Source organism: Agelaius phoeniceus, chromosome 9 (genome assembly GCF_051311805.1).
Source record: "Agelaius phoeniceus isolate bAgePho1 chromosome 9, bAgePho1.hap1, whole genome shotgun sequence".
Taxonomy (NCBI): Eukaryota; Metazoa; Chordata; class Aves; order Passeriformes; family Icteridae; genus Agelaius; species Agelaius phoeniceus.
Genome location: NC_135273.1, coordinates 15,067,871 through 15,190,305, shown reverse-complemented (window position 1 = coordinate 15,190,305; position 122,435 = coordinate 15,067,871). Strand labels below are relative to the sequence as shown.

The 122,435-nt window shown below is 35.8% G+C and overlaps 1 protein-coding gene and 1 long non-coding RNA gene across 5 annotated transcripts; both read left to right on the top strand.

Moving 5' to 3' along the window:
- Positions 1-37,272: 37,272 nt before the first annotated feature.
- On the top strand, positions 37,273-47,199 carry LOC143694805 (uncharacterized). Its single transcript, XR_013183527.1, has 3 exons — positions 37,273-37,316; positions 41,629-41,759; positions 47,100-47,199. It is a non-coding gene; the product is annotated as an uncharacterized LOC143694805 (long non-coding RNA).
- A 20,918-nt stretch (positions 47,200-68,117) lies between these two features.
- Positions 68,118-112,049, top strand: LOC129123259 (heparan sulfate glucosamine 3-O-sulfotransferase 1-like). Of its 4 annotated transcripts, none has more exons than XM_077183033.1 (3): positions 68,118-68,213; positions 108,339-110,702; positions 111,748-112,049. In XM_077183033.1, the coding sequence occupies exon 2, from the start codon at positions 108,458-108,460 to the stop codon at positions 109,385-109,387; it is 930 nt and encodes a 309-aa protein (XP_077039148.1). In that variant the 5' UTR covers positions 68,118-68,213; positions 108,339-108,457; the 3' UTR covers positions 109,388-110,702; positions 111,748-112,049. The 4 variants fall into 4 exon arrangements, with proteins under 4 accessions (XP_077039148.1, XP_077039147.1, XP_077039146.1 ...); XM_077183032.1 differs by lacking the exon at positions 68,118-68,213 and adding an exon at positions 68,923-69,332; XM_077183031.1 differs by lacking the exon at positions 68,118-68,213 and adding an exon at positions 69,427-69,950.
- Positions 112,050-122,435: the final 10,386 nt, after the last annotated feature.

Sequence of the window (122,435 nt, the reverse complement as noted above, 5' to 3'; positions counted from 1 at the left end):
TAATTCACCAAATGTCCCAATTAACCTGTTTCTAGATTTTATATTCCTGTGTTTTACTCTTTCATTCAATATTACTTTTAACAACATGCTTGGATAAAAGCAATTTAATGCTATTTTTAATTCTTTAAAATGTTGCATGACTCACTCATGCCAGCAATCTACATGGGTAGGGTAGGTTTCTTCAAATGTAGTGTCTTAATGTATTTATTTCTAAGATTTTCTTGTGCTTTGACTTTGAGAAATCATCTCAGTCATACTGTGCATTTGGTGAATGTTTTTTGGGTAGCTTTTAATAATTCATAATTTCAGCATCCTCAATGAGAAGTATGTTTTAATAGAGATGTGTTTGGTATGGCAGATTTATTTGAATTTTCTTTCTCTTCATATTTTGTTATATTCTGTGTGGTACTACATTTTAAACACACTTTAGTTCTGTAAATGTATGTATACCATTGTATGGTGTTTGGGGATTTTTAAATTATTTTGCATTGCACAGGTACTAAATAATTACTTCCCAATACCATAAAAAATTTATTTCGTACTTCATGTGAAATTGGGCAATGCGCAATCCAGTTGCAAAATAACTTTATTTTCTAGGTAACATGAACTGTCTCCAGGTACTGATTGCCCAGTCAGAGTAACTGAGGCAAATAAAATTTATTTATGTATGTAATAAATCTTGTAAAAGTACTCCTTTTTCTCGATTAAGTATTCTTTTATTGTAATTTATGTGAGTGGCTGTGGTCTGGTAGAATATCTGTTCAGAAAATAGGAGCAGTAGGGTTGAACGGGTTTTCGACACTGGGTGGGTGGCAACTTTGAGTTTTTATAATATATTTTGGCTGACTTACACACTGCTTTTTTGCTGCATTAATTTTTTTTTCTTTAACAGAGAGGCGACTAAGAACAAATAGCACATTCTGTGTGCGTATTTACAACCCTTGCTTCCAATGCACGCCACAAAAAGCAAATGCTGAAGTGTGTGTTCACTCTGTATAACTTCAGGCATGTCAATGTAATACCTGGGTTGAGAGCTGCTCTGAAAATTGTCACATTAGATGGTGAAGCAGAAGGGTGCCTAATTGTATTCTGGATGTTTTACTGGAACTATTAAAAAATTATACTAAGCACAGAAGAGAAGGAAGTGCAGATAGAGCTTGTACAATGAGCTTGAAGAAAAATATTCAGTGAACTACTAAAACATTCAGGTTGTTAGTGAATTTAACAACCTGGATTGAAACCCTTTCTCTGCAACGTATAAAGCACTCACTACATTTCAGACTCCTTATAAGCTTTTCTCACTTCCTTTGCATTAGAAATTAGTAGCCTCTTTACAAAATTTTAATGAATATCAACAATCCTTTAAAGCAAACAGAATAGAAAGAACTAACTAAATAGGCATCTACCTGAAACTAGGATGTAATGTAAGTTTAATTACTTTTATCCCAATCTATAATACTCAAATGGCACAGAATAACTGATTAAGTTTTGAACTGATTTTTGTTTTGTTTTTGTAAAACAAGCCCAGTAGCACACTGGCCTCTTTTCAATTGATTAATATTTTGTTATGGTCTCTGGCATATTTTGGACAGCCATCAGCTTTTCTTGCAAGATGCAGAGGTTCTTTCAGGAGGTCTCCTTTTTGTCTTGACTAGATCTAGTGCTGTTTAGATAAACTTCCAGCGAGGCCAGAGTTCTATATGCTTTACTTGTCACAAATTTCTCCTGCAAAGAAAAAGAAAGGTAGGGATTATGAAGGAGACAGTAAAATTAATGAAAAGATCAGAAATGAGTGACCTTTGCTGTATGAGCCAATAAGGGTTTGGTGGGGATAAATGTTAGTCAGGAGCAGAGACCTTCAGCTGTAAGAGTTTGTGTGGCCTTTATGTGGCCACATCCCTGCCTGGCCTTTCAGACAAAGACAGGAATGGGTTTGGAGCTTGACATGGGAGAGTGGCTTCATCTTACTGCCATCATTAAAAGTGGTTCTGGGAATCCCTGGGATGAACAAACTTTGTGTGTGCAGTGGGTGTGGTGTCTGTAGGAAGGGCTGCAGTATGCTTTTAGTGCTAGCAGAAAAATGCACGGGATCTGCAGTGGCAGGAAAATAGGGAATGATTGCCACGAAGAGAAAAGATGTTATCACTCCTGCTGTAATTTCTTTTGGTGGCTTGAAGGCACATACTTGAGGTTGCAAAGTGGTCCTGCAAGCTCTCCACTCCCTTTTAGAACAGACACAACTTTCAAGGGCTACACATCTCTGGTTATAGAGATACTAAGATAATACAGTGATCGTGAACTGAGATGAAAAAATTTGGACCTCGTTGAAATACACTGAGCTTTTCAATACCTACAAAAGTTCATCTGCATTATTTTAACAATAAAACCTACCTCTATTATAATTATTTCATAGGCATCCTTTGGAGAGAAGCACAAAGGTAATTTACTACACCTTTGTAAATAGCAGATTCTCTTTGCAGAGTCATCAATATAGTCATTTATCTACCTCTCTCCTTTTAAAACTATGAAAAATTGTTTGAAGCACTTCAGCAAAACCCCAGTATGGTTGAAGGAGCTCTGCATGCTTTTTTAAAATTATACTTCATCCCCTGGATCACATCTGTCAACAGTCACACTTAAAAACATTTCAAACATGACTCCAAATTTTTTAGATGCTAAAAAATTAATCTGCCCTATCTCATATGTTTGCCATATCTTAAATGCCATTTGAAACTTATATCAGTTTACTTTAAAAAATTGCTAGATGTGTTTCATTAGTATTTAATTTTTAATACATTCTTAATAAGATTTTTACTTTGGCAGATGATTGCTTTGTTAAATAGTACAGCAAAATTTTTGTGTAAATGGAGCTTCCTAACTGTATCTCAACAAACCAGTTTCATTTTGTTTTCTCTCAGTTACTTAAGCAGAAGGTATATTTACTTACTGATATTTATTGACAGCTGTCCTGTATCAATCCTCTTCTCAGCTGAAATACCATTTTTGCTGCTGTGTTTGGAGGCCCTACTTCTGGGCCAGAATGAAAGGAGTATTTCATGTAGCTGTGCTTTACAGAGGGAGATTAGAAAGAAAGGTTTTGTTGGGTATGGAGGGGCTGTGGGGAGAGGAGGGTTTGCAGCAGAGTTGTTGCAGGACTCCAGTGCCAAAGGTGGTTTTGCAGCAGAACCTCCCCGGGCTGTGCAGAGGTGGTGCAGGCAGATGTGCTGCAGGCAGATGTGCTGCAGGGCAGAGCAGGGATCCTCTGCTTGCACTCACCTCCGTGCCTGGGCTGCAGGGGAAGGGCAGGGGGCCTGGCTTGGGTGTCCCCAGGCTCCTTTGGGGCTGTCTGGCTGTGCCCAGCCAGCAGGAGCCTGCTGGGACGGGGAGCCAGGCTGGGGCAGGAGCCCTGGTGCAGGGCGCTCACCTCACTGGGCAGGGGGCCTTTGCTGTTCCTGATTTACAGCAAGGGGTTAATGGCTGTGTTAATGGCTGACGTTCTCTCAGTATTCACAAGGGCAGAAAAGTTGCTTAGTAAGAGTAAGTACTGTGCAAAGCCTGAATCTCAAATTGTCTTATGAATTTGTAAGCCAATACAGCAGAATGATGTTGAGGTAACACTAATGGGTCCCAGGCAATAGTCCTCACAGGTTTGGGGGTCACAGGCTGTGCAATATAGGCTTTTCAATGTTCATGGATCAAAGAGAGGGAAGAAGAGAAGTTTTTTGAGATTTGAGTCAGTGTGAATATGCTTTTGTACTGTGCTCCAACTCTGGGGATATGGCACCTTTGGTCTTGGGGCAGTACTAGCTTGGCATCCCAAGGGCATGGAAGGAGCCCAGAGGGAATGCACACATTTTCCATCTAGGTTAGATCCCTGCTGTATTTAAGTAGATCATTTTCCTTCTATTTAACCCTTCGTGTTTGCTACTATTTTAATAAGCAATAATTTGTAGACATGAAGGCTGTCCGGGGTAAGTCAGCCACATCCTGAGTTTATTCTGAGATTTATAAATAAACCTACAAGCTTTTCAAACTTTCTTTTTCAGCAATTTCTTAAGGGACAGCTAATTTATTTCAAAAGTGGATTAACTCTTTTAAAAGCACTTTTTCGCCCCCAGCTACCAATTAGAATTGTGAATTTCTTCATTCTTAGCAGCCATCTTTATATTTTAACAGTGATTACTATTATTACCTGGAAATCTGTGCATAACTTTTTCAAATAGACAGCATCTCACTTTCTAAACCATATACAGTCTTTCACTGGAAACTTCTGTCAAGGCAAATACCCTGTTATTTTCCACCTCCATAACACACGCACAATGCATATTACTCAAAAAGTAGGAGAGGGATCAAATGATTTTCCTTTCTCCAGTATAAACAACAAACTGCTTTATATATGTGTGGAGAGTTATGGCTTTGGCCACACTTAAGTGTCACATAATATTTTCTGTATTCGTCTTCCTGATTAAAATGTTTATCAGAGAGTACACTTGGTAACTCTTGAAACTGTTCAGATACTCACTTTTTAAAGAATTAATAAAGGAGAATTTCTTTGATTATAGTTTACTAGTTCTTCTTAAACTGTCCATAACGAGACAGTTACGGTTTTCTTTTAGATGCAGTAGATTGTGTTTAGCAATGACCTTTAAATGTTCTCATCATGGTACATTTTAGTCACTGCTTCTAATCCTGCAGGAAAAAAAAAAAAAACCTAAGCAAAAACTGTCTGGCTAAAAATACACCTAATAATATTATAAATAACATAAAAGATAACTTTGGCCTTTTTCAAAGCTCTTAACCTGTCAAGCCATAAGCTGCAAATGGTATTACTATGCAGGAACTCCAGGTTTTGCCAAAACCTTTGAGAAAAATGAAGGAAATAGCTGGTATTAATGGCCCTCAAAATTCAGGAGAACTTGCACAGAATAAGTTGCTTCTAAAAGGCATTAGCTCTTTATTTTTGTCAGAGAAGAGTAGTAAAGAATAAATTGTTCCCTTTTTCTTTCTATTTTTATAGTGTTTTCTGAAATACAATAATAGCCTAGAGAGGCATACTCTTAAATGTTTTTCCTGATCGTGGTAAAAAGAACAGTCCAACTCATTTTATTACTTTATTTAACCTTTAATATGAGTAACTAATATTCTCCATACTTTTCAGTTGACAGCCTTCTACTTTGGCTCCCATTCCATTTTAAAGTGCAGTTTCATCAATTCAAATGTCATCTTGACAACAGAGGGGGTCAGATTCAACTGGTTCAAAGCAACTTGACACAATATAACTTCTAACTCAGCTTATATATGAAAAGAAAAATATTTCAAGGTCCCTCTTTTGCATTCAGATCTGTATGAATGATTCTTTTAGGTTATTAGTCCAGTGCTATCTTGCAGACACTAATCCAGAAATAATAACTAAGAAAAAAAGCTCAGTAAATGTCACTGAAGAGCATGAGTGATGATCATCATTTAACAACTTAATTCAAGTCCTCTGTTTTCTATTTTGCAAAAATCCATGTTTGTGCAGTTTGATTTTGACAATATGGGAATAAAAGAAATAGGCTAAATGATCTGAGTTCTGGTGAAAGACAGCTGTAAATCAAGAATAACCCTCTGTTGGGTGTTGTATCTGGTGTGCAGCAACCTTGTTTTTGAAAAATCATTCAGGGCTGAAAGTCAGGAAATTGAGTAAGTAGAAGAGGGTTAAAAGAGGACCACATCTATCTTTTCATGTCTTACAAGCTGGACTGTGTGACCTAATTGGATGAAAAATTAAGTTATGTGTTAGTAAAACAGATTTACATGACTGATACTGCTCCTAGTGAAGTAAGTGATGAGGAGCCATTAATTTCAGTTTAATAAAGAAGATTTGGTCTCATATTTGATATTCAGAAAGATTTTATTTGCAAATTATGATTAAATTCTGTATTGATATGGCTTCTCTGAAGTTTGACAATGAAATTATTGCCTGTCTCGAGGAGGCTGGAAAAGAAAGAATCTTCAGTGAAGGTCCCAGCTGGGTGTTAAAATGTGGTTCTCTCGTGCACAGGGGCAAAGTGCCTTTTATTGCTCATTCCTAGGATTGTATAAAGTTGGTGTTTGTTTTTAATGTCAGTTTCCTCTTCCTTTTAGGTCCCTTCTTGAAAATTCTAAACATTTCCCTTCTTTCATCCTGTGCACGTTTTCTTTATTCTGTTATAGTAAACAGCATAAATAGGAGGTCCTATATACTTCTGTATGGTACAGTTTGAAGGCATGAGAGCACATTATTTAGAGAGGAACACTGTTTTCAATGGTTACAACACAATGGGAAATAGGTAACAGAACTCTGATGCTCCCAAAGAATGTTTGGAGTACATTTGCATCTTGTTATTCCTTCTCATCCTCTTCTCATTAGGGTATTAAAACATTCTGCCTGTTCTCAAAGTGGAAAACTGCAGCCATTCTCCAGGTGATCAAATGGCCACTTGTTTTAAATTAAAAGAAAAAAAAATTGTGGACTGAAAGCATAGAACATATGACCTAAAATTAAAGGTCTGAATGATGTAATATGATTTAAATTTCATATTTCAATCCACAGGAATGAATGGCACAACTGTCTTCAAAATGAATGGGATTTTTTTTCCATTTTTTGGAAGGCTGGAACTTAGCCCTCAGGTTCACATGATCTGCTGTTTCTTGATTGGAACTAGCTCTTGGTCTCTAGTTATCCACCAATTATGGCAAACTAATTTCCACTAATGACAACTCTCAAATCGTCCTTCACAAGTTTTAATCTAATTTCTTTTTTGGCCTTGGGCTTTCAGCACCATACACCAAACTGACTGTAAATTAGCTCTAGAGTAAAGAACAAAATATTACACAGAAATGTGACCCTGTAATAATTAACAAGGCACCCCAGAGGGTTTTGTGTGTTATGATACTCTTCTCTCTTCAGAAACATTAGTGGCCCTTGTGATTCCTTGTAGGTTCCAGAGTTGCTTTTATGCAGATGACTTTGCAATCTGCAGGAGTGGACCATCTGTCACACACCTTCCAGTTGAAGTAAAATGTATTTTGAACCTTGTGCAATTGATTGCCTAAAAATGGATTTTAACAAGTTGTTCCTATTTCATCTTGAGTTAGAATTCTGAAGTATTTTTTGCAAAATATGCTATTTACATGTTGGGGTTTTTTTTAAGGTTTAGGGATTTCTGCTCATTTTTTTAATAGACATAATTTTTTAGCTTTTAATGCATTTATTTAATTACTTTATCTTAATTTTGAATAAGACATTATTATTTCTCTACATTAGTAAGAGATAATGTTCATGTGAAAGACATTTAGGATTAGTTTCCTGGTTTTCATTGCTGCAGATTCATTTCAGTGATCATGTACACAGTGTAACTTTTGTCATTTTACTTAAGATTCAAACAATATGCCACATTTCTGTTTAAATTATTTTTTTTTCTCCTTTGTGATTTCCACAAGGACTCATGAATAGACTGAACTGATTATGCTGATATGAGGATTTTTCCTGTGTTACTGTACATTATCTCATAGACTCATTTATAGAAACATGCCTATTTGCATGCTTGCATGTGAGTAAGACTGCAAGTTTCTGAGATATGATCCTAATTATAATTTATTTAACAAGTAACTTACTGATATTCAGTGACCTGCATTTGACTTATCATTTTTATAAAGTCCTAGGTATACCACAATGGACATAAAACACGTACTCAACATATTTTTTAAACTACTTTCATTTGTTGTTGGTTTTGGGTGTGGGTTTTTTTCTCCTGCTTATTTTTAGTTCCTAACATTGGAGGTTGTCATTTGAATGAATGCACGAAGGTCTCCTCAGGGTTTTCATCTTGTTTAAATAAATTGAATTGAATTGATTTTAGTGTTCCTATTACAATTTGTTAAAACTACTCAGGCTTTTGAAGGATGTAATGTCACTAGCTTTTATTATGAATTACAAAAGAAAAGAAAAGGGAACTGGTCAGCAGGTTGTTTTAACATTAGCTCGACCATTGTATAATATGCACAAAATGCTCCCTTTGTGGCAAGATCTTTGATTATGTTTAATTGTTTTATATTCAGAAAACAAAACAGGTAAGCAAGATAATTTTTATTTTCCTTATGTAGTTCTTAGTTTTAAATCAAGAGTCTCCATTAAGTAATCATAATAAGCATCTTTATTATAGTAAAAAAAACCCCAACTATGATATTTTTTGATCCATCAAGAGAAGAAATAATGAAAGAATATGAAATAATAATGTTAAGCTATCTAGAAACTAGGAATGTTGGCTTTACCTATGACATGGGAGATGGCGTGCTGGACATCAGTGATTTTGAAAATTCTTTGGAGCCAGGGTAGAAAACTAGTTGACCATTGTACTGATGGCAATTAAAAGGGCCAATGTGATTTAAGGTCTAGAGCAGAATAAAAACAAAATGCAGTGGAAAGATGGATACTACCTCTGCATTAACAGGATAACAGAGTTCTTGGAGTACTAAGATCCCTTTAGGGATTCATACTTTGAGAAAAATGTTGTAATGTTAGAATATGACACGTTATGATATTAGAAAGGTTTGAAGAAGACCCACAAATGTGGTAGTAAGATTGGAAATGAAGGACTTTGAAGCTCTATCTGGAATTAATTTATGGAAACCCTCCTGTCTGTGTGACACAAAGGAACAAAAGATCTGATTGGAATAAATCCTGCTAAATTGAAATAAAATTACTGCTAAGTAATTTTAAGTGAGTATGAACTATTGATTTTTTTTATAAAAAAAGTTTTGTTCTGAAAAATTCCTATGGAATGAGACATTCTTTGAGATCTGTTTTTTAAAATCCCTTTTTGCTATGTTATTTTATATCAAAAAGGTTTTCATAGAGTAACTTTTTTAAAAGGCTCTAAATTAGACTAAATAGAATATATAATGCCTGTCTCCAGTATATTCTTGATGGCATCACTCTGATTTATTGCTCCAATCTCTCATCACAGTAACCACTCTTTGATAATGTGCAGAAGTGGAACAATAAATCTCCTGTGTAACATCTGAAAAGCTGATACATTCACGAGTTGAATTTAGCAGTGTGTGAAGGTTTGTGTGTGTTGTGCTCTTAGGAATTTAGAAATCTGTAGCCAGTGAAAACCCAGACCCTCTCAGAGGCTGGATCGGGTTCTGGATGGCCAGGTTACACAGGAACAGTCTCTCACAGCAGGCCTTGGGGTCCTGCCTGACAAGTCTCATAACTGGATTTGAATTGTAACCCTAAAAATCAGAACCTTCATCTCAGAAGTATTTAGGTAACAAAAATCTCACTAGCATGTTTTCTCTGGGATTCAACATCTAAATAATGTTAAGGATCTCAGCCTGAAGATACCTATGCAAGGTACAGGGGAGCAAAACTGTGAATCTGCAGGTTGATGTTCTTCCCACCAGGCAGTATTTGCTCACTCCCCAGTGTGCCCCACACCAATTTTTTTAACAACATGGGGAAGAATGTGAATTGCTTACTGGTTATGACTTATTCCTAAGAAAGTACTGAAACCAAAGGAATTTAGACGTTGTAGAACACAGCCAGAAATATAAGATCTGCAAAAGTAATGCTGTAGCAAGCAGAGTTCCTTGTTTCATTGTAGGCAAATAAGTGATGCTGTATTACACCATGTGATTGAGACCATTATATCTATGCCCTTTATGCTTTAAAACAGATATTGAAAATTGAAAAAACATTCCTGCAGGAGCCACAACAATGATTTAAGGTCAGAAAACCTGACAGGGAATGAAAGCCAAGAAACACTATCTAGTTATTTTACTTTTTAAATCCCTACAAAACCCTGAGAAGCAATTTAATATACTTATTGACATTTCCATGGAGAGAAAATTTCAGATGGCAAAGAGCTCTTTAATCTATCTGATAAATGTATAAGAGTCTAAATGTGGAAATATTCAGATTTTACCTGGGAACTTTGGGACAGCTAAACAGTGGGTGCATTTTCACTCCAAGTATTTAAATCTGGAGGGATGTTTTTATGTTTTGGTTTGAGTTTTGTTTGTTTTTTAAAAAAGGAAGTTTTAAAAGTTACCAGATTGATTATGGACATAGTTATGTTACAGGACACAGATGTCAGGTGATGACTGATGACAATAACCCTTTTTTCTTACCTTCCTCAAATATCATCTTAGTAATTTGCAACTGAATACACTATTAAGATGCAGAAATTGTGGAGTTTTCCTTTCTTTAGGAGTGCTGCTGTCTTATGGATTTATTAGCAAGAAAAAAGCAGTAAAATTCACCAAGGGTGAAATCCATTCCTGGCAGGAGGCCAGAAAAGAGAAAGTGCTCCAGTTATATCGTGGTTGAGACCTGTTATGACATGGCTTTATTGAAAAAATGGTGCAACTAGGATTCTTGAAGAATTATTCTCCAATGATTTCTTGTATGCTGTGCTGATACCACTGTTATATCAGAACACCTCAGAAATTCAATTAATTTACAATCTGTAGCACTCATGAGGAACTATTATTTTCCCAGACAGAGCTGAGTGAGATTAAAAAGTTTTCCCAAGGTCATTCTCAAAGTTACTACTGAGGTAGGCACTAACTAGAGCCAAAAGAAAATCAAATTTTTATTCTATTAATTTAAACTTTTCTTTGTGGAATACAGAACAAAAGCAATTGAGAATTCTTATTAAAATTTATTACAAATTTGTATGTGGGTAAAAGCATTATGGTTTGTTAAAGTATTTCTCCTTGAGCTAGAGTTTTTGAACTTCTTGTGTACATAAAAAAATCACAAACAAATTACAAGTCCCATTAAAAAAATGGTCAATTTTTTGCTGTTATAGAAGAAACGTTTGGTTTTGGTTTTGTTGTTTTACTTTTTTCACTAAACTGAGTTTGTGCAAAATCAGCAGATCTGCAGGTATTCCTGTTAAAAAGAAATAGTGCTTTTTTCCTTTTTTGAAAACTCTTCCAATTAAACAGTTATATATGCTGGTTTCACTGTCCAGTTCCTTAACTGAAAGTTTATTCTTATTTTTTTAGGGCACACTAAGAGATATATGGCTTTAAATAAATAAAAAGTGTATGATTTAAAAAGAGAGACTTGGCAAACTCTGATTCATGGTTTATTTTATAGCCAATGTAACTATTCCATTTTTCTTTTCACAATGTAAATTCTGAGTACATTGTAGCAGTAATGATAGAAAATGCTAGCACTTTGGTATAGAAGTAGTTTTGAAATTAATTTTAATTCAGATAATCAGAAGTACATTCTGCATTATGGAAGAATAGGATCTTGAAACGCTTAGGTAAAGTAGAGGTTTATTAGGTTGCCATTAGGTTTCTTTTAGGTTGCCATTTTCCTACCAGTGCCAGAGGTTTCCAATCAATTACATCCTCAGGGGCATTTTGCTTGTCTTTGGAGAGGTACATCTATGCCATGTAGCTATTTCAGTCCAGCCCTAGGGGTTTTATAACTTTTTTTGACAGAAAAATCTAACAATGTTTATGATAACAAGGGACTGTCAGACCCTTAAAGACTTCTGACAATATCAATCATAAAATTCATTTGACTTCTAAGATAATGAAATGCTAGAAGATGGAAGGAAAAGAATGGAATGGAATTCTTTGCATCTCCTTGTGCTCAAATTTCTGTTTTGGAATTGAAGTGTAACCCAATGACACATGAAGCACAGACTAATGAACAGACCTGGTAAAGTTTTGCCCTACTTTGACTCAGTTCTGAAAGACTGAAAAGAGGCAACTCTGATTTTGAGTACATCTTTCATAAGAATTACTCACAGATTAGTTCAAGATGTTTACAGACTTTGCAGGTTCTTCTTGTTCTCTTGAAATACTTTCTTTTTTTCCCCCCTGCCAGTTCACACTGTTACCAGTGCAAATCAAATTTGTTTGACAATCACATCTGGAATTTGGAATACAATTACATTATGTAGTTAAAAATAGTTATAATATATTCTAATTTCATATATGACCATGGATTGCTATGAAGCATCAATAAACCATGAAAGATCAAAATAATAGTACCATGAAAAGTGATTTAGAAATATCTGCTTTTTTTACATCTGTCTGTATACATAGTTTTTATAAAGAACTTAATTACATACTCACCTTGAAAGCTGATGTATTTTTAGACTTGTTTTGCAACTTTGCTGCTTTGATTTGCAATGGATTTAGATTTCTTTTTGTAGCTCTGCATCTGCACCTAGAGATTGAGTGTGAAGGTAGGCATGGATAGCAAAGTTTTTCATACATTTTGAATTGCTTTTCTGCAACAAAATGTTGTCTGGCAACATTCCAGAAAGTACAATAGTACTTGACAAGGAGACTGAGAATCTTCTCATTCTTTAATACATGCACACTTCTGTCTACCTCCATTTCATCATTATTCTCAAAGATAAAGCTGTAGCTCCTATTCCCTTTCTGTTGCAATCACAAGGAAGAAGGGGAGAGTAACAGAGAACCCAAGGGAAGCTTCAACCTAAATGAAACCTGTGAAATTTGGCCTGTGAAATAAGCATTTGAATTCTAAATCCATGGGTGACTGAAATAATTGCTAGAAATAGAGGTATTTCCATGGTTTATCACTCAGTGCCAGTATATGTATTATGGGCTTACCACTGCATACCTGTGTAGTAGAAATAGTCAAATCCACTTAACTGGGTGAAGGTTACTCTTTGTCTGACAAAAATATTTTGATGTTCAAGGAAGAAAAGGAATACAAAAATAGACACCTACAAATTCATAGGACCATGAAAGCAGAAATAAACCCACAAACACCCAAAAGGTGCTGAGCCAACTGTCCACCCTCGATCATTTCTAAGAATTGCAGACTGAAAGGACAAGAGGCAGCAATTGCAAACTACAAGGGAAATTCCAGCTGAATATAAAAAGAATAATAAAATCACAACGTTTAGATCTGGAGTGTTGCCAAGAGAGACTGTGAAAACACCATCCTTGGAGATATTTAAAATTTACCAGGCAAATGTTCAACCATATACATTATGTGGTTATTTATTCTCTGCTTTTAATCACCCTCCACTGCCCTTTGGTCAACTGCCAGATAATTCAATATAATAAGTACTAGCAGTAGTAACTACTGAAAAGTTTATTTTCTTGAAATAATTCCATGGAATTTACTGGTACAGATAGCTAATTTTCTAAATTACAGTAAAACCAAATGCTTGAAATAGAGAGCTTAGAAAATAAATTGTCAGGAAAGGTTTCCTTTCACATAAAAATGAATTAGAAGGATATAATACTTCATACTCAAATACAGCATATTGTAATTAGTTTACTCTATCTTTCTCAAGGGAAAGAAGGGAAAGCACCAAAGTAGCATTTCAGAATGGAATTAAATTCTTTATGATGAATACAGTTATTCAGTAGCTGACATCTAATGGCCAGTATTTTTGCACGAGCCTAACCTGCACACCTGATGTTATTAAACAATGCAGTGTTGCTTATTAACATTAATTTACTCATTCAGTGCACTGGAGTATTGATCTGTCTTTTTAGGAAATTGCAGTGGACTTTTACTATGAATCACGTAGCATAAAATCCTAACTCTGAGATTTAACTGCATGCATTTTTTAATCCAAATAGGCTTAGTAAGTGAAATAGTCTGATGGAATACTCACAGTAGACTTTCAGCTGGTTTTCAGTACACTGACCTGCACTTTTCTAGGACTTCTATATATACCAATGTCACAGGCTCCAGATGTCCAATAATAATATTGAATCTATAGGAATTTTACTCAAGTAATATTTGTAAAAATATTTTAGGAGAGTTTTAAAAAACAGTTTAGGTTGTCAATTCTTCCATTACATCCACATTCTTCTATAGTCAAGAGGAACTTGATAAAGCAAATCAGAATAGAAAATGTAGTTATAAGCAAAACAGCAATTCTTCTCAATTATTGTAATTTAAAACCAGACTGGGTTCCTAATTTGACTGACTGGTCCCTAGACTCTCTTGCATGATAGAGTACATCTAGACAGTTTATCTTATTTTTATAAATGGGATAACCTGTGGGAACAATTAGTTTTACAACACAGCTATAAAGAAAGTGTTCTCTTACTTGATATTCAGAAAATCTTCAAAGCACTGTGTCGAGAGTAGATGGAAAGTTAAGGAGAAAGGTTGACAAGGCTTTTGTAATGCTCAAATTGAATAAAAAACAGTGAGGAAGAACTGGAAGAATTAGAAAATTTTTGCTCTATTTCCAAATATATTTCATTACTCCCTTTAAACTTCCAATTTTAAATTTTAGTATTCCACACATTCCTATATACTGCCACTAGGCATTGAAAATGAAGATTGCTAAACAAATTAAAGGGATTTTTTTCAATTTTACCAGTTTAGATAAAACTTACATAGTTAATCTTCTATTTCAGTGGTAAAGGATGAATCTGACTACAGGGGTGGGGAAGAAAATCCTCTAATTTTAAAAAACAGCTGTTTAAAACCACATTTATTACTTTAGTAAAAGTCAGTAATATTCAGGAAAAATGGTTTCATATCCCATGTTCCGTCCTCAACCAAATACTAGCTCAGCATTCCTGGATTTATTTACATTACACTCAAAATGGTGGCGGGTTTTCCTCAAGAATTACAGAAAATGTACGTGTTAAAAAAAGTTTTAAAAACTTTTTAGCGTTACTCTTAGAATAGTACACAAACAAAAATTCAAACAGATTATAAACTGTGATTAAATCTAAGACATACAAATCAAGTATTCTATCAGAGTATCTTTTTGGTGTTAAGGATAATAGCGGAAATAATACAGATCGTGTGATTAGATATTTATTGAAATTAATCATTTTAATTATTCATAATCGTTTAATGCTGGAATTTAATTAATTGTATCTGTCATACATTGATGTGGGAAACTTTGTGCAGCTGATAAGTGGTTATATAAATTATATAGAAATAGGATTCTAATGTTTCAAATATCAAGTTCTCAGAGTATGTCTCCAGGTCACCTAAAATAATTTGCTAATATTCATAGCTTTGTGGATTCTGTAATTATAAAAAAAACCCCAAGCAACTAAACCTTATGACTTTGTACTTCTGTAACTGAGGTTTCTAAGGATATCTTAGAGCCTTATTGCTAATATTTTAACTGTAAATTTGAGAAGGGTGGATCTCATAACTTCGTTCTTTTCACCTTTTCATTCTTACCTTGTTCTATTATACCCATCATTGCTTTGTGAGGGCTTTAGGATGGTTTTTAGCACATTATCAGTTCAGAGTGCATTTTTGCTTGAAAAAAAAGAAGAGCCTAACAGATTCTGACTTCAGAAAAGCAAGCTTGTTATGGTCAACTTCATTATGTTTGCTTCCCTCTAATTTGCTGTTCTTTGAGTGTCATGGAATAGGTAGCAACATACCATGTAAAAATGCAATTGTCTTCACTGCAATGCCAGAACCTGACTAATCTTGTCCCTTTAAAGATACATTTTTAGGGGTCCAATCCAACAACCATAAATATCAGACATCAGGAAATTTCTACCAAACCCAGCAAGGGCTGTGGCACTGCTAAATAAGAGGTGATTCATGTACCAAAATACAGAATTTAAAGAAATAATTTCTATGTAAAAAGCAACCTTAAATGAGTCCTACAACTACCAAAAACCCCAGAAATCTTTTTAACAGTGTTTGGAGCTGATGAAATTCTTGAGCTGCTGTTCATGGAATCACAGAATGGTCAGGTTGGAAGGGAGCACTGTGGGTAACCTGGTCCAACACCCTGCTCAAGCAGGCTCATCCCAGAGCACATGGCACAGGATCTCATCCAGGCACTTCTCAAATATGTTCCTTATTTGATAAAAAATTCTGATCTTCTTCTGTAAAGCATGTTCTTCCTGTTTGTTTGAGCTGACAGTTTCACCATCAGAAACACAGAGAGGAGATGAGCAGGATTACCAAATCCTAAGAGGGTTTGTCTCCTGCTTTGTCCCTCCTCAATTATGTTATTTTTAATTTATGTATCTGTGACCCAAGAAATCAAATACTTAACTGTGCTTACAATGCAGAGGTAAATCCTCAACAGCATGTTGATGTGAATTTTCTGATTATACTTCAGAAGATTTTTAGCAGTTCTTAGTAAGAATAAATATCATACATATTCTACAGTTCTTGAAACAGAATTTTAATGTATAGCTGAAGTGAAGATCAAGTTATATTTGTTACATGATAGATTTATTTTGCAGAAGTCAATAATAAATTTCTGTTTGGAGAACAATTACTTAAAAATGTAAATGGACTAAGTTAAGAAGAAAGTATCAGAAGTTATTCCTCATTTAAAGATTGAATGGGATTCTTGTTTAATTTTGTAAATGCACCATGCTTTATTGAGCACAGTTAAATCCTGTTGCCATAGCAATCCATTCTCCACAGAATAAAACTCCTGTACTTTCCTGTTGTATTCATTTATTTAGAGCTAGTTTCCTTCATTCTGATGCGTTTCAGTTTGTATAAACACTAAAAGGAAAAAGTATTTAGTAAACAAATTCTCAGGTTACTGCTCTTGATGACATAATGACACAGCACAGCAAAGCTTGCTTCATGTTTTCTTTGGGAATGAAGGGATAGAAATATGAGACTTTGTTTGCTTTTTTTTTCCTTGTAAAGCTCAAGTTAAGAAATTAAGGATAAAAACTCAAGATACCTGGATGTAATGTGGATTGTAAAAAATCTCTATGCTTTAATATGAGGTATGAAAATATGTCTGGCAAAGTTCTGAACTTCAATTGACTTTGGTCACTGCCAAATTGCAGATATCTTGTAGATGCACATTGAAATGCTTCCTTTGTTTATTTTTAAAATAGGTATTATATAAGAAAGCAACTTGACTTGTTTTCATGAATCTGATATTGCACCCACCACAAGATCACAACAGTCCTTATCTAAGTTTTCTATATACAAACCTACATATGCATATATGATACTACATTATTATTTTCAGATAAAAATTCTGTTTTTTTACTTTCTACATTTAAGGAAACTGAGAAGAATCAGTTGGAATTCAGAATGATTAATTGAATAGTTAAATGAGTTATGTGTCTTGCAATGAAGCTGTGTATGTTGATGGGTTACTCTTATGGTGTAACTAACACTGAGTGCTGCATTATGAAATGTCCTCTGGTTGAGAAGGGCTTGTCCCTGAGGAGTGCCATGGCTTTTGTGGGGGTACCTTTTGTACTTGGTTGTTTTTTTGCTAAATATAAGACAGAAATAATAAACTTCATGTCCTCCTGAAATTAACTTCTCTTAGCCTTATTAACCGTACCATGGAAATTTTTTGTGTGCTGTTGAAGATGTACCACTTCCTCAACGCCTGCTGGGCTAAATTACTTGGAGACACTGGGAGTATACTTGCTTTCACAGGTATTTCTAGCAACTAATTGCCTGTGAAAATTCATTTGGTTATTTTCAACTTGAAATGACAGGAAGTGTTAGGAGAGCTGTAGGTCAGGTATATTCCCAGCGCACCAACCTCTAATTTTTAATTCTGTTGATTGAGTTTTACCATGTAGACTGTACTGCTGCTCCACTTACTACTGTATCAGTAATCAAATAATCCAGGTTTTATTTCTATATGAAATTAATTCTCTGCTATATTCTATGTACTACTTATGGAATGGTATTCCATTTTATAGCAGGAAAAATTATTCTAGCAAATTGGAAGGAATGGCATGTGCTATTCTGGACTTCCCTCGTTATCCCTTTGTATCATCAAAATCATAGTCTTGATCATCAAAGCTCAATAGAACTGTTACTTTCCTGCCCTCCCCCCTCAAAGTCCTGTAGGATTCAAATATTTTGGGACCATATGTTCCATGTCTTCAGATTTCACCCAACACCTTTTGAAAAATTAGCTTGTTAGCCAAGGACCCAGAGTGCTACTGCAAAGAAAAGCCTCAAAATTGGAGTAGTTCTGCCACTCATAATTCAAATTTTTCCCAATAGAGCATTTAAAAGAAACATTTGATTTGGTAGAAGTTGGAGGCTGTGAAATCACTGGTATTCTCTGTTGTGTAGCAACCACACTTGATTCCATGATTTATAAATTTATGCTACGAGATGCTGCACATCTTCAGCATTTATTTGTCCATGAATATACAGATATACATAAATTATCTATTTTCTGCAAGTATTCTTTCCCAATTTCATCAGTGAATTAAAGGAGGCATTTTAAAATGATAGTCTAGCTTAAATAATACAGCAAAGACTTATTTCTGTATGGTGTACCTTCTGTCTGTATTTTCTTTCCGAAGGTGTTCTGATTGCCTGAGTTTCACTGCAAATTACCCACCTGTTATTCAGAGTGCAGTGCCTGAGAAGACTTTAGTTGTTGTACTGGATCAACATTTTGGAGGAAGAATTTTTCCATAAAAATAGAGGCATTCACTCTTTTAGAAGTAATCTGTAGGCAACTGTTATTACTTTGTCATCACTTTTTCACCCAGTAATTTTGGCTAAACGCTATACTCTCTATTCATTTATTGAAGAAGGCAAGTTAGTCATAGCCACAATTTTAAATCCATATAAAAGGTTACTTCCAAAATGGATTGTTCATTGTGGCTACATATTTTCTTCATAACAGAGTGTATAATATGTGCTACATCCAGGTGTCTGGGTTAATGTTGAAACTGCTGGTTTCAGCAGCACTTCCCTGCCAATGCAGATGCCCATTACAGATCATCTGCTTGTTTAGGTAATTTCAGAGCACACAGTCTATTTCCCCAGGATTTTTTGTGGCGACCTACCCTGCATAAAGGGCCAGGAAGCAGCCATGGTACAGTCCAGGCAATTTTCCTGGAAAGATTGGCAGGTTAGGTCTCTTGGTTTTCTCTGACCTACATTCTTATAGATTCCCTGGTTATTCTTCACACCCCTTTCCAAGTCCTGTTATATCTTTGCCTTATCTTTCCCAATCCTATTCCTACACATTCAAGCCATATTCCAGCACTCTTCCCAGGCCACTTGTCCCTGCTTCCACTGTGCACTCCTTTTTTATTCCTCAGTTTGAGGAACAGGCCCATGCTCATCCAGAATCTATCCATTCAGAGACAAAAATGGTTAAGAAAGCAGAGCAATGAAAAAGACATTGTGTCATTGTCTTGTTTGTTCTGGATTCCAAACAGTTTGTGAGTCAGTCAAGGTCAGCAATTTAATTCTTAAGAACAAAGATTTTTGTGATAGTCCTGACTGAGGTCTGAAGACCATAATATCCAGTTCATTAATAAGCATTCCAACTTAAACACTTCCCTCCCTTTTCCCTTTTTTAGATGTTTGTTTGTGAATTTTGCTTGAAATATTTTCTGTGTCTTTCCCTTTGTGATGGAAAATACATTTATAATTAACAATACCTCTGATTTTATATTTTTCAATCTTTTTACCTTATCTAGCTCTTTATTTACATTGCCTGAAAATGGATTTTTGGAAGCTCTTCAGCACTCAAAGGTCTCATATTATCTGTTGGTTAATGTCTCTGATTTCTCTATTGATCTACTATCTTTTTTGTCTGCCTTTCATTTTTAAGCTATCTCAAAGAATATCTGTCTCTTTCTTTTACTGGTTAGACAACAATGAGAAAATTGTTCTCCAAAATAAGCACAATTGATGCCATTTTTTGCTTGTAATTGCTTGTTTGATCTGTCAGTCATCCCACCAATTTCAAACACAGAAATAAAAGTTGGACTAGAGAAAAATAGAAGAAGGGTGAGTACTCTTTAGCCTTCTATACAAGCCTATAAACACAAAGAGATTTCTGACTGTAACTTTTGTCATATCTTTGAATAATGCACTTTAAACACAATGGTTTTATGCATGATTTAGCAACTGAACAAAAAAATAGGCAGACTTGGAATATGAACATGTTTAAAAGACAAAAATATCATTTTATTCAAAGAAAGAGCAAGTCTGTAAGGGAAAAGTTCCAGATATTTTAAAGGAGGGAAATATGTAAAAGGAAAATAGAAATTTCTAGTGTCTCAAGCAGATAACATATTACAAACATTTTCTTAATCATTTTTCCTAGAACAATTCCGTGTTTTCCACTTAATTAAGTGTGGGTATCGTTTTCATATGGCTTTCCATTTTCTGTAGATGTTAAGCTGAATAGGACTGCAATAACAGTAACAGAAACAGCTGTGTTAGAGCTCCAATTCTGAAGGAGAAACAACTATATCAAAAACCAGTAAGTGTTTTGTGAGCCAAACAATTGGCCCCACATGTTTGTGCATGTAATGAAAAAACCCTTCCAATTCAGGTGTGTCTGCACACCAAGTGTCAAAGAAGATGGGTAACATTAAAAGAGATAGAGGACAAAGGAAAAAATTATATTTAAAATATCTGGAGCAATCATTATGACATGCACACCATGACACTAGGCAACACTTATCATTTTTGTTCCCAATTTTCTTCCCTGTCATTTTGCTACCCTCTGTCATACCTGAAGATAACACTGTAGACTCCTTGGAGACAAAACCTCTGTCTTAATTTATTTTGAAAACTGCCAGCAGTCTTGGGGTGCTGTATAATAATATTCTGGATCTCATTAGCTTGCAGATGTATTTTGATACAAGTAACAGCATGTTTGCTAACAAGGTTTGTCAAAATCAGGGGGGGTTTTCTCCATTATTTCTTGCTACCTTCTCCTCTCTGTGTAAATCTATGTGCACATGGACTTTCATGCAAATACTTTGTTAGAACTCTGTTCTGCATATTTGTTAAAACAGGATAGTTTCAGGGTATAACTGGACAGTATTTATTTCTTGTTTGTATTTCAGTGTGGCTTAACAGGAAATGCAGGTGCTCAGAATCTCAAAGGATGTTCTCAGAAATTCAGCCTGTTTATGCTTAACTCAGGAAAACCTCTTGATGAAATCAGAGCAGCTACAGCCTGTAAGTCCATGAATGTCTGCTGTTTGTAAAGTATCAGATCTCAGCTGATGGCTCAGTGGGAATTGACCTTGTGGGGTACTGGGTTTCTTCATCTCTCGTTGGCTTCAGTGAGAGTTGAAAGGTGCTCAGCACACGATGGCAGAAAGCAGTAGAAATGTAGATGCCCAAATCACTGAGTATCTGAGTATTATGACTGAGTAATAGTAGATGTTATACCTGCCTAACAGTGGGATGTTCTCAAAATGGGCTGTTGTGGTTTCTCTTCCCTCGATTTAGTGATCTCACGGAAAACAAGTCTTTTGGGGGTCTTTGAAGTATTTTTTTTTATATTGAAATTATAGAATAGCTCCATATGTGATCACATATTGTAGAGAATGGATCTGAATATTAAATGATGGATGGAAAATGTGGAAACTAGTTGATCGTATCCTGTTATTAGGTGCTTTTCAATATATCTTGAAACTATACCCAGTGTAGAAACTACCCAGTGGCAGAAGAGATTTCACGAAATTTTGATGATTTATTTACTTACCTAGAATAGGAGGACTGCTTTAGTTAGAAATCATTGGCATGATGATGTTCTATCAGGTTTTGCATCACTGTTGGACATTAGATTGGTTCATATACATGGAAATTTCCTTTGCTGGTATTTCTCTACAGATTCTGGGTAATTCTGGATTTTCAAAAATTTAACATAAATAAGCCACAGCCTTTAGCTTTTTTTGTAATCAATTTACTCTCATCTAGAAATGGCGCATTTTCTTCCTGGGAGCATTGGTCTTTAAAAAGTAAAGTTAATTGTGTGACAGAAGAGTTAATGCACTTGCTTCCTTTATATTCAGATATACCCCAATACTAGTGGAATATGCTCTCCTACAATAGATGGAGAATATATTGTTTGGTGACCTAAATAACACAAATTCAATTGCATTCTGCAGTACACCAACTCTTTTGTATGACAATATTATCTGCATCTTCCACTTTGAAGACTGTAATACAGGTAAATTAAATCCAAAATCAGAAGGAATAATTATTCTTGATATTCATTGGACTCAGTGACTGCTGAAGGGCTTTCAAGCCTGGATTCATTAGCAGATTTAATTCAGACATGTAAAAGTTATTTGTCACTCTGTTAGTCACCAAAATTCCCTTGGTAACTATTAGAGCAAAAGAGGAGCTGCCAGAAGGCTCAATGCTTCCATCTTAAATACCTAAAGAGGAATCATAAGCAACAAGCTCAGTGAACCTGTTTCAAGATGACTAAATTTAGGTGAAAATACCTTTGTTAATCTATGTTTGTTTAAAATAAGAAAAAAAAAAAGTCTTGAAGATTGACTTCAATGGAACAAGAACTGTGTCCAGTGAGCTACATCACTGAGCTGGGTTTTAAAATTTGTTTTAATAAGATACTAACTGATTCTCGCTATCTGACTGTAGAACTCTATAGTTAGTAGAAGTTTGTCATTAGGAACTTCATCAAAGGCTTTCTAAAAATATAAATCAGTAATGTCATCTGCTGTTAAAAATTGTAAGTTCCACTATAATATCCACAAAGCTAGTTGGGTAGAATTTTCCCTGTGCTGTACTATGCTAGTTATCCCTCTTTAAATTATTGCTATCCCTTAGAGGCATGCTCTGAAATACCTCCTACCTACTTATATTTTCAATGCTATTTCTCCTTGCTAATTACCTGGAAAGATGTAGGTGACACCTGACCTAAATTTTTAAGAGTAAAAATAGTGTTTTCCAATCTTTTTTTAAAAAAACAGCTTGTGCTTTTCTTCTGATTAACATGAGATTCTATGTTCTGTATGATGAGACAACCTCAAAACATACATGAAGTATAGATTGTATCTTCACAGATTCTTCATGGTTCAAACTGGAAGGCAAAGAAAAAACAATGAAGGAGCAAAGAATTAATTTTGAAAGTCAATTGCTTGCCATTTTGTCTACAGTTTATTCAAGGTCTGAAACAGCCCACAGAACTCAGAATAGTTAACAAGACAATTTGCATGGTTGTGAATTGCTGAAGTGTAGTGAATCTGCTTGTACTCCTCAGACCAAGTTCACCCAGCAATGAACCTGTGTTCCCCACAGGCCAAACAAGTAGAAAGGTAAGTCAAGTACTCTGACAGAAACGTTCTCTTCCTCCCATTATTCCTGTAAGAACAATTTCTTTTCTGTTTGCAAAGAAGTTAGTGAGTGTGATGAAAATTGGGTCCAAAAATACATGGCACAAATAGACTTCTGCCCCATGAATGAAAGCCTCTACATCCAGAGCTGCAATGCAAACACCTCGTTGAAAGATGAGGAGTTCACGATTCTCCATCCCTCTGCCAAGGGAAATCATAGAATTTTGGTTTGAAAGGGACCTTAAAGATCATCTAGTTCCAGTGCCCTGCCATGGCCAGGGACAGCTTCCACTAGACCAGGCTGCCCAAAGCCCCATCCACCCTGACTCAGAACACTTCCAGACGTGCGGCACCCACAGCCTCTCTGGGCAGCCTGTGCCAGTGCCTCACCACCCTCTCAGTGAAAGATTTCTTCCTTAGATATAACTCAAATCTCCCTCTCTCAGTTTAAAGCTATTTCCCCTTGCCCTAAACATACTGCAGTGTTTCTCCAGCTCTTTTGTACATTTCCTTAAGCTACTGGAAGGAGCTCCATGGTCTCCCTGCAGCCTCCTCTTGCCCAGGCTGAGCAGACCCAGCTCTCCCAGGCTGTTTTCACAGGACAGGGTTCCAACCCTCTGATCATCTTTGTGGCCTTCTCTGGGCTCTCTGGGAAGAATACTGGTGGTATGAAACCAACAATTTTCTAATTCAGTAACTTCTTATTTCTAGTGCTTTGCTTCCAGAATTGTCTGCAGACAATTCACGAAGTGCTCTAGGCAATGTTGATCAAGAAAGTTACATAGAAAAAGAATTAACCAGAACTAATAGTTTACATCTTGCAAGTCTTAAATGGCTTGGTGTATTTCCAGGGAATAATGGTTTGTTTTGTAAGAAAATATGCTTTTTTCCAGTGTAAAGAAGTCAGTGGTGTCTAAGTACACTTCAAAGATTTACTGTGTGATCAAGGACAAGAGATTGAAGTGAGAACTTTACAGGTGAATAATGTTGCTCTGTGCCATTATTAATGACAGTCTTTAAGTAATACTTCATGTTTGTAAAAAATTAAAAAATAATTATGTCACCAATTCAAAATGATAAAATTTATAAACTGATGCAATATCAACTCATAATAAGACCACTTATTTTATTCTCAATATTTAAAAAATATTATTTTTTGAAAAATATTTTCAATTTATTCACTAATTTGAGAGTAGATTCCTTCATTTTATATTTTTTACTACAATTTTAGTCTTTATCCTTGTTCTGGATGCTTTATTCCATAGTTGGCAAAAACACTCAGAAAAATACACCACCTTATCAAAAAAGGAAATTTTCTATTTTCATGAAGAGGATAAAACTACTTACTCTCATCTTCACTGGAGAGATTTACAGAGAATATTCCTAAAGGAATAGTATTTGTATAATCTGATTTGAACAGAAGTTACCTCAACAACATTCTATTTTCTTTTCACTATCATTCAGTTTAAATCAACTATATAGGGTTTTATAGATGGCATTATGGGGGTTTGGACATCAATCATTATCACTAAAAGGACTTTAAAACTCTGACAGGTTATTTTGCCAATACCTGCATTGCTCTGCATCCCTTGTGAATTGTGGGCTGGCTGGGGGAATAAGGATCCTTCAATGGGAAAAAGTTAAGCTACACCCAATAGAGAGGCCCAGTTCTTACATATCCTTATTCTCATCAGTCTTATCAGTGTTGCATTGGCATTGTGAAATTGTGGTCACCCAAAGGTTGCTTGAATTCAATCATGAGATTATAGAAACTAACCCAAGATCAGAAAGGACAGACACATTCAACATTTTGAGCTGAGCCATCTGGTCTCAGAGCTGTAACTGATTTATTAGAAAACTCATCTTTGCCTGGGTAGGACCAAAGGCTCATTGCCAGGCATGTAAACACCCTATTGTTTAATCTATGACATGGCGACTTACTAGTTTTTGTCAGATTTAGTAAGGTCTCTAAGTAAATAAATAAATATCTCTGATTAGTCAAGGGATTCAAAAAAGAAAGAAAAACATCACAGACTGCACTGAGTTTTCCTTTATTCTTTTCCAGGCACCATTTAGTTCAGCACAGGAGAGAAACAAATTTTCTGAGAAGAATTAAAATAGTCTAGATGACAAAAGCCTCAAATGATAAAAAGAGGTCGCCTAGTGAAATGCCTAAGGTAGCAATTTTTTCCCGGTTTAGTGAGAGATTCCTTGATGCACATTTTTTGGAGTTTACTGTTGAAAAAAAAAGAGTGTGACGTTTATTTACACAGTCATGGTTAGTGGTGGAAATACTTATGAGTGGAGCTACCTTATTGTCACTTTAATATTCATTACAAGAACTATATGAGTTGATATGTCCTAAACAAATGTATACCCTCTTTTTAGAAAAAAATCCAAATGATACAAGTTAAATATATTAACACAACACTTTACAAAAAGACAACTCATGCTGTATCTCATAACTCACATGTGATTTAGCAAAAACAGAACTGGAAGTGACTTAGGAAAAATTATCAGTAGAAATAAATAGCATATACAGAGTCAGTCTGCTCGACAAGTTCTCTTTATGGAACACCCATTTTCATTGATGGACTGTAATAATTTATATCAAGTGCTGAAGCATCATTAGTGCCTTGGTTGAAGGGGGGTATTGACAGCAGTTTCAAAGTAAATAATAAGCAGGTATGTGAAGATAACCAAAGGGTTGTGTTGCACTTTTTTACCCTTTCTCCTGAAACAATTACTATTAACACAAGCAAAGAGAGACAAGAAGGAGGAGAAAACAATTTTTTTGCAATTTTTGGTAAATGCCTTATCAAACAGCACAGAGATCCTGTTTCCCAGAATTTTCAGACAGCCCTCTATCAAATACAGAGGAAATGGTGGAATCAGAGGAGAATTTGGTAATGAGTTTAAAAGAGTTTTTTGTCCTATTAGCTGTAGCATTTTCATGGAAAGATTAAAAAAAAAATACTGTTTCATTGTAGAGAGCTGAATAGACTTTCTGTAATCTCCTACTCCTACAGTGTTTTATTAATACCAAAGTGTGAGTGAACGTGGGTAGAGAGGTTAGCTTTACTTTGACCAGTGCAATAACTGGGGGTGTGGATTGCTAAAAACAGAAGGGTTAAAAAAGGGGAAATTTATTAAAGCTGGAGAAAGTTGACTTTTAAAGAGACATTACGAAAATGAACTTGTTCTGTATGGCTTCCCAAAGAAGAAGTGACTTAATTATGATGTAGAAGTACCAAAAAAAAAAATATACTAAATGTTAAAAGATTATTTAAAGTAGCAGAAAAAAAAAAAGAAAATTCCTGGCTGGAAGCTGAAACCAAACAAATTCAAATGAGAAATAAGGCACAATTTTTCTGCAGCAATAGTATTTAACCTTCAGAGCAAAAAGCCAAGGGCAATGTGACTTTCCATCTCTCTGCCTTCAAATCAAGAGTAGACGTTTTTCTGTAAGATGTTTAACATATAAACTACTAAGCCGAGTAGAACTGAAAATGAAATCTAATGACCTATGACATGTAGGGTCAGAATAGATGATCTAATGGATCCTTCCTGTCTTGAACTATCTGAAAAAGTTAATGGAGCTGAACTATTTTACAAAGATGAAGAATCTGTCTTTCGTGTCCATTACTCAGCACATTTTTTCCTGTTCTTTTCAACAGATCTGTGTAAGTAGATTGTAAAAGCATTTTCCTTTGAAGATTTGTTTTCCATGCATTACTGTGATGAAACACAGACAGCTATCAGCTCCTCATATAGAAATTTTTTTCAAGACTATTTCAATTTTCTGAAAGTGTTAATGCCATCCTCATCTCTATCTAATGCCAAACAAATATGCTCAGCAGTAGAGTCTTTGCTCTCAACATGTTTTTGTGTTTCTAATTAATTCAGATCTAATCATTCACTACATCTTCATTCCTATATTTCTCCTCCTCTGTGTCTCTGAGGTTTTTGGTAATTAGAGGGTTGGAATTACGAATTCACATAGTCTTGTGGGGGTTTCTTTTACCTTCTTTTTCTTGCCTCATCTTTAAGCAGAATTTTATTCTCACCTCTCCTCTTGCCCTGGAGGTCTCTACCACATCCCTTGTGCTTCTGTCCTTATTCTTTTTCCTATCTAGTAGCTTAATCCCAGATTGATTCATTATATTTCTCCGAGGCTCACTATAGCAATTTTTCAGATCTGATTTTTCTCCTGATACACACAGCTCTACTTTCCCCCCAGTCTCTTTCATGTTTTTGTCTTCCAGAAAGTCTGGAAGCCCTGTGTTTAGAATTAATATTCTTTCCTGGGAATAAATCATGCTTCTCATGTAAGTACTACACTGCCATGCATTTGATTACCAGATGTTCACATTTTGAATATCATATTTCTGTAATGGCATCTCCAGAAACAGTATCCTGGTTACACACTGGATGTAGAGGCACCCCATGAATATTTTATAACTCTGCTCATGGAAGATTATACTAAAGTGTCTTTTATAGATTAGTTACATGGTGTATCAGTTGTCCCATTGTTAAGGAAGTCCTTTTTGAGTACTGCTGTTGGTTCTATTAGAGCTAAGCATCAAGTCTCAGTGCATAAAAAAAAAAAAAATAAAGCATAAATAATTATGCACCCTTCTCCTTTTTGTGATAGTTGCCTAAAAAGGGGGGACTTCTTGTCACTGTTCTGGTCAGGATCTGAACTTTATGAAGTGCAGTGGGACTTCTAGTAACAAGTAGTTGAATTTTCCAGGAATGACTGAACTAGTTCAGTCCTCTTCTTTTTAATTCAGCTCCATAACTTTAATAGCAGGCAGTGTCAGAAGTTTGATTGGAGAGTGAAACAGTTGTTCAAAAGGGAATTTAAAAAATGTTCAGCATGACTTACTTTTTGACATGAAGCATATCTACTATCTATAAATTAATATTTCTCTTTTTGATTTTGGGGTCATTCTCTTATTTTTCCTGATGCCTTTTAGAAAAGAATGTTTCATTAATTGGATTAATCTTTGAAGTTTGTGTAGAAGGTATGAACTGACATGCATGTCCCAAACCCAAGTACATTAAAATCCTTTCGTGTCTCCAACAATTACCTCTCTCCCAGTATCTAATTATTGTATACGACATGAGGAATTTTTGCCGATTTTTTTACTGATTTTTTCTTACTGAAAACTCAATTATTTAAAATTGTAGCAGATTCAATTCTACTTATTCTCTTCTCTACAGCTGAATAATTTCAAAGCTTTGGTTCTCTGAGGTTTTAGGCTATATGTACTTCTAACGTTTCTATCAATTCACAAGCATTTCTAAATGTGTATTAGGGAAGAAAAATTTACCAGCTAAGGCTTTCAAATCACAAAACCTTTAACATTATTGTACCTTGGCTCTAGGGTAGAATTTGGACCAGCAGACTAAGAGAAATAACATTTCTAAGAAATTATTTATTCTGGTCCTTGTTTTAGAATATTTGGATTTGAAGAAAAATTTAGCTTGTAAATTGACTGTCAAGTAGAAAGTAAACTGTAGATAAACTTTAGATGTGAGCTGGAGCCATTGTGGTTTCCTTTTAATGGCTAACACTTCATTAGTATCTTGTTTGTTATCAGTTACAATGGCTAACACTTGAACCTCAGTGAGGAGGAAGACATCATTTTCCTGCCTCTAATATTGAAACTGCTTTCACTTTGCAGGATTTTAGATAGTGGGGTGCTTTTCATTTTTACTAAAGTGTCTACTGGTTTTGACATTTTAACCAAAATGAGTTCATACACTAAAATGTTGGGGGAAGGACGTCTTGGTGGAAATGTTTTTGTGGAAATAGAAATAAATGTTTAATTAAAAATTACCATATTAAGCAAAAATGTATAGGTAACAGAAATACTGGAAACATGGGCAGTTTACATTAATTGGGGGGAGGGTGGGGGGTGGTGATGGGGTAGTATTAGAGTGTAGACCCTGAAAACCCTTACACATATATAGTGGCCATAGAGATAGACAAAATTTTACAAGTTTGAAACAAAGTTCACCTATACAAACATACTTCTTGGGTAATGCAAGCTAAGCTTATTTTCTTTCTCAGTCTTTTTGATACAACTGTAAATCTGAGAGGCTCAAGCATGCATGATACTTCAGTTGTTAGAGAAACACCATTTGCTTGGAAAACAATGTGGGAAATATGCAAATTCCATTGTTAAGAAATAACACCAAAACCTGAATCCTATACAAAATTATTCTTTTTCTCCAGTCATTTGTGTATGTAATTGTAAATATACAGCCATGGTGAAATTATACAGTGAAATATATGTGTAAAAGGAAACCCCATTGAACATTTATTAATAATTATTGGCATTTGCTTTACTTTCTTAGTTTTATTGGCTGTCAAATCAATATTTTTATAGAATTGTGTGTCACAACCATGGATTCTTACTCCTTTTTGGTAATATTTTTCTTCTAGGTATCTCCTGTTTTTTTTCCCAGGAGCACTACTTTACATTTCTCTATAGAAAATTTCTTCCACTGTGAGAATTTGCAGTCAAATCATTTTTCCACAAATCAGGGCAGTTCATCACAGTGGAGGCTGTTTGAAGAATGTGCTATAAAAGTTTGCTTAGGAGTACAATTGTCTGAGAGAATAGTAGAGTTCAGAAGCAGCTACTTTCTGCAGTTGGTTTTCCATCTCTGACAATGGACAGTCATATAGATTTTACATTTACTTTGGAGCAGTAACTCTTGAGATGGAGTAAGTACCATGGGAATGCAGATGCAGAGCCTGAGATTTTTTTTTCTTTAAAAAATGTACATGAAAAGTACTATTTTCAGCATTTCCTTTTCATTTATAGCAATTCTTCACTAGGATAATAAATAGCAAATTATTTTCTTCAGAGGATTGAGAGGATTACTTAGTTAATGTTTAAAAAGCACTTTGAAGATAAAAAGCACTATTGAGCTGCTTAAGACTTACTGAATAGTTAATTATCTAAAGGTCCCATTCTCCCCCCTACAGGTTATTTCTACATAGGGGAGAGTAAACTCTGAGCTTCATATCATGACTTTCAAAGCCAGGCTGTTTAAATCTTATTGGTCTCAAAATTTGCTTTTTTTTTCCAGTGGCCTGGATCTGATTCCTTTGAAGTCAATGGCAAAAGTCCAACACTGAAAAAAATCCACTAGGGCATAATGTAGCTGTTCAGAATAAACAAGTTGAAACAGTGGTTAGAGTCCCTGCCCGTATTATTTACATTTGGTCTCAGGGTGCATGTATGTGCATGTATAGATTCATATATACACTCACATGTGCATACATCTGTATATGGACACAGTGGTTTGAGGATAAGTGAGACAGATATTTTAATTTGGGACTTTAAGCATGTGGGACTAATTTCTTCATGAAGAGAAGTGTTTAGAGGGACATGCTGACCTTGTGACCTTCTATGGGCAAAATGGATCTCATTGCAAGACCTTAACACAAAAGATGTATTCTTTTGTAACAGGGGTAGGAAAATAATAATAAGTCTCCACTAGGTGCCTGTTCTGGGGACCCCTGACAGCTGACACAGCTACCTCATACAAAGAAATGGAGAACAAGGAAAAAGTTTTTGGACTCAACATTCCAAGTCAGTCCTTGTCCATGACAGTGATTGAAGGTAATTACTAGTTTATTCAGTCTTAGCTGTTAAAACTGCTTAATTCCTTCACTCTTAGCTGTTAAAACTACCATAACTAATCATTGTAAGGTAAAAGTTACTTTCTGCTGAGGACAGGAATCTCCCTTCACAGTAGGTAGTCTGGAACAAACTGTTGCACACATACAAGATTTTACTGTAGAAGACATCAGTCCCCCGAACACCAATGCATATATTTAATTTTGCAAATATTAAATACCTCTTGATTCTGGTATGACTGATTAGGGTTAGATGTTAAGTATTTCTTAATACTTGCGTAATTATGGCCTAAATTCATCAATATATGCCATTTCAGAAAAAGTCGTGAGAGTTATGTATTTAACTGAAGTTCATAATCGATTCCTCCCTAAGACAAAGAACAGTATGTCAACCTGAACTCATTTAAATTTGACCTTTTAATGTGCTAAAGCAGCATACTATCTTATGATTTTAGCTGTGTTGGCTCTTAAATCAGGGTCTAGATGTAAAAGGTCATACTGAATTCCCGAGTTGAATTTTTAACAAGGACAACTCTTAAGTTTTTTATGATTAATACCAAGAGCATGTAGGGATTACTAGAGGAAAGAATAAAAGAGTGAGAAGAGATTTGATTAACAAATTGCTTTTTGTATACCCTATTCTGTTTGCAAACATACACTAATAGGATGACATGAAGCATAGCAAGAGAAATTATGTTTAAAACACAATGCTATGAAATAAAAAATGAGTTGATCTTCATAGTAAGAATGTAAATCTTCAGTTAAAAAAAGAATGTTTGGCTCACATGTGTCAGACATTGCCAAAGCGCAGAGGTAATTATAAGTTTGTGGCTTTATGCTTCTAAAATATTCCTCTCCCACAGGATCTCATGAAATATGTGTATGTTTACAGGAAATTGTGGAAATAGTGAGTCATCTGTTCAATAATTAACACAGGATAATTTCTTGAAAAACAAGATCAGCAGGGTTTCTTTATTCTGATTACAAGGAATTTAGGTTAGCTACTTTTGGATATGCTCAAAACAAGGAGAATTTTCAAAGTGACATTTGCTCTTTGGCAATACACTTTTACCACTAGTTGCTCCAGTTCTCTAAACCCTAATCTTGTATCTGTCACTAGGATCTTTTAAGATTTCATGATATGGGGAGCACAAGATGCTCCCAATACATGGAAATGGCTCAGGTTTCTCTAGTTCAGTAGGCTTATGGAGTTTTCCATAAATACAATTGGAGAGATTGAAGGCAAATGTTGGTAAATGGCTTCTAAAAAGTGATCAAAATCTGAATTGTCTGTTCTATTCTCAAACACTGCAAAAAGGAAAGGAATGATGTCACTCTAAGCATTATGACTTTGCTAAGTTCAATATAAGTAGAGCAACAAAAAAGCTGCGTCATAAAAAATTCATACATATATGCACTACTAACCAACCCTAATTACCAGCCCAGTGAGTCAGAGCAATGAAGTCCAGGGACTGTGACACTCCCTCTGACCAGTCTCTGTGTCAAGCCCTTGGGCAGAGGCTCAGCACCACTTCATAAGCTGTTCCACCTCAGGCACTCTGCTTCCACCTCAGGTACTCCTCTTCCACACTTGTTGGATGTCCACATAACATTCTCTCCAGCCCCAGCCTCTAGTACCAAGTGTCTTTATACACAAATATTGGTGCAATCAGATCACAGCACCCCCTTCCAGCAGTTTCAGGTACCATTCCCTGTCAGTTTTGATCCATGGTCCACACCAAGTCTCAGATCCTCCTTGAGTGTCAGATGCGGCTCATTATGCTCAGGCCTTGTTTGCAGTGTCCTCTTGGCCATGGCTCATTATAATGAGCCACTCAGTCCTTGGTTAAGACAAAGCCATGATGTTGCCTTCATGTGAAATGAAAGACATTGTCTATGGCTCTCCACTCAAAGTAAGCATTTATTCCTGTCAGGTGGTAGTTTGTGGAACTCTGCTATGATTTTCTACTTCATGTTTCTGCATACTAAATGCTGGAGCTGCCTGTGAGTGGTCTAGCTCAGGATGTAAATTACAAGACCTATTTGGGTTCCTCCAGTTCACATCTGAAACCACAGCTCCAGGGGGAACAGGAATAATGTATAAGCAATATAGAGAGCAATCATTTTTCTTTGGCTGCATCTCCTGTTGCAGGAACTGCAAGAAGAAAGGGCATAGAGTCACCACAACATATAAAATATAACTCCAGGATATTATTATAATGATGTAGAAATATAATGAACTCTTTCAAGTCTTTCTTATAGACAGCCCTGTAGAACCAAATGCTATTTTCATTATGAAGAAAATTCAGGAGCTTTATTGCTAAAAAATAGAGCAAGTTCTTGCAAATGCTCAAACAGAACATGATGTCCAGCATAATGAATATGCTAAATGGATTGCCACAGGACACAGAAATTGTTCTACAAGTCTTCTCCATTAATCTTTTAAGAGAATGAGAATCTGCTGCAACACTGGAATTTTGTTTTGGTACTTTCTAATTTAAAGCTTACTGTAGTCTTCATTTCATTTGGAGCCTACAAATAGTAGCTAATGAAATTTGACCTCATAGACAGAGAGTAAAATAAATAATATCTGTACTCATCAATTAAAAAAGCAAAATCTATCAGCACACATTTTAAATGCTTGTAAAAATACATTTCTGACCTGTAGAAGTATTTTAAATTCATGCATTGACCTGTATGACCTTTTTATCAATATACCCCACATGAATAATGCAGCCACCCCAAGCTCATGCCATTAGAAATTGTAATAGTTGTCTGACATGCACAAGCAATGTTACACCGGGGATCTATTTGGCCCAGAGCATTCCATTAAAACACAAAGTGAGTTTCAAATGTACATGTTAAAATGAAACATCAGCTATAATGAAAAAGGAAGCAGAACAGAGTGGGCTTTACTTATTAGTGTACATTTTCCTTTTGAGAAAATTTTGCCACGCTTGTACAATACCTAATGCCATTCCATATTTGAAGTACAATCAATCCACATTTTATTTTGCTTTTAAAATTCTCCTTTGAAAGGTATAAGGCAATCAATGCTCTAGAGAGATCTTGGTATTATTTGAGTTTCTATTGCTATTTAATATTTAGTTTTCAATAAAGCCTTGATTATAGTCCATTGTGTTAGTCACCATACAAGTACTGAGGAAAATGTGGACCCCAATCAAAATGTTCAGCATTTCTGTTTGAGTTATGAAGCTTTGGTAAGCTTAGAAAAAGACAGGTAAAACACAATAGAGTGGACTGGTTATTACTTGTTATTCAGATGTTATCTCAAACATTCAGACTGACATCAGTCCACCATCTTCACATTCTTATATCAGTTCATATAGCAGGATTCTAAACTTAGGTATCCTAAAGAAATTATCCTGTTGGAATTAATGGGTTTTTAAAGTGATTTTAAAGACCTTTAACACTGTGCAGTAGAGTACTGGATATTACATAGCTTTGAAAGATTGTCTTCCTAACAATCACTGCAGAGCTCAGTGAGAAACTGAGCAGTTCCTCAGTTCCCTTTAGCAGTGAGGAATTCAGGCATGGCTCAAAAAGTGCTTATTGGTGTTCTTCTACTAAGAAGTGAATCTGCCTTCAGAGACATCCTTGATGTGACAAGTGTATTCCAAAGTGTACCAGAGGTAAAACAACGGTGGATCAGTGACAGGAGAAGGTCATTTAAGGTTTTGACAATCCTGAATTTATACTGGCTTGACCAAAGAATGCAGGTGAAAATTCTTTTAATGCATTTTTTTAATTTTAGTGGGGCTACTAGTGAGGAAAGTGGTTTTCCCTGACACCAGATGCAGATGAAAAAGTTAATGCTTCTGGGAGGCAGACCTAGTCCTTAAAGATATGTAGCCTTTGGATTCCTATCTATAAAGCCATTGTGGATACTATGTACACTGGTATTTCTGAATCTCAAATATTATCGATAAATTTATTCCATAAAATGAATACCTACATTTATGCACTGCTCCCCACTCTAAGGTGTTTTTTAATAGAAGGCAGACAATGTTTCACAACTTGCCAGCTTTAAGGACATTTGTGTTTGAGTTGAAGTCATTGTACACATCCTGTGATTACTTTTATGCAGTCTCACAGTTTAATATTAAGACTAAATTTTAGTTGACTAAAACAAATTTATTTTTTCATTTTCTTGCTTCATTTTTCAAACTGGAGCACAATAAACAATTTCTTCATCTTCTGAGAGAAAAAGGGCAGATTTTATATAACAAAACAATACAAAAGTTTAATATTTCAGATTATTATGATAAACGTCAGATTTCAGCTTACAGTGAATTTTGTAACAAAGTGGAAAAACAGGGATTTGGAAGAGAAATAGTGAGAGGTCTCTTCCTAACATTTTAATACTGCTGAATTTGAAAAGTTTATGAAAGTTTCCGTCATGTATAATTACTGTATCTACAAGAGCATTTCCTAACAAAGAAAAGGGCTATACTATACTTAGTAACAGCCAGCCTGCCATCCTGCCTCGTTTTTCAGCATTCCTGCTTTTCTTGGAGGTCATTTTTAATGACTATGTACAAGCACCTGAAAAATCAGGTCCATAAATTAACTACCAATTAAGGCAGTACAAAAAAAACAAAAGAGGAAAATGTAATCACTTGTTTCTATATATAAGTCCACTCATTATCATATGGAATGTGTGCATGTTTATCTTGTGCATGTTTATCACATAGCAATTACTGAGGCACAAAAGAAAAGTGACATTTTCATTGTGTTGCAGTCCTGAGACTTCATATAACATGAAGCAAAAGAACCTGCTCTCAAATTTGTATGTCAGTGCTCAATGTGGAAAGAATGTTATCACAATTTAATATAGCAAGTGCTTAATTATTTCTGTGTAACATTTCCCCACATTTGATATCACTGTCTGTCTGGAGTGGCTGTTGACCTAGTTTTCAATTAATTGCAATGAGAATTTTAAAAATGCCTTTAAAGCAATGAATTTTTCTTTACTGAATTACACATGGCAACCAAAATTGTGAATTCGTAATTGATAAACTTTGTTGCCACTATCAATAGTGAATTAGCATTATTACAAAAAATCTTATAAATACTAATGACATCAAAAAACATACAGAATATTGAGATTCTGTGGACAACCAGTATGTCTCTCCAGTAGATATTATTTTTTTTCTTTTAATATTTCAGGTAGGCTTACTCTTTGTTTAAAATTTAACTGCTGGAATAGAAAAAAGAAGACAACCTGGTAGCGACAATGTCCCTTTTATATAATAAGCTTTGGTTCAGTTCTTCAGTTATCTTTTAACTATTTTATCTGTCTTAATCTTATGTATCTTAACTCCCACTGAAACCCAGGAGAATTTATATATCCAAATTCCTTTGTAAATATGGTGCCTGGAAGTGAGAACTGTACTCAAAAATGTTGAGGTTCTAAAACCGAGGTTCTCCACTGCCTGAGGGGATTCAAGCCAAGTATTCTCAGAGCTGGTCCTGCCTACATCCAGAGTCAAAATACCACTCACCCATATGTAGAATTTAGCTACCATCAGATGACATAATGGTTTTACAGCTGTATATGTTTCATCAATTTTATTATGGTGGTTCCAGAATTTTAATGCTAACAAGGAACACAGATGCAAATTGAAATTCACGTATGGTAAATACTCCCAAGTACCTGTGACCTCTCCCTTGTGCATCCAATCATATTTTCTTCTACTTTTTAAACTTTTTTTACTTTTTTTTACTTTTTTCCCCAGAAACGCCTCTCAAAGCAAACATTATAAGAACAAAAGGCTAGTAATTAGGTTGTTGCTGACACCTCAGAATACAGGATGACTGCATACAAGTTAAGTAACATGTAGACTGTAACTTACAGCATTAGAGACATTTACTGTATGCTTTTTTATTTTCAGCACTATAATAGCTATGGTCTGTATTCAGCACCTGCTGGTAAAATTAGCCTCAGCTAACTGCATGTTATTTGTCTCTTTCTATTTCATTATTCACCACCATTTGTTGTTATGTCTATACTATTAGCACCACGTGAATCACCTTAAAGCAATTTAATCAGCCAAGTTCTCCTGTCACTTAATCCTGGTCAGCTTAGGCTGCCCTGGTATTAAGTGAATGCATAATGTAGCTCAATGGATGAAAATTAAAGGAGATCATGTTGTAATATAAATTGCACTCTTATTATTTGTATTTCAAGTTGGTTGCCCTTTAGTAAGTTTTCCATCCTGCATAGCTCACTTTGGTGACAAGGGGTGACAATGGCCTTTAGTAGCTGCTAGTGTGATACAGTTCATAGGGACCACCCTCTGCTAACTCTCAGACCAGTTATTATTTCCCATAAAACTACTTTGAAGTATGCAAGTCAAGCTTGGCAATATTGTCATGGTCAACCATGGACAGTCCTTTATCTGCAAATACATAAGAAATATTCAGGATTCTTATTTTAAAAAAATAAATCTCTATGTTTCTTTTTTTTTCACAGTGTTTTCCATATTTCTGGATAAAAGAAAGGCTGAAGACAGAAACATAGCAGAAGATCAAGGAAGATGCAAAGTGGTCTGGAATTCTGTACAGGCTGGTAAAATTATAAGATCTCATATGATTAATCTTGTATGTAAGACTTTATTTGCTAATGTGAGAGGTTTTCTGTGAATTTGTTTTTCTGTTCCAAAGCTCTCAGTCAGCTTTTGGCATCAGGCAGATGATCAGCATCTTCATTGCATTATTTTCATCACATATCAGGACCCAGGATAGTAAAGTAGTGTTGTGGGGCTTCCCAGTATCTTTAAGGATACACTTCTGATATTTTTTTGCAAGCAGGAGAGAAAAATGTCTCTCTTTTTTGTGATTATTTTAATAATTAATCTTAGCCCTTTTGACCTCTCTGTTTCATATAAATACAAGAGCAAGACCTATGTTTATTTTCATGACAGGGAGTACAGAATTCTCTTCACTCAAGAATGATGATTTCTACCTCTATGCCTTTACATGCATTAGTAAAAAAACCCCAATGTTTAGAAGGAGAAAAGAGAATGAGGAAGACCTGTATTATGCTACTGATTCTTCATCTCCAGGTGGTAGAATGTTGCAAATCATGTGAACTCAGATGACAAATCTCAAAAGGAAGCATTTCCTTACCAGCTATGCCTTTTTATAATGCCACAGAGACAGATGTGATGCATACCAAGAATAAGGGTACAGCCACAGAAGCTGGAGTTGCAAGCAGATAGTGTCTGTAGTTTCCTCAGGTATCCCCACAGTTTACCAGGAAGTCATTAGGTAGCTGGAAGCAGAAAGGCACTTGCTTCTCCCCTGTGCCTTTTTTATTTGGCAGTTCCTAGAAGGGAAAATCTGGAACCTCTGGATACCACATCTGGGATAAGGTTTATTGAAGTTATCCATGAGCACTATCAAAATACAAAGTGTCTGTAGGTTTTGAAAGATGCATTGCATGCAGAAGCTGATTTGTATGTTATGCCCATGAATTTAAAGATAAATGATGCTTCTCCACCAAGTGGAAAAAACTCTGGAAACTTTGGAGCAGCAGTTACATGAGCTTCCATCCTTCACTCTGAAGGAAACTAAATGAAGTCACATGTCTAACAATACAGATATACTGCTGAGCAGCAGCCAGTGGGAGAACAGAGTTTGCTGACAAGAAATGAATAACAGCAGAAGGTAAAAATCCCAGGCAGCACTAATGGTCCTCAAATAGTCTTGTGTGAAATAGAAATACTCTAAGTTAGAATCTTGAACTTCAGGGTTTGCAGTTTTTTAGCTGTACAATATTAGAAAACTTTGGAGCATTCTGTGGAAAGTAAAATTGGTGTTCCATAAGTGACCTTTAAAAAATTATAATGTTGGATTCTTCCCATGCAAAATGCTTCAGATTTTATATCCACACTTTTGCATCTTATACTTCCAATTTTCAATTCAACAAAACCAAGTAATATCAAAACAGCTGAGTATTTTAAACATTATGTATATCAAAATCAAATGACATTTTTGTCTCTGAAAAGAACACACTTGGGGAAGGATAAAAATGCAAATATTTTCATCCATTTTTCCCAGAACTGATAGAAAATGGATCTTTATGTCTGCATAGCCCCAGTCTTATTCCAGTCTTATGTGTTTATGTGACTAGATCAGCTTTGGAATATATATATATATATATATATATATATATATATATATATATCTACATATATATATATATATATATCTACATATATATAGCTACATATATATATATATATATGCACACACAGAATTCTTGAGCTCTAATATATATAACTACCATGCATTTATCAGTCAATATCTGTCCTGCAGTGCTTGTTTGGGGTGTTTGTTGTTGTTAGTTTTTTGTTCTATTCAGTAAAAATTTCTTTATCACCACATGCACAAAACTTCAAATGTATAGCTCCTATTTTATGTAAAAATTGTTTTCCTTCTTTGTTTGAACACATTATTGACATGCATTTTAAAAGAAACTCATCTGATCTGATAGTCTGTAACAGCTTTCTACTCTGTAACTGGTAACATTTTCCTCTAGATGCATTTAAAGCCAATGCTCCTAATTTGCCAGGAGCTCTAAGAGAGAGAGATGTAGAATGCTGAATATGTACCACATCTTTCACGTGGTCTGTCTTTTTCAATATGCAATAACCAGCTATATTAGCATCCAAGTCATGAATCATCACATCAAGTCTCAGGAATGCCAGTTATGTTCAATTTCTTTTCCACAATAAGAATTTCTTATTCCTTTTATTGTGGAGTTATTAGGGAGTCTCATAGGATTTGTACATTAGCAACTGAAAAATGTCATCTTTTTACTTTTTCGGTTTTGGGTTTTTTTGGTATCAGTTCAGGTTATTCATGAGGATGCAGATTTAAATCTAGTACAGTGATAACCAAGCTAGCTGCAAATGAGCTATCTTGGGTGTCAACATCTGTCAAGTTGCTACACCATAAAATTCAGCTTAGGCTAATATACTCAGATATTATCTGAGATCACCTGAAACTGGGATTGTATTCTGTTTGCTTCCTTACTTCTGGACATTGCTCATTTAGTTTCCTCTCAGCTGATTGAATCATCTCACAAGAACGTGACTCACAAACTTAAGCTTTCTACTTCACACCAGTTTCCCAATTAACAGTGAAATTTCAATACTTTCACTGCTAGAAAATCTTTCCTGATATTGAAACACATATCTTCTCCCCTTCATGATGTAATTTTCAAAGACATTTCAATTACTTTTAGTTCAGATCTATTCAGAAACCTCTGAAGATGGAGATTCCCAGCACTGATAGGTCACTAAAACAGTGGAAGAGACCAGGGTTTATGAAACAATGCACCGATGCATGGATGTGCAGTGATATTTGGAAATCATGCACTAACCTTTTAAACAAAACAAAACAAAAAAATCTAAAGTCTCTCACTCTTAGACCTTCTCTTGAAATGTATCACATTTTTTCCTGTTACAACATTCCCTTCCAAAGCTCTCTAACTGCTTCACTCTCATTTTAAACAAGAGTGCCAGATGGTACTTGCCCTGCGGCCAAACATACCTTCTATGTCTTGTCACTTCCTTAGTTTTAATGTGCCTTTTAAGACAGTGATATCTTTTCCAAAGCAGCAGCAAAGATGTTAAAGCATTTTTTGAAGCTCCTCAATTTCTCTAATTTACCCTTTGCTTTTCACTATCTTTATGTGTAGAGTGATGATCAATGTGCCCATCTCACGCAATCCTTTTCACTGTTCATTCTCATCTCATTAGCAGGGTAGGAAGGGCAGTGAATTTGTTTTCTCCATGTAGCTGAAATAATTATCAACCTACTCTTTTGCCAAAAATACAATTCAGAAGCAATTCAGAATCAATTATGTTGCAGAAGACCTCTGAGATCACCAAGTCACACCTATGACTGAATGCCACCTTGTCAATTAGACCATGGCACTGTGTGACATGCCCAGCCTTAAACACCTCCAGGGGCGGTGACTTTGCACCTCCCAGGCTGTCCATTCCAATGTTTCATCACCCTTTCTGCGAGGAAATTCCTCCTACTGTCCAACCTAAACCTCCCCTGGCACAGCTTGAGGCCATTTTCCCTCCTCCTGTCATTAGCTGCTTGGGAAAAGAAGCCAGCCCTCCAAAAGGAATTCTCATTCTGACGGTAAACATAAAAAAATCATATTTGATATGTTCTTGTTTACTTTGTTGTGCAATTAAGACCATACAGGATAGCAGATGGAAACTGATTTCCTCACCTGATATTCCTCAGTTGTAACTATTCCATTGGTACTTCATTGTTCTGAAAACTTCAGTATCTGCCTATCAGTCCTGCAGGCCTGCACAGCAAGTCCTGCAGCAAATCCCTGGGTACAGCTGAGAGTCTCTGCTGCAGCTGCTCTGGCTTTGTCTGCAATGTCCTGTTTTAAGGTAGTCCATGTCTGCTATCATATTTTCAGCCAGTTCTATCATGTTTTTCTGTTCCTAGGTGTCTGATCCATTTAAGTCAGTGGAAGGGTTGTAATAATCTTCAGAGGGCTTTCACTATCCACAGCCAGTCCCTGTCCCAATGTGCTTTTCACTAAGTTCTTCTGATACAAAGAAATACCTTGGAAACAAAAGAGAGAAATGTTTGTGGTCAAATCTTACAAAAGCTTATTTGAATTGTGTATTGTGAATTCTCAATCAAAAAACTATTTTTCCTCTGAAGATCTACCAGTTGACCAGACAAGCAAATGAAGGCAGTGAATTAACTTAATATCTGTACAATGCTTTATGCTAATTTAAATTAACTTTTTTTATGCCCTTTGCTCAAGCTCAGAGAAGAAATAAAGAATTTTGCAGAACCGTTATTAGTTTCTTATATTATCTCTTTCTTTTCAGAGTTCTAGTAAGCTATACTGAAAAACATTATTGAAAGCTCAGTCAGAAGAAAGTATGGGATTGCCCTGTCCTGTCCAATTTAAAGGGTAGATAAAGGGCCCTGGAGACCTTGCAAGACCAAGTTCACCAAGGTGAGTTTAATTCTGTGGGGTTTTTCTCTGGACTAAACTTGATTGGCTGTTGGGACAAGGAATGAACATATTTTGAAACATTTAGAACTCTTTTTAAATACTTGGGAATGCATGATTTTTAACTCTACTATTGTTTTTTATGACCCTAAAAGGTCACATCTATTCTGTAGTCAGAGCAACTCTGCAGGGAATCTTATCTCTGACATATGCCAAATTTTGCAGAATCTCAGCTGCCTAATTGCACATCCTGTACAGTGACTTTTAAGGAGTGTTTTTAGAGCCTCGAGACTGCTACTAACCTTTAAAAAACCCTCAATCAATTTGTTGTGTCACTGCCTATCACCTGTTTAATTTTGGTATTGTATGGTTCTCAAGATAGAATATATATATATATAAAGAAACAACCAGCCAACAAAAAACAAAACCCCAAACAAACAAAAAATCCACCTCCTCCCCCCACAGCTTGACCAATTCCTTTGTATGCACAGAAAAATTTGCACCACCCATATACAGGTGAAAGGATCTCTCTAAACAATCATGTTCTTATGGCTCATACAGGGCACAGCTCTGGCTTAATTGCAATGGCATCTTTTACATGAATTTAAAAGTTATTAGCCCCTTCATGGGGCATTTCCTTAGAAACCTCTTGCATGGCCTCTTCTAGTGCTGAATATTACCTTGTAGGACCAAATGTTGTATAAAGATTCAAACTATCATATGGATTTTGTCTCTCTGTATAAAATGTTGAAATATACATTTAGTTCTGAAGGAATCTTCACTGGAATTAAGAGGAGTACATAGTAGATGTTGAAATTCAGTGGCAGCTGAGTTCTTCATTCACAGAATTATCTGTAAAGGTCTCTGCCAGTATCTCTCCTGTGTTTTGATAAATTTAGGAATTAAATATTAACATGTGACAAGGTCTTTATTACTGAAAGTTTTAGGAAAATGAAATGTGCATATATATTTTATTTGTATAAAATACTAACAAAGAGTTTATAAACTACTACATTTTCCATCTAATTTAAACTGGCTTCCTTTTCACCCAGTTACTGCAAAGCTGAAATTACTGTAGATTTCAAACATTGAATCACTGTTCTTTATACTAGAGATTACTCTAGTAATCTACTCTTAGATTGAGACAGATTCCTTAACCTAAAACTGGTTTGTCAAAAATTATAGACTCTTCCACATTCATGTAATCAAGCAAAGTTTAAATGGAATATGATTGCAAAAACTTTGATCTCAGACAGAATATGGGGACTTTGTATTTAAAACAAAGGAAAAATGGATGTAACATTTGGGTTACTTGCACCCTAAACAGCCCAACATATATATCTGTGAGAATTAGTGTCTAAGAAACTCACATGGCTCAAGTAAGAATGTTTTCTCTACATTAGTGCTTCATTAGCTTTGTGCATGACAATCAATCAAACCAGATTTGTGGGGGTTTTATTCCATCATGGATAGATGGATTTCTGGGTTTTTTTTATTGCAAGTTTAACAGGAATAGAAATATTTCAAGTTTTTACAATTTGCTTTTGTTATTATTAATCTCTAAATACTTGAATAGTTGCCCTCCATAAAATGAAACAAAATAACCTTAAGGTTTCCTGTGTGAAATAATTTTTTATAAAGGTGCAGTTTGGAGAAAAAACTTGCATGTAATTCATTGTGGGTGTCAATGCATTCCTGTAAATACATAGACTATAAATTAACAGACTACAATGCTCTTCCTGACAGCTTCAATGACTAAGACACTGTGGAGAAAATCTTACTCCTTCTTTTTGCTAAAAAATGTTATGTAATTTACTAGAATCAATTAGCACAAACTTCAATTTGAAATGTATGAAAACTCTCTAGTACATACACCAGTTCATATAGTCAGCTTTTCCTAGGATTTCCCAGTGGTATCTGATTTGTAAAAAGTCCATCTATGTACAGCATTTTTAGTTTTGCAGAAGCAGAACATTTTCCATGCTGCTTCCTGCAGACGTGAGCTATACAGAGTTCGTAGGCAGGAGAGTATACTGTGCAGAAATGTGAAGATGATGAATGTTTTTTATGTGCTTTTCATGCTTGGTTTCAGATTAATTTATTCAGACTGAAATGCATTTCAGTTCATTATTTCATTTTAGAGTGATCAAAAAGAAAGATCTTTCCTTTTAGAGGCCCCCTAAAGGAATAATTGCAAGGGCAAAGGGTGACATGATATGGTTAATAAATATCCCTGTATGTGTGACTGCTGGGCATCTTCAAATGCATACAGAAAAATCCACATGAAAGATGAAGACTACCTAGATTCTCCCAGTTCCTGTAGTTGTTTGGTAGTGAGAACTCTGAAGTTCTAATCCATCCTGAGAACAATTGAAGTATTTTCCCTCCATTTCCAGTGAAACAGTAATGGAAAATTCTCTCTTTAAGCTCACCCTGCTGCCTAGCAGCTGGCCATTTCTCATCATCTGTCGTAGCACTGCACTGATGATGATCTCACACACCTCTTTCCCTGTCTGAGAGGGGCAAGGAGCACCTTTGCCTCTTTAGCAGGTCCCTGTGTGTCCGTGTGATCACTGCCTTGCAGCAAGGGAAGATGTGCAGGAGCACTGCCTGACCCACAGTAACAGAAACTGTACAAAGATTCTGTCACTACAGGAATCTCTTTGCACTGCAGAACTAACTGAAAACCATATTTTGTGCTGTACAGTCCAATCCTGTGATGTTACTCTTGCAGCTGCTCCTGAGTTAAATGCAAAACCTACCCCAAATGTGTTTTGTTGAAGTAACATTTGGCATTTCAATAGCCAAGATAAGTGTCAAGAGGTGTTTTTGTTCCAGCTACTTTCTACTTTAGGACTGATTTTTTTTTCTAAGGTAATTTAATTGTTAAAAACACCTTCAATTCCTATACTAAAATTGTATAATTCTTCAGAAAAGTGGGAATGACTCTACAGTTTCTATGCTTCTGGGGCACCTTTCTTTATATTTTATGGTTTTCATTTTTTATTCACACATTATTTTATTCACATGATTTTATATAAGCCTATAATATTTTAGATATATGTACTTTTGGAAAAAAATTGCTTGAAAAAATTAATAGCTCTTTATTGGCTTGCTGTTTCTTAAGGAACATAATACCACACGTTTACATTGCAGGAGTTAATAATTTATGGCAAACTCCTCAAGGCATTATCAAACTGTGTGAATTTGTGTATCTGATCAAATATTTATTAGTTGCAGTCTCTTCCTACACTGATTTTTCTTTTCATTTATTGCTCTAGGCCGTACTGCAGAACTCTTAGGTGATACTCATGGGCATATGCCCCCAAAAGTAAGGCAATCATTGAAATACCCAACTTCAAAACAACACACTGTGTGAATTTTAATTTTTGTGGGGGATTTTTTTAAAGTAAACAGAAACACTATTTAATTATCTTTTATCTCTCATTTACTTGATCTATATTAAAATTAAACAGAAACAAACTTTCATCATCTAAGCTGCTAATAGATTTAAATTTTGATTGAGCGATGTCCTTAGCTTTTATACTTTTTTTTTTTTAATATATTTATATTTAAGCTCTTCTTATTGTGGTATAATCCTACAGAGAGTGATTTGATTCTTCATTCACTGTTTACATTCTCTGTAAAGGTCTGCCCTCTATTCTCCTTTTCCATAAGCATGTTAGGTGTGCAATGAATCCATTGCACTCCACTAGTCTGAAACTTTGGAAGTGGTAAATGTAATAACTCATAGAAGAGTATAAATAAAATGTTAATAAAAAAAAAAGAAATACAAAGTGTGCAAACTTCACCACCACTCTCAGCTTCAACATCTCCTTCCAAAATGTCCTTTACAAGAAAGTTTTTGACTTTGTCTTACTGGATAGCTTCAAAGGATAGAAAACTGTCTTCTGGACTGTGACCAGTTATGCTTTGCAATAGGACTTTGCTTCTCTGAGCACCATGCAGCAAGTTTTCAGGATCTCTTTTATAATTTGAAAATCTGTATGACTATTTTTAAATTGATTGAACGAAAATAATCCTGGTTTTGCTCAGAAAAATAACATGTCTTGCACTTCTTTAGAGGCATAAGAATCTCTGGAGTAACCTGTTTTCAGTAATTCTACCATAGGAAATTCCCTGTATATAGGGAAAATCAGAGGCACTATCTTTTTATCTTGTTCTCTTTAATGTTCTTTATAGATTCTCATCTTACCTCAGAGGATATAGGCCACAATAAGCCATGGAGACATTGTGTAAAATAATACTTCTTATAATATCCCATATTCTCTTAAATAGAGACATCTTCAGAACTAAGTTAAATTGACAGACTGTTGCAGAATGCAAACTAATGCACACAGGCAAAATAATCCTGAGTTATGCTTACAAGAATTCACATTTCATAAAGCAAAACAGGGAGAAATTCTTGGGATAGTGCAAAGAGAGACTTGTGAGACCTATGCATTATTTAGATTCATACAAATAGATGAAGAGGTGCTAAGCCTATGATGAGCCCTGGGCAGCCTTGGCAATTATGGATAAGCAAAAGTATCACAAAGAATGAAGCACCCTGCAGCACTCACTGCCATCCACAGCTCTGAGTGTTAGACCTTACAGCAACAGGAAACAAAGAAACCAATCCCCCCTTGTCCCCTTCTAAAGAAGAATTCTGGTGCTGGACAAATGATACATACAATATTGGTTATTTCATTACTGAAATTTTCTTTAGGATGGATGGATGGATGGATGGATGGATGGATGGATGGATGGATGGATGGATGGATGGATGGATGGATGGATGGATGGATCTCCTGTGTGTGAATATATAGTCTTGTATGAAATGTGAGAAATAATGGTCTGCATTTCCATTGGTCACTACTAATAAAAATGAAATGTCTACTAAATAATCACTGACTGATACTTTTTATAGCTACCTAAACAACATCTGCCCTGATATGCCAACTTTTAATGGTTTTTTTTCTTTGTATTATCAATCAAGCATACATATAGACAATTGATACAGCTAGAAGAAATTTCACATTAGTCCCAAGATTCCTTAATGACTCATCAAGGTAAAAGAGCTCTAGTCTACAATAATAAGTCAGCTTGGAGAAATAAAAATTTCAAAATTTAAATTGTTGAGAAAACAACCATCATGCTTATGTTATTCCACTAGCTTGGCCCTGGACATTGGTATAAAGAGGGCAGAAAACATCTGGTAGATCTGTTTATATTTCATGGACTGTGCTATAATTTTGTAAACCAAGCTGAATTTAATGCCAACATGCTTAGTTTCTTTCTTTCATTCTCCAGAGATGTCAATGTGCTTTGTTTTTCATACAGAGATGGAGAGATGATTACTAAATTACTTTCTCCACCTGTTTACATATGATACCTGGTCTCTAGGAAGATTACTTAAGGATTTACAGGAAGAGTTTCAAAGGTAGGAATTGCAATTAGGTATCTAACACAGCTGAGAAACCCCCAAGAACTCTGTTATAGAAATTGATAGAACACTTGCTTTTCCATAAGGAAAATGCAAATAAATTTATTTGTTTGAATTTCCTAATATGAGCCCGTATTTCTAATAAATTCCATCCTGGAACTGCTGTAAAAATGGTTTCACACTGAAAGGTTTCCTTTATCTATACAGCTATAATTACAGAAGAAGCCTAAACAAGATGAGGGGAAAAGTAGAATTTGTGATTGTAAATGCTTTGGTTAAAGTGGAGAAATGCAGAGATGAGCACTCTTATCTCAACATTGGCTACTGTATTCATTTACAATCATGATGATTTATCATTTGATAATTAAATCTCATCTTGCAAATGCTGTTAAATTTTTGAATGTAAACAATATGAGTGGTAAAAGGAATGTGACAGTATTTCATATAGGGCTGGGTTTAGATTTTTAAATTAATTTTAATCTTTATTACTTTTTAAAATCACACTTGCACTTTCATTGGGAAGCATTTTTGAGAGCAAAACAATAATAAATTCCACTTTCTTTGCTGGAACTGTGTGCTTATCCTGTGAAAGGAGAAAAATGGTGTTGGAGTGAGGCTGTAGAGTTCACTGGAGCTTTCTTCCCTCACCATTTTTAGCTGAATCAAAGAGGACAAAATAGGAATTTGAGATGATGAAAACACTCACTGTTCCAGAGGAGAGGGCTGCAGGCAATATGGAAGTTACAGGACTAACCATGTTCCTCTCTATCTCCCATTGGGGCAATCTCATGGATTATCTGCTTTCTGACCATTCCTGGAAGCATTCCTAGAAGAAATATGAAGAGAACAGGATTGATTCTGTACCTTTTTCACTGTTCTGGCAGCAGAAAAGAAATGGAAAGCTGAACTAACTGGCCAGATCCAAACTGACTAAAGTTTTGCCAAGAGGTGTTGTAGATACAGGTCTTCTGGCATTCCCTAGCTTGTGGTGAGATGAGGAATAAATTGTGAAGCAGCTTTGTGCTAGAGGCTGGTATAGTAGAAGGTCTGAAGAATGACTGATGTCTTTTCCTTTTAGAGTCTAGGGCAGACCTAGGGTCCTTGCCCTGAATCCTTCCTGAGTTTCTGCAGCAGGTCTGTGGACTTTGGGTAATAAGGCTGGGCTGACAAATTACAGTCAAAGTAGCTGATGTAAATCAGTAACTTTTGTTTCCTCTAAGTGAACTGAACCTTATCCAAAAAATTTTCTACAGCTCTTAGAACAAGAGGCCTAGAGACTTTTAAATAAAAATTGAGTTGTCAGGATATTACAGACCCGATAATACATGTAACAATATAGCAGAAGTCACAGTTAGGAGGATGTGCTGAAAGTCCAGGTGTAAGTTAACATACTAACCAGCTTTTGTTTTCCCATTTCTCCTCTGAAATATGATGTCCTGACGTGTTTTGGGTTTTGTTGTAGTGGTGGTGGTTTCTCTATGAGTTCTTACCATTTCCATTCAATTGTATTTTCATTCTGGAAAGAAGCACCTCACATTGGTATTTCTGCCAATCAGTTGAAAGTTTCCTTCTTGGCAATGTATAGGTGACTACCTGAGCAATTTGGGATGAGTCACACAGCACAATGCAAGGCTCATTATATATCCGTGCTTGTTCTGAACCAGTAATCATGGATGACAGAAGTCCCTTAAATATAATTTCTATTCCAGGAAGAAAGCAGCAGTATAACATACTGTCCTCAGCCTGAGCACACAATTGTGATTATGCTGTTCTTAAAACACAAGCTACTGTCTGTATATTTAAGTATATTCTAAATGCAGTAACACAGTTCACTGGGCCTAAATCTCTACTGTCAGGCATTCAGAGATGCCCTGTGAAATATTTAAACTTGTCTTTTGATGATGTATTACACTGCATACAGAGGTAAATTATTCTTAAATTTTGCAGGAGAATATAGATTTGGTCCCAGTTTAGTCTTTAATGGTGGATTTTGTTTTGATAAAATTACTCTGGTATATCTTTATTCGTAATATCAGGGATCCTGTGGCTTCAGCCAGCATCAGAGTTCAGGCAATGTAAGCAAATTTGTGTCCTTGCTTGAAATGACAGCTAGAAAGCTAAAAGCTCAGTGTGAATGGAAATGTGAATTTCTGTAATTAGCATCATGAGCATAGTAACCTTAAATGAAGGTCATATCCTTCCAAGGAAGTTTATAATGAGGGTGATGAGTACACATGCTGCTGAAACATAACCCTCTGAACTGAACTGCATAGAAGTTGTTGTAATGATTCCTTGGGTTTGTGGGGTTTTTTAATTAATTCAGTGATGGGTGAAATCTCTTGTGTCTTGCTTTTATTGTCTCTTTGTGACCTTTGCCATATAATTATAATCTTTTAATGTTTCACAGGATCTCCCAGTTATTTTCAGTTCTTGGTAAAATCATTTTCACTGTTGATCCACAGCATTATGATTGATTCTTTAAAGAAATTAGATCACATTAGTATTGTAGCACAGGTCTTTTTTTTTAAACATGAGTTTAGGGTATTGCTTGATGAATGGGAATGGTAAAAGTCTGGCAATTTTACTACTTCTCACTCCCTTTGCTGGGAATTATTGCTGGCTCAGCTGAGATTCACCAATGAAGTCTGTTTGCCATGTTCTTTCTTTGCTTAAGTTCCAGTGAGCCCATATCACTCTGCATTGAAACTGATGAGGATCAATCACACTCTTCCTCTCATGAGTCCTGCATTACCTGTGAAAAGGTAACAGCTTTCTCCATTTCTTTCACCAAATAACTTGTGATTTTCTTATCAAACCATTAATTGGCAATGTCACATACATTTTTGAAAGTGTGGATGTGGGCTAATCACAGATATCCCTTTACTAATCACATTTCTCTCCTCTCCCAACAAAGTCAAGCTCCTTTTGTGAATTTCACTTGACTCTCATTTAAATCACCATTTTATAACAATTTAATCTTGTTTTTCAGCATTTTCTTTCATCATTCACTGTAATGAGCTAGTTGCTGTGGTAGTGTCCTAAATTTGTATCAGATGAGTGCTTTCAGATCCTTCTCTATGTTTACAGATTCACTGATACTAAATATTTGGGGAAGAATATTCCAATTTAGATTTTTAAAAATGATCCAAAGAAATTAGAAATTCTGAAGAGAACAGTATGAGAAGTAGATGTGCAATATAAAGGCATATTAAGTAGCAAAAAGATTAATAACACTGGCAAAGTTTATTCAGCAGAAATGTGTCTTATACATTGTTGGGAAGGATTATGGATGTCTTTTATACTTGGCAGAACTAATGGCTGTAAGTCAGGCCTGGCTGTAAGGTTTTATGCATGTGCAAGTTTCTTTAAGAAAACCAATTGAGAATGGAAACTTCATTAAAATGACAGCTTTTTTTAATCAGTCCCCTTCACAGCTGTCTTATTCTAAAGGGTACGAGAATGATAGCTGACCTTCTGGATACAGAAATGACATTTAAAAATATTAAAAAGTACAGATTAATCCAGTTATAAAAGGAAAACACATTATATCATTTCTTTGTCTTTGGTACTACTGTTTTGCAGTGATAACCTGTCTCAGTTGAAATCTGTGGGAATTTACAATTGATTTTAACTCAGCAAAATGTGCCATCTCCTGACATCAGAAAAAGACTGACAGAAGAGCTTAAGGTGTCTGTAGAGTTTTATTTTTGGAAAGAATGCAAATTGACTTTCTGATGTATTCTAACAAAACCAATGTATACTGGGGCTGCTTTTTGTTACTGCTGTAAGCAGCTTTCCCACACTCTGGTTCCAAGGATGTATGCCTGGCAAGTGGGAGGCATACATTTGAATTTGCAGTGGCTAAGGAGAACAAACCCACAGTTTTTATGCTTTTGAACAGATTAGCTTAATTTATGAGTTGTTTTGAAAAAGGCAGGTATCATCAGCCAGCTAATCTTCAGAAGAAGGGAGTCCCAGCTAATTAAGTGCCTGTCTTCGGATAATTTATTCCAGAGTGCAGAGGATGGATGTGTGAAGGTCCTTAATAATGCTACACTGTCACTGCTACCTTTGGTGGCACTTTTGGCTCACTGTGTGCTATGCTCACAGTGATTTTTTTTGGCTGGAACTGGATATCTTCACCCCCCACCCCTCCTCACAGGGTGGGTTTTTCTGTTAGTTTATTGAGATTTTTTTCTCTTTATCTACTTCTGAGGGGAACCTGGGTACCCAACTTCCCTGGATCATCTTGTAACTTTTTACTGCTGCTGCTTAAACTGGATATACTTTTACTTTATTTTCATCCTAAGTTAATACACTTAATTTTCAGGGAATTATTTTCTCACTGTCTATTGCTACATCTGTTTTTTTTAAAAAAAGGAAGTAAATATTTATATACTATTCTTCTTGCAGGGGCTGGAAGTAAGTCAGATAAACTTGATAATCACAATTGATGTGGTAGTAAGTTGTCCAAGTCTTGGTCTAAAATTAGAAGAATAAACTGGAATCAGTCCTTGATTTTTGTCCCTGCTGCATTAATAGTTAGTGCTGTCACAAGTTCATTTGTAACAGAGACTGGGACTGGGCCTGGTTGGAAAAATTCTAGCAAAACATTTCTATCAGAAAATATTAATTTGTCAGGACAGGGTGGAAATGTAGTAATTCTGTTCAGTTTTTTAATGAAGCCAGACAAGTTTCTGGTAAATCTGGTGTAGTTTCCCAACAGTTCACCTGACCTCATTGTGTCTGTGGTAGCCCATGGGAAATTGCAGACCCAGGGGCTGTGGGGGAACCAAGGACTTTGGGTTATCGATTCCCAGATAACAGGCTATATTTAGTTTCCCAATCATGAAAGCAAAAATCCCCATTTAAAAAAAAAAAAAAATTAGGTCTCCAGCAGTTTTCAATGGGAATACTTTTTGCAACATAAATCTTTTAAAATGGTGGATATATTTCAGATTCTGGGATATTAAATCTCTTTACCTAGAGGAGAATTCGGGGGGGGGGGGGGTGCAGTAGTTTTGTTTCTTTCTTTCTTTCTTTCTTTCTTTCTTTCTTTTCTTTTCTTTTTTTCCCAAAATTCTTGAGGATGGAGAAAAGGCTGTTGGGTTTTTTTACCCCTGTAATAGATAGGATTTAATTTTTTGACTGAGCACTGTGCTAGCCAAGTTATTTTGTAACTACCAGAATTTTGTAACTACCTCCTTCATGCTGTCCTTTATAATTACAATCATCACCATCAGTTTAGTGAGCTTGAAAATGTGCAGGGATTTTTGCTGTATCTCCTCCCACCGAGTGTGTCTAACAGTATCTTTAAAAAGGCATTGAACAGAGAGCATGGTAGCAGTCTTACTATAAAGAAGTCTGCATTTTGTTAAAATATGCTTTAACAAAAATGGAAAAGAGCATTATCATTTCCTCTCTTGCTTCTGTAATGTAGTTTTTTACTAAGCTGGTGCTTAGGAAAAAAAACCTGACAGGGGAAAGAACTCCTCTTGCTTTACAGCTGCAATATTAGCAAGAAGAAAAAGAAATTCCTGTGATTTTTAGGCAGTTTCTGTTAATGACAAATGCATCAGTGAGTGGTATTGAGGATTTCATTTCAGTAGTTGAATCAGCTGATAAACTACAGAAACTTTTTTAAAGTGTGAATGTGATTATAAGCAATTCTTAGCAGTAGGAAACAGGAGTGGGATTTCTCAGAATCTAAGCCCACAAATTGTTAAATCATAGTTCCATCAACTTCAATTTATCAGAAATGTTAAGGTAGTGGAAGTCAGTGTATGCAATGTAAAATACCCCAGTGTAAAAACTGAGCTGGATTTTTTCGTTTCCCCATTTTTCCATCAAAACCATTGTACCAGTGCAGAATATAACACATTATTGATTTGAGTTTCTCTGCTATCCATTCAGCACCAAGCCAGCAGTGTCCACGGTTTCTTTTACTGTATCTCCTAAAAGAAGGTCTTTTTATGCCCTTAGTATCTGATTCACTCATTTTTGCTCAGCAAATACAGAGAGTTTAAACTATTCTAAGACTGGCATAATGGTTTTGGATTTCTAACATTTTCCCACCTCAAAATCTACCCATTTATTACAATAAGAAATTACACAAAGGTTTCAGTAGTTTGGCTTGACACATTTTTTCAAACTAGCAAAGCCTTGCTCCATACACATATTTTTCTATACATGTGTGTGTATGGGTAATTTTTTTTTTTTGTATTTTGCATAATTAATTAATGCACAGTAATAAATGCCTTATAAACAAGCTATGGCAATTGTAGTCATTGCAACAGAGATGACAGAATTCTGTTGCTGCATTTGGCTTTTTGGCCTAAAGCCATTTAAAAATAGTTAATGGAATTTCATTTTTCACCCTGGTATTTAAACATGATGAATTTTCCCATTAAAGATCCCTGACATTCTCATGTGACAGTAGATGAAGCTGAGTGACATGAGCCTCTGCCCTCTTGTGGCAGATCAGGCTGATGAAGTAAGCAATGATTAGAGATATTTTCTTCAACACTATCTCTCTTCCTTTCCACGGTGTCTCTATAAAACCATAAAAAGTTTTAAGGGCTCAGCTCTGCAGATGCAGAATTCTTCACCTAACTCCTAATGGAATCAGGCCCATAGGGAGAATAGCGGCTGGTGTTTCTGATTCATCTCTGCTCTTCAAACTGTGCTTTGAAGACTGGTATTTTCAAATTTAAGGAAAAAAAGGAGTCCCTGTGCCATGGTGATGGGTGAAGTTCTGCCTGCAAAAGATGACTCATATTTTCTGCAGCTTTGCAGCAGACAAATCATCAAATATAGGATTAAGTTGTAACGGTTCAATCCCATCTTCTAAAGATACCAGGAAGAGTTAAATGAAGGCACATTTGATCTAGGTGTACTTTAATGTAAGTGTTAAACAGAGAAAACTAGAGTGTGGATGTGAAAAGGAATCAAAGGAGTATAATTTGGACATTTGGGCAAGGAAGAAACTCTTTTCTCCTTTGTTGCCCTAGCAGCAAGTTTCCAATAGTATTTTTCAAGGCACTTGCTGATTCTGCAAATTCCCTTTCCTGTTTCGAGCTTCTGGCATAGTTTGTAGATGGCTCACTATGAGAAGAGGTATAATAGTAGAAAATTATAGTAGCACACTGGTGAACAGAAGTAGAGAGTCAGGAAGAATTTGTGAAGACAAACTAAAAAGCTCTGGGTGCATCAAAAGCTATAGGATGTTATAGTAAAAGAGTGATTCTGGTTAAAATGTTCAAATACAGAAAAACATAGCTAAGGGAGAATGAAGGTCAGGTTTTGCTTGTCAGTGCAAAGCTGCCCATCCAATTCACTCTTGGAACAAGATCAGAAGGGTCATCTTAGCTCCAACTCAATATAATAAAAAGCTAAGAAACATTCTGAGGGGATAGAAGGAAGAAATAAGAAATTATCTGTAAAAAATGAAATCAAAACAACCCACCTCCAAACAACAACAAAATCCACAAACACAAACAAAGAATCAAAACAAGCATCAACCAACCAAACTACTCCAGGTTCAGCAAGTAGAAAAATAATTTCAGGATAAGTATAATGCTGTGGAAATTTATTTATTTAGTAATGTATTTTATTTGAATTTTGTAACATTAGTTGTGTTTCAATCTGGGTTTCAGTTCTTTAAGGTCAGAAATCCCCTCTGTTTGGTGAGTAAGATGTGACACTCATGTAGCTGTTGATTGTTTTGAGCTCAGTAGTGCAGAGATCTCTACCCCAGATGCTTTAGTGACCACCAAGTACCATGACGTGCTAGATGACTCAATATCAACAAATTTATCCACCATAAAAAAGCCCCATGAACTACCATATAACCATATGTTATTCAGATGTCAGGTTGCTGAATAAAAATGTCTATATGCAAGGTATAACAAGAAAACAGCTGAAACCCATAAGAATAAAAAGTAAAAATAGGAAAGTAAGAAATATCGGTTCTTAAAGTTTGTAAGTTTGTAAGGCCAGCTTAGCAATGTAAATTTTTTTTCTTTTTTTTTTTTGGTAAAGTAGCATCTGCTGAATGTCCTGGGTAGTCAATACCAGGGAAACAGTCAACAGAAAGCTATTGATTTGGGGACATGTGAGGTAAAACAAGAACAAAAGGCAAAAGAGAGGACAGTGGAGCTTTTGCCATGTGTTTTGCAGAGTGTGCTATGTGTGTGTTGGCAGCTTTAGTATTTCTGTAGTTCGTAATGAATGGCACACTAAATGCCACACTATCCAACCTTGCCACTCTGTGTTGTAGAATTTAAGACACCTTGACACCAAAATTATCAAAGAAAGAAAGAAGGAAAGAAATAAAGAGATAAAGGGAGGGAGAAAGAGAAAAAGGAAGAAAAAGGAAGGAAGGAAGAGAAAGGAAGAAGGAAAGACAAAGGGTGTGTGCACAGACTGAAAATAGTCAGAGCTCCAACTGACAGAAGAAAACAAGGATTGTGAGTAGGTGCTGGGACTGGGAAGGCCATACACAGACAGGGTAGGAAGGAAAGCAGTGGAAAGAAGTGAATGGAGAACACAGAAAAGCTAATTACTCCTGTTTGCAGTAAGCTTGCTTACAAAAAGTATTTGGGTTACTGCTGGTTTATACATTTAGTTGAAAATTTTTTAAAAAACCCCACTGTGGATTAGCATCCGTGTAGCTGTGAGCATATTTATTATTAAATCCCTCTTCTTCATGTCCTTTGTGTACTGCTACCATGAGCAGACAGCCTACTATTTTTCAAACATCTGTTTTGAAAGACTTGTGAATATTTGCTTACAGTAGCATATATTTAACATTCAAGCACTTTCAGCAACTCTTTGATACAATTAGCTCATAATGAGCAGCTTCCATGCTGGCAACCTATGCTAAAATGCTTATTAAAAACTTTAAAATGTTGAGACTGACTTTAACAAAAAAAGGCCACACAATCATCAGCTCACTCCTGGGAGTCTTTCTGAGATGTTGTTTCTACAAAGCCAAAAATAATTGCTGCAAAAGTTCTGTTTTACTCTAAGCTCTTGTGCCAGGACAGTACCTGAAGGTACCTCAAAACCTGCTGATGTTGAGTGCTTTGTGACAGATTCCTGAAACACCATTTAACAGAGCTTTGACATGGTATATCATAAAAGGTATTTGGAATTTGCTTGGCCTTCCTCATGAACTTTTATCTCGCTTCCTTCATCATCATCAGACCCAAGGTGCTACCCTGAAAACCCAGCTGTAATAACTGGTTTTGACAAGATACTCAAGCCAGGTGAAAGAAGGGAAGGCAGAGTGTGCTTGTTGACACCACCTGCTACAGAAGAAGGCAGCTGACAATGAGGTCTTGCCACAGGCATAGACCACCAAACAGAGGAACTCGTGTCCCAAACAGGCTTTTTCCTGTGTTTCCTGAACATGGAATAACGTTGCCAGGGTTTGAGAACTTTGCCTTAAATCTCTCCTTGAGAAGTGAGCAAGATTTCTTTGTGCAGATCCCTCCTAGAGATCCCAGGAGTCTTAAAACAACAAGAAAACCCAAACAATAGAAAAAGACTTCAGCCTTGGAACTTGAATTCTTTAGTTAGCTGAACCACAAAAATGTAAATAAGTAAAAAACCTCTCTTCCTCCCTCCTAAACTTTAGGAATGTTTATTATTACTTTAAGATGCACACCCTTCTTTTCTAAACGCACTTAATTTGTACTTTGTAACTTCTAGACGCTGCAAAATCAAAAAATACCTAAAAGGGATATACTAATTTATATAAACTCTTCTATTAGAGGTTTTCTTTCATATAAAATATGAGTAAGAAGGAGTTATTTCAAGTTATGAAATATTTAAAAAGCAAAACTGCTATGAAAAATATATGGAATACATATGTGTGTGGAAACCCAAGAGACTTAATTTGTTATTGATAGGCCCCTTGGTCCAGAAGCAGCCTTGGTGCTTCCATGTACAAGAGGCAATTTTTGTCTTGACTTCAGTGGCCTTGTGTATTTAGCTTAGATGCTTTACTCCAGCATCCTCTATCTTGGCTTCTTTTGTCTTATTATGTGAATTGCAGAGTACATCACATTCAATCCTATTGAAAGTTACTGCTCTTATGAGGAAATTATGAAAATTTAGAGACACGTGTTTATAGAATGTGCTGTGCAAATGTTTGGAAGTACTTCCCTTTTTCCTTCGTACTCAAACATATTTTAGACGCTGTTCTAAAATATGCATTGAGAATCAGAATGATAGAATGTTTTCCCATTTTCTAAATAGAAAAGAGTTCTAAATTGTTCAGATTCTACATACATAAATGAAATAACCAATGCATCTTCAGTACACCTTGTTTTCTGTGATTAGTTACATAATTACCATAATTGCCCATTGTATTCAATGCATCTTGGTAATAGTCTAACTGCTGTTATATTCCTGAAAATGTCATATTACTAGTCATTGTCAACCCCAGGGCATATGTGCTTGGCATCATAAATTATATATCATCTCAAAGAGAAATAATCAGTTTATCCTTGGTAACTTGGCTAATTTGGGGGTAGAGGAGGAATCTGTTCCTAAAAATTTTCTACTTTAAGTGTCTGAGTATTTCTTTAGATCATGATTTTGCATATGTCATGAAATAAACTTCTGTGAATAACTTGAGCTAAATTACCCACATTACAACTTGAACAAAACATCAGCTTCCTCAGCAGACAGAAAAATAAGGCACATAATTATTTTTCTAAAAACCATAATTAAAAAAATAAGCTTTGGTCATTAATATTCAGCAAAAATTCTGAGGCTGGTTCTTCCACTGTTAGATAAATTAATGTTAGCCTTTCGATGCAAACATGATTTTTGCCTGCCCTTTCTCTGAAGCAACGTGAGCCATGAGGCAGCTACAGAGCTTCAGTAGCTCCAACCCTCTGCATCACAGCAGTCCACAGCTCCTGTTGGGAAGATGCTTTCCTCTATTCAGCTCAAAACATACAAGACTGACACTGTGTCTGTTGGTAAAACACAGTGTCAGTATATCCTCTGTCAATATCATCTCATTTAGTCATTCATTAGGCCTGGACTCAGCCTTTTAGTTCAAATCACAGTTCTACTTTTGTTGGAGATTTTTCATATCGGATCCTGTTGATACACAGGACAACAACCTTGCATATCCAAAACTCTCAAGCACCCAGAGAAAAAAAGAAACACAAACAAAAAACCAAAGTAAAATTAAAACTTTACTACTTATGTTTATGGTTTTTAGGTGTGCTTAATACAGTTAAACTACCTTAGTACAAGAATATTTCTCTTATAATTATTTAATGTATTTATTAAATGAGGATGAGTACTTATAGTTACCACTTCAACATCAGCTGGGTTTTGAAACACTAACCAGTCTGAAAAATGAGAGTTTGGATATGGTTGGATATGTCAAAATTAGGTTGGATATGTCAAAATTGAAGGCATATGTTTAAATCTTTGTAATTATCTCTACCTGTGGAGTTAATAAGCAATTAAGTCTGTCTGCAAAAAAATCTGGGGCAGAGATCCATTATTTTCTGTGTCAACTTGCATGGTAGCCTTTACCTATGAAATATTAGTAGTGGAGGGTTTATTTGCTCCTATGAGTTTAGTTTTGTATCCAGAACACTATGTGGTACCTAAAAACCTGGGAATGCAATTATTCTTTGTGGTTTTTGGAGGGGAGTCTGATTAAGCAGGTCTCCACTGTTATGGGCACAGATGTGAAAGAATTGACTGTAACATGAGTTATGTATCCCAAACTGAAAACCAGGTTGGTCTATAGAGGATTATGTTTATTATTTGACAGTAGAATCAACAAAAAAGCATATAATTAACATCAGAAGAAAAGAGATACCATTATTTTCTTGTTTCAAGTGATTTCTTTTTCTTTGACAAGTATGGTAAGTTGTTCTTTTAAGGTTAACCTGCTCTTTTAAAAACTGAAATCATCACAGTGTAAGCGTCTTTGGTGATTTAGAGGTCAAAAGGGGTGGATTCTATTTAGTTAAAATATTCCATAGTGCTCTGAAGTGTTAAAATGACCCAATTACTGTATATACTTACCAAGAAAAAATCTGACTGAAACATCAAAAATTACATAAAAACTGTTACAAAAAGACCAAATACCAAAACCTAAATGAAGTCAAGGGCCACACTTTTTAAAATTAATGTCATTTCCTCAATATAAAAGTGTTTATTTCCTCATTTACCTCCAGTGTCCAACAGTTTCAATGAAAAAGTCTCAACTGATTTCTACAAATGCAGACAGAGAGGTGATATACATGTAAACAAATGAAAATGTGTTCAATGTGAAAGCAGGACTTCCAGAGTTGAGAACTCTTAACTTTGAAACCTGCAGTGGATTTAAGGAAATGTGGCAGATTCAATCTCTAGGCTACCATAACATGGACTAAGCCTATAAAGAAGTTTGAGAGCTGAAAAAAGTGTAAGTACCTAGAAGTCTTGCAAGTATTATTTTTTCATAATTTTATGTTTAGAATAAACATATTCTACATTCTACATTCATTCAGATTTATTTAACCCAGAATGATTACAGCTACATATATGAAAATGAAGGCCACATGGTTTTATACATTAAATAATTGGCTGTTTAGATAAATTTCTTTATTCTAACCATGAGTATTTTATTTTAAGGGTATTTTTCCTGAAACTTATCTGCTACAAAGCCTTTTTTTCAGCCAAGGAATTCAACATTTGAGGCCACGAAGCAAAACCACTGATTTTTTAAAAATCTAATTAGAGAACTGTTAACCAGCCATATGGATAAAGGAACTTTAAATGGTCTCAACTTTACAAACATGGGGAAGTAAGTAAGAGAAAACACATAAAAGATGGAGTGAATAACATAAAAGTATGATTCTATGATTATTCTTAATGTAATAATCTCTCAGTCTCTGAGATATGGCTGATTGGTAAGACTACACACTTGAAACTGTAGATTTACTCAGTTCTTTGTGTTAGTCTCTTCTGTATCTTCTGCTGTCTAAAGCCTAAGTCAGTTTTTAGCCTGATAAGAACATGCTAACCATTCCATAATGTTTGGATAAATAAAGTCCCCATGCAACATTTCTTGTGCACCTACAGGAAGAACGCTGAGTTTAAAACAACTTTCAGAAAAACAAACACACTAACATGATAAGGAATTTCTTATTTCTTAATAGATCATGTTTTCATTTTTCTGTCTATCAAAAAGACACCAAATCATCTGCAAAAAACCCTAACCTGGAATTGTGCCCATCATCTTTTCTCAGTCATTATAAAGTGCAAAGCACAGTCCTTCAACTATGATCTCATAAGTTTACCCTTTGGTATTCCCTTTTCCACAAGGTCATACATTTAGAGTTATGAACTTTTTTCTGATCCTAGAGGCCCATATGCCAAGAAAATTTTGCTTTGATTCATGGAGCCTGATTCCCCATTGTAAAATGTTTGCAACTGCCTCAGTTGTTTTAGGATCCCTGAGAAAGGATCCATCTCCTTTCCTTCAAAGCTTCCTGTGTAGTGGTGTCACACAGTGCTTACACAGTGGGCTGGTGATATCAAGGCAAAGATGGTCCTGTAAATTATTTTGATGTGGGTATATTTCTTCATATTCACTGTAGTGCCCTTTATCAGAAAAATCTCCTGGAATAACAGAGGCAGGGACAGTAACTTTTTAACAGTGCTGCCTGAATTCTGTTCAGAATGGATCTAAGAGCAAATTAAAAAGAGTTGTAATAGACTAATGACTTATCTATGTGATTATTACCCCTATTGTCAAAGATCTGAAACAGAAAAAGTTCTATCATGGATGGATTTAATGAGCCAGCTCAGGTTATTCAGTGTTACCACAGCAATCAGACTGACTGTATGTAAAACACTTTTCCATGAATATTTTTTGAGCCTCAGTAATAATCAGTTATGCATCAGTGTAGACTGACTAACCATCCCATATATCTTGCATTACAGACTAAACAGATGGTTTTAAATCCCTCCCTTTGAAATCATTATGGCCTCTGGAGTTCAGCAGTGTAGAAGATGATAACAAATCCCAGGAATGAGGGGGATGAAACTTTGTAGCTGTTGCTTCACAATACAGGAGTTTAATATATGATGAATGACTCTTTATGGTTTGTATAATACCATCTGTGTGAATAGCAATTTGTGTCATAAAAATGAACAGGTTTCTAACTATCCTGATTTTCCAATGTAATACTGAAAACTCAAGGTCAGGGTTAGTTTCCTTCTTGCCTTTACAACGTTTGTAGAATCGCTGTAGAATAAATTATTGGCAAGAATGAACTAAAAGGAACTAAATACATTGAGGAATTATGTTGACACATTGCAGTACATGAGAGTAAAACTTGATACAGAGCGAAAAACATATTTCTCTGAAGTCAATTGGAATTTTGCTATTGGATTCCACATTGCCAAAATGTCATTGCCAGCATAGAGTTTGGCTTTTTACCTTTAACTAATGCACCATTCATCTGTTTTCCTACCCTTCCCCACTTATTTTCTCCTCTTCCTACTCTCCCTCTCTCCTTACCTCTCTTTGGTCCCTGTCCTATATCTGCTGCATCTGCCAGGCAGTTAAATTTTAAAATAGCTTTTCCCTTTGAAGTGCTAATACCAGCACTGCTATTTCTATAGCAAGTAACTTCACTGACTCTTGTGGTTTGCTTTTACTCCTTGTTTTGTGTGTTTGTAAGTGCATGTGTGGGTTTTATGTGATTTTAAGAGTGAAGAAGTGTAATAAATGGAAAGAAAGAAAAAAATCTCCCAATTAATTTTTATAAATGAGAGTTAAATCCCAGCTGCTCCACATCAGGCTGTGATTTTGTCAGATCTCATGAGCTAAGCAGGTTGAACTTGGTGAGTAATTAGATAGGAGACCTCTCAGGAAAGCCCAGGGTGCTGTATGTGGTGCACAGAAGATTTAGGAGCTGTGATGCTTCCTCTTCAGAAAGGGTAAATCATTGCTTGTGTTGTTCTTCCTCCATTGAATCCATGCATGGCTATGAAACATGACAGGTCTGTGCAGAAAATCTGTTTCAGAAAATAATACTTTTAATACTTTAATGCTGCCAGAAGGTAGGAGGATGTTCTGAAAGGAACCACTTTGTACACGCACTCACTCACAGCCTTGAACCATCTGGCCAAGGATAAGAACGTAGATGAACTGCACACCAGAGACAGAGTACTGGACCTTTGATCAGTTCCAGCATGTGAAGTATTCCATTTTTGTGTATTGAGCACTTGAGCAATCACTGTTGTCTTCTGCAGGATGTCTCTTTTTGCCGTTGCATATGATATGAATGTGTGTTTATTTTAAACTGTCCTTATGTGACCATTTTACACTGTGCTGTGCATTTATTTAGCAAAGTGAAAAAAAATGCATTCCATTCTTGGGTGTTAACCTTAAGGATTTTGTGAGTCCTGACTGATACTGTGAGATTTAGAGAGCTCAGAGGTGGACATTTTAAATATTATTGCTTCATTCATGAGTGTGTTGCATCTTCCACTTAAGTTTGTTCATTGATTTGCAGGTATAGAAAAAAGTCACTGATTAATAATGAAGTCAGAAGTGACATATGCACTGAGAAAATTAATCACTTGCACTACGTGGATTACTCTCAGAGTTTCCTTTGGGAAAGATAATTTGAGATAACTGTTTCCTGGTCTTTATAAGTCAGGAGTGTAATTTGATGTGTTTAACAGTGGGTCAAAACTTGATGGCTTTTGTAAAGCTAGATCCTGTTGTATGGCTGTTTCTTTGAGATACTTCTGTTTGTTTACAAAAGTACAAAATCTTATTTCCTTGAACAAGGCACTGGAGTATTTCTTCACTTGCTCCAAGCCACTTTCAGTCTACTACCCCAAAAGACTCTCTCCTTTACTAAGCTTCTTTCAAGGCACCTGGGGGGCAAAGTCAACAGATACCTGCCTACATTCTCTTTATTTTTTTCCTGGACTTGCTGGAGAAGGGATGTAAGTGTGTTGGGGAGGTTACAGACACCTAAATCTTCATATAGAAATTGAGAATTAAAATATTTTTCTTATTAAAGAATAAGAAAAGGAATGTCTTATAAAAGGAATGTCTTTGATTTAGCAGGTCCTTGGGGTATTTGAAAGCTGGATATAGCAGTCACAGCTCCCAAAGTGTAAATGATACTCTGGGAACTTAAGGGAAGGCACACCTCTGAAAATACAGGGTGGGAATTCTGAAAATCAATTAATAATGATATGTATATTTCTAGCTGAGATTTATATCTTTAATAATAGCATGTATATTTACATCTGAGATCTGTCACTCTGTCACACAGCTTTGTTACTGTGTCCAACAGCTGGTCAAAATTTTGAGATTTTTTTATTATTTCCATTAGATAGGGGAGCTGTTAATAGAGATTGATCTTTTATCAGTGCAGTCCTATTTCTAAGAAGCAACCTTAAAAAAATCTTTCTTTGAGCATAGCAGAAATTATACATATTAAAAAAGCTTTTTATTTTTCAGAGATTCAACCCGTGGCAGTTTGTGCCAGCAGCCCAAAATCTGTCTAGCTTTACTCCTCAGTACCTGTTCTTTGGCATTAATTTGACATGAGCTTCTACATATTTCCTCTCTCCATATTTATACATGTCCTACATGCATAGCCTACATACATTGTGTCACTTTCATTTGTATCCTTCTTAAAAAACAGCAAAACCACTCCACCCACTTCATTCTCATTCTGACCTGGCTTTTTCAAGCTTCTGTTTTGTACAGAGATGTGTAATTGTGTTTGGGGTTTAGAGACTAAAGTCCTTTCAGTTACCTGTTTCAGCAAAGGAGCATAATGAGTTCTTACATCTATCTTAAATGAAGAGGGACAGCTATACCCAAGAGCTGCAATGAGGTTTACCTGACCCATAATTTTACAGCATTATAAACCACATTTCAGCGGAAACATCGGGGCTGGCAAAACAATAATGGTCTTGGTTCAGTGTTGTGGTGTAGTGAGTTTTCCTTCCACTGATTTCATGTCTGCTCCTTCAGTAGCAGGAAACGCATTGAGGTTCTGAAGGGCAAGCCTGCAACATGCTTTACTCTTTTACTCTTTAGCAAATTGCACAGCTTCAGGAGGGTGCTCAGAGGTTGTACACTGTAGACACCAGCCTTGTCTGCAGCTTGCCCTGGCTTTGTATAGATCGTTTTGGATTGTTTTCAGGGTGAGAGAACTACAATAGAAATTGCGCCTTAGTTACAGTCTGCTCTGAGACTGCAAAAGGTACAGCTCAGCTGGACTAGCAATTTGGAGTAATATGGTTTTTTGGATCATCTTATTTCTTGCTGTGATTTTTCAGTCACCCTTCCCATTTTCTCTCTTTCTTCAGTTCACTGCCTCTGGTAGCACAATTTAAGGTAACACAATTGACATATGAGTGAGGGTATTTAAAACTGAGGGCAATTTCAAAAATCAGAAATAATGTATATAGCAAAATGTTTCAGTTTCAAAAATTATCTACACTTTTTGGAATGTCTCAGCATTCCTTCAGGAATGACAGAATTTCCCCTCTTTCAGAAAATATGTCATCTTACAACATTATTGGTGTCCTATCAGTATTTTGTGTCTATTGCTTTATTGCTAATAAGGATTTCTAACAACTTTTCTGAGTTCAGCAAGAAAAAGTCATTTCATGAAAATTAAGATGTCAGAAATCAGAAATCGTCAATGACCAGATAAACATGAGAGAAGGTGCACTTCTCTGGAATATTCCAGAGTTGTTACTTTAATGAATAACAGAGGTTGCCTATGTCAAGCCCTGAGCTTTTATATGATATAGTTCCCATAAGTTTTACGGAGATTGAAATCCACATTTGTCTACATAATCTGACTTTTATAAAGCTGAGAAGAAAAGTTCTTTGGAGAATGAGGAAAGTCGAGTCAAACTCACTCTTAATTAACACTAGTGCTTTGAATTCCAAAAGGTAGACCTGCCCCATTATTTGTCAAATATTTAATTCACTGAAAATTCGTTTAAAATCAAGGCAAAAGACACTCTTTATGCCTTGAGTTTTAATCTGTGCCTCAGACTGAAAAAAGTAATAATAATTCATCTGCATCCACAGTTTCCATGTAGTAGCCAGAATTAGTCATAAATCAGACCAACTTCATGAACCTTAACAGATGAATAACTATGACCAAGCTTTGAATATTAAGCCTTGAATCAAGAAAATGTCATATGGCCTTCAGGCCAGGGATATTTCATAGAGATGTATTATTATCATTTCCTTTTAGTTTTACTGTATCAGGATTGACTCTATCATGCAATATTCTTCCTTCAATATAATTTATTTTCTAGAAATAAACCTAGACACGTGTATACTTATATTCAATATAAGCTGCTGTAATTAAGGATTTCATGTCAAATGTAGTGAACCCTCAGAGAAAAATCAGTGAATGCAGTCCTAGCTCTGATGAATTAGCTAGAAGAATTTCTTTGATTTTTGTGTGATTGAGATTTCATCCCAAAATTTAGGCTTAGATACACCTAGACCAAATGTCTAGATGTGGCAGCACTGAAACTTGATTCACAATATAAAAATAAATACTACTTGAAATGTTTTTAATGAATCTGTATCCGTATAACTTCAGATGTTGTGGTAGTGGAACTATGCATCCATCTTTTCATACCAATAAGGTATCAGCAAGGATATTAATCATGTCATAGAAACATAAATTTGTACTTCAGCAAATAACAATAATAAAAGAAATCCAGCTTTGAAGTTTTCCATACTTTGATAGTTACATAGTTCTACCACTCTCAGTGAGATGACACATGAATAAAATTGCCCAGGCAAGTGAGTTCTGTAATAAAGAACCTAGAGAGTTTCCAGAAATAGAAGAAACGAGTGAACAGCATAAAGAATAGGTCCACTCTCCCCCCTCTCCAGCCATGGTGATTTTTCTTTGAATTGTAGTACTAGGCCATTTTTAAGTTGGAAATGTGGCACAGCTGATAGATGACTTTTACCAGGCTACTTATGAGTGGTTTTCTCCTTTGTTTTTAATTGTGCTACATCTTTATCCCAAACTCTGTAACAGTTGACACCTCATACACCATCTCATTTAACACCTTTGCTGTCTCCAGAGTTTAACCTGGAAGCAGTCATCTGTGTGTGGGCAGCTATTGAAATGGAAGACAAGAAAACCTGTATAAAATTGTGAAGTGGGTAAGGACCTGCAAAGGAAGAGAATTTATGCTGAAAAGAGATAAAGAATTTGCTAAGTTTGTTAAGGCTCAGTTCGTATTATTTCTGTATCCCTTAATAAATTAATTAATAATCATAGAAAATAAAAAAATGTGTAATTTGCTGTTGATTCGCAGCTTGTCAATAGCACACACAAAAGCCAAGAAATACAATAACAAAATTCAAGATTATGCACCAGAGCCAGACAAAAACTTCTGGAATAATCTGGTAATTTGAGAGTCAAAAGTTGTATGGCATGAGAAAGACTTGTTGGCATTGAGCACAGGACAAGCCAAAAGCTATGACATAGGAAGGTCAAGAAAGAAAGTGAGGCAAAGCCCTCCTTTATCAGTGCTTAAATGGGGCTGAAGAGACCCTTGTGGGCATTACTAATAAGAGTTTACTGGAATGTCATGTATAAAGCTCTGTCCATCTGTCAGAGTTTAAAAATTACTAATTCAAATTGTAATAGATCATAGACATCATCAGGGAAATCCAGAACTTGATTTATGGAAAGAGATTGAAAGAGAATCTGTTTCAACTGAAGAAAAATATGTGTTGTATATAAATATAGCAATGGGTGAACAGAAAAAATAATACTTAGAATGTTCTGGGGAGAGAAACAAATGGGACAATTTCTAATCAGGGGAGCCAGTGCGTGTTCAGGCACTGCCTTCACTAGGAAGAGTGAAATGAACTGATTTTAAGACGAAGCACTGGATTACAGAAGACGTTAGGTAATGTCTGCTAAAAAGCAGAGTTTTGGATTGGTGATTCAAAGGTTTTAATCAAGTTCCATTTTTTTATATTTTCAGATGAGTACATCAGTTTTTGCAGGAAACATTTGATTCTGATAAAATCCTTTTTTTAAAAAAAAATGTAGGTAGAACAATTCAATCTGCTATTATGTAATTATCTTGGGACACCAGTACCAAGTGCAATGAAATAATATAGTGGATATAGTCTGTGTTATTTACCCTATTTCTACTTAATTTTAAAAGTTAAAAATCAGCTTTATTTGTGTTCTTTTCCTACAGGATGAATGGCTTCTAATATACACAGGAACCTTCAGAATTCATAGATGAAAATGGGAAAATCTGGAAAAAGAGGACAATTCAGATTTTTCTCTGTAGAAGGCAAGTAAGTATTATTTTTTAGAAGAAAATTCAACTGTAATTCTTATGTGCTATTGTGCTGTGTAGTCTAAATGCAGCATTCAAGTATTGAACCTAGAGATTTTTACTCCCGCTATAAGTACAAACCACAACACAGCCTTAACTGTGGAGTTAATTATTCTTTTGTGTATGAGCAACACAAATCTAGAGCATAATATAAAAGGAAAATTAATGTGTCATGTAAATGAATTTTTCCCACAAAACTGCTCTACTTTTTCATTTATTTTCTGTTTCCTCCTTACACAGCTTTAAACCTCCTTGCCTATGATTACCTATCTCAGGGCTTGTGACAATTTGGGGCTCTCTCTATGTAAAGCTTATGAACTCTGTCTGGTACTTGGCAATCTCTATATATAGCTGTGTCAGCTTGGAGATTCTTTGCTAATCTAAAATCCACAAGAGGTGATTTTTGCTCCTGGCACACGTTCAATAAGGAATTGTTAAACCATGGTAATATCCTATGCAAATACATTCCCTTGGAGTATGACAATAGGTAGGCAAACATGGTTTTACAGATGAAGTGAGGCAGTGATAAGGAAGTGATAAGTCATCTGTTCTATGCAAATTTCATCACCTGACTAGGGACCTACCTGACTAAGAAGGTAAGGTGGCATCTTGCTTGGTGTTGTAAAGTACATCTTGTATTAAATTTTGGAGGGGGATGGTGGACTTAGAGGACTTCTACCTATGTTTGGAGTGGAAAATGAAGGCAGAGAAATGCAAAGGGTTTCCTGCATTTAACAGCTGTTCTGAAACCCTTAAAATCACAGTGGTCTTGCGCCCCTTCTGTGGAGAAACTCAAAGTCCAGCGTACCGCTAGTTTGACAAATGGTGTTTGAAGAAATCGGCGCTGCTCTCAGAAGACGGGGCAGCAAAGCTCTGTGCCGGAGGACTGGGGAAGGAGCCGGGCTTGCTGCCTCGGCAGACCAAGGCAAGCTCACATGGACACCAATGATGTGTGGCACGGAAAAACCTGGCTCCAGCAACTGGCGCGTGGCCGAGCAGTTGTATTCACCGAGGCTGAGGAGGGGTTTGGACACATTTGTGCAAACGAGCTTGGTCCTGCTGCCGTGATCGCGGCCGCACGGATGCCCGGGATGCTTGTACTGCCCGGCTGGCCCCTCCGTGCCGGCAGCTCGGGGCCTGCTCCGCCGCCAAGGCAGCCGGCGGGCCGCTGGCAGCCAGGAGACCAGGAGGGGCTGCAGCTCCCGTGGAGCTGAGGGTGCTCCCGCTGAGCGGAGACTGCGGCCCGCCCGCTCCGTGGCGCGGAGCCTTCCCAACTTCCCACGGCTGCCTCGCCCATCCCCGCCCGGCTCCCAGCGCGGTCCCGCCGGCCGGGAGCGGGGTTGCAGCCCGGTGCCCTGTCCGGGAGGGGAGACCCCGCCCTCCCTCAGGCTGGGCAGGCACGGGCACCCGCGGGAAGCCGGGCGCGGCATCCATCCCTCCCTCCCTCCCCTCCGCGCCGGCGGAGCCCTGAGCCAGGGGCGAACTCCGGGAGAAGGGACCGTCCCGTGCGCCCTGCCTCTCCCCAGCCCCCGCGCCTGCCTCCTCCCCTGGTCACTGGGACTGATGAATTAATCATGATGTGGCTGCTGTTAATGCATTTATGTGGAGCGGGCTGTGCCAGCGGCTCGCGGCGCGGCGGGTGAGGGAGCGCGGGGAGCGCCGGCCCCTCCGCTCCGCTCCGCTCGGCCGCGGCGCTCTCCATGGCTCCGGAGGAGGTAATGGGAGTCGGGACGCGCTCCCCGTCCCCCGGCAGCCAGGGAAGGGGCAGGGCGGAGGGGGCGCGGCAGGGCAGCTCCAACTTGCCGGCGGGGGTGACAGGAATGCTCGGGCTGCCGCGGGAGGTGCGCGGGGTGTGTTCGCTTCGCGTCCCCGAGGTTCCCCCAAATCCTGCCCGTGGTTTGAAAATCGCTCTCTTGGCATAAGTGCGCGGGAGCCAGGCTCACTTTATCGCCGCTGACGCTGTCGAAATCGCTGTGGCTCCAGCAGTAACAACGGCGAGCCCCCTCCCCGCATCCCTCCCTCCTTCCCTCCCTCCGCCGGGTCACCCGCTCCTCGTGAGGAACCGAACGCTGATATTCCATCAGCTTCATCTTCCCCGCTTACGCCAAAGTGAGGAAGACTTGCTAATTAATTTACATACGAGGGAATGATGTCTGAAGGAAGGAAAAAATACCCCGTTGCACCTGCTCCGCCGAGACTTGTCATCTGAATCTGGAGGAGAGCTATAAATCATGTAAAGTGTTCGCGGTGGAGTCGGCTTCTTCTGAGAGCTGTAGGATTATGTATCCAAATGCTGAATTTATATTTCCCACTAGGAAAAGACTGAAACTCAGGTCAGATATAAACTACATCATTTCATTTAAAACAAAACTGTAGTTATTTATTGTAATTATAGAGGGGTTTTTTTCTTCTCCCCTGATTAAATAGAAAGTACTATTAGAGCATGTAGTAATGATTTACACATTACAGCCTGAAATCTCTTGCAGAGTTGGAGGTGGTGGAGTGTAAGGATGGTGCTTTAGAACCACATATGTCCTCTTATTTTTGCCACACATGAAAAGACTGAGAATAACCAGGCTGGTTTACCTTGTTTTTAGTGTGCACAAACCCCTATTTTCTGAGATGCAGGATGGGGAAAACTTGGACAAGGGATAGCACAACTTCTATTGAAAATGTTGACTTTCTCAACTACAGCAACTAAAATCTGTGTGATGTCTCCTTTGATTATTTTCACCTTTTGAAAAACTTTAAAAATGTCAAAAGCTACTTCCAAGAATTTCACTTACTGCCTCTAAGGCAATACAGTAATTGTTTTTGATGCTTGCCTGCTAAATGAGATGAACTGGGTAGACCTACTGTTCAGTAAGGTGTTATTCTTGTGCCAGGTATTTCATCATAAAATACAAAATGACAGCTTTAGTCTGGTGAGATAATGGTTTTATATTGTAGAAATTATTCATACTTAATTTTGTGACTTTTCATATATTTCACTAGGTTTGTTGCTGGCAAAACTAGACTGAGGTTTTGTCATTTCAAATGGAACTGATTTAGATTGGGGTTAATTGCTTTAATAGCCTAGAATATTTTTGACCAAACTGTGAATGGCAAATATTACTAAATTTTTTTGTTCCACTTACGTAAAAATACTGCTTTTTGATTAAAAAGATGTTATGTGTTATAGATGGATCCTGTACATTGCTTCAGAATGAGGAAACTAAGGAATTTGTGTGCTTTGACAGAATGTGTGATTTGCAAGTTTCATAAGTTGTGAGCTTATTGTAAAAGTGTGTGTACGTGTGTGGCAAAAGACTGCTATGCTAGTAGAAGAAACTAATAATAACACAGAAATCTGTGAGGTAAGCAAGAACATATGAGCCAGGCTAACCACTCAATATGCTTACTTTGAAAACAAGCCTGGATGCAGTAGTTTTCACATCACTGTTCTACAGCAACAAAATAAGGGAGGCAAAAATCTGAAAGGAGACTAGTCAGGTGGGGAAAAACATTTGGAAATCAAGACTTTCTGTCAAATCCAAGAGTGCAGGTCATTGTTAAAAGAAATCATACTCACATACACTGCATTTTTATGGCATTTAAGGTGGAAGCCTTGGTCTAGACTATAACCAACCAACTAAAAGAGATTCAGTTGTTGAGAATCTAGTTTGTCACCAAATAAGAGATGGTAGAGGTCAAATGACAGTCAATAAAAGTGGAGTTAATATTTGAACTTGGAACAGGAGAATAATTTGTTTTCTTTTCCAAATCTTCTGTGTCTAACTGGAAATGCTGTCATGGACACCAGTCCACAAAGTGGTCAAAATTTATTAAATAGTGAACGGTCATTGTTCTGAGATACCATTATAATAGAAATACTTTTTTTCTGTGTAACTGGCATTCTTCTGGCCAGTGCTTTGGCTTTGCAAGTAATAAATGAAATATGGGAGTTCTGATTTGGGGTTTGAACAATATATGTCACTGTGTAAATTTCAGTCCAGTGTTCATTTTTGTTTGGCTGTCAAGCATTGGATTCACTTATATTGGAAAAACATTTGCTTCATTTCTAAAACAAAATGTAAAAAATCACTTGTCAGCCAGAGGGAGGTGGGGAAATGTGGTCATACTCACCAGATTTTTTGGCCTTACAGTAGTGACTTGTGTTTGATACAAGGGATTGTGGGGTTGGTGAACGCCTACATTTTCAACATTTGCAACAAGCTGAGCATGCTTTTTGGGTCAGGAAATCACAGTGCTGCTTGTTTATTGATGGACACATCTTTGAAAGGAGCTGAATGGAGAAGAGTTGGCTGTTGACAACATTGCTCAATATTCACTGCTGCTATACAAATGATTATGTGACAACTGGCCAGTAGCTATAGGCATGTGAATACGCCCTCTCTCTTTTCTGTAGCTGTTTTTGCTTTACCCACTGCCATGGAAAACTTCTGAATGGGTTGTTCAGTGATTAACATGTTACCATGTTTTAAAGGGTGGGGATAATTGTATGTCTTAACAGACAGGTTAAATTACATGATTCTGAATAGTGACAGCGTTTGAGGTGTATTTGCTTGGAGTACAATCAAATTCTCTTTTTGACTCTTTATATAGTAAGTAGGAATCCATTAAACTGGCCAGGAGGACAAATATTTAATGAAGACTCAAAAAGGCCATATCATTTCTGTATGTTTGCAGTGCACTGCTCTGTTTAGGTGCTGAGTAAATCTTCTGATCTCAAGGAGGTCTTCTAGTCATCTGCTTTGATGCAGTATTCCATAAAACCATTTAAGCTAGAGAGGTAGCAGTTTAAGTCTTAAGATTATTTTCTCTTAAGGATGAAAATTGCATGAGGTCCTCTCACAGCCCTAGTTGAACTTTAGTGGGAATAGTGAGCAAGAAGTCTGGGAAGCAGGGGAGCAGAACCAGGAGCAGTTGATCACAGTAGTAACTCCAGACTGAAGAAAAGGCTTTCTGAGCTAAACAGTAATCTTATCTAACTTCAGTTATTAAGTCATCACGGTCTACCTTTAAGTACATTGCCCTGTTGCTCTTTCTGGATATTTCAAAAGATATTTCAAAACCTCTCTCCTAATGCTTAGAGCTTTCTTTGAACTTTCAACCAAAATATATTCTTTGATTCCTAATTTTTAATCTTGCTATATTGTTATTTTAAACCAACTCCTTCCTCGGTGTGTAGCCCTCAATAAATTATAAACATCGATCATGTGTCTTCCTCAGCTTTTATGTGCTAGGATCAAACAAGCAGAGCAAGCACCTTTTAGTCTGTGTGGCAAAACAGAATAAATAGGAAGATACAGAGGCTAGTAACTTGATTCTCCTGAATTTGAACCTTGTACCTGAAGTGTTTGCTCAAAGTCTTGAATAAGACTGCTAATGCTCCACTCAGTCTTTTGAAAATACTTTGTCAGACACTGGTGAATATCAAGTTTGTTTTACAGATAGGCCAGGTTAGTTTAATCTGTTAATAGTAAACATGGGTGTGTGATTTATCTTTTTGTGTTGCTCTCAAATGCAAGAGAGATAAATAATAAGAGACCATCACAGAAATAATCAGAAATTCTGCTATTCATAGTCATGTGGCTTTGAAGAGTAGCTAAAGGTTTTCTCATTTCTAATGCTCCTCCAATTTCTTCTGTAAGTTAGCAAGAACCTCCCCAGTATCAAGAGGGCTTCCTGTAACCAGTTTTTATCAAAACACCTCTGCTTTTCACCATGTTTACAGAAATGTAGTAAGACGAGTGTGAAGAACGATTTTAAAGAAGTCCATTCAATACGTTACCATTAGTCATCAGTAGTTACCATTAGTTATCATTCAATAGTTACCATTTATATCAACTTTACTTTTGTGTTATGCTTGTATTTCCAACTCAGTAAATAATTGCTGGGTGATACCATATTAAATTCCTTAATGAAATCTGGAGAGAGTGGATTTTGAATGTCCTCTCTCATAATATCTGCTTTTAAAAGGATTGGCTTCTCCCTCCCACCAAGCATTTATAAATACTGATTAAGATCCCTTCTGAGCCTTCTCCAGGAAAAAGTAATTCAGCTCTCCCTTCCTTTCTTCAAATGACAGATGCTCCAAGACCCAGATCTTCTCTGTGTCCTGGATGGCCATACTGGATGTACACCAGTATGTCCATGTCTGTTCTGTACTGGGGAGCCCAGAACAGGAGGCAATATTCCAGATGTGACTTCACTGCTGCTGAGGGAAGGATCATCTCTCTCAGCCTGCTTTTCCTAACACTGTTTTCCCTAACACAGAAAGTGTTCGCTTCCATTGCTACATGGGCACTTTGCTGACTCATGTTTAATTTCTTGCCCACCAGGACGTTCCCCATCCTTTAGTGCTCAGTTCTTTCCCCCTGCTTGGTCCTAAGACTTTTACCAGTCCACAAAGTTATTTTTCTCTGGGTGAAGAATGTGTATTTCCTTTTGCCGAACTTTATTTCTCCAACTAGCTGAGGTCCCAGTTAACAGCAGCACAACTGTTCCTTATTTCACACACTCTCCAACTTGCTGAGGGTGCCCTCAGTCCCATTATTCTGGTCTTTAAGGGAAATGGCCCCAGTTGGGTGCACCCACAGGGGTGCACAATTAGTAATGTTCCCAGCTGAATTTTGTGGCACCGATCACAGTCCTCTGAGCCCAGTAATTCCACTACTTTCCATTTCACCTCACTTTCATGCTTCATTAATAATAATGTAATTGTTAGTAATAATAGTTAGCAGCATCAGTAATAATTTTACTTCTGCTGTGTGACCAGGAAAATGAACAGATAAAAATATCTCTTCACCATCTTTCCTTGCTCTGGTTTAATAGCACTGGCACGTGTGTGTACACACGTGCACCAGCTGACAGTTGTCTGTTTGTCTATGTTTGAGTGTATGACTGTGAATTACTCATACCATATGTTTGACACAGGGAAGATACTATTTTACATGTCATACAGGCACTGCATTTTTTTTTTGCATTAGATTTATTTCCCCACCTCATTTTTTATAGGTCAAATGAACATCTGGGCTTGTTATAGTTACGGGGAATTTGAAATACGTAATCTTGAACTTGATTGTGAAATACAGATGAATTAATTGCTCTATAGCTGATGTTTTGGAAGCCAAATGGTCTTTCATTCAGGTGAAGAAATTGTGTACCTTATGTTAAAAATGCAAGGGCTTTTTTATGTTTCCTTCAAATAGCAAAAAAATGTTTTGAGAAAAATTTTTTCAGTATTCCCTATTTTCTCTTGCTATTCATTTTCACCTGCTTTGCCAGCAGCAGTGAGAAAAGACACTGAACTACCCTCATTGCAAGCAATGCTTAAGATTTCTAGGGTGAGATTCAGGGCTCTGTGTTTAGGCTCAAAATATTTAAGTTTGGTCTAGGACCAAGCTGTTTTGCTGCAGCGAAATTTATTCAATATTGCTTGAAGAGAAGGAGTTTTTAGTTTCCTTAGCAAGTGACTGATACTTTTGCTTTTAGCTAAAAAAATATATATTTTGTTTGTGTGTGTGCATGTAGAAGAGTGATGAAAAGGAACTTTGTAATCAAATGGCTTTCCATTTACAGAATACTGTAAAGATAGCACTTAAAATACTGAAAATTATGATTCTCTTTTTTCTCCATGAAATGAGGAAATAGTCAAATGAGGAAACTGTCCTAGGGACAGTGATGAGCTGTACTTACAGCTTTAGTACCTTGACGCTGATTTTGTTGTACTTACAACTTGGTACCTTGACGCTGATTTTGAGAAGCAATCCAGTCTTTGCAGTTTGATTCTGAATTCACATTCTGCAGTAACTACATCAGAAAAATGGGAGAATTTTGCTTCTCTGTGTGGTGCTAAGGCCTCCAGAATTTGGAGAGAAATGACCCTTGGCATTCAAGCTGCAGTGAATAGGTAGGAATTGAAAAATTATGAATGGGCACCTGTGCAAGTATGCAGCTCTCACCTTTACTTTTATTTCCAAAATCAATATAAGTGCATAAATGCTCATCATCTGAATTTCAGAAAAATAATAGCTTTAGTTTTTTTTAAATTTTTGTTGTTGTCTATAATTTCCTGTTAACACTGTACATCTGTTTAACTTGGAAGGGCAGAGCAAATCCTTTTCAACTGAGGTTATAAAAGGTACAGATACAGTTTTAAGTAAAATGTTACACATTACTGCAGAACAATGGAGAAAATTATTTAATATTTTTTCCTACTACAATTCTCCAGATTGCTAACCAACCATTTTGCGTCATGTAAGTTTCTGCAAGTGAAGAAACTCAGGGTTTCAGAAATTCAGAGAGGTAAAAAACATGTTCTACTTTTAGTAAACTGCAAAGAGTAGACTTTTTTCCAGAAATTGGCAACAGAAAAATGTGTTCTGAGGTTGTATTTTTTTACAATGGGATCTTACAGTGGACAGCTGAAAAAAAATTGAAGCAAGATGTTAGGGATATATACTATTTTGATAAATGGCAAAATATCAGTTAGTAGAGATACTGGGTTTTAGACATGAATTAATAAGACAATTCAAATACAAGCAAAACATTTTAGCTTCTGGATGGAGATAAACTGGGCTACTTCTGTCCTTGTCATAATTTAGCATTTATGTAGTGTTTACAAGGTAAAAACTCCTTGTAGATATTTATGATCATCATTACACCCTCTGAAGGCAGGTAGGTTCTGCAAATTAATGGTATAGGACCAATATATTTTAGACCTAGAAATCTGCTAAGAGTTTGAATTTTGGTATAAATGTGTTTGAAGTTTATAAAGGGCAGACTACATCCCTCAGAATCCAGAATCAGCTCTTACAAGATATGCTTTCATTTTTAAGGAACAAAGATACAGGATTTCATTGAGAACACTTGAATAACATCATGTCCCTTTGATAACAAAGTCTAGTCAGACATAGTTTTTCCTGAATAAAAGTGTTGGATACTATAAAGAACATTTTTTAAAGGTTCACACAGAATAGATTCCTAATTTACAAAGATTCTATAAGATTCTGCCTCCATTTTGTGGAAAGGTATTTACACATGGAGAGAGGGAGCTTGTCTCTCCTGTCTCCACCCTCCTTGGTTGACAGACTTTCCCTCCAGCAAGCAGTTGACAGCAATCAGTTTGAGGATTATTTCTGGAAGGAAAAAGTTTACAGCTTTTCTCCAACAGTAAGATTAAAAATAAAGTAGCTGTCATCTATTTCCATGGCTTAACTAGTTAAAATCATAGCCACAAAAATGCCACATTACTCAGCTAAGCTGTTCACTGCAATTTATACAATAAGCAGACCTTATTAAATAAAGGCAGTCAAGCCTTGCAAACAATAGTTTGTAACACAAAATTTTAAAAAATTAAATTTTTACTGGAAGTTCAGAATTTGTTATTTATCGTTTCTACGTACACTGTTTAAAATAAGCCTTACACAGATATTATAAAGAAATATTTAATTTGGTGCCGTTGTCACATATGAAGGGCATGTTGGTAATTCTCAGGATGAGAGAAGTTCGTGTCTTATGACAGCCAGATTCTTGAGCACCTTCCAGACTTGGCTCACATTAATCCTCACAGCACTGTGTTTTCTATTGCACCATTTATAAAGGTAAATACTGTCAAGTTTAAGATGGAAAATAATTTGCATTTGTCACTTTGACACTTTCTAATGCTAGATTCTTGAGATGCAATATGAAAATAAACATATAAGGGGTTTCTTTTTCTAGACTGCCACAGTCAGAAATCTTTTAGACCTTATCCCCAAACATTAGGCTATTTCAGTCTCACAAATTATGACTCAGCTTCCTTTGCACCACATGCTACCTTTAGTTTATTCTGTAAATAAATAGTTCCATTTACTTAGATGGTGTTTTGTTGGGCTTTTAAAATCTACTTAATTTACAGAATTTTGTTGTATGGGTTTGATTTTGTTCTGTACTATACAATGTGAAGTCTTCCAGTAGTTTTGGCAACCACACCACTGATTTCCTGGCTATGGTATTTTCCCTCCTGTCCTATAGTAGAGTAATGAAATATCCTTACTATGTGTAGACTTTGTTGTGCTTCTAGAGTTTTCTAAATTCAAAATCTGATATGTGCACTGGAGAATAAAGAAGAACAAAAGGCTCATTATTTTCATATTCTGCTGCATTCTTATCTTAGCTCTAAGTTTCTGGATTCAAAAGTAAGATTCATGCCTGTACACTGCAAACACTCCTGAGAGCTTAGGCCTCTTTAGCCAGTTAGAGACCTGAACACTTGCGTTGTTTCATTCTTTTTTTAATCCCTCCTCTGCAAAATTATGGAAGTTTAGGACAGTTATTTCAATGGTTAATGGCTGGCTTTTTATGCTTGCAACTTCATCTCCTTTATCCTGAGAGTATAAATAGTGCCAGTGATAGAAAACCAAAGTTTTGAAACTAAATTTATCTTGAAAAGAGAACTGTTATGATAATTATGCATAGAGCTTTAGAAAATGGAAATAATATAAATCTTCACTGAATAGTCATTACTCAAAGTTAGATAATCTACTATTCCAAAAAGAACACTGTATCATTCTTCTTTTGAATCCTTGTGTGGTCACAGGCACAGAACGTGGTGCTGTAATACTCCAAGGAATTGTTCTACTTTGCTTCTATAGGGAAGCACTTTCCTTTAATCAAATGAAAGCCAATAGAAATACAGGAGCACCAAACAGGGCTCTCTGTTGCCTGCTGGGAGATATTTAAATTTGTGCTAGCTTGCACTAGAAGGAAATGCTGTTAAAGCATTTTGGTTTGTTTCTATAAAAACTCTAATATTCAGTGGGTAAAATTGCCATTAAAAAAAAATCAGATAATATCGTATATACTGATTAAGGCAATTAACTGTTCAGCCAATTGTGGAATAATACCATAAATGTTTTAACATGTTTATTCCTGTACAAGCTGATCATATTACTTTATACTATAAATAAAATATATGGCCTACTCTATTGTTTCTACTTTACTTTTTGTGATCCTGGGATATTCTCATTTAGTAAATGGAAATAATCATATATATGTGTGTGTATGTGTGTGTGTGTATGTATATATGGAAGTAAATAATGATATAGGTTTAGAATTGCAAGTATTGTTTCAGTTAAGATGATTTTGCCTTTGTCTATTAATGATTCTTTGCTAAAAAGGTTAAGAAAAAGAAGAATGTTCAAATTACAGAGTAATTTTTTTTAATTATGAGTCAAAAAATATCAGTTGTCTCTGCATATGGTGTATTACATGTGCATTAGTATTTTGACACATTCTCTGTCTGTTCAGCCATGTGCTGTTGATCCTGGTCCCATGAAATGTGTTATTTGTGCATAGCTATAACTATTAATAGCAATAGTTACTTTAAAATTTTTATTTTGTTGATTTTTTTATTGTGGATAGTAAGATTAAATTTATTTTTTCCATCTTGTTATAATCTCATTTTCTTAAACAGATGGAGCAACGAAGCATATAGTGTGAGTTGTTACATGGGAAGCTTTGGATAAGATTCAGAATTAAGTTTTGAGTTCGTAGCTATTGAATGAGACATTTCCAGTATGAGAATGTAGCCCATGTCCAGTGGTTTATATATATTGTGTAATTGAGGTGAATTTGTTCTTAGCACTTTAAAATGTACTTATGTCAGGCATGAGGAAATTTTAGGTATTGACATAGGGTTGGTGAGAAACTTTTGGAGGGAATGTCCCTGTCCACACACTATTTCAGCATAATATTACCAGAGAAAATGTTGATTATGTTTAATAGAATTACTCACTTCCTACTCCTAACTAAGTTTAAGAGAACTACAGGTTTCAGGAAGCTGAGTTGTAGGACAGAGCTTACCATGCTGGCAGCAGGAAACCTGTATAAGCAGTGGAGTTTGTTTCACCTAACTTAATAGAATTTTTTCTTTTTTTTAACAAAGAGCTAGGGCAAAGCTTCTTTCCCTTTCTACAAATGACCTGAGGAATTTTACTTCCTAAATGAACTAATTTATTGTACTACTGGAGCTTCAGGATTCCTCAGAATATAAATTCTACCTTCCAGTTAGTTAGATAAATATCCAAGTATGAAATAATTTTATCTTGACCTTTTAATATCTAACTTATTTGAATTTTGTCTCTGAGTAAATACCTACTTACCTTTAATACAGTCCTGTTTAATGGGGAATGGCTCTGAAAACTGATTACCATCAAATTGTTAAGGTAATAAGGAAAACATTTTCCCTATTTGAAGTTTTTTACATTAGTTTCCTCCTATTTAATGTCAAGAGCATGGGTTTAGGGAGGCTGAGTGAAATGGGAGGAGCTATAAATGATTTTCCTCCAAGATAACTAGACAATCCTGTCAAAATTTAACTGAACTAAGAATTTTAGAATGTTAATAATTTTAAAATCTTATTAATTCAGTAAGTATATAACACTTCTCTCTTCTCTCCATTCAGTGTATTTTACTGAATGGCCATTATATTTTTTAAGAAATATCTGTACACACAAATCAATATTTTAGATTTAATTTGGCCTAATATTCCAGAGTTTTCTTATATTGATGTGACCTCAGATCCTAGCTGGCAAAGTAAGGTGTACTCTGTGTGATTGTCCGAGAGCAGCTACTTCATGTGCTCAAGTCATAGACCCACCCAGTGAAAATGCAGACAACTTAAAAATACTGTTGTACTTTCTTGCCAAACAGATTTCATCTGCTGCATGTGAAACTGTTATTTTGTAGAGAGTAAATAGAATATAATAAAAAAATAGAATAGAAAAAGTAAATAGAATATAATAAAAAAATAATGTACTGTTCTTTCTGGGGGTAGCAGAGGATATGAAACACATTGAACAATAGGCTGGAAAGATAAATGCTCCTGTTTTAATGCAGCCTAGGTAAGAGGAATGCCTGGGATTAATCTAGTGGTAAATTACTTTCTATCCTACACTCATAATCTGTGCTTATTGGACTTGTTATTGTGTGGTAATCCAATTTCTCCATATGACACCAGTCTAAAAGAGAACTGTCTTTGCCTGCAGAGACCAGTGCCATCTATTTTCCTGCTCATCTCTTTCACAGTCCAGAAAGTGATTGTACACTGCACTGCATTTCTAAGTACAGCCTTCTTTGCTCTTCATTTGGTACTCTTTGGTTCTTCATTTGGCACAGAAAACTCAAGAACTGAGTCTGTTTTGATCTACTGGGCTTGACTTTATAGATGAGGCTCAGATTGGCTGTCAGTGGAAAAGCTGATTTTTTTGCTCTGAATAACCAACAGTTGGCCAGCAGCTGTATGTGGAAAGGCTGTAGAGCCTTGTTGTGAAAAGCCAGTGTTTTATCATCCATATAATTGGTGTCTGAAATCCATCTGCAGCCAAGTGTTAGCAGATCACTCAGGTTAGAAATTAACAATCTCTAGCTGTGATAGCCAATTCCTGGAGAAAACCAAGGATGCTGGAGGAATTAGCCACTGTCTTTTGTTTAAGAAGCTTCACAACAAAGGCATGTTACTCAGTAAAATAGAATACGTGCAGCTGAGGGGTTTTGCTGAAATAAACCTTAGAAGAAATGAGAAAATGGCACAGAAGTGAAAAATGAAGCAAATGCTCATGACCTTCTGTAAATGACTATTTGAAGTGTGAATTCAGACACTACTTTGTGAGAGGTTTTAGATGGAATGGTAGATGAAGGAAAATAGTAAGTAACAGAAAACTTGCTTGCTTGTGATTTGTTGTGCTAAGAAAAGCAGAAATTTACCTCTGTAAATAAGCAAGATTGCACCAGACCCCAAGTTCCATCATCTATTTCTTTTCTTAATAAGAAAAAACTTGGAGAACTATGTAATTTTATGTACAGCTGTCTAGGTCAGCTGTAGTTGAGTTGATTCTACCTTTAGCAAGAACCAACTCTTTTCATGCTAAAATAATCAAGAAAAGAATGGAAAAGACAGGTCCATCATGCTTTGAATCATTCCATCTCTGATCTGTGTAATTGGCCCAAGGGATTGCTAGAGAACTTCAGCTTTCTCATTTATATTTTTTTAGAGCACTTTAGTCTTCTAGCTGGGGAAGGAGTTATTAAATCTGCACAGTGCACTCTAACTCACTTCTGAAAGACTTGCACTTGCTGCCACTGAAATGTCTGAGAAGCCAGACAGGGTATTGGATGAGGAGAGGTCTGAGCACACTTCTTGCCCCTGACTCGTTAAACAGCTGTTGAGCAACAGCAGCTATAATTGTTGAAACCAAACCTGGTCATGTTGGAACTGGAAAGAGATTAATTCTTCTAGAATGGAATGTTGATTTTTTATGTTGTGGGTAATACAGGTTTTTTATCCATGCTTGCTTAAAAGTATGAGAACCTGGAATCTGCAGCATTTGCAGTGTGCAAGATGATAGAATCTACCAAAAAGTGTTATTTCCTGCACTATTTTGTCTCTTGCTGTCTGTGTAAAACTTGTTACAGAAATAGCATTTAACATGTCTTTCTCTTACCTACCTCTATTTTAAGACCTTTTTTTCTTATTCCCATACAGTGTGTTATTTGTGGTCATATTGTGTGTATTTCTTGAAGATAGATGATCTGTTTTGCATCTTTTTGTTGTTGTTTAGCAGTGGTAGTGCTAGCTCTGACCTTATTCTGTTCCTTTAAAATGAGTTCTGAATACTTTTGTGAATACTTCTGTGAATACTTCACAGATTATAGGCTCATACAGTAAATTCAAGTTGGAAGATACCTCAGGAGGTATCTTGGTCCAGCCTTCTGCTCAAGAAGTGTTGAAATCAGGCCAGATTACTCAGGGCTTTCCCAGTTTGGTCTGGAAAACATCTAAGGACAGAAACAATACCACCTCCTGGGACAACCTGTTCCCATGCCTGACTGTCCTTGGGAAAAAAAAACACTTTTCTTTATGGGCATCTTTCTTTCAATTTTGTTTTTAGAAACATATTTTTAGAAACAACAACCAGACCAAAAAAAATCCATGAGTACAATAAAATCATTAGTTCTGTTTTCTCTGTATCTTATCATCTGGCTTTATTATTATTATACCTGCAACTAGGTCTAAAGAATGCTTTAATTCTGTCTCATCTTTAAAAATATAAAATTTAAAGTCTCTCCTGGAGTCATAATTTGTTTTTTATATTTTAGGATTTGTTTTCAGGACAACTGAAGAAACATACACGTATAAACTCATATTACAGATATATCTTCCTTCTTATTAACACTGTGTTAAATTTTGTCATGTTGCTTTCTGTTTCAAATAGATAATAAAAAATGTTTTTAAATATCTTCTTTTGGTTTTAGTTCAGCCCTCTTTTCCTCAGACTATCTTTTTGGGACACTGGATACAGCTTCAGGCAAAACTTTTTTGCCATTTGATTATTGGTACCAGAGCAATGAAACTGAAAATGGATTTCTAAAACTGAATATCAGGAGGGACAGTGTAGGGCATGGATATAAAGTACTACAGAGCACCTGGTAGCTGCTGATGTTTATGTGCCTGAGCAGTTGGGGGTGCTTAAAACTGACACAGCACATTGGGATTTATCAGACTGATAACCATGAGCTCCACAGACGTGCTGTGGGCTAACAGAGACATGGTAAAGTCTTGTCAGGAATGAAGTGTCGTGGCTGTAATTGTAACAGACAGTGATCCCTACCAGTTCTACAAGTAAATAAATATATAAGCTTCCCATAATGAACCTTTTTGACAGCCTGAATGTAATGTATGTAGGCTCTTTTTCCTTGTCTGATAAATAGAAATTTTTAAATATTCTGAGTTTTGGGAGTTTTTTCTTTATTCTTTAGAAAAAGGACCTACATTAAAGGTATCACAAGCACATCCATTTTCTGAGCTGCTTCACTAAGTGATCTGTTTTGTAACATTGTACTTAGAACAAGGCAATTTATAACTTCAGGCACATAGCTAGTTTTGAATAAAAACATTGCTGCTAAAAAGATTTCATATCAGTGGTGTTAAAGAGCAGAGCTTGTTGTTTCAATAAACATGGCTACCCTTTAGACACTACACAGTAATCTTTCATTTGTATTTATATATACACCTTCAACTTTCAGATTAAAATCTAGTTGATAGAACTTGATGAATGCATTGGTTTCACTGCAGACTGAAGTGTTTTGCAATGGCTCAGAGCAGGCCTAACAAAAAGGTCACATGTGCTTTAATTGCACATTCTTCAATCCCAATCCACAACTTTCCTCCCATCTATGGTGACTGTATAGATACTACTGTGGCACAAGTGGACTTTAAAGGTAGTTATTATCAATTTTAATAAATTTATAAAGCAACAATAGTTAAAAATATTGACTCATTATTATAAAGCAACAAGAGTCAATATGTTTAATTATTAACATCTTCACCCACACCTGTACCTCTTCTTTGTTGTTTTGAACCCCTGAATATGTGCCACAGAATAGATTATAAACGAAGGCTATTTTTACTGGAGGTGTCCATATTGTACATGGTTACAGTTGTAGAGTATTGTACTTTTAATGAGCCAGATGTAGAGGATTTTCAGCTGTTCCCAGAAACTTCTGATGCTTTTACCTACTCTCATAACTTTGATCTCTGATTAAATTTAAATAATACTAACAGTTGTTTTCTGTAATTCTTGCTGCTTTATAATTGTTTCTAAGAGCATCAAAGACTAGAATGAAATTTATATTCTTTTAAAGTAATTAAAATGTTTTACTGTGGAATACTAAGCATAACCTTCATGATCAGAGTGTGCATATGAAACAACTCAATACTAAACTGCAGGAAAGAACCTGTACACACAGAAAGATTCATGTGTAGGATTCATTGAAGATGATGCTGGAGAACTTTGCAGCTTGTGAGAAGATGTGGCAACTTCAGGTGTATCTGCCTATGCTGCTGTGATTGTAGCTCTACCTCTTGAGGGCTGTTTTGTTTATAAACTGCATCTTACACTAGCAGAAGATGTCAGCTTTCAGCAAGCCTAGATGTAGAAGGCAAGTGTAATCCCAAGCTGTCCCTAAGGCACTGTTGTCTGATAGCTATACAAAACCAGCTCTTGAATGACTAAAATGGAGGTATTTTGTATTTTTTAAAAATACATTTGTTTTTATGCTCATTATTAATACTTTTTGTCTTTTGCCTAGCAGTTGGTTTTGGATTGGATTGGATTGTTTTGCTTGGAGTTTTTTTGGGGCATTGGTTTAGGTTTTCTTAATGTTCCAGAAAGTTCCATATTTAATCAAATACAAGGAATGCCATGTCTTCAGGGCAGATGCACAGCAAGGTGAGAGCTAAAGCCAACCTGTGTTTCCTGTGTTTGATTCATCTTCTGCTAATGAATAAGAATATGGTAATTTGCCTGTAGAGACTTTTTCTGTTTAAATATATTCATTTCTTGAGAATGCCTATAGTGACCATTTAGCAATGTCCAAGTTCACGTTGAGCATCTGGCTCTTCTTTATGATTCAAGTGTTTGATATATTAATTTTTGAATAGAATCTTATGTGGATTAGATGATCCAACCTTTTTAAAACTTCCTTTCTACTTCTTTCAGGGAAAATTCAGGGAAAGAGATGCTGATGCTTTGATACCAGTTTCTTCTTCCTTTTCTTTTTCTTAATTATGTTTCTGCAACCATCTGTTCTTTTTAATCTAGTTTGATGCCAGAAGGTTCTTACTCAGGGCAGAACTAGCTTCACAGACAATACTGTGTCATCCTTGCATCATCATAGACAGAACTGGATTTTTGTGCAGGAGTAACGTTTGCGCAAAAGTCTCCAACTGAAAAAAAAAAAGGTACTGGTGGCTTTCTTGTGACCTTTTTTCCATTGAAGTGTTTCTTAAAAGCATGCTTAGTAAAATCCTGATATTTAATAAGTAGCAGTTCATATTGAAAAAAGCTCAAAGACTTTTTATTCTTTGTTCTCCAATGGAGAATTTCATGTGTGAGGCTACTCATGCACTGACAGCACTGCCTGCTGTGACATTTTCTGATTATTAGTGATTATTGGCAGCACTTTGCAAGTATTCCACAGGAGAAAATATTTCATTATAGGTGCAGCCAAAATCTCAGTCAAGAACTGCATCTCAAATAATAGATACAAATGAACTGAAAAAAAAACAAGCCACAACACAAAAAAAACCAAAACAAGAAAAAAACATGAAAATTATCAGGACTCAGGGATGACTTTCAGTACAACATCATGAAATTGAAATTTAGAGGCTTTCTAACTCTTTGGACTACTTTACTTAAAAATGTTAGTAGTTTATTTTTCTAATGTATTTTTCACTGTGCCTCAGTTTTAATTCTTTATTTAGCTCTTTTGTGAATTATCTCTAGAGAGTTTAGTTGCTCAACCTTGTTTGTTATTAAGATACTAAAAGAAAAATGGCCAAAGGTCAGGGAAAGAATATCAGTCTTTAAAATTAAATCTTATACATATATATATATTCTGAAGCCTTTTCCCCCCTACTATCTCACCAGAGATCTTTAGTATGTCTCTAATAAGATAAAAAGGGCTTCAAAATAAACTCTGTCTAGTTTTCAAAGTATTTTCTTCAAAAGCAGGTTTTCAGTAACGCTATCAGATGTTTTTCCTTGCAGAAGTTTATTACTGAAGTTATGCTGAGCAGAATAGAGACATGAAGAGCACTGCAGAGTGTCCAGGCAGGAGAGCTGCTGCTCCCCTGCAATACCCACAGGGACATCCCTGCTCACAGTGACAGGGGCACCACAGTCACTGCCCAAAAACTGCCTGCTCCAGGCTGGGGGCTTCCCTGCCTGCCTTGGTTCCTCACCAGGAACACTCCTTTGGAACACAACAAAACTGCAAAAGGCACCTTTTTTTCAATTATGTAGAATATCTAGTTTTAGAGAAGATAATTATAAAACATAGGTGGACAAGAACTGAAAAGTTGCAATTGCAAACTAGATATAACTAAACATTTATTGTATTTCATTTGAAGAATTTGAGCATGGCTTGTAAATGCTTAAAAATATGCTGGGATATGATAGTGTTCCTTGTGGAGTGGGTTTTTGCTCTGTGGGAAGAGGCCTTTCAGTCACCTCTGGTAGTTGCACCTATGCTTTTGCCATCCTGAGGTTTCTATCAGAAAGTGTTCACTTTTACTGGTGTGTTTTATTTCATTACAAGATTTGGTTGCCAGCCCCTCCAGATTTGTCTTCCCTGCACACAAGGGGCATAACATAAGAGTGAGATCTCAAGGAAACTAATATTTAAGGGGTTATTTTATTTACTGTATTGCAATGTGTCCTGGAATTCAAGCCTGGGACCACTGGGTGGGGCTGTACAAATGTCAGACTTCTGCCTGCGAGTTTGCAATACAAGCATGAGCTGAGAGACAACACATGGATACAAACCAAGAAGGAGGAGTAAGATAAGGCAGCAGTGACATGTGAGATGATAATCATTCAGCAAGAAGCAACTGGCTTTTGAAGGTCAAGGAAGTAAAGAATTGAAACAGAGCAATGAAGTGGCTTTGCTGATGCTTTCTAGGATGTTTTGTGTGCAGAAGAGCACCAGCTGTGCAATCTCCTGCAAGTGCAGCAATGGGCAGCAGACATGAAGGACAGCTAGATGATGAAGGATGTCAACAGAAAAGGATTGATTATGAACCACTGAAGAAAATGAGGAGAAGCAGGAGACTCTACAGATTTTTGGCCTATATTGGGATTACTTCAAATCCTTTCAATTTTACTTCTCTTAAAGAATTTTGTTGTAAAACATCAGGGTTAAAGCATTCATCCTACATATAGTATATTATAGTTTATCAGAAGAGTTGCATGTTAATCTGACAAAGTAATTTCTGTTATCTTTCAGTTCCAGTAACTACAGAATCCAAATGATTTAAAGATTGAAGTCTTCTGAGAATACATCTGATTCTTTCCTTTTGTGTGTCAGGTTGTTGAAAATTTCACTCTGAATGGCTGCTGCCATGCTTAATTAGCAAGCAGATCATAAGTGAAACTGCTTCCTCACCGACTGTGACCAGCAGATATTGACAAGAAAGCCATGTAAACTCTACAAATGACTGCTGGTGTGCTTAAACCAGCAGAAAAATAGGTTCACTTCAATGTCCCTGGGGCATTTAGCTTTGTATTAGACAGCAGCTTTTACTGGAAATGCGAGCACAGGGCTTGTGAACTTGCAAAAATCTATAATGTTCCAGCTGTTTGAAAAGGTCCCCACACACTTATTGGTACAATGTTGTCAATATTTAACTCAGTAAGTTCAAAACTTTTCTTCTAGGGGATATAAATCAAAAAAGAGATTGTCCATTTTTCCACTTTTAAAAATTGGTTTTGATCTATTTTTGTTACTCTTTTTTTTTCCCAGATATTGGGACTAAAGCCTTAAAGCTGTCCTTTTCCCTTCACTGCAAGATCTTTTGCTCTCTACCACCATGAAAATTTTAATTTGTCTAGTAAAATTATTCTCACAAAGGAGAAAAAAACCACAACCTTGCAGGAAAAAAGTAAGAAGCCTTAGTTAATGTGTATTAAATTCTGGAAAGAGTTGTTGCCTTTGCAAGTAAAATCCTGCTGGGTTTTATGTTGTTAGGAGAGAATTAATTCTTCATCCTTACTGCAACCAACAGGGATTCCCATCTCCTGCTTGTGAATAAACTGTAGTATTGACCCTTCAGTGCCAGTCAGGATGCAGACAGGTGTCAAGAGCCATCTGGCTTGGCCTGACCATAGAGTCCTCATTTGTGAAGGTGCTAATTTCTTTTTCATTAGAACCTTTGGCTTCAACAGACCTAGACACGTGGGAAGAGTTTGCACTAGAAATTTGTATTAATCCACAGTCTACCCAGAGGGGATGTGTGTGTATATTTATATACATGTACATGAAATATAAATATATATATATATATATATATCTTTATATATGTACATGTGTCCTTCTGTTTCAAAATAATATGAAAGTAAGATAAATTTATTTCAAATATACTATTGGCGAATTGGAGAATTCAATGCATTTTTAGCTGGATTAGTTGTGAAATTCTCTAATTTACTAATTTAAGATCATTTGTGATCAGTTATGCAGAATTTCTCTTTTTGAATAATTGGAATCCAACGTACATTTTATATCCCTATTCATGGAGATATATGTGCATAGTCATTATCTGCATGAATTCCAGAGTGCTGTATTGTGGATTAAAACTGGAAAGAATTAATCTTGCAGACCAGTGTCAGTAAGGACTTCTGCTATCTTGAGTAGTAGCTGCAATTTTTAACAATATTTTTGTAGATTGCCTTTCCATCACTGGAAATTTTACAAGATCAGGTTTTGCAAACATCTGTCAAGAATGGTTTCAGTGTACTGATCAAGCCTAGGGCCAGAGTGGAAACTGAGTGACCTCTTGAGGTCCCTTCCACCTCAATGCTCTGTGACTCTGTAGCACTGTGATGCCACAAATTGTAGATATGTACGTAGAAGTTACCCACTTAGAAAACTTTATTTCTACTATTTTATCCCACCCCCAAGTAGAAAAGAAAGGAGAACGGTTCCTAATTAATTATGGAAATTTTTGCAATTTAATCAAATTATTCATTTTGAGATCTACCTTGAGACTGTAAGGAAAACAAAAGCAAAGCAGCACAGATGAAGACTTGGAATTTGCTAAAGCAACCTTTCTTATTTAACTGATGGTATGTTTAGCAGTGTTTTTAGCCTTTACTAACAGGTGATACAAATCACATGCTAATTCAGACTGTTCTGTGCTGTTCAAAATGTGCATTTGTAGCCTCTCACTTGTCAACAGGACTGAAATTGTCCTGGTGACGCAATGAGGGCAGATTTACCTTCAGGAGTCTTCAGAACTATACATGCCAGCAGATGACAACAACAATGTTCATGCCTCTGCAGCTACACCTGCAATTTCTTATCAACTTCCCAATCTCAAAAACTGAAATCCCAAGGGAGGTGTTAATTAAACTGGAGTTGAAGAAGTATACGGGATAGCAAAGCTGGGTAAGGAGGAGAGGACACAAGTGTTACTCTTGAAGTGGTCTGGTCTAATGGCAAATTAGATCTGAGCCAGACTAATCGAGTGCTTGACTGCTCCCCCTGAGCCCAGACTGGTATCCCAACAGCAGCCCTTCAAACACAGCTTAATGACATGACACTTTTGTTAAATATTAAAGTGTTTCAGTTTTGGGGCTCTGCAGAAGGAGCAGCTATTAGGAAACTTCAGAATGTAAATGGCTTTGCAGTAGTGATCTTCAGTCCATGTTGCAGGTACAGTTAATACAGCTTAGAAGTTATGAGAAACACAACATGGCTTTTTATTACAAGGAAAGCTAAGCTTGCTAGAATTAACTGAAATTAGATCTCTTATGGAAGTGAAGCAGTAGTTTTGCTGGTAGAACAGAACTGAGGTTTCTTGAGTCTTGAACAGTGACTAATGATTAAGTCATCTTTCAAGCTCAGTAACAATTTGTATCTGTGTGTATGCATGTCAGTGTTTGCTTTTTGTTGTTCAATTGAAGTAATTTATTTTAGTTTATTTAATTGGTTTTATTTTGGGTTTAATATTACTGAGTTCTTATTTTTTAAGTCAACATTATTTGATATTGTTATTTAATATTTCTGTCATTAAAATACATGTCTATTATTAAATATCAGCTCTTGAGAATGTTCTTTAAATACTGCCATGTAATAATAGACTGAAAGTTTAGGTTTTTGAAACTGACCCATTTTTAGAAGTTTTTGCAACATTTGCAGATTCAGAATACAAACAGCTACACCATTTATAGAACACTCATTAAAAATGAAGTAGCAATTTAGTACAGGAATAATTAAGAGGTCAGTGAAAGTCCCTGCAGCCTGGGACTAAAGCATTGCCTTTATTTGCCATAGTACTTAAAATTTTTCATCAGTAAGATTAAATACTTGTAAAATGAAGGTAACATAAGCTGTTATTTACCTCAGATGGACATGCAGTTAATTTTCTTATTCTGAATAGACATATTAAAATAATAAGCACTGATAATGTAAGCACATGTGCAAATATCCATTTTCAAAGTAACAGTGGGATAAAATACTTTCTCTTGCCTTGAAAAATATTTAGCACACATATTTTGAAGTACTTATTAATTATATATGCTGCTATTCTTAGGTGTTTGGTGTAGTTATTATCTGACTGTCCTTGTTAATATGGGCTGTATTTGTAGAACTCTTGTACTTGGAAATCTTGTATATTAAAGGTTGTTTATGTAGTAGGGATGCATTTTAATATTAATTTAGAAGGGATGCATTCAGATCTACTGGAAATGTCTAAAAAAGGTTGCCCTATGTTTCCATGCCTATGGAGTCTTGAAATGTGTGTCAGAATCTAATTTTTACAGAAAATTACTAGTTTGAGCCTTTTATTCTAGTTTGGTTTTGTTCTCCTTTCTAATTTGTCACAGTTAATCAAGTATTTAAGAATGTGTGAGCATTTCCAATGAATTTAGAAAGGGAGCTGTTTACATGAACCTTAAGATTACATGAACCTTGCTCAAGTGAAGTTCAAGTACCAGACACAACGACCTAGTTAAAATATCCCAGGACTTGATGTGGGAGATCTGCCAACTGAAGGAGATGTTGCTGAAATTGCAGCATGATACTGGAAAAATAAAAATATATATTGCCTGGTTTTCTTTGATTACAAAATAATGTAAGCAAACACTTTTAGACTGAAATATGGTGCTTTTTACCCCAAGGAATTCTAATGTGTGCCTAAATTCAAGAACACGATTAAGAGCTTTATTTGATATCTCTGTTCAGTCATATCTTGAATAGAGAGAAAAATGAAAATATAGTTCTTAAATTTAGCTGTGATACTGACAACTGATCTTCCAGAAATAACTGCTTGGTGTCAGAGAGGTTGCATAGCCTTAACCAAATAATAAAATGTCAGGTGTAAAACATTATTGGTTTATTAACATTTAACCCATTCTTATGAACTGTTCCAAAGCTTTTAAACTGAGTACAAATAAATTCCACTGGCAGGTGGGGTTTGTATTGTATGCTTATTGTAGAGGAGGTTTATTGCAAAAACATCAGCAGATCTCAGCAAGTGAACTGATGCTTTCATCTAGGCCACTACCAAAGCAGTGTATTGGCATATTGAACTGTGTGGTTGGTTTTAGTCTTGGACTTTAGTAACAAATTAAGATCCTCTAGAATGCAAAAATTTCAATTGACTTATTCTAGTCCCTTTGATTATATATTAAATAGCTCTCTTCAGCTACTTTTGCTATTCCTCTTAGAGATTCATTTAGTCTGTTCTAAAAATCAGATTTTGGCTAAGTCTTCTTACAAGGAGGCACCCATAAATCAGTATGTAAGAAATTAAGGCAGGCCTGTTACTCCATTATCCAAGAATAACAGAAACACAAAGCCCAAAAATACAATATTAAACCACAATAGTGTAGATTACAAAACAGCTTACAGAGCAACTTGTTAAAGACGTAAGATGAGTATTATTTCAAATGCATTAGAACAGGAAAATTTATACAGGAAAATTTACAGCTGATAGTAAATTATTTAGAATAGGAGAAATGAAAACAAACTGCAAAGAAGTACCTCAGTGATACTGAGTGATAAAGTGATGAGTGAAATTCACTATAAATAAATTTAAAGTGGTTCTCAAAGGGTTAAAAATTATAAATTTGTGCACAACAATGGACTTCAAACTGACAATTATTTTTTGAGAACTTCACTGTGAGATTGTCAATTCACAGTGTATTCACTGTGAGCTATGAAAACAGTAGCAGCAAAGAAAAGAAAATTTAATATTACACATTTTCAGAAAGAAATAGAATAAATTAGAAAACATCACGGTTACAAGCAGTGTCACAGCACTGCACCTGCATCTTGAATAGGTAAAGAGAGAATGGGTTGGATGAGTAAAGGATGACTAAATAAATCTTTTAAACAAGGAACAGGTAGAACTACAAGCTTTCAGTCTGGGAAGAAGAAAACAGAAGGAGGCTATGGCAAGTTTATTAACTCAGGAGTGGTGAGTAAATAGATGAGTGATTGTGCACTGGCTCTTTACTACAGGGATGTTGGGCATTGGGTGAAACTGGCAGGTGGTGTGTTTGAGTTGAACCAAAGGAAGTATTTTTTCAGTTTCACATAGTTACACCATGGAACTCCTCGACACAAGCTCTGTTAACAATCACTCAAAAAGTAGTGAGATTTACAGAATTACTGATATTGTCCATTAAGGAGTATAAAGCTCATACTTGTGTTTCAGAGAGCCGCTGGAGCTCAGACTCATGGGAGCCCAGGAAAGTGTGCTCGGAAAAATCGCTGCATGTTTTTCTTGGGTTTGTAGAGTCCCTCAGGTGTCCCTGAAGGGCCACTGCTAGCGAGGGGATACAAGACAAGTAAATGCTTGGTTCAACCAAGTGTAGGCTGTCTGAGATGAAGCTTGACAAAGGTTTCAGTTAAAAACACTGCTGATGCAAACATGCTTCAATTTGCTTGCAGCTTCAGAGATGGAGAGCTGGCTTTGTCTCTTCTATGTTTCTTTTCATTTTACTTAATCTGAAATTAACATCTCTATTGAGATGAATGGGATGGATTTATAGATGTTTGTTGTTTGTCACATGAAATTATGTTCCTTTCATGGCTAATTATATTTTAATTTTCTCACTGCATATATTCATATCTCTTTTTCTTCATTTCATATAAACTCTTGCCTTGTATTTAACTCCTGTACTTTCTTTTTAATACATTTTGAATGAAAGCTGAAGAGTTCAGTGTCTATTGGCAAAAAACAACATCAGACTGCACAATTTTAAAGCATAAAAGCCACAGTAGGTGGTTTCTTTTATTAATTGCTTGGGTTATGGGGGAGACAAGGGTGACTTCAAGACAGGAAGAGTTCAATCATACTGGAGAATAAGACTGCGTCAAAATGCTGTTGCTATCTCCAAGAAAAGGTTTGCATAAAATAGGCTGCAGTTTAATAGAAACAAGTATAAATAGAAAATAAGATAAATGTTTAACTGTACAAATCCCAAGTGTGGAATTTTTGCCTAGATAAGAGTTCTGCCCTGAAGAATTTAATGTGATTTGATGGATTAGAAATCATTCAAGAATATATGCCACCTCCAAGCAAAAAAGCAGGAGAAATGGAAGGAGTATTTACATGGACCATAATCTTGTTATTCTCTGTGTTAGTGGGGTGTGATCTGAGTAAAGAGGCCTAGAATTTGGTGTCTTGATTGAATATGAAGCAACAGAAAATTTAGCAATCAGTGAGAATGGCCCAAGTCTAGAACACATGACTCACAATCTGAAGTTAAATGAAGTGTGATTGTTATCACATACCCTCTTGAGTTTAATCATTTAATCATGTTACTTTGTGCCCTGGCATCTATGAAACCAGAACCATCTGAGTTCCTTTCTCTAACTAAGTTAGCTTGTTTCATTTTTTATATTTGCAGCCTTTTCCCCTTTGGAATGAGACTCCAATCTGGCATGCTGTTCTGGTTTTCCTTGTCCTCTGTAGATCCAAATTTGCCTTTAAATGTCAATGTCAGACTGTATGCTGTTTCCTAGTCTTTACTAAATTAGTGAAAGGCAAAAATTGGGCTTTGAAATTAAGAGTGGAAACTATGGTCATTTAGTTGGAAATTGAGATTTTTTTCTCTCCCTCTTTCCACAAAACTCAGTAAACAAACACATCCAAATGCATTTAAAATTATTTAAACTTTATTGATATGAAATTTCTTTGAAAAGTATCTTTAGTAAGTTGCTACATATTTCTGTATGACATACCTCTGAGGTATTATGAAGGTAGAAATGCAGTTTTCTCAAATTGATCTCTGTTTCATCTGAAGCTCTTGTAAAATCCACTTTTATAGTAGATTTTTTTTATATGAGAAATTTAATACTGTATTTTGAAATGCAATTAAATGTCTTTTTTCTTTGTTGGTGGTTGCTTTCTTTCTGTTTGCATTATATAGGTCTGCAGTAACATTTAGTGGCAATGACACTCTTAGATTAATTGTGCATTGTTCAGAGCACATAACTTTGTCAGTTTTAATTTCATTGCCTTTTTGTTTCTCTGAAATATGTTTTGTGAACTTGTGAGGGAATGAGCAAGGTTTATCTTAGTTCATTTATCTAATGCAGCAGTCAAAGTACAGACTCTGCATTTTTTTACCATCTCCTTATATTGACAAATTATTTATGCTTGTGATCTTTTGTTGGCAGCCACCTCTGAACTCCCTCTTCCTTTTGAGAGTGATTGACCAGAATGAAACACGCTGTTCTAGTCACTCTGAACCATTAGTTTACCCAAATGCATTCAAACTGTGCTGTCATTTTCTCTTACTGCTTTGGCATACTAATAATGTGCTGGCCTTTGTCCACTGCTGTGCATCCAACTGAAATTTTCACTGAGATTTTTGGGTGCTTCATAAAGAATCCTAAGGGTAAGGCTTTCCAGGAAGTCTAAGGGATCTAGGTCCATCTCTAATTTGAAATTCAAATTTCAAATGCATCAGTAACTGAAGCTCCTTGGACTCTGAATCTCTCAGCCAGTATCTTTCCCTAAAGAGATGTCTGGTGCACGCTTGTGAATTAACTGGATGTTGAGCATTTCCTGTGCATTCCTACACTTTGCTTTCTGAGCAATTTTGTTAATCCACATCGAATATTTGCTTTTTTACCCTGAAACTAATAGTGAAGTACTTTGTCAGAAGGCCAAATAAACTTTGTCAACCTGTTTTTCACCCCATGTTATTTAGCTTGCATGACCGATGGAATCCCAAAGTACAGTAAAAATTTTGCTCAGCAAAGTAGGATATGTGTTTATTCATATGGGAGGGAGGCATAATCTAAACAACTTGATATAATTTTAGCATATCATCAATATTTTCCACTTTCTTACTAATTTCAGTGTATTTTCTCTCAATTTACATCAATGACCATGATATTTTTGCTATTGTTCATAGGTTTAAAATATCTTTCAACATGTGGGCTGATATTGCTTGGTAGTTTTTCAGCTCTGTGGTTTAAAATCTCTCCAGAACACCTGGATGTATTTCTAAACATGCATAGTGATTAGATGTTTCCTTTCTTATTCAGCTGTAGCAATGCAACTCAGTACTTCAATCTTAAGGAATTAATTTTATGGTTTCCTACATCCTTCTACCACCTGGACATTCGAGGTGTTTGAATTTGCCCATGTAATATCACTACAAGGTGAGAAATACAATTCTGAAAAGCACAAGATCAGGAAGAGAGAGGAATCTTTCAAAATTTTCATGATTTTGTTATTAAGTAAAAAATAAAAAACCACTATGACTGACTTCTGTGGGACTAGAATGAGACCTGCATAAATGATCCTGAAAAATTTCACTCTCAAGGCTTGTCTTCAAGGGGAAATTACTGTGAGAAATCTGAGGTGTAAATTATAAAACACATTAGCTGCTGAACATTAATGCCCCATGTGAATAAACAGAGTTTGAGTAAGTTGCTCTGTTTGGAAAGCATGTAATCAACTGTAAATTCAAACTCACTCCATCTCACTTTGTTATGGCATTACGGCACAAATTATGTTTGATCCAGTCCCCACAAGAAAATCTGAAACCTGAACTCCAATTAAGGAAATTTCCACTTGAATCTACTGCAATACCATCCTTAACCACTTTTGCCTCCCTTTGTACCTGCACTATAGTACAATCTAAATTTTCTTAAGGTTTGATATGTTGTAACATATCTTAAGGTCTTCTGCACTTGAACATTTGATCCTGAACATGTTTCCAGTGCACACATATTTATCTATTTGCAATCCCCTTTTATGATCTACATTTATCAGCATCTTCTGCATTGCTCATAAAACTACATAATTTGAATCCTTTAATCTGTCTATATTATTTTCTATTACTGTCTGTTCTATATTTCTCTGTGTGCTATATATATGTGTGTTTGCACAAGTATAGAACCTAACTGTGCTCACTAAAATTATTAACAACCTGTGTTTTTCCTACAAATGCTCAATTTTTTGCTTTTCATCACTTCCCTTGCTTTCTCCAATCCTTTACTCTTTCACTACTGGCTTTGTGGCGCATTTACTAGAAGATGGTTTTGTGTTATAATTTAAAGTGTTTCACATTCAATTTCTCTTGCATACTCATACATACACAGCAGATCATGACGTTTTATGAAATAGGTTGGACTTCATTATTTATTTCTCCTGGTACTTTTATATTTGACTGAAATATTTCCACACCCTGAATGACAGTTATATCAGCTACATTTTTTAAATGTCAGAGGAAATAGCTTTATTTTCTTACTTTTTTTTTTTTTGACATGCTATGCCCTAAATTCTATAATTTTGGTAAGTTCCATAGTATAGGAATCATGATTCTTTCACATTCAGTAATTGAATCCCTTATTTCTCACACACTGACAGATATTGTTTGATCCCAGCATCTTGATTCTGATCTCAAAAATTTGCTCTGAACTGCTTATTATCTATAAACTCAAAGTCACTTTTTCTGTTGACTGTAATTCCTCGTAAGGTATTAGTAGTTGTAATAATTTTCCAAGTGTATCCATATCACCTCCCTGGACAAAAAACCTTCCAGGGGAAATTTAACCTTCTCTTAATATTAATGTTCTTTCTGCTTGAAATTGATAGATGCCATTAAGAATAAGTGGGGCATGAATGTGAAAATATTTTAGCTAAGAAATATCAAACTACAAATCTAAGATGAAAATTCAGCATAAAAAATGTGAAATAATCTATACAATTTACAGTTTGTAGAAGAAATACTATCTTCCCTTGAGAGGAAAAGCTATTATCTGTGCTTTAACACAGAACTGGCATCAATAACCAGTAGCTTACATTGCATACTTGCACTACCTTTTTTAGTATGCTATAAACAGGAATAACTATTCCATATTTTATAGCTACAAATAAAATTTCAAATCCAGATTTATTTTCCCTTGTGATCACATATTTTAAGGTAAGAGGAATGAACACTCATAATCAGAATGCAGAAAAAAAATCCTTTATTGTCACGAAATTAAACATGATGTTACTTTAAATAGAAATACACATTTCTCACAAACTGGGCTCAGAGGAAATAGTATTGTGGCTGTATTTTCAAAACACTATATGTGGCAGTGGCCAAACACTGAGATACCAAATCCTGAGAGCAGGAGGATGGATAGTTGTGTAAGTAAACTGGAGATTCCACCAGAGATTCTCTTTCCCTAACTAAATTTCATATTATTCTTTCTGAACTAATGTTAAAGTTCTTATGAAATGGTGCAAGGTTTGGACACAACATCAGCTGCAAAGAGGGAGGCTGCAAATATCTGCTAGAGAATCTTTACACATACTGGCATATGTTTCTTCCCTCTTGCTGAACTGGAAAATTGTTGTATCAGTGCCTGAGAACAGGCAACCTTCAGTGGAGTTCTCAGCCATCCTAAACTGCAAGAGAGGCCTCAGGCGCTCAAAATCTTTAAAAAGTGCACCACAATATGTAGTGAATTAAGATTCTCTTGTCTCAGCTTCAGCACTATCCAACTCCATCTCCATTTTATTAAAGGAATAAACTCCTATTCTCTGTGGTAAGCAGCAGCAGAATATTGGTCTGATTTACATGGTTTTTGGCAATGTGATTAGAATGTGTTGGTTTGGTGCTTTTTACTTTCTGGTTTTTATCTATGAATCCCAATGGACTTGTAAATTAACTGGTATTCACATGTTGACGTTTGTTCTTCAAAATGTTTAAAATAACTGCTGAGACACCAATGAAAGATGCTGCAGAAAACCTGCTAGTAATGTCCTGTTAACTCTGCAAAAACTCCAGATGCATTCACAAGGAGAAAAAATGTAGTCAAAAGTAAAATGTACCGTGAGACAATGATTTTTTTTTTATATTACACCATCCATAGGGACTGCTAAGGGTATTAATGGGGCAAAGAAACAATGATCAGGATGCACAAGATGTGTATTTTATGCTTAAAACCACCACATACTAACACCTACATCTTTGCTTTATATAGCAGTGTTGTACTGGTAATAGAGAACAGTGAAAAGAGAAACGAGTACTGATCATCAACTTTTCTCTTTTTTTAATTTCCTGAGGAAAAAAAATAAGTGGACTAGAACAGTATGGAATATGTGGATCATAAGCTATATAGTATGTAGAAAAAACTAATTGCAGCTAGAATATGGATCTAGGATCACAAAATTTATCACCTCCTCCTACAGAAAAAGTAAAGGTTTTTTGCCAGTTTGGAACTAAAATAACAAAATTTGGTGCTTTGAGGTTTTTCTCTTTTATTTGGGAAGGAAGGAGACTGAGAGAGAAAATGTAAGATAATGGAGGTACCTGTCTCCTCTATGCTACATGGAAGTATTGTTCCTTGGGGAGATGTCCAGGTATTGTGGCACAATAAGACCAGTCTGCTGTCAGGCTGTGTCTGCTCCAGGAGCTGAAATCAGGGGATTAGAATCAATTAAAGTACATGTGCTGTACAGCCTACCTAGTCTTAAGAGAATGGCTTTGAATGTTCTGACTCTTTGTTGCTCTAATTAATATGCAGTTAATTATGAGACTATGTCAGAGTCCTTCCTTACCTCTGCCTCTTTCTCTGCTATAGGTATTCCTAACATCTTATCAACTCTCTGAATACTGATAAGACCATTCAGATTTTGAGGTGAAAAATATGAAAAGGTCATTATAAGATATCTAGGTGCAACAGATGTTTTCCAAATTGATTCTACATATTCAAATAAAAAATTGCTACTAAGAAAAATTATTATCATAAATAGCAAATACAGTATTTGAATCTGAGAGCAACTCTTACCATGCTTTTATTTTGTGTCTGAGCACATCTATTGTAGCTCTTTCTAGTTAAAGTTTCTAATGTGACAAACTCTCACCATTTGTCACAAATCTCACAAGTCTGAAGTCCTAAAGTCCACATCCTGAATGTATGTAATGACTCCTAAATATGATTTTACCTTTATGACTTAGGTGAAAATTGACAGAACTTAAGGGTGCCAAAAAATTGCTGTAGGCACTCTCAGCCATCAAAGAGCCTTTCTGAGAAGCTGGAATTGATTTGAAATGAAGCAGCACTAAAGGAAAAGTGTGGAAGAGGTGCTTGGGTGCACCATGGCACTGAGCTATGGGGCAGAAGTGATGCTGTGTGCCGAGGAGCATGCTCTGCTGGAATTCTCTGTGCTGTGGAATGCAGCGGCGTAACAATGGAAAGTGTTTTTGTGAGGACACCTTAAACTTGTAGATGCAGAGGATGTTTTTGCACAGGGAAGTCATCATAACAGTCTGGACTGAAGGAAAGGAATTGCTTTGTTTTCCACTGAAGTGTAGGAGTTTTTGACATGTACCTGAATCTTCGGTCGTACTACTGGCATGACAACAGGTTCGGGCTGTACATCAAAGTTTGAAAAATTTGGACTGCACTGAAACTTTCCTAAGGTCTGTCTTTCCTAACTAAAAAGTGGAAAAGACAGTCAGGTAGGACCCTACTAAATCTCCAAAGTCCTGAGAAAATCATTAGAATTGTGTGGTATTAGATGTCTGCTCTCAGACTCTTATGAGTGGTGAGTATTCTTTTACTGTACTTTAATGTGCTACTTTGGCACTGGAAAAAGATATGGTAAGGAGCAAGGGTCTGATTTCTGATTTTTCCATAATAGCCAGAAAAGAATCTGTCTTTTACTTACTCCATGTGTTCAGCCTGTCATCTTTGTCTCCCAGTACCAGCCTGAGGAGCAGTGTGAGAGACACAAGTGTTGCACTCGGGGCTGTTTTATGTGTTTTATTCCAGTTGTCAGGCATTTCCAAATGTTCCCTAAATTGCTTTCATTCCTGCATCTCTACAGCTATCTGCTGGGCTGAATGTGCACATAGCTTGATGATGAATATGTGTTAAGGCATCGAGCTTCTAGTCAAGAAATGTTTTATCTATTTGTTTCTTTTCTAATATGCTTGCCTGTTCTGTATTGCAGTCTATTTGCCTTCTTTATTAGCAAGAATTTGCTTACCAGTAGAAGACACAGTTTTGACCAATATATTTATTTTACTGATATATTTTTATTTATTTTACAAATATATTTATTAATCAGTGTTAAGCCTTGGTATGAAGTTGCTTTCTATGGTCCCTTCAAGTTGTACTTGTTTGTTTACTTTGAGAAAAGATGGACTATGAGGTCCTTTCTGTAGAATTTGCCATCCTGACCCTCTGAGGAGTTTTTTCCTTTAAAAGACAGGTCTCTAGTAAATAATCTGCATCAAATTCTAATTTTATTTCCTAAACATCTATAAGTATTAAGTTATTCTTTGTGAAAATGAGCGGGGGAAAATTAATAATATTCAATTAATTATACCAGAGGCAGAGAGGCTGAAGTTTGACCTTTTTGCTGTACTGTAGAAATATACACAAAAGCTACTTATCAGCCACACATCATTACATCTTGCAGCTTTATAATTACATGACTACTGCTTGTTTGGCTGAAGAACTGGCATGGCATCTTTGTTACCTCAATTTATATTAATTCAGATGCTTAATTAACAATTAGAGGTGTAAGTTTAATTCAACAAAATGCTGATGCAATTCCTTTTCAAATATGCCAATGTGATAAGTAAAATTGGCCTTCTCATCTGTGCTAATCTGATCACTATCCACTCTTTGCATCTTAATAGGATTGAATTTTTATTTATGTCTATTTACAAGTATCCCTAGAATGTACCTGGTTTTATGTGCTAAGCATATTAAAGATCTTTATGAAACTGTAATTCGGTGACTTTTATGTGGAAGGTTTGAGTATGATATTTTTCAAAGATACCATAAAATATAAGTGTGTAAACTACAGCTGTAGAAGGTTTATTTAGCTCAGAAATTTATTAGTGTGTTTATACTGTAATATTACTGTTCTGCTACATATTTGCAGTCAGAAAAGGAATTAGGAAATGTAATGCTAGCCTTAGGGAAGCAAACTTCTTTCAAAACTCCTATCTGCTAATATCACCTGCCAATGATTTAATGGTGTTTATAGTTCATGCTAACATTTCTTAGCTTTCCTTTTTATCCATTATCATCTGTGTACCTGGTAGAAGCCTGCAGCCAACTGCTGTTACTTTGTAGCTCCTACCATTACTCACAAAATAGCTATTTCCTTTTTTATTCCTTTTTTTTTGTTTTTATTCCTGTAAGGTAGTAACTGTTGGCTGTTATAAAACTGCAATCTCATTAGAAAAACCTCACACAAATAAATTCTCTGCTGAGATTAGGACTTTAAAATGTTAATGTCTTTGTCTTTCTTTGTGCTAACATATATTTTATGTTGATGCTTAAAGAGAAACCTTTAAACTTTTTCATTACCCAATGAGGTGTTACAACAGCAAGGCAGCATTTCTCGACAGTCTGTGGGTTCATGGGTTTTTAGGTACTACCTCATTTAGGAAATTTTAGTGCATCTCCCTAACAAAAATACACCCATAGTTTGAGTAAAATGAAAGTGAACAAAATTCTTAGGTGCCCACAAGACTTAATCAGCAACATGAACTGCTGCAATGTTTATTTGGCTTTGGGCCTGTGGTCCTTTTCATACTTTGTCCTCTGCTCCTTGTATGAGAAGAGATCACTGAGCTGAACTTGCAGCTGTTACAAAACTTCAGTGTTGTATTTTACTCTCTCTTACTTTACTCTTGCTTTGGAGCAGAGCATAAAAGTGTAGCAGAGCACTTTCATGCCATAAAATGGGTTATCTCTCTGGGATAACTCTCCTTTCCCACATAGTCTTTAGTCTCATGGAATAGGTAAGTTGGGATTCTCCTGAATGAAATCTCATTTCCAGGGCACAGCTCTAAAGTTATTCAATTGGCCCTGATTGGTCTCATTCTAACATAGATCTAAAGTAATTGCTCTGCTTGTAATAAAATTAAGACTCACAATTGTTTCTACACAGGAAACTTTTCCAAATTTTTTTATGTTTTTCACACTCAGAAATGTGCTTTCATTGTCCCCTGAACTCTGCCTAGGCATGTCTCATATGTGTGGATAGAAGTAGCTGAACTGCGTTCCTTCCAATTAATATTAAAAAAGGAAACTTTTCTGTTCAACCATTGGACATGTGCAAAATATTTTCAAATGTCCAGTATTTCATAAGTTATATTATAATCAGAATTAAGGTATTCTGAAGAGGACTTTTGATGATAGTATTATTTCTAATATTTAATGCTTAGAATTAATTGACTTAGTCATTACGTTATTGGATTTGAATACATTGATACTGGATTCTCTTAAGCAATGTGTCCTATATGCCCTGGATAATTCATTTGCCTGTTTTTAAAAAATGTATAAACCATACTGAGTGCAGATTTGCATTTCTTATGCTATGTAACTAATTCTAGTTTTACTAAAGGAAAGCCACCAGCCTAATTTCAGATATTCCAAAACTTTTAGAATTATATTTTTGTTGTTGAGAATTATTTATTACATAACCCAGACTGTATAGGGATACTTTACATGGGTCTAACTGACATCACATTATGATTGTCCTTCCAGAAATTTCTGAAGCTGTTCACCTTATCTGACCTTTGGTTGTGAATACATTTAGGCTGGAATTGCTTTTTTATATTGTCAGCATTAAAGATGTTCTTAATTACAGAGATATAATAGATATAATTGAGCTGTTCAATTGTGCCAGTAAATTTGTGTGCCAGTAAGCCTTAACATATTTGCATTGTACTCTTCTCAGTGATTGATCTTTGTGTCAGGATAAGTTCGTATCTAACAGGAATTAACAGGAAAAGCTGTACCCTATTTTGAATCCCATTATATTTTTAAAAATCAAGACAAAAATTAGTGCTTTGTTATATTTGCTCTGACTACTCCCCATTGCTGCAGTTTTCAGTCACCAACAGAAGTATTTCTGCACAAAAGCCTTGAAACAACAAAATCCTGAGTTTGTAGTTAGTACTTGATTCTTTTTTTTTTTTTTTTTTTGGTGAGGAGCAAGTGGAAAGAAGCAGCTTTATTAAAAAAAAAAAAAAGTTGAGTTTTATGCTGAAACATTGAGAAACCTCTTTGTTTTTCAGTTCAGCATGTATTCCAGCTATAAGTTATCATAAGGGTTGGGAGAGGCTGCTACGGAATGGCACGAAGTCGGAATTGAAAAGGGAATTGGAAGGAGAATTAGAAGCCCTGGGGTTTTTATTCTTGGTTGGACTATAAACCTGCTATGTGACCTTGAGCAGATCAGATTAGCCTGACTTTCCAAGGCATTTGCACTCCTGAACCTGATCTATCCATTGGTCAGCTGCAATCTCCTGTAAGGTGGGAATGGTGCCTTAATCAGTTGCAGGCAGTTCATTAACACAGAGCGCTGCAGAATTCTCCAATGAAAAGAATTACAGGCAGTGTAATACAGGAAGTATTATTAGGAACTAATAATGTTATAAATTAGTAATAATATATGTAGGTTTACCCAACGATTTTGTACTTTATCCCAAAGCAAGATAAATCATAAGACACTTGGAAGTTTTTTCAGAGTACAGTGCAGCAGTTAAGGGTGTTTAGTGCAGTTCTGTAATATTAAAATGATTTTTCAGCCAGCATAACAGCTTCTCAAGTCTAGTCTAGGTTTTAAAAAATAAAAGAAACAGCAGCCCAAGGTACTATTTACTTAATTAGTCCTTTCTGCAGCACAAATTTGTTTCTGAACTACATTTCTGCTTAATAAGTATCATATCTGTTGATGTTCCTTATGTTACTAAACAGCACCAACACTACCAAATAACAGGGAAAAATGGTAGTAAGACACTGTAATTCTGATCATGTGTTATGGGGTTAGTTTTACAAGAATACTTTCAGATTCTTCATTGGTGCAGTGCACCAATGTAAAATATATTGTTTTCATTATAAAAGGCAGTCAATATCTTCTAAAAATGTAATTGCATAAAGGCATAAAAGCAACACAAAAATTATTCTAATAACATTCCAATTATATGTGATAAATCTTCTTTAAAACCTTTACATTTATGTAGCAATTATAACCTAACCACAGGATCTAAAATCTTAGAGCTTCACTGAAATCAATCAAATATCTTAGGCCAAAGCTGAAATGTTGTTGTGATAGAATTGCTCCCAAAGGCAATTTTGATCTATTTAGGAACCAATTTTACAGCACATTTTGAATTTGATTTTTTCTGTAGTATTTCCTGGGTAAGGATTTTTGCTAGCAATAATTCTAAGAAATTTTTAAAACAACTAAATAATTTGAAAACTGGTTAAAATGGTTAATAATTATGTTTAATTATTTTTTCAAACAATACTTCAGTCCACAGAATATGCAGAATTCCTTCTGCTACTTGCTGCCTGAATGTGTCTTACAGAGAACTGCTGATGTCAGATGGTAAATTAATCAGACTCTCACTCATATCAGAAGTGAACCTGAGAATATTTTGGAAGACCAATCTTTCCTCAGTGATAAGTATGATTTTCTCATACAGCTTAGAGTCTTCTTTGGGTTTCAGTATTTGTACCTGATTCTTAGGTGTACAAAACAAGAAAACTCAGTTAGGGATGAAATAATGTTAGTGTGTTTGAATTATTTAAACAAAATTAAAAAGTGAATGTGAGAATTTTTTCACCTGTCACCAGATCTAGGAAGAGCACATCCCTGTCTATACTAGTGCAGAGTCCCAATATGAAATACGTCTTTCTTTTTTACTCTACTTTTAGTTTATTTCAGAGAAATTCCTGCTTTTTCCCTCTTCCTTTCTATTTTTTTCAATTTAAGCTGTTAACCTAGTTAGTCTCAAGAATACTAATTCTCAAGAAATCTAAAAATAGTTTTCTTTCAAGTTAAGTAAAATTGCCTAAAATACCTGTCTAGAATCAGTTCATGAAACTGTTTCTAAATGGGATAGTTCCAGAATTTAAATCAGATAATGAACTGTATGTCTGCACCTTGATATTTATAAGTAATCCCTTGCTTGCAGACATTCAGACAGGTCTTCCCTTAGTTCAAAGTACTTGTAATCTAATGTGTAGATGTGTAAGTGCATTTATAATGTATAACATGCTGTATTATCATGAAAGTGGTAAATTGAGAAAACCTGTAAGATTTTTATAAAAACAATTCCTCAGTCTTCCTGGAATAATTTTAATTTAACAATGAAGATTAATAGAATGCAAACTAACACCGGGATTTCAGAATTAATTTCAGGTTAAAAGAATGATCAACTGCTCCCTTGGCCCCTGCTCCCAAATCCCAGCCTGCTGGCATCACAGGGCTGGAAAAATGCCATGGTATCATATATTGCTACTTCTGATACCATCTTATGCATTGCTGTGCCTTTCCTCAGATTGAACTATTCAGGAACCTTGTGAATTGTGAAAAATTTGGCTTGAAATTCTTAAAGCAGAGTCCCTCTTTGAAAGCTGGCATTCCAGGAATCATCTGGGGTGCAATGCTTCACATTTCGTGCTGTGCATCCTAAGGATCTTTCCAAAACCAGCATTAGCTGCCATTATTGTAAAATCCATTTTAGTCCCTCAGCAGCACTGAACAGCATGGTTACCACTTCCCAAACTTGCCATCCAAAGGAATAGTAACTATAAATGATTTTGGTATAAACATACCTGTTCTTCCTTCCTGTGACTGCCATAGAAATTCTTGCATTCTTTTTTCTTGGGAACTTCAAACAGAATTTCTGAGTGAAGTTCCTAGTGGAAAAAATGGTGATTTTTAAAATGAAACCTCTGTTCAAATTCCTAAAGAACAGCATTCCACTCTGTCATTACAAAGTAAATTTGTACTTGGACTTTTCCAATATTTAGTAATCATATACTCACTCTTCCTATTGAAACTGTGCTCTCTTTGAAGAAGCAGTTGCCCTTTAAGTCTTGCTCAGACGTAACAGGGAATGTTCTCTGCAGATTTCTTCACTAAAGGTCATAGTTTATTTTTTAAATGACAATTTTAGGGTTAATATTTGCTATATAACTGGGAGTGTAGTGCTCTTTGAGGCTGACTACAATCATTCCCTAGATAGCCAAGAAGCTGGAGAAGGTTTCAATAAAATTTAGAAAAGAGATTTAATGAATCTGCTGCATTGCCTAGACTGTTATTATCAAAAATTTAAAGTCTTTAAGCCTGTAAAGTAAGACTCAAATGAAACAATTTTTAAATAGAAATACTGAATGCTCCTCAGTGCCATGACAAATGGGAATCAGCTGTGTTTTCTAAGGCTGTCTCTAAGAGATGAAGTACTTTGACCAATATGTTCAGAAAAAGAAAGAGACAGTGGACACTGGAGAAAGAGCTAAGGTTGTAACATTTCTGAGACTACCTTAATATATGAGCCATAATTCAAAATTATTCCAAAAATGTTTATTGTTTATTAAATGACTGCTGCTTCAATGTAGGAAAAAAACCCCTTTTTTCTGCATGCTACATTAAAAACAAAACAAGAATGTAGATATAGCCCACAAATCTTTAAATCATGTAATTGCTCAGAAATGGAGTGAAACTCAAGAGTCCTCTCAATGGGAATTTGTCCTGTAGGATTTTCAGAGTTAAAAACAGGCAATCCAAGCACAGTGGTTCAAGTGCAGGTGTTGCATTGATCTGAATTTTTTATGACCGTTGTTGTGATGGCAGATCCATAAGCAATCTGTTTCAAACATTATGTACAAAAGTTACCCAGGAGATTTCAAATGTTAGTAACACAGTTACATAGATGTTTTCTCTCACTTACATCTGCACATGCACATACCTGCAAGCCTGAACTTTTTGCAAATTTTGAAGATATTTAACATTCGCCACATCTTAAAATGACCATATGCAATGTGGATTAAGTAAAAGAAGCTGTTCAGCCTCAAGCAGACTTTCCTCCCTGCACAAATCTCTCAGTGACCAGAAAGCATCTGGATATGTCTTATATAGAGCTTTGGAGGAACTGCAGATTATTATCTGAAGATCTGATTTTGCCCAGACTTTTCCAACACGCATATGACTGTGCAGCACAACACTTGGATAGTTACAGACAATCCATCCACCCTGCATCATTTATTTTTCCCACACTGATCCCACTTAGCCACTTTACTTTTGTTTGACAGAGTTAGTTTTCTGCTCTAATGGGCTTAGATTTCAAAACTTTGCCTCTATCTATGTTTTGGTTTTTGTGTCTAAGTAAACAGAATTATTTTTGTATGATTCATAGCTCACTAAAACCCAGATGGTGGCACCATCATCCAGGTCTGTTATTTATATGAGAATAGATTATTCTAGCAGGGAATTTGAAGAAAGGTGCTGACATTCAAATATTCCTTGGAATTATTATCATATGGGGTACGGTATTTATAACAAGAGAAGTTATGTGCTACATATGGAAGATAATTAGGAAAATCAAAGCAAGCAACAAATAGTCAGGATTTAAAATCAAGTAAACAATTCTAATCTGCTCAGAGGAAATAAAAGTTGTTAAAAGGTTAGTAACCATCAGTGGTCACTCATGGTAAGGAGAAAAAAGCCCCAACACATGGGACTTTTCTGTCCTTCTGATATAAACTCAGGGGAAACAAATAATTTCCTTATTAATTTCTTATTGGGATCACAGATTAGCTTTGTGAATTGAATTGTGAGTTGAATTTTTGATGATGAGTTTATAATCACTGATTTGTCTTATTTTCTTTTGCAGATGCTTCAGAAGCTTGCTGTGTGCTTACCACGGGTTCTGCCAACCATCTCAAGAGGGGACTCACCTATTCTTTCATTAATTGAGCAAAACATTATCTTGAAATAATTATTCCTCTCCACATGGCCTTCCTACTCGTGTCAGCTTATCTTCTGCTGACTCATGCTCGGGGTGCTCCTGTTGAGAATGGGGCACTGATGGAAACACTGAAGTCACAAGTGGGATTATTCAGCAATAAAAGTGAGCACTATTCAGCACAGGTGAGACCTCCTGGCACAAGCAGACAAATACCTCAGACAATCATCATAGGAGTTCGTAAAGGAGGGACCAGAGCTTTGCTGGAAATGTTGGATATTCATCCTAACATTGTGGTGGCAGCTACAGAAGTCCACTTCTTTGACTGGGATGAAAATTATGTGAAAGGAATAGACTGGTATAGAAATCTGATGCCATTTTCTTATGGAAATCAAATTACAATTGAGAAAACACCAGGTTATTTTACCTCACCACAGGCTCCAGGAAGAATTCATGACATGAATAGCTCCATTAAACTGCTGCTCATTCTAAGAGATCCCACTGAGAGAGTTATATCTGACTATACCCAAGTGTATTACAACAGAGTAGAAAGCCACAAGCCTGTTCAGCTCTTTGAAGATATTGTTATTAAGAATGGAGTGCTTAATACCAAATACAAAGCTATTCAGAGAAGTCTATATGATGTCCATATGGAAAAGTGGCTTAAGCATTTCAGTTTGGATCAGATTCACATAGTGGATGGAAATACTTTGATCAAGGACCCTCTTCCTGAATTACAAAAAGTTGAAAGATTTCTAAATCTTCCATCCCGAATTATGTCTTCTAATTTTTATTTTAACCAAACCAAGGGATTCTACTGCATCAGAAGTGATGGGAGGGAGAGATGTTTACATGAATCCAAAGGACGTCCCCATCCTCTTGTTAACAGCACTGTTTTAGAGCAACTGTATTCTTATTTCAGAGAGCACAATGCAAAATTTTACAGGATGGTTAATCATTCCTTTGACTGGCATTAATACATTTGGGGTCAATATTTCTTAAAAAGGCCCTGAGACACACTTTCAGACATACCTTTCTAAACTGTAAAGACTCGTATCATGAAATTAACACACTGGTTATATGCTTCATTGGAACAACACATCTGTTACTCATTGAAAGGGTACTCTTTATGTTGGGAAAAATAAGTTTTATGTATTTGTATGATTACTGGGAGTCATATTCTGATCTTCTTTGTCTCACATGCAAATACATTAACTTCAGCAAACTTAGCAAAGGTGTATCTCTACAAGATTTCTGCTGTTTTGGAAAAATGCATCTAACTGTAAAAAATGTAAATATTGGAAATAGTATTATTCTAACTGTCCTGTATTTTTTGTTGTTAGTATTTTTTATATCCCACACAATAGTGGTGTTGATTTATAGAATTTTTCATAAAATAAGTTTAAATTGTATGTTAAAATAGGGGCATACATAGTAGCTCCAATAAATAAATCATAATCTTTAATATGCTGAAGTACTTAATTAATAATAGAAGGAATCTATTTCACCTGTAATTTTGAATAGGTGAGCTAGAAGCTACCTGTCTGTATAACATGGGTATTAAACCACACTCTTATTATCTTGTGTTTTCCAAAAATCTCCAAAGTAAAAATATAAACTGTTTGAAGAAGGTTAAAGTGAGGGTTCTGAATGCAAAGAAATTGAAATATCCCAGGAACACTAATATTCTATACACTAAAATAAAAATCAATGCCAAAAAAATACTAACGATTAACGAGTGACTGTATAAATATTTGATTGCATAAATTTTATCACTTTGCTCTTGAAGGGAAAGGCTCTTAGTACTACCATATGAATTATGTTTGTACTCTCTGACTAATTATTCTAATGTTCTCCTGACTTTGGTTTATATACCTCTATTGGCACAATGGTCTTGTTAAAAAAAAAAAAAAATTATTTGATTGCCCCCTGAAGCATGGTGTAGGTTTTTTTTTGCCATTTCTGATGCAGACTGTGGGATAGTCTCAATATTAAAAAAACCTCTTGTGTTGCATATCTCAGACAGTGTTCACACATACTCAGGTTATATGTAAGAACCACAACCATTTCTAGCCCTGCATCAGGATTTTATTTTCAATATTTTTTAACAGTATTGTGCTGATTTTTCTGCTTTTTCATGTAAACAATTTGTTACACATAAATACCAAAGAAGAAAATCAACTCTGAGCATCAAACCCAATGAAGATCCTGCATCTCTGTCCTTCTACCTAAGTCACTGCTCAGCCTAAAGGAGTTCCTACCATGGGATTCTTCCATTTTCCAGGCTAAGAGGTATGTATTGCAGGGCTGATTTTTAGGCTTTTAATACTTTATGAGTGGGATACTTAGGCAGGTAGCAGTATTCTTCTGAAGCTGGATAGAATCAGACTCTATGTAGAAATATCTTTCACCAAATATTCTCTCAACAAATGTAAAATGTTAAAAAGAATATAATGAATCTTATTCTTTAGCTGTTCTACTGCTTGTATATGTATGTATGAGAGAAAATATGCTGTATGTATGAGAGCAAATTATTTTCATTAACATGTAATTAATCTCTGAAATTACCTTTCTGAAGTATATTTATTACATCCCTGATTTCTACAGATGGTGCAAATTGTCTTTTACTTCTTCCACTTTTCTGAGATTGTGGCTTCTTAATCATTAATATTCATCAGATGGAGGCACTAAGAAATACAATGTCAAATAAGAATCTGTGGAAATACAAAACTTTTTGTTTCAAATTAGTCAAGGAACAGAATGTTTATGCTGGTCTTCTACCATCTCTACAAGGACATTGCATAGGCAAACTGTAATGAATACAGTTGTGCAGTCTAACAGTGTGCTCTTTGTCTTTTGTCAAGTAAAAAGCTAGACCAAAAAATTTCTGAACTCTGAATTTACAGTGTGATTCCATATCAGAATGGTTCTTTCTATTTTGTGGACACAGCACTTTAGTCTGATAAGAGAACACCCAAATCCATATTCCCAATATTGTCTAGCATGGATGGTTCTTTCCGACCAATGCAATGTCAGTAATAAACAAAACTCCTTCCAATTTCAGAAATACATTATCAAAGGGAGCAACATAAATGCAGCTCATATTGGGCAAAAATTATTACTTTCTGTTTCTTATACATTCTGAAAATTTATTTTGAGTTTTTAAATTTTTTACTTACAGAAGAAAATTTGAAAACAATGTATACTTTAATAAAAGTTTCGGGTAGATGCTAGTAATTGAAAAACTCATACGTCTATATGCCACATTAAATTTCATAGTCTCCCAAGAAAAAGGAAGGGAGAAAATTCTAATGTCTTTCTATATTTATGCTTGCAGGCATCAAGTCTTTCTTCTCTGAAGTTTACAGCTAATCTTTAAATGAGTTGAATGCAGGAGCACCAGTTAGCAGAAGCTGCATGCATCTTTGAAAATGCAAGTCCCTTTCTGGAATTTACATTTCAAGGAGAGCTGAGCTGTATGGATTAGTGATGCATATATCTGTTTGATTTGTTATCACTCCTCATTCCTGTTCAGCATTTTGGGGAAGAACAGAGTTGATGGAATGAATTTAATATTATTTTAGAGTTAACCAATATAATAAGTATATAAAGTATTAATAAATATATGAATATAATCTGGATGAGGGGTTGGTTTGGTTTGGTGTGGTTTTATGTAAACCAAGATTCTCACCAGAAATTTTGTTTTAGTAAATGGTCAAAAAACATGCACCTCAACCTCTGCAAAACAGAGGTAAGACTGCATTTTTACATTGCAAACTTTCAATCAGTTTCTCATCTGTGGTCTGAAAAATACTCTTTCATGTTGTCCTGACCTTTTCCATTCTTACAGTCTTTAAGAAAACCCTCCTTCCCCTCATGCTTAGGAAGGTAATCAGATCAATTTAATATACAATCCACTGAGCCATACTTGAGTAATAGTAAAATAAAAAGAACTGGTTTTGAAACTTGGAATTCAAAAGTAGTCCATTTTTTGGGAAGACCAGAAGGCTTACAATCAGTATGCAGATGTTATTAACAAGACAGTTCACAATTTAAGAAATTACATATATCTCATGAATTTACACAATTGATAGTAAACTCGATGTTCCTTTTCTCTAAAAGAAATTATCATCTCATTATCTGATACTCAAGTGTTGTTTGCAAAAGTAAATTTCATGTGGGGAGGTCACTTGAAGAAATCATGCAGTTTGTCAAAGGTCTTTGGGAGCATCTGGAACAGATGATATAATTACATGTGCAAGACTACTGCAGAATTTATGATGGTTTGACCAGTTTTTGATGTTCTGTTGCATTCCAGAAATACTAAGTTTTCACTTTAAATATTGTTACTTTCCTTTTTTAGTAAAAATGCCATAGTTACAGTTTCATTGATCTAATATTACGGAGAATTAACCATATCAAGCAGCTGTAACAGGATCAGTTTAGCCACAATAAACTGCACACACTTAATGTCTAGATGAGTCTAATATTACCTCTTTTTTTTTTATTTTGGACTATATATGTTATCTATAGTACATAAAGGAAATTACTGGGAAACTTAAAACTAGGATTTTGCCCCCCCAAACTCTTAGTACTTAACTAATGAGGAAGAAATTAGGAAGTTCCTCCATTTCCCTCTAACCCATTCTTTTTCCAGGAAAAGGGTTGCATTTTTGCATTGTATCCCCTGTATCCAGGTGCTCAGAATCCTTGGAGCCTGGCTTCTGGTCTTTCACAACTTAGCCTTGAAAGACTCACATTTGGAGTCTCTCTTAAAGGATTCCTGTTAAAGCAGAGACATTTTCTTATTCTGGAGGACTTTACAGAGGGCACACACATCATTGTATGCTGCTCCACATCAGCTCCTTTATTATCCTCTTGATACAAAACTGATACTCCTAGAAAGATTATCTATTGGAGACCAATCAGAGTGACTACTGTAGGGAAGCTTATCCACTTAAGGAGTTTTCTGTCTTTGTGCACATCAAAAAGAAATTTTAAAATTAAATTGTTTCTATCAAATTTGACTTCTTATTGCCTTTGTCAATTCAGATGGTTTTGTGAGTTGGAAAAAAAAAAAGTATTTTTATAATCCCTATAATTTCTTGTTTAATCTATGTGGTCAAAACAAAAAACATGATTTATCAGTTTACTTACCCAGTTTAACTGAAAAAATTAAAAAAGAAAAAGAGGGACTTACCCCACAAAACTTTGATTCATAATATGAATTGCACAATAACTTTTCCCTTATGAGAAAGGAATATTTAAATTATTAAAGTATTATATTATTGTAGATTATTATTTTCTTCACTTGTGGATTTGGTCCTAATTGCTTTCAAAAGCTTGAATTTTGTCATAAGTATGTAGACACACTGGAAATAGAATCAGTAATAATTTGCCTAGAATATTAATCATTGCCAGCAGTTAATGAACAATATTTAGTTACTGGCCAAATAGTTTCCACTTTGATTATTCCAAGTTTCAATGTGACTTTATAAATTGTTTTGCTATTTTCTAAAACTAATTTAAAAGTTAGAACCAGTGGTGGCTAAAAAGACTGTGTAGTATCATTCTGTGATTACAGGGGAGTTGTATTGTCTTCCCTTTAAGGTTAATTAACAGTGACATGAGCTTACCACAATTCCTGAAAACATTTTGGAAACCAAGACACTAACAGAACTGCAATGTATAAATCAGTCCCTGAAGGTGAATCTGCTACTTAGAGGAAATACAATAGATTAAAACAGAGTGATAAAAATAATAGTTTTCTGTGAAAATAGATGTGATGAAAAATGCAGACTCTCCCATATTAGCCCAGGTAACAAGTAATGTGAGGTCTATTTTCTGATTCAATATAGTTTTATACTTCCACATTGTATATTCTTTCAGTGCCATAACAAAAACGTCTCAGTAAAGTGTTTAAAAAAATACCTTCATGTAAACTCTAAACCAGGGGTACAGTTTTTCTCTCAAAGGCTATTTCTCTAGTATTATATTGTTTCCTCTGAGATAAAAAGGTGGCTTGAGTCACCCTGCAATAAGAGTAGCAAGTTATGCCAGAATTAATATTACTTCAATTTGCTACAGTTCTCAGTAAAAACCACTTCTAAATAGGGACAGATAATAGCTTAACAGTCTCAGTATTTCCTGTCTCTTCATTACATAATACAACTATATTCAAATTTTTCTTATTTTGATGAATGTTAGACTAAACACATTGTCACTCTAAAGCACTGCCTTTCAGATTTAAATCAAGTGGCAGTAATTAAAGGGAAGCCATTCCCTTTAATTCCAGGTAATTAAGGAGCCATTCCCTTTGCTACTCAAACTGGATAAGGTTTTCTTTTTGATCCATCATAAACTTTGTTAGGGATGTACCAATCAAACTTGCAATAGGAAAAAATAAGGGCAACTAGAACAAGATAAAACCAGAGCTGAAGGCCTTCTGTGAAATATTTGTCAACCCAATATGGCACAGTTAGAAATGAAAACTATGATTGGCCTGGTAAAACAATGCACAGGACTAGGATGCTGTTTCAGGGATTTAGCTAGCTCTTCTGCATGTCTGAATGAATTTTGTGCTCATTAGGCTATTAGGAATATACATGAATATACACTTTCAAAACACTGTATTTCACCTTATCAGAGTCCTACAGTGCTGTAGGACAGGTTGAGTATATTATGCCTATCCTTGGTGAAATTCTGCAGTGATACCCTGTTAAATTGGTTGGGAAGTAATAACTGTCCTCACTAAATGTTGGGCATTTTAAAATGCCTTGGAAATGCCTTATGGAGAATCAGCAGCACTAAATGCAGCAGGTTTGTTGTTGATTTGACAATGACTGCCAGCCTAGAAAAATGCTGTGCAGCTGTCATGAGAAGATTGAGGATACCTTTTCTATACTCTGCCATGATACAAATCTACAATTCAAGACAAGTGATGCAGATGGAACTCTGCAAACTGTGGGGGGGCAGTGCTGCCTCAAGTGAAGAAAGATGAAGGGCTCATAAACAGCATATGCTGTAGTTACACATGCATCATACACAGCTTACAAAATACCCTGAGTCTAAAACAAAAACAGGCACAAGCTACAGCTGGGCACTAAAGTGATGCTGCTGAAGGCATACCAAGCCAGAGGTAACAATTATATATGAGTTATCTGTAACTTTTTGTCATATTAACTATGTGTTTGCCAGACAACAGGTGTTTATGTGTTTGAAATTCTTTGTCAAGAGTACATATGACATAATTAATAAAACACATGTACAGATTAGCTGGAGAAAAAACAGCAGGTGGATCATATACATAGGGCCCACTTGTGCACAGGAAGCACACCAGACCACAGTTCAAGCAAACTGCTTTTCATACTTTTAAAAAACAAACTTTCTCTATGTTTTAGTTTCTTTTAATTGTGTGTGTGCGTGTGAGTGTAAAATTCTCCTCTACACTTTTTAATAAAAAATGTGGAATTTTAAAATTCAAATGCATCCAAGAATTCAAAAATACTTTGGTTTCAGTGTCCTAAATAAGGTATTACCTTTCAAAATTTATTACATCTTCAGCAGCTTTGCAACACCATCAACTTCTCGTTTAGTTCTTTTATGCCTCACACTGCCCCTCTCATCTCTCCCTTGAAAATATGTTTTCATAGGAAATACCTTTTTTTGCCAGCTGATTTCAATTTTATATGGGTGCAGTTCAAAATATGCATCACTTGAATTAAATATACAAAGATTAGGCATGATGACAGCCAAGCCTTACACTTCCAGATGAGTGAGAAAAATGGCCTATAAAATATAACTCTGGTCACTTAAAAGGGACACCTGCTGAATCATACTGAGCTGTGTGCCCCAGACTGGAGAAAGCAGGGCTGCTCCATCAGTCAAATGTCTGCTTGCAACAGTTTTTGAGAGCTTGGGAAGAGTGGTTTCCCCCTCCCATCAAACAGAGGTTCAGGCTTCAATCTGAGAAAAATCTTTTTCTGGTTGGTAGAGTACCTGTGTGGAAATGAGTGATCAGGTGCCTTTTTACCCCTCAAATCACCCACAAGACAGATTTTTGCCAAATTGCAGTATGTATTTCATTGGTAACAGCAAACTAAATTTGGAAGCCACTTTTTTTTTTTTTAAACTAGGTTCTCTATTATTTTTGTGCAAAGCACTTGTTTTCACAGATGGTAACTATGCTAGATAAATAAAGCTACTCAAGTAAATATGAATAAAATATACTAATCTGGCTTTCTGTATCTACTGGATACAACAAGCCAGAAAATGCAGAAGCTTGTTATCTGTCTTCTTTGAGTCCTTTGTCCACAATTCCTTTTTATCAAATAAGAATTGGATACAGTTGTATATGCTTGTATGACTCCCTATCCTGATTATCTGTGTATTATGATCAAAAGGAACAGGATTATGTTACCTCACTTTAATGCTAAAGCCCAGAATATTTATTTCACATAAATGCAGCTTTCCTTCCAGTCATCCACTATCTTTGAATTTCTCTATCTATAAATTCTGTGTTTGATTTTGTTGTTTTTGTTGGGGCGTTTTTTCATTTATTAATGAATTCTGGCTTTTCTTTTTTATGGAATAAATAGTTTTGATCTTAAATTGAGCTTTTCTGATCTGAAAACAGTAATTGCTGAGACATATACCCTATGGTTTGCAAAAATAAATATATGTTGTGTCTCCGCTGTTAGTATGTCAGGGAATCAGATTAAAAAATTGCAAGTGATTAAGACAAAATAAGAAATCCTAACACATCTAGCATGCATAATTTGAGATATTTTGGGAGGATAGTTTAAAAAAATCACCTTCCATTTCAAAAAAAGTTGTATTTATTTGGTATTTAACAGAAGCATTTGGATTCATGTGTTCCACTAATGTAAAGTGACACTGATGACAGTCTGCTAGAGCAACTGCAGTGAAACTACTCTAATTTGTGTTAAGAATCCAGCCTGAAATTTATATACCTGGAGAATCCTACTTCAGTCTTAGGCAGCTGATAAACCAAATTAAATAGCTGCAATTTTGGAAGCATAAATACTCTTATCACCTAATACACAAATTAAACACTTGATAGTCATGCTAATATAGAAGCTGCTTCTCGACTAGTTTGATTTTTCTGTAGAAATTCTAGTCAGTGAGTTAGTCAATGACAAGCAATAAACTGCAAGGAGAGGAGGGGGAAGAATTCCTTTATTTGCATCGCTGGCCTCATTCTGTCAACATATCACCCAGATTGCTGGATACACACAGAGATACATTCTGGCAATGCTAGGAAGGGACCTGCATTTCCTGCTGTCTATTTCAACTTATTACTAATAGGATGATGCTTCTGGCACATCTAAAATAAATTAATATTGGATTAATTCACTTCAAAAAGGTGTTAAGAAAATATGTTGCAGATTCATTCATCACAAACTTGAGACTAATATGCTTAAAAAAAATACCATAGTAATTATATTTACATGTATAATTGCCTAAAGCTGAGCCAAATGACAGAATATATTCTAACACTTCACAACATGCCTTCAATGCTGATTAAGCCACCAGTTCTTAAAATAAATATAGTAATTTCAATGCTAATGATTACAGAAATTATTTTAAACAGTTTTGTTTTACTTTAGAAAGTGTTTTATTTGAATTACTAAAATATTTTTTTATTGCAGTTGATTGAAAGTTGTGTTCAGTTACTATTTCTTTACTCGTGGTCATTTAGATATCTTCGAATATCAAGAAATACAGAGCAGCAGTGCTCTTTTAGTGGTAATAAGATGGGCAGGGACAACTGTCAGACTTTATTGCCTTAAACAAGTATTGCTTGAAACATTTTATAAGACTATAGCTAACCAATTTATATATAGTATAAAACAATGTCAAAAGTAAGAGCAATAGAAAAGTCTGAATAAATGTTTTAACTTTTCCATTACCTTATTGGTAGGAAGATCAAAATAAACAAAATAAATGGGAGCCTAATTCTGTGTCTTTGGCCAGAAAAAAAACCTGTTACAGACACAACACCTGAGCTGAAGTTGCAGATCTGGACCCTTTATTTAGATGTGTCTGTATTCTGATCTTTTATTTGCACTACCTGTGTCTTCAGTAGGAGTAGGTACAGTTATATTCTGCTCAAGTTAAGTAAACCTGTCAGAATTTCACTGGATGTGGGTGTGACATATGATTGATGCATGGTCCCCACCTGTGGTATAACTAGAAAACATTTAGTAAAAGTGTACATAGCTTTTAATATTTTCACTATCAGATTAGAGCAACACACTCCTGGATAGCCAATAGTATAACTGTTCATGCACCTGCTAACCAATAATGTAAGTTATTAAGCTCCTAATATCCACATAGCTTTTTTTCCTTAAAACAAGTGCTCGTATAAGAATTTTTTCTGCAAACTACTGGTTCTGCTACCTTATACCTTATAGAAACTTTGTTACATCTCTCCTGCCTTGAGTGAATAGTCCTTGCTCTTACCCAAGCAGACTTTGTTCTCTTTTTCCTAAGTGTTCTTTGTTTTCTTGCCCCACACCTCCCCGCCTTTTATTTACTAAGGATTGCAAAGTGAATACAGTGTGTGTCTGCATAAGCATTACCTGCTTTATGTTCTGATTGATAAGCTGTTGAATACAAGAAAAGACACATGGCAAACATAACATAATCATCAAAAGTGCAGTTAAGTCCCATTATAGCTAAACCAACTATGTGTTTAACCCAAGGCCCAAAATTGAAACTTCCCAACTAGGAGAACAGGCTGAAAGCATCCAGTCCCAGGTTTTGTTGCAGTTCTCCAGACAGTTTCTTCAGTTCCCGATGCTTTTGTGAATGGATTCAGAGTGGTCACTCAGGGTCATGCAGGACATTCCATCAAAGTCTTCACATCGTGTCCGTGGGCCAAAAAAAGTCTATTGTTGCTCTATTTTTCAGTGTTGCATGATGTACAGAGTTAGCATCTGTTAATGATCCTGTTAAAAAAGCATTACTTTCCTTCACAAGCCAACAGGCTAGTTTATTAATTATGCTCAAGGCATATGCAGTATCAACAAAGGCAATTAAAGAACTAAAAACTCTCTTTGCAGGATTCCAGAATTCAACCTCAGAGTTAAGAAGGGCCAAATGATTTAGTATCATTTTTATTTCACCTATGTCATAGTGTCCAATTAGTTAGTGCTTCGAGACTTGGATGAAACATGGTTAAATGGCCAAAAGTACATGGACCTGCCACTGCTTTACCTGGAATGCCGTGCACTGCTCTGTTGCCATATATTAACAATATGTTACAGGCAGGCTTATTGCATTGGTCCCTGATGTGACTTGTGAGGGAGTAGTAAGATTGCACCAGCAGAGGCATAATGGCAAATGCCACTGCCACTTATATCAACTCCTGTGCTCTCTGTGCTTGGATTGTTAGCATAATTAAGATAAAAACATACAGGAGTTTTATAGAGCCTAGTACATCCAGTTCTTGAGGCTGTAGTGAGAGAGCAGGAAAGTTACTTACTTTTCTCATTGCCCAGACACCATCCCACAGACTGGCCAGCATTACATTGCCATATTCCCAAACACCAACATGACAACCTATGCTTACCTGGAGCTGTACAATCACATGTAACTCTCTGATTGCACAACTTGTTCCATTCATCCTTCATTAAAGGAATGCCAACCAGACATGTTTGTATATACATGACCACCCCTAGTGATCCATTTCAAAGCATAGATTGATTAATTGCTTTGGCCAATGTGAGTCAAACATTGGTCTTTGGTTGTGGGACCCATGTTTTATTCACAATTCTCAAGAAACCACTGAGGATGACAAAAAAGGCACATATGTTGTGCCTAAACCCATTGTAACTGATTACCAAACTAAAATTGTGATGCCTTTAAGCTATCATTCCTTCTGCAGTGGGTTTGATGCTCTTTGCAGATAACCAGTAAGGTCCTGTTGATAGGGAAACACAGCCATATCCATGCCTCCATGTTAACAAAGGCAGAAGGCCTAGCCATTGTCCACTCTGCTAATCATTGTAATAGACAGGTGGTTGAAAATCTGTTAAAGCATTATGGGAAAACCTTCTTTCACTAGCTGTTTTGTTAACAAATCTGGAAATATTTTAAAAATTTAAAACAAATGTTGTTTTGTCAATTTTTCCTGAGGTGCTACACCAAGGGGATTCCCTGTTTTTTGTTTAAGGAGCATATTCTTTTAAAGGGCATGTGTGCATTCCACCACAGTTTGACCTCTTGAGGAATGAGGTATGCCAGTTAAGTGACATGTACCCCAAGAATGAAAGAAGGTTTTCATTGATTGTGAGACATATGCTGAACCATTATCAGTTTTCACTACCTCAGGAACTCCTAAGGCAGCAATAGCTCACAGCATGCACAGCATGTGCTTAATGACATCTCTCCCCTTTTCCCCTTTATGAGCAGAGGCAATAAAAAATTTGGAATATGTGTCAACTGACACATGCATGTATTTTAAGGTATCAAAAGAAGAAACGTGTGTAACACCCACCTTTCAGACTTTATTGACTCATAATCCTCTTGGATTTGTACCTAGTCTGGTAAGTAAAGGTGTTAAGTGTGCACAATCAGAGAATGAACCGTTTGTCTGTTTTTTGAGAAAAAGTAGGATTAAATTGTTTACTCAAAGCTTTTGCATTCTAATTATAGAACTCATGCTACAACTTTGCCTCTGTAATTTGACTTGGAACTGTTGCCATTATCCCAGGTCCAGGCAAAGATGAGTGAGACCTAAGATGCATAACATAAAAACACTGAGATGGCATTGGACATAATCATACAGAGTAGATAACAGTGTAAAAATTCTTGTTGTCCACTCGCTTTGGAAAGAATGTTCAACATGGTTTAAAATACCAACTTACAAGGAATCTGATATTAAGTTGAAAGGCTTATTTTAAAACAGCTCTTAGCTCTGTCAACCCTGGCTGAAAAATCACAAGAGTTTTCCCAATCCCCTGTGGAATTTTTCCAGGCAACAACTGCTTTCTGAGTTTTCCCAGAGCCATCAAAGACTGTCTTTCCTCCAGGCAGGGGCTGTGACAACATTAGAAAATGTGGCTGTAGAGAAAGATCTTTTAAACATTGCAAAACTTTACTTTTTGGCAAAGAATTAACAATGTTTCCCAAAAAAAGTCTGTCATGGCAGCCTGTAAAGATAATGATTCCTGGAACATATCCTGAAAAGCATCTGCAGGCAAAGGAATGTGGATATAAGAAGGAAAAAAAAAAACATGTAGGGTTTGGTATAATTTTTGTCCTCTGGAAACAAGTCTAACAATCACATCAAGTAATGTGGTTGCTGTTTTTGAAAATGTGTGAGGTAAAAATACCCACTCTAGCATCCACAATTGTTATCATCACATCACTGTGCTATTAATGCATATGGTTGGAATTCAGCTATGATAACAAAAAGTCTCAGTGGTAACTCTGCTTGTTATTTGGATACAAAGGATGTCTGAATTTTATCTTTCACAATTTGCAATGCTTCACGGGATTCTGGACTGAGTTCACAAGGAGATGGTAAATCTGCGTCTCCCTTAAGTAAATTAAATAAGGGTGACAATTCCTCAGTGGGGATACCAAGGATAGGTCTGAGCCAATTAGTAGTTCCTAATAATTTTTGCAAATCATGTACTTTTTTAATAGAGGTCAGCAGCACAATGGACTGACGAAAAATTTTCTGTTCAAATGATAGAAACCCCAGGTATTTCCAAGGCGGGACAGTTTGAACTTTGTCTGCTGCAATACAAAGACCAAATTTGTCAAGGGAAAGACCCAAAAAGGCAAAACAGTTTTGCAATACAAAAGAGTCATCTGCTGCTAGCAGTATGTCAACCATATAATGATACAATAGAACCGTTGAAAACTGCTGCTGCACTGGTTGTAAAGCACTTGTGGCCACAAGCTGGCATATTGTAGGACTTTTTCATCCTTTGCAGTAACACAGCCCAGTGATACCTTTGCATAGGTTCACTGTTGTTCAAGGATGGTAAT

Coding starts and splice junctions, on each gene's coding strand:
- LOC129123259 (XM_077183033.1), top strand. CDS start 108,458: ATGGCCTTCCTACTCGTGTCAGCTTATCTTCTGCTGACTCATGCTCGG.